General features: G+C 32.6%; 2 protein-coding genes across 5 annotated transcripts; both read right to left on the bottom strand.

Annotated features, from left to right (window-relative positions):
* Window positions 1-43,245: 43,245 nt before the first annotated feature.
* LOC132732412 (uncharacterized) lies at window positions 43,246-44,802 on the bottom strand. The gene has a single exon (XM_060718829.1). The coding sequence runs from the start codon at window positions 44,503-44,505 to the stop codon at window positions 43,828-43,830; it is 678 nt and encodes a 225-aa protein (XP_060574812.1). The 5' UTR covers window positions 44,506-44,802; the 3' UTR covers window positions 43,246-43,827.
* Window positions 44,803-61,287: 16,485 nt separating this feature from the next.
* Window positions 61,288-123,956, bottom strand: LOC132732407 (serine/threonine-protein kinase MRCK alpha-like). 4 transcript variants are annotated; one of them, XM_060718822.1, is made up of 39 exons: window positions 123,490-123,956; window positions 116,977-117,108; window positions 116,542-116,633; window positions 115,954-116,037; window positions 113,342-113,437; window positions 111,892-112,191; window positions 111,330-111,473; window positions 110,838-111,012; window positions 108,214-108,296; window positions 107,318-107,397; window positions 106,427-106,566; window positions 105,795-105,923; window positions 103,867-104,089; window positions 102,748-102,883; window positions 102,317-102,489; window positions 100,967-101,261; window positions 99,964-100,088; window positions 99,226-99,480; window positions 98,636-98,739; window positions 97,772-97,842; window positions 93,147-93,477; window positions 92,773-92,844; window positions 92,460-92,524; window positions 91,612-91,748; window positions 90,856-90,937; window positions 90,430-90,573; window positions 89,767-89,839; window positions 89,157-89,219; window positions 88,585-88,674; window positions 87,770-88,204; window positions 84,979-85,059; window positions 84,367-84,552; window positions 83,575-83,680; window positions 82,048-82,131; window positions 79,023-79,131; window positions 78,425-78,548; window positions 76,222-76,325; window positions 73,841-73,917; window positions 69,920-70,057 (listed from the first exon to the last, which is right to left on the bottom strand). In XM_060718822.1, the coding sequence occupies exons 1-38, from the start codon at window positions 123,542-123,544 to the stop codon at window positions 73,858-73,860; spliced, it is 5,238 nt and encodes a 1,745-aa protein (XP_060574805.1). In that variant the 5' UTR covers window positions 123,545-123,956; the 3' UTR covers window positions 69,920-70,057; window positions 73,841-73,857. The 4 variants fall into 4 exon arrangements, with proteins under 4 accessions (XP_060574803.1, XP_060574804.1, XP_060574805.1 ...); XM_060718820.1 differs by lacking the exon at window positions 73,841-73,917 and having other exon boundaries at window positions 61,288-70,057; XM_060718821.1 differs by lacking the exons at window positions 73,841-73,917; window positions 82,048-82,131 and having other exon boundaries at window positions 61,288-70,057.
* Window positions 123,957-144,179: the final 20,223 nt, after the last annotated feature.

Below are 144,179 nucleotides of genomic sequence, written 5' to 3'. Positions count from 1 at the left end.
TCAAAGAAAATTTAACTTAAGTATCATCTAGCTGTCTATATACCATTGTGACTTAAAGATCCTTTATGTTTTGTGATTGATAACACTTGCAAAAAAAATATATATGGATATAATTATGCAAATAAAACAACTTTCAAACATCAAAGAATATGTAAAATGTGTACTGAAAATATTTGTGCACATTATATTTAATCAATAAATTACATGCATTGATTACTTATTGGAAAATTTAACTTAGAATTTATAGAAAATAAAGTTCTAATTACCTCCCTTTAATGGCCTTTATTTATATTAAATGTTAAATTGGGTGATATCTTTATAAATAATGCTTATTTGAACTTACAATATTGACAAATCTTAACTTGAGCATCATATTTATGAAATAAAACCATGAAAAATTGTGTTACAGGATCTTTCAACATATCCATATCCAAAGCTTTTTCTGGTTTAGTATGAATTTTTTTTCCGTATTAATTATGCAGTCATAGAAAGGTAAATAAAAAAATATGCTGCCTAAAAAATCTTCCGTGGGCACTCTATAATTAAAAAAAAATATAACACAAGTCTTAACCAGTTTACTCAGGCCATAATGTACATTACACACACATCGATTGCGTCATGCTTCCCATAAACAGACGCTACGTCACTTGATACCTGCATTTATACATGTCAACTGTGTAATTGAGATAAAGGTGTGTAGACTTTGTTTGCTACTGGATTATAATTGGACTTAATTATTTTGGCCCTCTGGGTGTTATAATAGGTATTATTTATCTGATTTAACGGACAATTAAAAGGTGTGAAAGTCGTTTAAATCAGACCAAACATTGCATTGGGACCTGACAATTAGGGTCGCTTGTCACATATGACAGGGAGTCGTTTAATTCAGACCATTTATATAGAAAAATACGTTGGGAGTACTGAAACAAGGTCGGATAAGACAGGGAGTCGTTTAAATCAGGGGGTCACTAAGGCAGTCTCGACTGTATATGACGAAATCATGCTTGAGTATTAAATTCAAAGCGTATTTTTATCCTGTAAGTTAATGCTCTACATCAAGTACAGTCATTCAAATGAAATAAAAAAACACATACAAAAAGACCAAAACAAACACAAAAAACACAAGAAACGGAGGGAAGAAAATATCTCTTGAACCGAACAACACGATCAAAACCAACGTTATATAACCAAATTTTTGTGCAAATGATAAGCGTACTATGCTTCATAATGATTTACACATTTATTGACTAATAAAATACGCTCAAACGTGCCGTGATTAAGCACAAAAACACACTGGCAGTAACAAAAGTTATCATAAGAACTCCAGGACATATTTTGAGTTATCGCAAGAACTCCGTAATATTTGAAAAATCGGGTATAAATTTATTAGCCCGGGCTTTATGTTTGCAACTCTCCATAATAATTAGGTAATTAAGTATAGCAACGAAGAAGATCACAAATGAAAAGGTCAATATGTACGAATTAGCAAGTATTATGGTAATTTTTCTCAAAACTACCAGATTTATTTAAAAAAGGCGACAAAATATGGACTAAAAGATTTTTTCTGAAACAAAATACAATATGTAGGGCAAGCTTAATTATCAAAGTTAAATTTAGCACCTCAAACTCCCCATTTAAAGTTAAAAATAACCATTTTTTACGCGAGTTCTCTAAGTATATAGAAAAGTTTTCCACAGAAATCCGTAACGTTTTCCAGGAACTCCGTGACAGTTATCATAAGAACTCCAAACAAGTTATCATAAGAACTCCATCCTTCGTGTAACACTTCCTCCCCCGTGAATATGTTGTATGATAATAATAAAATTACCCGTTCATTTATTTTGCACAAATGGACATTGGAAATATAGTAGTTCTACAAAGATGCCCGCTCATACTTTATATAAGGTATTGACGGTTACCTAGGGTTTTATCCAACTTAAGCTGGAAAAAAATGTCATAAAAACCTTAAAGGCCCGTTGACCTAATTCAACAAACCACGGATATTGGCTAAATAAACGAATTTTTTGATGTGCTTCAACGTTGAATTATTGCTCCCCGAAGTTTTTTAACTGCAGTTACGTTTTTTTAAAAAATAAAAATGAAAATTTGGCAAATAAGAATATACTCTCTAAACTACTTTGAAGAAATTCAGCAAAATGCTCGACGAGTGCACGCGCCTCAATAATTGATCAATGGTTTTTTTAGATCGCGAATATTTTCAGAAACCTAAATTTTGTTGTTTTGTGTGACATTTGTACTTTTATGAGAGTTAACATTTCTTAAACAGAATTGTGAGGGTGTTAATAAATGATACGATATTTTTATCTTAAATTTATATGCAATATCAAGGTGATATAAATATAGTTCAATCAGACAGTACCTATTGCTCAGATTTGTTTTGGTTATTCTTGATAATACCAACCATATGACCTTATTTTTGTATGTTGTTGCATTTTGTTTAAATACTTGTATTGTTTTTTATACGAATAAACAATAAAAAGAAATAAGAGGAAGTTTGTTTTGTTAACTTATAAAAGCATTTAACTAGAATGTAAACGGAAAGAAATAAGACCAGTCAATAATCAATACAAAGTAGTAATTATATATAAAAGGATATACATATTTGTAACTAGTTTATCTTAGGAGTATAGACAATTTGTTTATAACGTAATTTATCATTCAAGCAAATGTCAAAAGATTCTTTTAAATAACTTTTATTGTTCTTGAAATCTAGTATTGTTCTGTTTCGACAGGGGTTAAAGAAAACTGAAATTTTTACAGCTATTTTTGCTTTTGCAAGGAAATAGAAAAACGATTGTTTCGTTGTTTGGAACCTTTTAGTAAGCACGGGGACTGATACCAACTAATGGATGGTATAGAAATAGCAAATGCCTTAATAAATGGTTTATGAGTGAAAGAAAGTTGACACTAATGATGATGCACAGAACTTTCATTCTATATTTACAATGTCCAAATTGAGTGAATTGTACAATTCTACTAAATTATTGTGAATACATTTTTCTTAATCCTTATCGAAGCATATTCAACTTTTAATATGGATCAATATGCATATCTGACATGGGTAATTCAAAAGACATTTTCCAACATAGTACTAATTCAAAGGTTATACAATCATTTGTATAAAATAAGTTGGTTCAAATAAGAATGAACAGCACATTTTTAAAAACAACATTTTTGTTACAATATATGTTTATTAAGTGCAGTCAAATATATATTTAACATAATAATCAGTTCTTAATGAATTTTGAAATATTGTAAGCTGCTTTTTTTTTCTTAATGTTCTCTGAATATTCTTATAATTTGATGAGTAAAATGCAACAGTTGACAATTACAGCATGCTGTAATGTTCCGATGACATATTTCCGTTGCACAGAAATCCATAACTGATTAGAAACATGCGTTCTATTGGCAACATCATCTTTTAACCATGCATCATAATAAGACGAATAGATCCTAAAACCTTGCGGCGACCCTTGTTAAAAGCAGCTAAAGCAGCTTATAAATCATTCAGTGAAAATGTTCAAATTGTCAAGTAAATAATTTAACAGTGCTACATTTGTGATAAGGTTAAAACGTTCATGTTCCCTTCAGCTAGTAATGATGATATTACCAGTCATCAAAACTAGAGGAAAAGGTTAACAAGGAAGAGAAACCCACAAAGTCAAAGAGTAAACAGCTTTACATTACCATGCATGAAGATCATGTAACAAGAATTCAAATCAAAAGATAGGTTTTGAAAATTTAAAGAAAGTTTCATGCTGAATTAATCTCGAGAAGATAAAACTGAAAACAACAAACTCATAGTTCTTTTTTTTGTTTTAATAATAAAAAACTATATAAGGTTTTACATAAATAAAGTTATTTTGTTTTCCCATTCCGCGACCTTTACCAAATTAGGTAGGGTTATTAAAAATATTTTTTAATGGAAATTGATGATGTACTGTATAACATGGATTTTAGAAAAAATAACACCTTCGCAACCGTTTTAAGTAGAAATCCAAAGTTCCAAAGTTTTATTCAAAATTTATCCCAGTTTGCATATTAGAAACGCCAAACAAAAACATGTGGCAGGTATAAAGTTGTGATTTCATATAGCAATTAAAGTTTCCATGTGAAGCAAAAGCAATGTTTAACCATATTTTTTGCGGGAAATTTTATGGATAGAATGCTTAAAGAGAATCAAACAAATTGTATGCCTTATTTTCTAGCTGATTTGATATGGTTTATCATTACAAAAGTTTTTTTCCAGTATATTACATAAACTTTAATGAGAAATGCTAGTGATCTGAATATGATATAAGTTTGTTACATCTTTGAACAAATATACTACTAACATTTTACAGCTATTTGGCATTAAAGTCGAGATCACAATATTTCTGATCATATCATAACATTCATCATTTTACATTAACTACTAGACAACTTATTGTTCCACTAGACGTTACACTTCTTCTTGTTGACATTTATTAGTTCATTAATACCGTATAAGTCTGGTGCAAATAGCGCCAATAACATATTAGGCACATCATGATGACCGTCATCACCATCATCATTAACGATATGTCGAATTTACATATAATTAATAAAATGGTCATTTTCTGCTTTTAATGAATCACTATGTGATGACATAACATGGTGAGTTCTATGAAAGAGCTAAAGTTCGTATTTATCTGAAATATAACAGTATTAAGTTTATCATTTATATACTAATGTTCTCTTGCTTTTTGACTGGATTGTACCATACAGTTGTTTCTATATACAGTCAGCTCAAAATCTACATATTAAGATCACTCCAACAGGACTCTATTTAACAAAATTTGTTATTATTCATGAATAGTGAATGAAGTAAAAGTAATCTGGCTAAAGAAGCAAGTGAAACTCTCGTATTTTCATAACCATAGTTATATTCACTTAGAAATGAGTGATGCTCAATTTATCTGGTACTTTTAATAAAATATTTAGAAATGAATACAAAAGAAATATTGTAATCTTTTATGTTAAAACTTTCGTGTGGAATGCTAAGAAAAATAGGAAAACTCTCAATAAAGCATTCTTTGTTATTGCTTATTCACAATTTACATTATCAGTAATGTGTTCCGCACTCAATTGCTAAAAATCGTACGACAAAGCCATAACTCTTTTAAAACATTTTTAAGCTTGACACATTTTGCATTTTTTCGACAATATACTTTCAAACGCTGGATTTTTAAGAAAATACGTCATTCTTCCATTTGAGGATTTGAGAGTGCCAGTTTTGGCTAAGGAAGTTTACGCTTTATCAACTGGGAGTCTTTTCTTTTTTCCATACATATCGAGCAAGTTTTCAAAAAATGTGATTTCTATACTTTCTATACTACATTTAACGATTTCACACTCGGTAGGTTATAAACATTTTGACGTGATGTATTTATTGTTTGAAGCATTAATAAGATGGCTTTTAACCACAATGAGTTGTTTCATAATAAACAATGTATCGTTTATCGTAAAAAAGCATTTTAATACAAAGATTTGTGTACGCTTATTCTTTATTCCCTATTGCCGTTCTTTTCTGTTTTGAGACAATTTATGGAATGATTTGTTACATGCCGAATGATCCAATTTTAACGCAGCAGTTCATTCATCGATCTTTATTATATCGCAACCATGCTGTTGTTTGAGTTTTTTTTTTACAAATTTTGTTACGAAAGAAAAATGATGACCAAATTGCTCGAATATCAAAATATTTTATTGAATTTAAATGTCCATGAGGTAAACAAATACCGGATGCATACAAGCGTACTGTTTTTGTTATCCCAATTATTATTTAATTACTCTATAAAATATGTTTATTTCCATTTCTTCAAAGTCGCTGAACCAAAGTTAATTTTTATATATATATTATATACATGAGTAGTAAAAACTTTCTCAATATATAAAAAGGTAATATTTAAACTATATGGTAGTAAATATAACAGTCATATATTTGGACATCACCATGATTCAAATCAAACTCGGACCTATTATTTTATGTTAACAATTAAGATTTACATTCACGCATAAGTACGTTCTTGTTCGTAAAAATCGTTTGGAAACACAGTTAAACTCCTGCAGAGCGGCTCTTTTAAGAGCAATTTCCTCTTTGCAACAACAGAGATATTTCTTCCTAAACTAAAATCACAATAGATATAATAACTATCTGTAGGGCAAGAAAAATCGTTATCTCTTATAGGATTTGTTGGCCTGTTGAGGTTATACTCTACTTTTTTCCGTAATGTAAGTATGTAATTTCTATTACATGTTAAACACATTTTTGAACTCATGCACTGTTTATAAGGTCAAAAACACTCAACACTGCACTGGAAAAAGATAAGACAATCTGTTTTATCTTTATAAATGCTTCTATTTAGCCCATTTGCAGAGATAAACAATGTTGTACATGACATGGTTCCATGTGATGAGTAGTAGTGTTTGCAACCAATTATACGTTACTGAATATTTTGCTATGATTCCGTATATAAGGTTCGCTGCTGTTTTTTAACATGCCACAAGGCGGACCACCTATAATATACACTAACGAAGGCTCTTGCGTTATACACGCACTAACAACTTGTTTATAATTAGATATTCTGTATATTATTGTTTATATTTCACAAATTATTTAAGATACAAAATTATAGTCACGTCTATTTAAAGTCATTTGTCAATTAATTTGAAACATATCATTACATATTACATTAACTTCTAATACAGCTTTTAAGTTTTCTGTGTCCATATTGAACTATATTCTATAATACTTTTAGCCAAAACAATTATATATTGTTGTATTTTGGCATTTGGTATAAAACTATTTAAAGAATTATGTGTTGAAATTAAGTTTTATGATCATCACAATAAATATTTCATAATCATGTCGTGTATGCGTCGTGATAGTGAGGTATTGGAGCCTCATATTTTAGTTTGAGGTTTAAACAGAACTTCTTTTTGTCTCATAAGGAATTGGTTACAGATAATGTTTGTCTCATAAGGAATTGGTTACAGATAATGTATGTTCCAGGTACTTACGAACGATTGTTATATAACTGAAATATTGTTAAACATTCCAAACAAAAAACAAACAAACAAATGAAAAATGACATTTCAAGCATCTTACAATGTTTTGCTCTCTTTTCGGAGATTTTAACATCAAGGTTACTCTTATAATTTGTAATGAATTAAAATTTTAGCCTGTTAAATGAATGTCTAATGCTACAAGGTCTTCTTGTATTTGAAAAGATCCGCTCAACTGCATTATAATTTTTGCTCATTTGCTGTATGATAAATGAATATTTCAAAAAGGATGTCAAGTTTGTTATCCTGTGTTGGATGATTAATTTAATAGTTATCTGTTTCCTTTCACTTCATTTCTTTTCCACAAATTGCTACACACGTCCTTGAATATTAAGGGCTTATTTTTCTATAAATTAATTCAAAGAAATTTGCATTACCACTTAGCTTTGTAACGTTTAGACCACATATGTAGGACTTTTTGAGTTAATTGCTAAAATATTTAGATTCTACGCACCTGCACATTATTATGTCAATATTGTTCAACATTCACCCCAGCCTTTTAACATGTTGCTTTTTTCTAATAGAACCTACCCTAGTAATAAATTTGTGGAATTGATAGAACAAACAGAAATGTTGATAGTGCATTTTGTAAAATTCTATGTACTCCGACACCAAATCTGGTATCAACATATGAAGAATCATATATAAAATGAAAAGTAACATTACAATATGTGTGTAAAAGCATAACATTCCTTATTACAAATTATAAGATCAAGCTAAGATGGCGAATTATGAAGACAAACTGTGGTTAACAAGTGCATTTCAATATATATTTAGAATATGATCATTTCCTAATGAACTATGGCATATTGGAAACATGCATTCTTTCTTGCCATTTCAATTATCTGATGACTTGTTGGCAATTACAGCACCGCAGGCATTTTTTATCAGCTATAATGTTCAATTGACAAATTCGAAAAATAGTTATCAAGAAATGATTAGAAACACATGCTTTATTGATTCGTACCCTTTTAGGATCGCACCATAACAAGACTTTTAGACGGCGACTATTGTATACTAAAGTAGAGTATAAATCATTCTGTAAGAATTTGTTTGACGAGTTAATGATTTAACAGTGCTATATTTGAGATAGGGTAAAAGCTTTCATGATCTTATCTGTTAGTAATTATGGTATATATAAATCATGAAATATAAAAGAATAAGTTAAGAAGTAAGAGCAACGTTCAAATTGTGTGTCAAGGCATAAAAGCTTGACACTGCCTGTATTGAACATCATTAATTTTGAGTGCAATGATATTCTTCTGAGGCTCGGTTGAAAAAAAAGTTAAATAAGAATGTATTAATTTATAAGATGATTTATAAAAGAACATTTGCTGATCGAATGTAACAATACCGTAAAAAGAGTTTTGTTTTTGTCCATCATTGTTTGTCTGACATAAAGCATAAGATCTGAAAAAATAATGAAAATACTTTGCTTATTTTGATCTAAAACGAAAGAAAGTCAAGTAGTAAACAATCACACTTAAAAAAAGAATGAAGCAAATTGCTTTCCAGCTAATACATTGTAGTAATATATATGTAATGTATAATCATAACTTCAAGCGGCGGCATGTAGGTGATCTGAATATGATATATAATTTTGTTCCATTGAACGAACGTAATTTAATATAATAACATATTAACATTTTCTACCTGTTATGTTTCTTCAAAGACACATATATCTGATTATATCATAAAATAGCAAACTTAATCATACTACATTACCTTACTTGGAAAATTTATTGTTTTACTAAATGTTTCACTTGATCCAGTCGGCATTTATTAGTTCATTAATACCGCTTAATTATCGTGCAAATAGCACAGATATTATTTTAGGTACACTTTCCTCGACATTTTCATGAGTTAGTATACTTTCCCTACAGTTATTAAAGTGGTACTTGTCTGATTTCCAGCCATAAATCAATCTCAATATGCGTTGACATATCGGTATGAGTGCTGGGATAGAACTTGATTGAAGCATCCAGACATGTAAAAGACAGAGTTAATAATTTATATACAATTGTTAATGTTACTTATTAGTCCGGATTACGTACGAAAGGGTGTAATATATCAAGGTCGAGGGTACCGCTGAATGTGCAAATTTATTGCAGCAAGATAATCTTTTGCATGCTAATATTTTATCAATCATAAATAACTAATGGGGAAACACATTGGGGCAAAGAAACAAGTTTTACTCTCAGGGTTTTATTGACATAGTAATAAGTGATGTTTAATTGACCTTGTACCAATTAACAAAAGCACAAACGAAATATTGTGATTTGTTTTTGGTGTTAAAACCTAATTATGGAATGCTAAGAGCATAGTGAAAAATCTCAGTGGGACAATACTTTTATCCTGATGAAGATATAGGAAAAAGAAGTTATGTAATTTAAAGCTGACCTAAATAGTTTCAATTTACTTTCAGATATGGAATCCATAACGGACACAAATTACGAATGCATATATTATGTTTGTTCTTGCTGTCAACTTGAGCTAAGACAAATGATCTTGAGTAAACCAGCAAAATACGAGGGACACTACAAAATATAAATCGGTGATACTCTAAGAGAGATTTCAGTGTAAATGGTAAGTACGATCCCCATTACCCGAATGCAATTCGCAAGAAGCTGTAACCACTCGGAAAATGCACTGTGGAAGGCGTTTTGGATATAGTGTTAAGGCACAAGAATAATCGGATATAAGAAGTTGAATAATTCTGCACAATTCTTCATTGACCTTCCAAATGAGTTCTCAGTCATCAGTTTCTTCAGATTATATAAATGCTGATTAAGAAATGAATCTTATTATAATTCAAATCCAAATTAGTAATGTAAAAATATCTCAGAACTACCATTATATAAAAATACATCTGAAGAGCACGGATATCGGTATGAGTGCTGGGATAGAACTTTCATTGAAGCATCCAGACATGTAAAAGACAGAGTTAATAATTTATATACAGTTGTAAATCTTACTTATTAGTCCTGATTATGTACGAAAGGGTGTAATATATCAAGGTCGAGGGTAACGCTGAATGTGCAAATTTATTGCAGCAAGATAATCTTTTGCAGGCTAATATTTTATCAATCATAAATAACTAATGGGGAAAACACATTGGGACAAAGAAACAAGTTTTACTCTCAGGGTTTTATTGACATAGTAATAAGTGATGTTTAATTGACCTTGTACCAATTAACAAAGCACAAACGAAATATTGTGATTTGTTTTTGGTGTTAAAACCTAATTATGGAATGCTAAGAGCATAGTGAAAAAACCTCAGTGGGACAATTCTTTTATCCTGATGAAGATATAAGAAAAATAAGTAATTTAAAGCTGACCCATTGTTTTGTATCTAAATTGATTTAATTCACTTTCACATATGGAATCCATTACGGACACAAATTTCGATGGCATATATTATGTTTGTTCTTGCTGTCAACTTGAGCTCAGACAAATTATCTTGGAGATGGAAATGAGTGTAAACCTGTGAAATACGAGGGACATTTGAAAAGTATACTACAAAATATAAATCGGTGATACCTAAGATATTTCAGTACGACCCCCATTACCCGAAAGCAATAATTTTCAAGAAGCTGCAATCACTCGGAAAATGCACTGTGGAAGACGTTTTGGATATAGTGTTCAGGCACAGGAATAATGGGATATAGGAAGTTGACTAATTTTAACTTTGAAATCTGATAATGTTGCATGCATGAAAAGGTAAAGCTAATAAAATTTGTATTCCTGTGACACATACTTGTATCGAGTTTTACTGATTATCATTTTCATAAAATGTCAAACACGATTTAAGAAATTGAAATCAAGTCTCTAAGTTTATACTGAAGTTCTTGATGGCGTATTATTAAAGATATTTCATACATTTCACGTTCTTTTTTCAAATACTGCAGTGATTCAGGTACAACATTGCTGAAAAGCGTCACATGTCATACATTTGGACGATTCCATAGAACAAAATAGTCTTGTAAAGAATACGTTATCATATTAACGACTTTACGAGTTTCCATAGAATTCAATAAAACATTGCTATCTACAATGGTTGACCAAACCGAATATACCTAAAACACAGGATTTAGTTTGCTGTGTTCATCTATAATTTAGTACGTCTTATTTTCAAACTTGGCTAATTAGGGAAAAATGTTCTTTTCGCTGATCAAATTAGATTTGTCACAAGACTTATTGCAAATGTTCCGTTTTTTATTCCGGTCTCTGTTCTTTAATCTAATAGAATATAATTGTGTATATAGAATAGATGTATCGTTGATTATTTGTTTTCACGTAGTTACATACAATATAGCAACATACAGAGTCATAACGTATAACTCACTATTTCAAAAACTCTACAACACCATGATGAAACTGCATTCGGTTACAGTTTGACAGTACATCTTGAAAAATGTGAAATAAGTTTTACGATTTCAACTTTTATCTAACTTGACATGAATGGGGGTATAACAGAAACATTGTCCACGCTGTTAAACGCTTTAAAATAAAATTTAATTACCGATTGATAAATTATGATGAGTTCGATGTCGCATAAATGTAGTCATAATAATGTTATTTTTTACACATAATTATACATTTTGCCTGCACTTAAATCGTCTTTTAACATATTTTCAGCAACGAATACATAATATAATTAGAGCACAATTTTCAATTTGTTAAGATGCCCCTCATTTAAATTAAATGTCATTCCATATGCATGCATTACTCGCGTGTACAAGTATTCTTAATTCTCAACACATTTTAAAACAAGCAGATTACAGAATATTTAAACACAGCTTACCCTATTACTTACACGTTTGAATAGTAGAATTTTAAGATTTAATACAAAATCTAAAATAAATTCATATTTAAATAATTGTAGCAAATTTGAGTTGTGTTTATTCATTCATTCATCCATTCATTCAAATAAATGAAGTCAATGCCCGTCAAAACACACTGATCATTTTGTCTAGTGTGAGGAAATGTAAAACCTTAATATTTTCCTCTTTACCAGCATAAATCGGACTTGCGTTTTACAGTTTTCCAATTATATATAACGTATAATTCACTATTTCACAGAAGCAATTAATAACTCTAAATACACTAGAGTTCATTGTATTGAACTGTAATTATTTTGAAAGGAAACAACACAACAAAAACCTTTAACAAGTCAGAAAAGGGCGTGTTCCCTCGGAAGAAGTTAAACAACAATATTATATGAAAACTGCGCACAAGGTTTGGTTGAGTCTGTTTGACAGGGATAAAGTAAAATTGAAACTTCTTTAACGCCCCTAACTTTCACTTAAGTGGAACTCAATCATTCACACTAACGTGCTTGAAAGTACTCAACTACAAATATCATTAGAAAATGATTTTATTCAGACAAATAAGAATCGACAAATCATTACTCGTTAAGCATTAAACGCAGTCAATTATACATCATAGGTTAATTTGATATCATCATCAATGCTACACTGTACATCATATTGCAGTTAATTTAATTGTACAAAATCAATTATTTTCAAAATGATCGTATTTGCCCACACTAAGGTTCGTATAAAAATACTGAAACACTATACACGGGTTTGATTTTCAGAAAAGACCCTCCGTTACTACCATTATTAATATATTAACGGTTTGAAAATGAATTTCTTGTAAACCCGATAAATTATATACAACTTTATTCACAGAAGAGTTCACGAATATAGGTTTTTGCTGCCGTGTGTGATATTGGTGACTTTAACATGCCACAAGACGGACAGCCCGCTAATGAAGCATCTCGCGTTATACACGCACAAACAAAGCGTTTGTCCTTTGACAAACTGTGATGGTATAAGATGTTTTTTTTGTATTAAATTGCGCTGTTGTCTGTACTTTGTAAAGATAAATAAGAATTATTAGAATTCTCATGATTCTTAATTAAGTAGGTATGTTATATTATTGAAAAAATATTCAACCTATAAAACAACGAGACAAACAAACAAACAAAAAGTTATTCTACTAATTTGTACAGGATTTAAATCTTAAGCCTCTTAAATGGATGCTTAGCGTAACAAATTCATCTTTTGTCATGTTTGTAATTGAAATGCTTCGCACAAAAGATTACATTGACATGAAATATATGAAGAAGTTTGTAGGGTTTCCGTAACAAAACAATTGTAGTTAGTTTGAACATATTTCTGTACAGTATGTTAAAAATATTCCCATTTTGAATTGATAAAGATGTTAGTTAAGTTTGTCTTTTCTCTATAAAGGAACTTTTATTCATCTCTGAGGTTTTATATATACCTTTAAATCTAAATGAAGTATGTGAAGTTGTCTTGTCTTGCGAAATTTTAACTATATCTGTCCAACTGGTAATTGTTAGTTTCAGATGTTTATTATTTTAAAGTGAAACAATGATATTTCATACAAAAGGCAACACCCTTTCCCGTCCCATTGAATAGTAACCTATTTAATAAATATGTACTATTTTAAATAATGTTATTCCAATAAACTCAATTTTATTTCTTTATTTTGATTAATCAAGTGGTAATTAGTGAAACGTACCAATAAGGCAAAATCTCTTTTGCAGCAGGATAAATTAGATTTGTCACTATACACTGCTAATTATTCGCCTTCTGTTAGCAAGCTACACTTCGTATAATCAAATCAGTCCAAATTACACACAAAACACACAGAAAACAGTACGGTACAACATTAGAGTGGCTTGCAGATATCTCTTTACTTATTTGACTATATGGGGAAGTGTCCCTAGGCAAAGCTAGCTTGTGTGATGTGCTCTATGAATTTTTATAACAAAGCTTACTTATTTTGGAAGTTGTATTTAAAAAGAAAAGAAAAAAAGAAATAAAACAGCAGTAGATCATCTTTTCTTGACTTGCTTATATGGAAATAGAGTGAAGACACATAAACAAGAGGACATAATTATTCCTGGCTATTTAAAACGTATGAAGCTCGTGTACAATTCTTCATTGACCTTCCAAAATGAGTTCTCAGTCATCAGTTTCTTCAGATAATATAAATGCTGATTAAGAAATGAATCTTATTACAATTCAAATCCAAATTAGTATTGTAAAAAAATATCTAAAAACTACCATTATATAAAAAATACATCTAAAGAACACATTTCACTTATGTTAACAAAGGCAAAGATTCCCACTTTCCATGACAGAAATGAAAATATTCAAGTGGCGGCATGGCCGATTCTGCCTTCTACTATTCCAAACATATGCTAACAAATGTTTACAAAATCACTATGCTTTCACTTAACAGACCGAACATATGTAAACAGTTCCGAACAAATGATTCCTTACACTGTCATAACAGACCAAACACTTCCGGACAAAATTCCTTACATTGTCCTAGGTAGCAGACCGAACAAGGACGAACAGTATTCCTAGCACGGTCCGTAAAATTCTAATGTGATCTGAACTAGCATTCTTCACATGAAAAACATGGAACATAAAATTCCTAACTGACAAATATTTAATATAATAAGACAGACCGCTAACTGAATCGTATCACAATAAGTACATTAACTATTGAATTAACAATTGGTTTCTCGGTGATATATATTTCAATCCATAAATGCTTGACCTTAAAATATATGTACGAAATGGTTAGTTAAGTTGTTATTTCATATGACGTTCATGAAATCATAAAAATCGAGTCGTCTTCAAATCTTTCTATCAATACACACCATTCGTTTGTCATCAGTTATCAATTACATGACAGAGATTAGATGATAAAATGTACAAAGAATTTGCCCACAGTCATGGTCATTTCCTGAACGCCTATTTGAAAGTAAAACACGCCTGTAAAACTCGAGAGGAGTTATTTGAAGGCGGCCCGTTTGTTTTCACTGTCTCATTTGGTACCATGCATTGTAAAATTCAGGAGAAGAAATTTATCTCCAAGCCTTTCATGTTACGTCATTTTATTTCACTCAGTTACTCAAATGAACGTAGGTACAATTAATTCTTAATTTCACAAAAATAACAAATGTACAACCGAAAAGCTATATTTGAAATGTCACTTCTGCAAAATTATCTTTTATAAAATTACAATTTATTATCAATGTACCATGCTCATCGGAATTTCATTTATTAAACTGGCTTGATAACTTTGTATTCATTTAAATGTTTAAGAAAAAGAAAGGTATTGTATTGTAACATCGATAAAGAGTGCTACAGACACATAAAAAAACTGTCTTCTTGCGTTTCGTCTTTATTTAACATGAGTTTATCATTGTAGTGACCAGTATGCTTAACTTTAAATGCTAATAGGACTAAGGTTTTTAAGTTCTTTTATATAGTGGATACGCACATATTTAAGCTATATTATAATGACAGACAGGTTTATTGCGTCATCTTCACGAATATTTGCATCAAAACCTTTGATTCTGTCCGACATTTGTAGACATTTGTTCGTTACACTAATAAAAGCCCATAACGAAATTGCAACCTGGAAAAATACCGGCTAACTCAGAATAACACGGATATTGTTTATTCTTTATTTTTTAAGCGAGATAAACACAATACCATGTAAGAATAAAACAGCATTTCATTTTGCGAAGAGATATGTTTTAACAATGTCCTTTTATATATACATGTATGCATTATTGGTGTTATTCAAAAACATGTATTCTTATCAGTGGCTCGCTTAAATTTAGAACGCTTTAATAGAAGATGTAAAAACAAATGTATTTTATTAAAAAAACGGGAATGAAGATCAACAAGGCAAATCATCGTTCACAGAACGCAGCCCCCGACAAATTCAGTCACACCAGTAGCGCATACAGAAGGCACCGAACTAAAAATTTGGAGAAGACACAATGGCGGTGAAAGGAGGGGGATATGTAATAACTAAAAAGGGGCCAATACGGGAATTATAGGAACAAGGGGTACAAGGGAAAAATGAGGGGTAGGGGAGGGTTGTAGAGGGCACAAAAAGGGATAAGAGGGACAATGGGAAGGATAATGAACACACATAATGAATTTACTGCGGCTTAACTGCAATTTAATTTTCATTGATATTAATACATCACACCTTTGATGCATCGTCGCATAATGTTACTTTTCAAAGGAGGCATATTGTAATATTGAGATAAAAAGTATTTAATTGGAGACGTTTAGTTATCGGTTTAATTAAATCAGCAATTGAGGGCATAAATAAAGCTGATTGTAGCTGTAGCAACAAGTTTGTCGAAGTTAGGATGTTATGGAGTACGATGTCTAACGATGATACCGGTAATGAAACTGACAGCAGTCATTATCCGTGCACTTTGTACAGCTAAACGAGGTAATGTACATATTTGTATATCGTAAATTGGCAAAATGTTGCTTCTATGAATTTATACATGGAAATTTCGAACGTAAGACTACTATTTGCTATTAATTCTTTTCCATTTGATTTAAATGATATTCCATGACATGCATTACTCCTAAAGATGTGAGTACAAATGTATATTATTCAATTCAATAACATAATGGCCTATACAATTGTCATTGATTTATTTTGACCATGCTGATGAATTATATTGGACGTAACCTATTATCGTTGTTATTCTTATCGTACGGGCTGATTTCTCGAAATGAAAAAAGTACTATTTGCTACTTTTCTTAATTCCGTGTGTCTTTTAAATCATTTTCGATGTAATAATGCAAAAATAAGACATCATTAGCTATTATGCACCCTTTTTATGCAAAAACACTTCATATAATCAAGGAATTCCTAATTATGCAAGAAACACATTTATTCTGTGTAGATGGAACCTATTTCTCACTCATAAACATGAAGAAATAATCAAGGCCAAACTGAAACTGTTTTATTTCCTCTATCTTTTTATATATATGATGAACCTATTCTCTTTAATGGAAGAAAATAAGAAACAAAACGAAGGAAAATAACAGTAGCGTACCGTTATTCAATCACCTTTAAGTGGGGGAAATGGCGTCGGGGATATGGATAAACTATTACACATTTGAAATAAGTGTATTGTTGTGCATGTATCTAGGTAACTTTTGCACAAGTAACTTTGAATTTCGAGAGAGAGCAAATGTTCAAGTAAATGAAGGAATTTTAAAAAAAAGAAAATAAACGTTTTAATTTAAAAACTATCGAGAATGTTTTCTCGAAAAAAAAACAAGTCACTTTTGGAGTTTGAGGGTTTGTCAAAAAAAATTCAACAAAAAATCAAATATCTGAAAGAGATGATGATCAATAAACATCAATAGATGATCAATTATCCATAGAAAACAGACGTCAGCAGGTCACTCAAAACAATGGCCGTAGAAAGAAACTTTGAGACAGAGCAAAGGCACATAGAAGGATTAAAGAACTTACTATGAAATTTAAAAAAAAGAAAGACAGAGGCAGTTGATTTCAACACTCGTATGCAGCCATACATTTTGCAGATATACAAGTAACATGCAGCAAAAGGCCCCTGTATGACCATGAGACGATTTAAAGGAGCACCAAAATAAAATCTGTTTTAAATTTGACTACATTAAACAGCTACATGATAAAATTCAAGTTGATGCAAATGATTTCTGAGACAAATATAACATACGGCACCAGTACAGAGCTAAAAAGCAATTAAAAGACAATAACATGCGGCATCATTACATAGCTAAACGTCAATTGGAAGGCAATTAAGACGATGATAAGAGTTCAGAGAAAACTAAGAATGTAAGTAAATGAGGAATTCCAGTCCATAGGCCTAGGAGCGTCACAGCACCAAAATCAGTTTACCTACTAGAGTTAAAGGTTAACAAAGAATTGGAAACAAACAAATTTTAAGTAAAGGTATTTAACAATTTTTTTGAATTATATTGGACGTAACCTATTAATCGTTGTTATTCTTATCGTACGGGCTGATTTCTCGAAATGAAAAAAAAGTACTATTTGCTACTTTTCTTAATTCCGTGTGTCTTTTAAAATCATTTTCCGATGTAATAATGCAAAAATAAGACATCATTAGCTATTATGCACCCTTTTTTTATGCAAAAAACACTTCATATAATCAAGGAATTCCTAATTATGCAAGAAACACATTTATTCTGTGTAGATGGGAACCTATTTCTCACTCATAAACATGAAGAAAATAATCAAGGCAAACTGAAACTGTTTTATTTCCTCTATCTTTTTATATATATGATGAACCGTATTCTCTTTAATGGAAGAAAATAAGAAACAAAACGAAGGAAAATAACAGTAGCGTACCGTTATTCAATCACCTTTAAGTGGGGGAAATGGCGTCGGGGATATGGATAAACTATTACACATTTGAAATAAGTGTATTGTTGTGCATGTATCTAGGTAACTTTTGCACAAGTAACTTTGAATTTCGAGAGAGAGCAAATGTTCTATAGATTAACATGAAGGATATTTTAAGAAGAAAATGAAAGCGATAAAGTTAAATCTATCGTAGATATGTCTTCTCGAAAACAAACAAGTCACGTTGAGTTTGAGGAGTTTGTCAGAGGAAAATATCAACAAAAAACTCAAATATCTGAAAGAGATGATGATCCAATAAACATCAATAGATGATCAATTATCCATAGAAAACAGACGTCAGCAGGTCACTCAAAACAATGGCCGTAGAAAGAGACTTTGAGACAGAGCAAAGGCACATAGATGGATTAAAGAACTTACTATGAAATTTAAAAAAAGAAAGACAGAGGCAGTTGATTTCAACACTCGTATGCAGCCATACATTTTTGCAGATATACAAGTAACCTGCAGCAAAAGGCCCCTGTATGATGACCATGAGACGATTTAAAGGAGCACCAAAATAAAATTTGTTTCAATTTGACTACATTAAACAACTACATGATAAAATTCAAGTTGATGCAAATGATTTCTGAGACAAATATAACATACGGCACCAGTACAGAGCTAAAAAGCAATGTAAAAGACAATAACATGCGGCATCATTACATAGCTAAACGTCCATTGGAAGGCAATTAAGACGATGATAAGAGTTCAGAGAAAATTAAGAATGTAAGTAAATGAGGAATTCCAGTCCATACGCCTAGGAGCATCACAGCAACAAAAATCAGTTTACCTACTGGAGTTAAAGGTTAACAAAGAATTGGAAACAAACAAATTTTAAGTAAAGGTATTTAACAATTTTTATTGGACTGTAGGTAAAATTGACTTATGTACGAATTTCGAGTGGTTTGGCAACAAACTATTTTACCAAATTATTCTTGACTGTTTTCGCATCGAACTTGTAATTAAAGCACTGTTGGCCATTTGAGTTTGAGCAAGCCGACTTGCCCATGAGCAGGAAACTTTACAATCATTACTAAGCACTGATTGGTTCAAGAAACGAATACGGGAATGTGTATTGAAATAAGTATACAATATATATACATTTTGATTATCAACAACAAAATTGTGTATTTTAGGGACTTGAGTTAATTAGTTTTGGTGTGAAAGTTTTCGGTGCTATGGGGCTATAGCGGTAATTTGCATTTTCCAATACCGTCCATGAACAGGCTCAAACAAACCGAGCCTGCCTCATTTTCAATTTTGTCGTTTTAGGTGTTCTTTAGGGATTGTGTTTTTCTCTATTTTTAACCCGAACAGGTCCGAAACACACAACTCCATGGTTGAATGACAACACTTTAAACGTTAAACCACCGCGACCATGTCATTTTCAAATAAATATACAATATTTAAGGGGGAAACACCAGTTACAAACAGGATTTTCTAAATTTGTTTGTTTAATGTTGAATTTTGCTCCAGTCGGTACTGGGGGGGGGTGTAAGTTTGCACTAATTTAACAACTGTTCATTAACAGATTCAATTAAATATTTCAGAAAGGCTTTTTGTCTCCATGATGTTGCATTCGAACTTTTCAAACGATTTTCGGTTATAGAGAAAAAACAAATCGCCTGTCCAAAATAGACCATTCCACGCGGAAATGTCCCGGACTTATTGTTTGTTTAAGGTCTTTGCTCCTTATATTTTGCAAAGAAGTTCAAACTAATACAAAAAAGAATCAGCATCAGAAATCAGATGTTTTAACGGTTAACTCGAGAAAATGATTTTACGATATTTTATATACACAAAGAACAAATGACCTGCCCTGTAAACGACAATGCCACGCGGAAATCGCACAGACATATTGATTGGGTTTGGGCTTTATAATGTGCAAGATAGACCAAACTTGTACAAAATCGAATTTGCAAAAGAATTAGACAAATGATGTTAAAACGATTGGCACGGGGAAATGACGCTTTTTACGATAATTTATACACAGAAAGACCAAATCGACGGTCCAGACAACGACCATGCCACGCGGAAACCTCACGGACATATTGATTGGGTTAGGGCTTTGGACTTTTTATTGGGCTTTTTATTGTGTAAGAAAGACCCCCCAAACTTTTACGAAATCGACTTTGCAAAAGAATCAGACAAATGGTGACAAAAGATTAGCTTGAGATATGGTGCTTTTTACGATAATTTATGTACAGAAAGAACAAATGGACAATCCCGAAAACGACCATGCCACGTGGAAATCTCACGGACATATTGATTGGGTTAGGACTTTGGGCTTCATAGTGTGTACGGAAGACCCTCCAAACTTGTACAAAATTGAATCTACAAAGCAATCATAAAAGTGGTATTTAAACGATTGACTCGAGAAAATGGTGCTTTTTCCGAAAATTTATACAGAAAGAACAAACTGTCGGCCCTGAAAATGACCATGCCACGCGGAAATCTCACGGACATATTGGTTTGGTTAGGACTTTGGAATTTTTGAAATATGTAAGGGAGGCCTTCCAAACTTGTACAAAAGAATCAGACAAATGGTGTTAAAACGGTTTGCTGGAGGATATGTTGCTTTTTACGATATTTTATTTACAGAAAGAACAAATCGATGGACCAGAAAACGACCATGCAAAGCACATTGCAGTCTGTCTGTAAAAATTCTTTTTTCTACTAAATCGAAGTCTTGTTCACATCGCAAATGAGAAAAAAAACACTGGTATGTCCTTAAAGAATTTCATACAATCTATCATGTTATCGCAATTTTTATGACACTTAATATGTAAATACATGTATACAAGGTGACAAGAAACTGTGTTTTTCATAAGAGAAAATAATAGGATATGTCACAGAATAATTATTATACGTTTGTTTGATTGATCAGATAGTAATTTAACATTCCGTTACTTGTCCATTGTATATAGTAAAGTTGAACTTTCATTCATGGGAATGGCACGGTATAATTCTGAAACGTGCTTATATACGGTATGACTTGATTAAACCGGAAGTTACATATATGACACTGAGACTTTCATAAGGAATGATATATTGTAAAGAAATCTGACCATAACAAAAAAGAAAACAACGAAATGTTATTCAACGTGATGCGTTATTAAAGGATACAATGCGATATTATGTGATACGATGCGATGCGGAACAATGAAAACGATTCGATACCGCAAATAAATTCTGATTTAGTTTAAACATATTAATTTTTGTCCGATGATTCATAATTTTTATTTCAGCAGGCATTTTACTAGAAATCAATTAAATTCAAAAAAAAGATCTTTATTTCGCTTTTAGAATGTTGAATCTAAAATCAGACCCAAACATTCAAATTTTACTGGTGATCATTTCGCAGCCCATGCCTAGGCTGTTAATTCAGATATCGAAAAACACTGGGTTCTTTATCCAAAAGATAAACATTCTTGGAATGTACGATTGTAATTATTGAATTGTACATAAAATATATAAACAGCAAAATTAGTTTTTATCAATTAAATAATTGGTAAAAATGATATTGTTGTTTATATATATATATAAGCAACAATATCATTTTTACCAATTAAATAATGAATGGCATACATTTACAAACAACAATATCATTATTTAACAATTCAATTAAATAATGATTGACTAAAAATCTATAAAAAAAATAAAAGCATTATTTACCAATTAGATAATGAATTACGAAATATATAAAAAAAATAATATCATTTTTTTCCCCAATTAAATGATGAATGACATGAAATATATAAACAACAATATCATTATTTAACAATTCAATTAAATAATGATTGACTAAAAATCTATAAAAAGAATAAAAGCATTATTTACCAATTAAATAATGAATTACGAAATATATAAAAAATAATATCATTTTTTTCCCCAATTAAATGATGAATGACATGAAATATATAAACAACAATATCATTTTTACCAATTAAATAATGAATTACGAAATATATAAACAATTATATCTTCTTTTTTTCCCCAATTAAATGATGAATGACATGAAATATATAAACAACAATATCTTTTTCACCAATTAAATAATGAATAGCATGAAATATATAAACAATACCATTTTTACCAATTAAATAATGAATGGCATAAAATATATAAACAACAATATCATTATCTACCAATTAAATAATGAATGGCATAAAATATATAAACAACAATATCATTATTTACCAATTAAATTATGAATGACATTCATCTACATCCTCTGTATTTAAAAGCATATGACGTAATTGAAAAGACAGCCATGCAGATAAGTTTAACGGCTCCATCAAAGGAATGTCATTTGATTAAACTTAACTCTTATCATTCCAAAGGGAAACTGTAAAGATGTTTAACCTGATGTCTGACATTTGATTTTCTCTAGTTGACTGACGTTTTATTTTACTCAAGACAATCAAATGTCAAATAAATGTAAACATTTTTACAGTTTTGAAAGAGCTTCAAATAACATTCTTTGACATTTTTCAATCTCTCTTATTCAATAAACTCCCTTTTCAGGTCTTTAACTGATATATAAATATACTCTTATCATATACATTGAAATTATAAATTATAATGACGCAATTCCAGGCCCGAAAAGAAATTTACTTAATTCATTTATTGTGACGTAAAGTGCATCGTGTTTGAAATTTGTTAATTAGAGTATGTGTAAACTAATATGATTTTTATTTAACATGTTTAAGAAATAAGCTAAACTGTTGATAGTTCTTCCAGTGTCTATGTATTAGGTAACAGTAATATATGCTATAATGTCATTTGATATATCAAGTCGAACAAAATATTAACATGGTTGGATTGATTACATCGCGAACAAAATTTCTACGACCACAAGTTACATCAACTCTTGATTCATTACACGACAAAAATGCAATATATCCAATCCTATTAGACAGACATCCAAATAAATCATACTTCATTAACACTACTGAACAGACAATTGTTTCCTTAGTGAAAAAAGGTTAGGTTTATCTTAGTACTTTATATATAGTTATAGGTCATAAGTTCGTATTATTCTTTTTAAAAGGGTCTTCGAAATTATTGTTATTACACAAACAATATATTTGCTGTGTAACTAGTAATCAATACGCTCGTAGAATGGTTGTGATATCATTGTAAAATGTAAAATGACTTTGCCAATTGCCATGTCCTTCAAGACATATTGTCTTAATACCACTGGGGCTCGAATCTCCCATCTGAAATTAAATTAAATGATAGATATCTTTACTACAAGCCAAAGGTGGTATAAAGATTGTATGACTTCAGGCAGAAATAACTAACAGTTTTATCATTATCACAATGTAAGACGATAAATGTTTTAAACCACACTTGATATCTTTGTTTAAGATATTTAGCAGCCAAAGAAATAAATAAATTATCAATTTTGAAACACCTGCTATTAGTGATGTACATATTTTGTCTATTATCAAACTTTTGAAATTAGGCACAGAACAAAAGTACAGAAACTCAAAACCATAAAAATCTAACAATTTATACAATATTGGAAATAATCAATCATTGGGGTTATTTTAATTTTAAAATATCGGTTCCAAGAAATGAAAATACAAGAAATGAAAATACAAAGCTTCATTTTAAACATTCATACATTGTCTTCAAAATTGTTGTAGATGTAACGGTAGCAAGAATGTTCGTCGTACCAAGTTTGATGATGGTAGCAATCTAGACAAACATCGTGGTTAACGCGCCTGAATAGTAATAATATAGGAATGCTGGACGCATGGGTCCAAATTCCGTCAGGCTCAAGTCGTTGTGCCATTGTTTTCTTGAGCAAGACACAATACACTCATAGCTGTACTGTATGCGTCCAGGAAGGTATTCGATAGTGTCTAGTACACAATTGAACTTAAAATAATTCTGTATAACCAAACTAAATATTAAAGTTATATAGATTGCTTACCAAGTATTATCAATCATCCATGTTGTGAGTGCACTAAACATTTCATATGAAAATTTTATTAAAACACGAAACAGGAAAATGAAGACGGATAGATCGGGATGACAAAACATTAGGTCAATTTGGCTTGAGAACATACAAACAAACAAACATTTCTTCGGTATTACCAGACTGTAATCCTTTAGCCACTTATGAAGTGGTTGAGGTCTTTTTTAAAGTAGGAGCCCTAGCATCCGAATTTAAAAAAAAAGTGTCCGGCATGCTATACAATTTTGGCTTATACCTTATTGTAGCAAAATACATATACAGACTTTTAAATCTTTTCGCTATCTCATAGAATGTTATCGTAGGTTTCCACAATTTAAAAAAGAATGTGTTGGTTGCCAAGAAAATAAAACTATACTTGTAGGATTATTTTTTTTAATTTTCCTTTAAAAGAAAAAGAATATATATATGTATGTATATATATATGTTCATTCAAAATTATTCCTAAAACAATTTTCTTCAATCAAAGTATGTAGGGAAGTAACATTATATATGTAAAACCTGTCTGAGAGCATACTGTATTGCATTGAATTAACTGATATAAACAAGATAGATATATTTTGATTAACAACAACAACATTGTGTATTCTAGCGTCTTGAGTTAATTAGTTTTGGTGTGAAAGCTAATTGAAATTAATCGAATCCGAATGAATAAATGAAGAGTTTCTCATTTTGATCATTCCAATGGCAAGACTTGGTATTCTGAATAAAAACAAAAATCTGATATAACCAAGGGCTGGAAGAAAATTATTTCTCGATTGCTATTGTGCTGCTTGATAAAAATATATGTCATTTTCATTAATGACTATCTTTGAAAGAATTATTCCAAACAGGATGGGTGAAAGAGCTTAAAATTTAAAAAATTTAATGATATAACTTAATGTATTCGAGTAGGCTTATGTCATCTCTTAGCAGTTTCAAGAAAAAACAGTCTGCAGATTTTAGAAGTCAAATCAATTGAAATTGTCTTTTTTGTTTCAAAATGTACATTATACAGTAATCATATTACGTAATATTTTTCAATTAAAGATTTCAAGTGTTACGTCCGACATATTCAATAAGTAAGAAAAGTAAATGTATTCTTGGAATGGTATTTTATTCTGAGTATTTCTCGTGTTGAAACGTTTATGGCACCTTTCGAATTAAAACCAACTTTGTTCAAAACATAGCAGAACTTAATTCATCAAAATTGATGTTGACTGGCGTCTTTGTGACAATAAACAAACTGAATCTAAAGGCAGCTGTTACTTACAGGCACATGTAATAAACGTCACTTCCAGTTTCAATAAGTAAAAAAAAATCTTCGTTACTTAGAGTGATAAAGATACTATTTTAGTACGGAGTTGAAACAAGAAGCTCAATAACTTCGCTAAAACGTATAACAAAAAAATTTGTTAAACAAGATAACTCTGTGTTTTCTTGTTCACAACCATCGCAAGTTTAAAATAAACCTAAAGATATGTATTTGCATCTTTCACAATCTATCGCATCTTTTCGCTTCTTATGATAATAAATTTGTGTAAACATGTATAGTAAGGGGGTAGGAAGCTGTTCATTATAGAGATAATAAGATCTGTCACAGAGTTATCGCTATATTTGTCTTTTGATACAATCGTAATTAAACGTTTCAATTCTTATCTATTGTGTTTATTTTATCTTTTTTTGTATTCATGGTAACGACAAAATTTTTGTTTCCTTTTCCTATAAATAAATCTTATCACGTTATTATATGACGAGTTGACCATAGAGTGGACATCGGGTTTACATCGACTAGCATTTAAGATTATCGAAAATAAAAGATGCTGCTCTAGAGGCGAGTGATAAACTAGTATGATATCCTTGAATGACAAAATACGACGCAGTACAATTGAATGAATAAAATTGAACATTAGACAGTCATTTCAATACAATAAGATGCAAAACATACGATATGAAATACAATACAAATTATAAAATACAATGCTAGCAATTACAATGCAAAAACGATAATAAAAAGTTAAATATAATAAAATTTTAATACAATACGAATACTATATGATACAACTCAATAATATAAAACAATAAATGTCCTTACAACACTAAAGTACACAAAATGATGTGAAGATATATGTAATACAATAATAAGGACAGAAAGATATCATAAATAATAAAAACATAATAAAAAATGGGGGGGGGGAACTTTAGTGTCTAGTTAAAAGGTGTGAAATCTCACGGAAATAACACTTATTTAACAACTTTTACTTGAATAATTTCACCATCTTAAAACTTTTCAATGTATTTTGTACAGTAATTACTAGTAATGCATTATATAATTTGTATTTAATCTACTATACGAGTATTTATCTTTTCTTATCTTTTTGTATCTGATTGTATGGTATCATATCGTATCATTCAGAAAGACACTCGCCTCTACAATATCAGCTTTATTTTCGATCTATTTCATATAATCTTGAATAATGAATAATATTCAATATGTATATACGATGTCACCTCTATAACTCCCGGTTGATTTTCCCGCTAGACTGTCATATAATCACGTGGTCAAATTAACCTTGATTGAAAGAATTGTGCCGTTTTCCTTGAATAAAAGATCAGTATAAACCAACGCAAAGAGATAGGAATTGGAACGTTAAATTACTATTGTATCAATCAAACAGACAAATGCGACATATCCCATTATCTTTATAATGAATAACCCAATTTCCTGTCCCCTTTAATACATGTACTTACATATTTAGTGTAAAAAAGATAAAGTGATAGATTGTGATAAAGCATATTATGCAGCCTTTGTACTTTTTATTAGGAAACATTGCTTAAAATTAATCATAATTAGTATCATATGTTCCAAAATTTGTTTGAAGCATATTTTGTTGTGTCCGTAAATGTTGAAAAATGACATGAGAGTTGTGGTTGAATGCTTACGTTTTCTGCCTCTGAACCAACAGACTGTTAGTACAAGTTTGGTCGCGTTACAAGTATATTTTGTCATATGGCATTGATAAGTTCCACAAAAGGGATCGATACAAAAAGTTTCAAAAAAAACGTTTCACAACCAAGCGTAAATATTTTGAAACTTGTTATAAGCATTAATTTTTTAGGCTGTCGAAATTCTGCAAAGGGTCTGTTTGGTGGGAAATGGTTTTGAGGGAAATATGATGATTCATATAATATAGAATTACGTTCTCAATGCAAATGTTGTTTTACTTCGTAAATTGTACATCTTATCTTAAATTAATGTTGTACAACCTACCGTCTGTTGAGACCTTTGTCTCTGCTCTTTAAATGATAAAACTCTTTAAGTTTACATGTTTTACGTACCTCTTCCATTTAAAATACCTACATCAGTTTCTTTTTGCATGTTATGTTTAATACTATCAATGTGGGACAAAATGTTCACACTCATCTTCCTTGAATCGAACCAACCAAGTAAATTCTCTATCAACTATATTGTATTCAAAACATTTCAATAAATGGTGCATTTCAAAGTTCATACCAGGAAAATTTCTGCAAACGTGCCTGTCTGTAAAAGTCGCTCAAATACGTAGATTTAATCACCATCAATCTTTATCATCACATTCAAAACGAATAGATGCATTGTAACTTATGGGAGATCATTAATTAGTATATGTTATAAACTTTCAGCCTGGTAACAATCAAATAATTTAATGCCAGACAGAAGCAAAAGTTTTGACGACAAAAATCAAGAAAATGACGTAATAAATTTGTTCTTAGTTTAAGTGCAAGTGCAAGTTGATAAGAACATTCTTCATAATTTGTCTAGATAAAGAAAGGAGACAGCACCATGGGGCCTAGTAAACCATTAGGTGGATAATTAGCCGTATGATGTACGTTCTCTGTAGTAAGAAATTACTGTTCTTATGACAGCTGAGTCATTGTTTATTTTGAAGCCATAGTACATGTTATGTAATCAGTTCGACAGACATATCTTATAAACAATGATACTTACATATCAAGTTTACTTTTAAAATAGTTTTATCTGGTGACGAGGACAGCTTTGTTTCAATACTCATTGCCTTATAGTTAAGATATCTGGAATTAATTTAATTTTAAATTGTGAATTCGGGTCCTACTGGTACCATGATAATATATCTTGCAAAGCTACATACATGTTAGTGTGGCCTTAAAGATGACTTAATTTTTTTTAAATCTCCTATCAAAGTTGGGGGAAATATATAAGCGTACGTTTAACCATTTCAAATTTTATAGAAACAAAAAAGCTTTATTTTCATCGCCTTTTTAAAAACAATAAGTAAAGATAAAATCTTCAAGAAACTGAAAGAAGATGTAAATGCAATAAAGCAGTGCTAACCATAAGATAAGTGTTTGCTTCCATTCAAGACCTGAAGGAGTATATCAAAATGGCAAAGGAGATAATATAGAAGAAAACATTAGATAGACTGACACAAAACGAGAAAACGCTTTTATCTACAAGACAAAAAGCAATATCAATAAATTTTGCTGCGTTATATGACATAAATAATGCCTGTTAATTACAATCAATGATTCAAACATCTTCTGTCAGACACGGTCAGATCGTTATAGATAGCATCAATCATTCTTTAACCATTTTCTCACTAGGTTTATAAAATAGGCTTTATCCAATTATAATTTTCAAATTCGCTTGTTAGATCAAAGTATTTCAATATAAAAATATTTAAATAAAATACGATAGAGATAAACAGTAAGTATTTTGCAGAATTGCACCCAGGAAATGGTATGTACGTTTTAAATTTAACGTTACAACAAAGCTGTAAAGTATTGTAGAAAATGGTGCATGTAATTTTTATAACCGTTATATCATTTAGTTGTTTACAGAACAGCAAGAAAGCAGACAAATTCAGGCACTGAATAATAATAATAATAATAATAATATCTTTATTTAAAGAAGGAAACACATTAAGAAAATACAACAGCAATCATATATATCTTATTTCCAATATGGCCTTCTGAAATAGAAAACAACAACAGAACATGCATGAAGGTAGAAAAATGAATGTATAATATGTGTAATTTTTATCGTCTATAAGTATCGAAATATTAATTATGAAAAAACAGTTTATCAGAAATTGGTTTGTATTACATATTAAATTTACCTTTTGACATTATTAGCTCGTATAACTATTATCATTATGTTTGACACATTTTTTATTCATTTTGTCAAATTACAAAAATTACTTTTACCGAAATTAGCATGCAGTTTTTATAAAGTGATATGAATCAGAGTTGATTTTTCTTTGTTTGTTTTCCGAATATCCAGGGTATTTTTTCTGTTGCTCATTACATCAACCTGTTTGACTAATCAGTCATGTTTTCATGGCAGTCCATCTGCCGTTATCATAAAATGGATTACTAGTAATTCCTATCAAAGTTGGGGAAAATATATAAGCGTACGTTTAACCATTTCAAATTTTATAGAAACAAAAAAGCTTTATTTTCATCGCCTTTTTAAAAACAATAAGTAAAGATAAAATCTTCAAGAAACTGAAAGAAGATGTAAATGCAATAAAGCAGTGCTAACCATAAGATAAGTGTTTGCTTCCATTCAAGACCTGAAGGAGTATATCAAAATGGCAAAGGAGATAATATAGAAGAAAACATTAGATAGACTGACACAAAACGAGAAAACGCTTTTATCTACAAGACAAAAAGCAATATCAATAAATTTTGCTGTGTTATATGACATAAATAATGCCTGTTAATTACAATCAATGATTCAAACATCTTCTGCCAGACACGGTCAGATCGTTAAAGATAGCATCAAATATTTTCTTTGACCATTTTCTCACTAGGTTTATAAAATAGGCTTTATCCAATTACAATTTTCAAATCGCTTGTTAGATCAAAGTATTTCAATATCAAAATATTTAAATAAAGTACGATACAGATAAACAGTATAGTATTTTGTAGAATTGCACTCAGGAAATGGTATGTACGTTTTAAATTTAACGTTACAACAAAGCCGTAAAGTATGGCAAAAATGGTGCATGTAATTTTTATCACCGTTATATCATTTGGTTGTTTACAATACAGCAAGAAAGCAGACAAATTCACGCACTGAATAATAATAATAATAATAATATCTTTATTTAAAGAAGGAAACACATTAAGAAAATACAACAGCAATCATATATATCTTATTTCCAATATGGCCTTCTGAAATAGAAAACAACAACAGAACATGCATGAAGGTAGAAAAATGAATGTATAATATGTGTAATTTTTATCGTCTATAAGTATCGAAATATTAATTATGAAAAAACAGTTTATCAGAAATTGGTTTGTATTACATATTAAATTTACCTTTTGACATTATTAGCTCGTATAACTATTATCATTATGTTTGACACATTTTTTATCCATTTTGTCAAATAACAAAAATTACTTTTACCGAAATTAGCATGCAGTTTTTATAAAGTGATATGAATCAGAGTTGATTTTTCTTTGTTTGTTTTCCGAATATCCAGGGTATTTTTTCTGTTGCTCATTACATCAACCTGTTTGACTAATCAGTCATGTTTTCATGGCAGTTCATCTGCCGTTATCATAAAATGGATTACTAGTAAACATAATGTTAAAGGGATACTCAGGCAAATTAATGACAAAAATATTTATAAAAAAAGATCTTATGTACTCAAATCACTCTAAAATGACATTATTTTAAGTCCCAGCATGAATTTCTTTATAGATTCTATATATTTTGTGTTTGAAGCGTAAATATATCTATATATGTGGAACGAAATTAAGACGCCAACCGAGTCACTAAGAGGTCTTAAAACAAGTAATATGACTGGAACCAACCCTGAAAGTAACAATAACAGATATTGCGGATATTGTATGATTGAAACAAGTCTAAGTCATTCATTTTACATGTTCTTAAATGTTTCCAGAGTTCACTGTAACAACTTTTGTGAAACCTTAATGCTCTAACCTGACCCACTTGGGTCAACTTGGGTCAAGTAGGGAACCACCATTTTATTCTTTGTAATGAGAAGTAAGGAATGTAAGTTTTATTCCTGTGACTGCCTAGTGTATTTATTTTGAGGACATTTGCAAAATAGTGAACGAAAGAATCAAAACGAAGAAATGGAAATTTTGCCTGTGTTTCCCTTTTAAAATAACAAAACAACAAAATGCAACTACCAATAGCCTGTTTCTAGGAAATGACCTACTATCGTAGTTCTGCTGCTATCTCATTGAATAAAAGAAATTGAAATATCTCATGAAAATACAATCGAATGTCTTCAACTCTATTTAATTGTATTTAATGTAAATTGACAAATGATTCGAAAATGGTCTGATATCATCTTGATGTTCGCTCGAAACTATTAAATGTAAGTCATAATGTAAACATCGTTTATTGTTTCCATTTTGAAATGAAGTTGAAGAATCAAATTATTTTCCTTTAACGGACTTTGTCGGTATCAAAGCATCGATCATCACAACCAATCTAAATGAGAAAACAAAACATTACATTGATCAAAGTGGTTTTGTAAAATTACGTCGGTTGTTTAACAGCAATGAATTTGATAGGGTAATTTTATCACAGTATGATTATAATCAACAAATTATTGATCATATAACTGAAGAAGGTAGATTTGTAGAAATACTGTGTAGGACTTATCTTGATGGCTTTCCTTGAAGATGGTCTGGTGCCTGAAATAAGTCTTTTGTATTTTTTTTCAGTAGAAGTCACTCCAATTGATAGGTAAATAATTATGTTAATGTTAATATGTTTCCTATCATTTTATAAACGTCAATTTTTTCTGAAGAAGACAAAATGTCGAAAGCTAAGAGAAAGTGTTTGTTTTTATTGCACTGATTATATGTACACCTGGAAATAAGTTAAGCACGACTGGCAATTTGCCTCAATTTTGACATGAGCAAAATGAATGTTTGAAATTTATTTAGGCAATGGTACGAACCACATGTAGTCAACCTGCAGCAAGCTTTGCACCAAGAATAGCAAAATGTACCTCAAAATCGCATTACTGGTAGTATGAGGACAAGGATTGAGGCTTTCATCCAGGCACTTGGCGGCTACACACGTTAAATTTGGCTACATAATATCATTTTAGGTTACGTAATCGTCAACATTTACCAAAAATATCCACCGTTGACTAGTAATATCCGTAAATACGGACATTTCCGTTTAGTTTGCTGTACCTCTTCAGATTGAAGTTACGTAAACGCTCCAACACCATACTTTTAAACACCCACTTACTTTTTGCAGGTCGTGTATGTCCAAATTCCGTCAGGCACAATCCTTTCTTGAGCAAGACATTATACACTCATAGCTGTACTGGATCTGTCCGGGAGTTCGATAGTGTCCAGAACAAACACACAAAACTTTCCTAACCAGACTGTAATCCTTTAACCACTTATGATAAGTGGTTGAACTCTTTTCTATAGTAGGAGCGCCAGCATCCGAAATTTCAAAAAAGTGTCCGGCATGCCATACAATTTTGACTTATACCATATTGTAGCAAAATACATATACTTACTTTTGAAGCTTTTCGCTATCTCATATAATGTTATTGTAGGTTTCTACATTTAAAAGAAGAATGTGTTTTTTACCAAGAACTAAAATATCTTTTTAAATTTTACATTAAAAGAAAATATTATATATATTATTCATTCAAAATATTCCTAAAACGATTTTCTTCAACCAAAATATGTAGGGAAGTTACATTATATATGCAAAACCTTTCTGAGAGCAAACTGTATTGCATTAAATTAACTGTTATAAACAAGATAGATATATTTTGATTAACAACAACAACATTGTGTATTCTAGCGTCTTGAGTTAATTAGTTTTGGTGTGAAAGCTAAATGAAATTAATCAAATCCGAATGAATAAATGAGGAGTTTCTCATTTTGATAATTCCGATGGCAAGACTTTGGTATTCGTAATAAAAACAATAATCTGATATAACCAAGGGCTGGAAGAAAATTATTTCTCGATTGCTATTGTGCTGCTTGATCAAATATATGTCATTTTCATTAATGACTTTCTTTGAAAGAAGTATTCCAAACGGGATGGGTGTAAGAGCTTTAAATTTAAAACATTTTATGATATAATTTAATGTATTTGAGTAGGCTTATGTCACTTGTCAGCAGTTTCAAGAAAAAACAGTCTGAAAATCTTAGAAGTTAGATCAGATGTAAATGTCTTTTTTTCAAAATGCACTTTACTGAGTAATTATATTGCGTGATATTTTTTCAATTGAATGTTTTAAGTGTTACGTCCAATATATTCAACAAGTAGGAAAAGTAAACGTACTCTTGGAATATTTTTTTTATTCTGAGTAATGCTCGTGTTAAAACGTTCATGCCACCTTTCGAATTAAAGCCAACTTTGTTCAAAACGTAGCAGAACTTAATTGATCAAAATTGATGTTGACTGGCTTCTTTGTGACAATAAAACAAACTGAATCTAAAGGCAGCTGTTACTTACAGGTACATGCAATAAATGTCACTTCCAGTTTCAATTAGGCAAAAAACTTCGGTACTAAGACTGATAAAGGATAATACGGAGTTAGTACAACAAGCCCAATAACTTCGATAAAACGTATAACGACCTTTTTTCTTTAAACAAGATAACTCTGTTTTCTTGTTCACAACCATCGCAAGTTAACAAAACCTAAAGAAATACATTTGCATCTTTCAAAATCTATCGCATCTTTTCGCTTCTTATGATAATGAATATGTATAAACATGTATATTAAGGGGATAGGAAGCTGTTTATTATAAAAATAAGAAAACTTACTTCTATTTATTCAAATTACCAATCACCAAATATCGTCTCTAATTTTTTTGTTTCATTTTTACAGTCTGAAAAATATATTCCTTCCACATGCAAAACTGCTCTTGGTGACATTTGGGCATATTTAAGTATCCTACGAGCAATAACTGCTGTATGCTTTATGAAAACTTCAAAAGCAATGACAGCCATCAGCCCGAAGAATAAGTAAACAACACAGCGTTCGTAAGAATTCCATGTTTTCCAATTTTCTAGCAGATTTTTTAATGTTTCGTTTTAACTTGTTTTTAAGCATAAAATAAAAAAAAATGTGTTTGTTTGTTTTGTAAGATGTAATTTTGTTTCATATCGTGAACTTTAAAAACAGTATTCTCACACGTTGCTACGCCACTCGTGAGAATACTGTTTTTAAAGCCCCTCGATGAAATAAAATTTCATCTTTCATACAAACAAACAAATATCCTCTATGTATTCATGGTAACGACACATTTTTTGTTTCCTTTTCTTATAAATAAATCTAATCACGTTATGATATGACGAGTTGACCATAGAGAGGTCATCGGGTTTACATCGACTAGCATTTAAGATTATCGACAATAAAAGATGCTGCTGAAGAGGCGAGTGATAACCTGATATTATATAGTACAATGTAATACAATATGACACAATACGATGCCATTTAATTCAGTAAATACAAATAAATATTAGACAGTCATTTCAATACAATAAGATAGGAAACATACGATATAATAAATACAATACAAATTATAAAATACAATGTGAGCAATTCAAAATACAATAAAATGCAAAACGATAACATATAGTGAGATACTATAAATGCAAGACGAATACCATATGATACAATACACACGGTTCAATTCAATTTTAAACAATAAAGGTCATTTCAACTCTAAAGTACACAAAATGATGTGAAGATATAATACAATAAGGAGAACAGAAAGATAATCTTTTGGAAAAAATGGAAGAAAATTGTTCCACTTTAATCATTTTAGTGTTAAAACGTATGAAATTTCAGGAAATTAACAACATTCAGACAGACAATTTCCCCATCTTGAAACATTGCATTGTATTTAAACAGTACATGTAATTACTTGTATTGCATTGTGTATATTGTATTTTATCTACTATATTGTATGTTTTCTTATCTATTCGTATTGAATTGATTGTATGACATCATATTGTATTATTTTTAAATGTGAAAACGTATTTAGTCTATCGTATTGAACCGGATCGCATCGTGATATATTGTACTGCATTGTAGGTAGACGCCTCTACAATAACAGCTTTATTTTCAATTTATTCTATAAAATCCTGAATAATGAATGATATTCGATATGTGTGTATACAATGTCACCTTTATAATTTCCGGTTGATTTTCACGCAAGACTGTCATATAATCACGTGGTCAAATTAACCTTGATTGAAAGAATTGTGCCGTTTACTTTGAATAAACCAACAGAAAGAGATAGGAATTGGAACGTTAAATTACTATTGTATCAATCAAACAGACAAATGCGACAGATCCCATTATCTTTATAATGAATAACCCAATTCCCTGTCCCCTTTAATACACGTCCTTACATATTAAGTGTGAAAAAGATAAAGTGATAGATTGTGATAAAGCATATTATGCAGCCTTTGTGTTTTTTTATTAGTTAACATTGCTTAAGATTAATCATAATTATTATCATATGTTCCAAAATTTGTTTGAAGCATAAGTTTGGTCGCGTTATAAGTTTATTTTGTCATATGGCATTGATAAGTTCCACAAAACGGATCGATACAAAAAGTTTCAAGAAAATGTTTCACAACCAAGCGTAAATATTTTGAAACTTAGTATAAGCATTAATTTTTTTAGTCTGTCGAAATTCTGCAAAGGGTCTGTTTGGTGGGAAATGATAATGAGGGAAATATGATGATCGATATAATATAGAATTACGTTCTAAATGCAAGTGTTGTATTACTTCGTAAATTGTACATCTTATCTTTAATTAATGTTGTACAACCTACCGTTTGTTGAGACCTTTGTCTTTGCTCTTTAAATGATAAAACTAGAGGAAACTCTTCAAGTTTACATGTTTTACGTACCTGTTCCATTTAAAATATCTACATCATTTTCTTCTCTTTTTTGCATGTTATGTTTTGCAAAATATTTAATACTATCAATGTTGAACAAAATATTCACACTCATCTTCCTTGAATCGAACCAGCCAAGTAAATTCTCTATCAACCATATTGTTTTCAAAACATTTCAATAAATGGTGCATTTAAAAGTTCATACCAGGAAAATTTCTGCAAACGTGCCTGTCTGTAAAAGTCGCTCAAATGCGTAGATTTAATCACCATCAATCTTTATCATCAAATTAAAAACGAATAGATGCATTGTAACTTATGGAAGATCCTTAATTAGTATATGTTATAAACTTTCAGCCTGGTAACAATCAAATAATGTAATGCCAGACAGAAGCAAAAGTTTTGACGACAAAAATCAAGAAAATGACGTAATAAATTTGTTCTTAGTTATAGTGCAAGTGCAAGTTGATAAGAACATTCTTCATAATTTGTCTAGGTAAAGAAAGGAGACAGCACTATGGGGTCTAGTAAACCATTAGGTGGATAATTAGCCGTATGATGTACGTTCTCTGTAGTAAGAAATTACTGTTCTTATGACAGCCGAGTCATTGTTTATTTTGAAGCCAATCATCATAGTACAAGTTGTGTTATCAGTTCGACAGACATAATTATATTATAAACAATGATAGTTGCATATCAAGTATACTTTTAAAATAGTCTTATCTGGTGACGAGGAGAGCTTTGCTTCATTACCCATTGCATTGTAGTTAAGATTATTTGGAATTTAAATTTATTTAATTTTACATTGTGAATTCGGGTCCTACTGGTACCACGATAATATATCTTACAAAGCTATATGCAGGTTAGTGTGGCCTTAAAAATGACTGAAATTTTACAAAAATATTCTATCAAAGTTGGGGGAAATATATAAGAGTACATTTAACCATTTCAAATTTTATAGATACAAAAATGTTTTTCATCGCTTTTTTTTATCTTGAAACAGTAATTTTCAAGAAACCGAAAGAAGATTTAAATATAGTAAAGCAGTGTTTACCATAAGATAAATGTCTCTTTCCAGTCAAGACCTGACAGGAGTATATCAAAATGGCAAAGGAGATAATATAGAAGAAAACATTAGATAGACTGACACAAAACGAGAAAACGCTTTTATCTACAAGACAAAAGGCAATATCAATAAATTTTGCTGCGTTATATGGCATAAATAATGCCTGTTAATTACAATCAATAATTCTAACATCTTCTGCCAGACACGGTCAGATCGTTATAGATACCATCAATCATTTCTTTAACCATTTTCTCACTAGGTTTATAAAATAGACATTTTCCGATTTTATTTTTCAATTTCCCTTGTTAGATTAAAGTATTTCAATATCAAATTATTTAAATTAAGTACGATACAGATAAACAGTATAGTATTTTGTAGAACTGCACCCAGGAAATGGTATGTACGTTTTAAATTTAAAGTATTGTAAAACTGATGCATATAATTTTTATCACCGTTATATCATTTGGTTGTTTATAGTACAGCAAGATAGCAGACAAATTCACGCACTGAATAATAATAATAATAAAAATAATAATGATGATGATGATGATGATGATGATGATAATAATAATAATAATAATAATAATAATAATAACATCTTTATTTAAAGAAGGTAACACATTAAGAAAATATAACAGCAATTATATATATCTTATTACCAATATGGCCTTCTGAAATAGAAAACAACAACAGAACATGCATATAGGTAGAAAAATGAATGTATTATATGTGTAATTTTTATCGTCTATAAGTATCGAAATATTAATTATGAAGAAAAAAAAACAGTTTATCAGAAATTTGTTTGTATAACATATTTAATTTACCTTTTGACATTATTAGCTCGTATAACTATTATCATTATGTTTAACACATTTTTTTATTCATTTTGTCAAATTACAAAAATAACTTTTACCGAAATTAGCATGCAGTGTTAATAAAGTGATATGAATCAGAGTTGATTTTTCTTTGTTTTCCGAATATCCAGGGAGTTTTTTTCTGTGCATTACCTCCGCATATATTTTTTTCTTTAGTTATCGCCGTATACTTTTCGGTATGATTACCTCTATATATATTTCTGTTGCTCATTAAATCAACCTGTTTGACTAATCAGTCATGTTTTCATGGCAGCCCATCTGCCTTTATCATAGAATGAATTACTAGTAAACATAATAAAGGGATACTCAGGCAAATTAATGATAAAAATATTTTTAAAAAAGATCTTATGTACTCAAATCACTCTAAAATGACATTATTTTAAGTCCCAGCATGAATTTCTTTATAGATTCTATATATTTTGGGTTTGAAGCTTAAATATATCTATATATGTGTAACGAAATTAACACGCCAACCGAGTCACCAAGTGGTTTTAAAACAAGCAATATGACTGAAACCAACCCTGGAAGTAACAATAACAGATAATGTGGATATTGTATGATTGAAGCAAGTCTCAGTCATTCATTTGACATGTTCTTAAATGTTTCACTGTGACAACTTTTGTGAAACTTTAATGCTCTAACCTGACCCACTTAGGTCAAGTTAGGAGACCTACATTTTATTCTTTGTAAAGAGAAAAGTTTTATTCCTGTGGCTGCCTAGTGTATTTATTTTGAGGACATATGAAAAAAAAATCGAAACGAAGAAATGGAAATTTTGCCTGTGTTTCCCTTTTAAAATAACAAAACAGCAAAATGTAACTACAATGGCCTATTTCTAGGAAATGACCTACTATCGTAGTTCTGCTGATTTTTCATTGAATAAAACAAATTGAAATATCTCATAAAAATACAATCGAATGTCTTCAACTCTATTTAATTTAATTTAATGTGCATTGACAAATGATTCGTAAAATGGTCTGATATCATCTAGATGTTCGCTCGAAACTATTAAATGTAAGTCAGAATGTAAACATGTTTTATTGTTTCCTTTTGGAAATGAAGTCAAAGAAACAAATTATTTTCCTTTTAAGGACTTTGTCGGTATCAAAGCATCGATCATCACAACCAATCTAAATGAGAAAACAAAACATTACATTTATCAAAGTGATTTTGTTAAATTACGTCGGTTGTTTAACAGCAATGAATTTGATAGGGTATTTTTATCACAGTATGATTATTATCAACAAATTATTGATCATATAACTGAAGAAGGTTTTGTTTGTTTGTTTGTTTCATTTTACGCCTTTTCCCAACAGTATTTCAGTCATATAGGCGGGTAGTTTCCTTACCATCGTTCCTGGAGAGTTACACCAGTACTAGACTACCTTCCTCCGCGCTAAACTACCAAAGCATCTCCCGGGGATCGAACCCACGCCAGAGAGGTAACTGGATTAAAAGTCATCGACTCTAACCCCTCGACCACGGAGGGTAATTTGTAGAAATACTTTGTAGGACTTATCTAGATGGCTTTCCTTGAAGATGGTCTGGTGCCTGAAATAAGTCATTTGTATTTTTTTTCAGGTAGAAGTCATTCAAGTTGATAGGTAAATAATGATATTAATGTTAATATGTTTCCTATCATTTTTTTATAAACGTCATTTTTTTCTGGAGAAGACAAAATGTCGAAAGCTAAGAAAACGTGTTTGTTTTTATTGAACTGATTATTATACTCCTGGAAATAAGTTAAGCACGACTGGCATTTCGCCTCAATTTTGACATGAACACAACTGAAACTTTAAAATTTATTTGGGCAATGGTACGAACCACCTGTAGTCAACCTGCAGCAAGCTCTGCATCAAGAATGGCAAAATGTACCTCAAAATCGCATTACTGGTAGAATGAGGAGAAGGGTTGAGGCTGTCACCCAGGCACGTGGCGGTTACACACCTTATTAAAGATTTGGCTACATAATGTCATTTTAGGTTACGTAATCGTCAACATTTACCAAAAATATCTACCGTTGACTAGTAATATCCGTAAATACGGACATTTTCGTTTAGTTTGCTGTACCTCTTCAGATTGAAGTTACGTAAACACTATACTTATAACCACCCACTTACATTTTTGGGGGAAAAAACACATTTGCTTATGCTTCAATAAGTTGGTTTAGAATAAACTAAACTCATAAATATACTGGTTTATGATTACGAATTGCTATCGCTACTTATCAAATTACTATTTCTTAGCTCAATTAAGTCGTCATCTCATGACAGTGCTTTATATAACAATTAATTTTAAATTTCCGGGGTGGGCTTAACTTATTTCCAGGTGTTTATATTTATTTGTTTCCTATAAAACTCTAGCCGGTCCTAGGTGGCGTGGACGGTAACTTGCACTTTTCAGTACTGTCAGTAAAACCGAGCCCGCGAACATTTCAATTTTGTCGTTTTGGACGTTCTTTTCTCTATTTTAATACATACATTCTTGTGACGTTGGGTTGATAAACTTATGATAAACTTTTCTGTATTTGAAATATCATTTACTGCGAATTTATGCTTTAGATTTAATTATATTTTCTAATGGATAAACAGGTGTCAGTATGGTATTTACCCAGGAGAAAGAGGATGTCAGAGTTTGGCTGTCTTCCCGTTTCTTTTGCAGCTATTCTTATTATGCATTAATCTTAATCCGCTTTATATATTCTTCGGTATAATGCGGTCAAACTCTGATGTCCTACCGTATATGTCCTACTAAACATTATACTGTTTGTATTGAACTTGATTTGATAATTTTATGTTTAAATATTTTAAACTCAGAAAAAAATAAAATTTAAAATAAGAGAATTTCCTTTATATAAAGCGAATGAGGATTTGGTTAAAGAAATGATAAACGGCGACATGGCCGAGTGGTTAACGCGTCGGACTAGTAATCTAATGATCGCTAGACGCATGGGTTCAAACCCCGTCAGGGGTAAGTCGTTGTTTCCTTGAGCAAGAAACTTTACACTCATTGCTCAGTACTGATTGGTTGCAGGAACGGATTCGAGAGTGTGTCTATAAGCTTATAGCTTCCTACACAATCGAACTAAAATAAATTCTGTATAAACCAAATGATAAATGCTATTTATTACGATCAGAACCTGTCTGGTAGGAGAAGTTCGAATCACTCAAAGTTTGTCATTAATGGAAAATATTTATGTCATAAAGCGCAAGAAAATTTATTGATATTGCCTTTTGTCTTGTAGATAAAAGCGTTTTCTCGTTTTGTGTCAGTCTATCTAATGTTTTCTTCTGTGTTATCTTCGATGTTATTTTAAATGGAAAGAAACATTTATCTTACGGTTAACACTGCTTTAACGCATTTACAACTCTTTTCTATGTTTCTCCTGTTCAAACCTTTTTTACATATGCATTTATACATTTGCAGAAATACTTTTTATGATGACTTGTTTTTCGGTGTCGCGAAATGTCAATTTTCACAAGCTGCTCATAGCAAAATACATTTTCTCTAAAAGCTACTACAACATAATGTTGCTCTAAATGCACACCTACAATGTCTTTATTTATTTCACAAATATTGCTGCTGCTATCCGGAGGTGCGTCAACCTTTTTTTCTTCTTTTTTTGCTGGAAATATTACTGGTATCAAAGCAACATCCGTTGACTAGAAATATCCGTAAATAAGGACATTTTCGTTTAGTTTGCTGTACTTCTTCAGATTGATGTTACGTTTTTTCTTAATTTTGTGATCTAAGAAAATGCCTAACTACCTTTTTTCAAACAAAAGAACACATTTTTCCATAATTTTCACCTTTAAATACGAGAATGGAATCTTAGTTTTTAAGAGAAAAGAGTGTATTTATGCGACTTTTTGATGACTTACTTTTATTCAATGATTCATTTTGCATTCATGGAGGCATATATTGTGAATTTTTCCAAACTTTAAAATAGCCGAGTTATTCTCATTTCTTTAGTGATCAAATGGACTATTGCTATTTCATTATAGCCCAACATATTTTTAATTTTTTGTTCCTGTGGGAATAAAGAGACTAAATTTTAGAATATACTGCATCAAACAAACCCAATTCTAGACTTAAATGACAAGATAAAGTCGTTACGTTACTGGGAAAACGACCAACTGATATCAATTTCAACACAATGTCTAAATGATTTTTTATTTTTTTTTTATTTTTATCAAGAATTCACCCATATTTTTCATATAGATTGTAAAACAATAAATGAAAGAAAAAAATCACTAAAATCGTATGTATAAAAGTTATATATTTTTCAATAAATAAACCCATAAAATACGGAAAAATAACAAATGGCAATCCGTTTGACAAACACATTTGAAACATTGATTGAGGCAGGTTTAATTAGGTAATACATATATAAACATCTGCCCATAACTTTATTCAGTTTTTGTATAGCTGTATATAACATCATGAAAATATCGGTTTTATCTATATAATATTGATGAAACACAAGGTTACCGTACACCGTGTCTTAAAAGTAAAACGAAAAACAAAACAAAATAATTTCATGGATTGCGTATAATGAGGATTTATATTTTTATATCTTTATTGCAAGTTGGATGAAAATGATGTGTAGTTGTGAATAATTGTTGACTTTGCAACTGACAGTACATCCCTAATCATCAAAACAGTAAAATTATTGTATAAATAGTAAACATATGTATTTAAATATATTTTGTTTTAAGGATGTTGTTACATGTAGTCTTGACACTGAGCTTGCCAAATCAACCCTGTACAAGTTAATGTAATAAAGCAGATCAAGATATTCCATTCAGAAACTGCAAAACCAAACTAGCAAAAAAAAGCATCAGTCGTTGATCATTATTGTATGCACTTAAAACATGGAAGTTTCATATTTGAGCGTAAATTCCGCCCCAAAATATAAAGAATACCGTTACTTTTTCCATATGTGCAAAGCTGTTCCCTCCTACCTATAGAGTAACCCTCATATTATCAGCGACACGTTTTTGAAATGTAGTTGTTCTGAATAAAATATAACCTTAACTCATTTATGTGCATTCCTGTTCCTCTTCCGCACTATGCACAGTGGTTTGTTATAAATTTTAATCCCTTATTTACAATGACTGTATTACCAGAAAATTTAAATAAAGTTCAGAGTTATGCATAAAATGTTTGTTACTGCTGATGTGTTTTCACTTTAATAAATTCTTATTGTCAGTTACTAAAAAGAGCAACATCCTCCTTAGCTATTTATTACTCCAAACATTTTGGCTGTAGTTACTTTAGCAGATTTGTTTTCCACGAATAGATCAAAGTTAGTGGCAATCATTATGTTATATCTTTGTTATTGTACTTCGATGTTCATTTATATCAAAGACAGATTATTGCCATTTTGTCAACTATTTATTTCTTCATGTTTTTACTAGCCAGACGACAAAGTCCATGACGTTTCCAGCTGTAACCGTCGTCACAAGAATACATGACATGTCAGAATAACTCTGTTTTTTAAAATACATTGTCATGAGTGGAACACTTATAACCCCGTGAATATACCTATTATTTGATAATATAAAAGTCCTTGATGTGTTTAATTAAATTCTTAGTCTGATTTAATCCGATTGATATCATTATCGATTTGAAATTATAACAATCCCAAGAGTTCTTGCAAAATAACGATCTTTTTTTGAATGATAAATTCTAGTTTTGGTAGACAAAAATAAGAAGCCTCTTGTTTCAATTCATTCATAACCTGTAGATCATTCGGAAGACAACCTATCGGCATTGTGCAATCATACCTTAAATAATTCAGAATAAATTTGAAGTGGGACGGGTCTCTGTCTATCGTTATCACTGAATCAGCGGTTACATTCAGTTTGTAAAGAAAACTTGGTTCTTTCATCAATGTTGATTTCGTTGTGACAAAGCTCTTTCCTCCTACCCATAGAGTAATTTCATCGCCCCGCCAATGCTGGATTTGTAACATCTTATGGTGAATAATTTCTCTTGCCTCTTTGACCACTTTCTCAAAAACATCTTTTCGTTTTGAACCGGAATCAGTATCTGCTAATTGCTCTTCATTTTGTCGAGAAGAAATTTCAGTTATAGCATTGTGGGTCGGCTCGGATGACGAGGTGAGAAAGTCGCTAAACGACCCGGGTTCAACTACATTCTTGTCTAATGCAAGTGGCCGGCCTCTAATTATTTCTGGTGAACGAGGAACAGAGTATGAGTCAGAATCATGAGCTGATTCCATATGATTTTGGTTTTCTTTTGGATTGATTCTTTTCTTCAATTTATAAGGATGATAAGTTCTTTTCATGATTACTTGTAGGGAATTTCAACTCTTCTTTAATATTATGTATAATTTCAATATCCAGTAGTTTTCTTTTCTGAACGGCTGTGGTGTCAATTAGACTAGTCTCTTTGTGAACAAGGACAAATTTACTTGTACTTGCAAAGTTGTGTTTTGCTTTTGGTTTTCTGGTATATTCCTTCCCGCATCCAATACACTAATAAAAGAACCCTGAGTGAAATGTCTGCACGTGTCTCTTGCAATTATTTAGACTGTTGTATGAACGTGGCTTACTGACACAAATCTTGCAGACATATATCTGGTCTTCTTCTACAATATATAATCAATAAAACAAATTTCGAAAGTCTCGAAGGAAGAATGAATCTATCATAAATCTGTTTTAAAAGAATCATTCTTTGTAGATTAATTGTTTTAGCAACTTTTACAGTATATAAGACTGGTAAAGGTTAATAAAAATATCATTTTTCAGAAACAATATCAATTTAGGATTGTTTGGAGATGGTCAATTCATTGGTGTACATAGAATGAACAAAAAGATTCAACAAAGTATTCAGAACATATGTTAATAACAGAATAAATGTTCACATTTTATTATATTGGTTAAAATCACCAAAACAAATGTGACAAAAGAACGATAAAGCATTGACAAGTGCATAGCACGTAGCCCTCGACAAAACCAATCACACAGGGACATGGTAGTCTAATGACAAAAGGGAAGGAAGAGGCACAGAAGAAATGTACCAATCAATAATATTAATAGCAATCAATGAAATCAAGGAAACCCCTAGAGTAAATAAAATAAATAAATAAATCCTAATTAGTTTAATTAAAATCGAAGGAGAAAGTTTGAGGAATTCAATAATATATTGATGGGCACGGAGTTGAGAAAATTTGAAGAACAAAATGCCGATCCATGTAAATCTTCGATACACTTAGAAACCACAGAATCTAAAGCTCTATTTGATTTGTGAACAGTCATATAATAGTCTGTATTTTTGTTGTTTGTGGCCCATACATTGGGTAATTATTCATATTAAACATCTCGGTTACCTAATGATAGTAAAAAAGAGTAAAAACGTAGGAAATAAAAGCTGATTACTATTTTACGACAGTGCTGCAAACAAGATGAAAATACATTTAATTAGAACTTGTATGTGTATATTAGTGGTCTCACCGTTTGCAGATATGTACTTTAACGTAATGAGCTTTTGCTTATGGCTTCTTTGTTGACTTTTTGTAAACACGTTGTCTGAAGTGAACGAAATTTCTTTTTTAAAGTGGATTGGTCTATAATGCGCACATTATCTATAAGAATTTCAAATATTGGTTGAAAAAAAAATGTATCAGTTGGATATGCTTATAATTTTTAATAACATAATTATTTTATCAAAAGTGATTTATGGGTGATTTAGTAAACATTTATATAAATATGATGAATAAAAATGTGTTGTTCTTGAACACTTTATGTGCTTTATAAATAGATGAAATATCGGAGCTTGTGTATCACAATTCCGAACAATATCCATATATAAATTGTTCGTGTTTTTTGCTGTTATGTCTGATAATAAATATAATCAATGTAATTATCTATTGATAACAGACCTTCCATTATAGACCAAATCACTTTAAACAACAAATAAAACTGATTTCCTTTTCGGATCACAAAAACTGCACTTAGTATATCTAGTTCCTGAAGAAGTTTTAAGGGCAAGCATCTTACACAATTCAATAACAAAAGCTATGCAACATTTCAAGAGAACAGAATATGTTGCTGCTTAATTCATACCAATAAAGTAATGTTTGTGCTCTAAATTTTCATAAAATAACTAAACTGTGTTTTCTGTACAACTTATTTTGTTAAAAACAGTACTTACTGCGTGAAATAAAAACACCTTTCAAAATCTACAATCCAAATGCAAATGATAAAATAATAAACTGTAAATAATTTAAAACAGATGTTTTGTAACAGGTGTTGCTTTCCACGTCAATTATTGGATAAATGTATAACGAATGTCGCACAAATTATATTATTCCCTTAGCAAGTAAATGTTAATATGTTACATTTCATGGCTATTTTAGATAATGAGTTTGAGCGGAAAAATCTCAGGAAAATGCAATCTAAAGGTATTTCAAATTTGTTTAATTTAATTTAATATCTATAGACAACTGATTCATATAATGGTTTGATATCATCTTTAGGTTCTATAAAGACGACCATTTAATGTATGACAGAATGTAAATGTCTTTTTGAAATGCTATACTTATTAAATTAAATTATTATCTACAGTATCATCGGAAACAATCTAAATATGATTTTTTGTTTTGTTGTTGTTTTTTTTGTTGTTCTGTTTTTGTTATGCATTTTGGGAGTGGGATTTTATGGTTTCTATTGTTGCTGTTATTTTGTTGTTGTTATTGGTGTTGAATTTTTGTTTAAAAAATAGAAACTCCATTATAAGGCCTCAACAGACGGTAGGATTTAGTTGTACAATACTAATTAGAGATAAGATGTACAATGTTCAAAGCAATACAACACTTGCATTCAGACCGTAATTCTGCATTGTAGGAATCATCTGAGGTTTCCCTAAAAACAGTTCCCTCCCAATTGATCCATTACATACATTACTCACTAAATAATTTTTTTCTCTACGAGTAATGATTAAAACACCTCCATTAAAAAAAATATTTTTTTAATGTGCAGCATAACCGAGACTCAAACCTGGGACCCTCGGAATACCGTACTGCGGCTCTACTGACTGAGCAATCCGGCCGCCTACAAACTGTCTCCCTTGATTAGAGAAGAGCTAAATATGTGACATAATCATATTCGGAATGATTTGGGATTCAAACATACCACAATTTTGGGTCTCTTCAAGAGTTTTTCAACATCATTTTACCCCATCTTACTATGTTTACCTTTTAGCCCTAATTGTTCTTGAATTTTATTTCATCACACCCATTATTAGGAGATAATTTGGCAATCTATTACTTGCCATTGTGGGAGGTCTGTACGACAAGATTTTCAAAACAGAACATGTCCTATCCCTTACATCTAGTATTAAGGTTTACGAAATCAAGAAATAGTAGCCTTCACACATTAAAATTTGCTTGTACATCTTAGTTTTATTCAAAATCCTACCGTCTGTTGAGGACTATTCTTATCAACCTGTTTTTTCTTTGGACAGTCTTGTGCTTAAATTATATCATTAGTCTTTAATAATGCAATGAATTCGAACAAAAGTTGTTCGTCGTCAAATAGTGTAATTTTAAATTCTGTATAGTATGTAAAGATGTATAGATCATTAAAAGGAACGTGATTTTATATTTAATTTATATACATGAAAGAACATCAGAAGGGTGTTCAAATAAAAATCTGAAGCATCATATTGTAATAATGGTTCAATTAAATGTATTTAAAATATTGCCTCTTATATTAAACAAAATGATAAAGACATTTCAAGTCAGATATAGGCAATATATGGGTATCAAATTTGACATAGTAGCGTTCAATCACAGTGAACTAAAGTTCACAGTAACTCTATACCAGTGATAAGAATAAGATCGTTGAATTGCGATTGTATCAATCAAACTGACATACAGCAATCATACTTCGCCGGATCCTATTATTTGTTATAATGAATAACTCAATTTCCAGTGCTCGTATATACATGTATTTACATATTTAGTATCATAAAGATGCGATAAGATGATAGATTGTAAAAATTGACATTTTTTGCAGTCACGATTTTCTTGTTTGCGACGGTTGTAAAGAAGATTGATGATATTTATACAACTCTTAAAGATTGATATTGAACTCTTCTGAAAGTGATCCGAATTACTACAACCATTATGTTTCTTTTTGTTGTATTTTTCGTTTCATTTTTAAATCCTGTTAAATTTATGCTGAATATATCAGTACTATGATACTTTTTGTCAAGTCCGTATCACTGTAGGTCTTTGTCGTTTGAATAAAGATGATTATTGTCTAGTATTTTACGTTCGAGCGCTAGCTATTGTCAGACGTTGCCTTGGACTTTTAAATTAACTTTTTACACAAGCTTAATTTTGAAACATGCATTTGTTGTGTACAGAACGTAACAATAAACCGTGATACTCCGTGAATTTTGTACAAATAATTACGATGATAGACGTCATATGAAATGAATGCTTTGTGTTAAACGTATTCAAATTTAACAGATTTCCATGGATCAAAGGTGTGAAATTTAGTATCAAGACACACAGGAACAATATGATGATCTGACCGGACAATCTTGCAAGTTTTTATCTGACATCACACTTTGTAAGGTCTTGTCTGACAGTACATTCGCTGTACTTTATACAAATGAGCATTGAGTGCTAACTATTTAATAACTCCAATCTTTTTTCGAGGCATTTATGAATCATGCGCTTCCAATGAAAATGACAGAAAATCTAATCAATCAGTATAACTGTAGTCGAATCAAAATTTACTTCCACTCCTTGGTTATTCTGTGTTCGTTTTTTGTTGTAAGTTTGTTTCACTAAGAATACCAAAGTCTTGCCATTGGAATGATCAAAATGAGAATCTTCTCATTTATTCATTCGGATTCGATTAATTTCAATTAGCTTTCACACCAAAACTAATTAACTCAAGACGCTAGAATACACAATGTTGATGTTGTTAATCAAAATGTATCTATCTTGTTTATACTAGTTAATTCAATGCAATAAAGATAGTGTGTTAGCAGTGAAGAATAACTTTTAGAATGAAACTTCTATCGTATATGATGCAGTTTACGTTTCAGTATTAATCAATTCCGGTATTACAACTTTCAAACGAATGACCTGCATGTTATGAAAACTATGTTAAATATGCAATGTTTAAGTACTAACTCGGTCATGTTCTTTCGTTCTCGTACATTTGCAATTATTTAAATTTAAATATTATAAATGATACAAATATGGGTATTAAACGTATGTTTAGTGCATAGAAATAAAGAATGCACTTAGTTTAAAATGTTACTTTATATCATACATTTTTCTGACTTGTTTAGACATATTGCATATTGCATATTTTATATATCTTATTTTCCTTATTTTGTTTTTGTTGTTTTTGATTCTGTTGTTATTTTATTGTTATTGTTTTTAGCGATTTTTCATATCAAAAATTAGTAATCGATAAACTGTTGCGTCACATTTCAGTATATAAACACCTGTAGATTATATAGTAATTTGTAATGCATTTTATTATATTAAAACCGTATATATTTTAGCAGAACATAACAGAACAGAACAACACTTTATTAACTCTAGTTACATATAGCAACACAAGAGTGTACAATGCATGGTATATCAATATATGATATAATAAGTGACAGTTATAAAGTCAGACTGTGTGCTTAATAGAGCATTTCACTATAACGAACAAAAAGTAAATATGGTCTTTTTGCATAATGTATCTGTAACTATTCCTTTCATATAAGATGTATTGTTATAGTTCTATCATCAAGTCTACAACTTTTACAAAGCAATTCCTCCTTCACGGGATCCCTCTCAGACAAACAAATCATTATATTTCGTGAGCACGTTGACTTTATGGAATCTTTATATCATATAATTAAACATTTTAGCCATAACAAATACATCATCTGTACATTATGATTCACATGTAATCATCGTCAATCATGATTAGGACAACATAAAGAAAAATCTGTCTTTTACATAGAAAATAAAACATCCTGTAGTTTTCAATGATATAATCAAAAGATTGATTTGCTTTTTTTTACGATCTGGTTGAAGAACGTCAACGTCCTTTTTGTGACCGTGACATAACGGTTTTATGTCGCGACGCTAAACGGTTGCTTGTCTTAACCAGTCATTGCATCAATGTGGCTTGTTAAAAACGATTCTCACATGTTGTTCGACTCGACCCGACCAACGACTAACTCATAAACATTCCAATATTCTGACACGACGACTGATAGAGAATATATTCCAATTGTAATATAGCAGAACGTATTTCGTCAACACAAAAAAACGGAAGTGCAAAGGGAATTACTTTTCTAAAAAAAAAACATGTCAGGATTGTTTTATTTGTATGTATTACAAAATGAAAATAACATTTAACATTGTGTTTGTTGTTGTTGTTGTGCATTTTTGTTGTTGTTTTTTCATTTATTTATTATTATTTTGTTGTTGTTGTTGATTTTGTTTGGTTTTGGATAGTTTTTTATGTTTTTTGTTCGTTGTTTTGTTATGTTGTTGTCGTCGTTTTTCATTAGTACAATTCTATGTAGATATTCAGACTTTTATTGGACGTCAGTAGGAATCTAATTTTCCACTGTAGACCATACATCATTATGACTGGACATTTCTTGTCCTGTCAAAACAATACATATGTGGAAAGTGGACAACAAATATGCATAAGACAATTTAATCTCGTCAAGATAACCTGAATGCCCTGTCATAGATAAACATGTGACATTGATTAAACACGTAATGTCACGTACGATATGCACTTATAGTAAACAAAATCAGAAAACAGTAGTGGATGCTATTAAATGGAGGAAAATCTTATTTGTTTTTGTTTGGTTTTACGGCGCACGGACACAATTTAGGTCATATGGTGCTGAAATAGGAAAGATGAGTTTGGCTAACCTCAGGTGTTACAAATTTAAAGCAACACCATGGGTCTAAACCATAAAAATGACATAATATGTTTCATATCTGTTATCAGCCTTAGATCATCTGTAACAAAAGTTCTTCTCTTGTTTTGTAAATGAATGAACGTGTACTTGAAATTTATTGTTAATTATGCATTATTTTTCAAGACCTGTACACTCGCTACAGACTCTCACACGGAATTTATTAAGTAATCTAGCAATAAGTACCTACTTTGAATCACTTTACTTTTTGTTCGTCTGCTTCATACATGTGACTTTCTCAATAAAGTACAAATATTATATGATAATTTATAGATCCAATCTTTTCAAGCTTTGCCTTTTGGACTTCTTAATATTCATGAGTACATAATAATTATACTTACTCTTGGTATCTTCAAATTGTATAAATGTGTTTAAGTGCTTAATAATGTAATACTTAATCAGTGTTTCTCGCTATAAAAATGTTACTAATTTGAAATGTTAGGTGACAAATCTAATTTAATGTACTTTAGTCAAATTAGGTAAGAGTTAGCCTAATTTAAATTTTACTTGTACTTACTACGAGTATCTAATGAATAAAAAAGAACACAAGATCAGTATATTAACCTCCTGAAATACAATTACTTGAAACACAACGAATAAAAATTTGAAGATGTAGTCGAAATGGCATTTTATTCCAAAGAGTTTAGTGCTCAGCAGAAATTATTGGTCAAGAACTACATCTAATTAATGTAACAAAAAAAAAAATTTCAAGTCCCTTCATATCAACAATCCGCAGTGGATCATCGAATGCCCTGTCCTATTTGGGGTCCTGCTGGGCTCCTTGCTGGTGGTACAGTGTAGGTGGATGCGTTCGTTGAATGCAACCGTTCCTTGTTGATCTTGTTTTTCATGTTTTTTACTTTTAGACTGGGACATAAGATAACATCTTATGTCCCAGTTTTAGAGTTTCATGAGTTTCAAATTCAAGACTGCCTAACCCGATACTGGAAGCTTGAAGGCGTTGCTCTGACCTCACTTACGATCACCTATCCATCTCTCAATGAAACCAATTCTATCATCTCTCAATGAAACCAATTCTATCATCTCTCAATGAAACCAATTCTACGATTTTCAAGTATTTGCTCATGTTTTCTAAAGATCTTCTATTTTATGGTCATATTGGGCCAAAGCAAATTTTGACAGCATCAGTGTTCAGATTTTCATATAAAGTAAGATATGAAACGTCAATATAAATTAATAACGTAGCTTGACAGATTCGTAAAAGGTACCTTGAATCTAAATGTTTTAAAGTAAATATCTTTATAATAACTTTACAAAGATAGTCATTAGTAATTCCAGAGTAACAACATTTCAAAAACGCAATTACATTTGGTGTAATTAAGTTACTGTACAGTACTGTAGATTTTATTAGCCGTAACCTTTGTAATTTCTGCCGACAAAGTCATTAAAGAGTGCGGACCTTTACAGTTAAAATTCCATGGGCTCAATCCAGGGATTCGGGCCTTATAAACTCACAATTATTATAATAATCCCTTATAAAATTGGTAAATAGTATTTGTGATTAACTTTAAAACATTTAAAGTCAATTGGTCTATAATGGAATGCATGTAAAACCATAACTAATAACGTTGATGGTACTTAATTAGTATCATAAAAAATTATAAAAGTCATAAAAACGTAATATATCGTAAATGTTCATACTTAGTCACTTACAACTTGATTAACATTTTTTTCAAGTAATATTACATTAAGAATATTCAAATGTAACTTTTCTATTGTATCTATCAAGATCTGAAATACTTAATGGAAAATGTGCCCATCGTAGACCAATTCACTTTAAAAAAACAACATTTTTTTATAAGAAAATGTGTGAAATATTATCAATAATTTAAAGCCTATTAATTAAATGTTGCCTATGTAACGGATAGATATTTTTGCTCATTTCTTTCATTTTTTTTCATTTCTTACTATTGTTCCATTGTAAATCAAAATGATAATTATATTATTGGTGTTTTATTTCTTCTGCTGTCGGTGTGTACTTGTGTTCCTTCAACAGTTTATGGTATTATGGTAAAAAAATACAAAATTTGTTATCATCGATGAAAATCAAACCTTGATACCATATCTTTGTGAATAATTTCTTTCAGAAAAGGATCAAAACAAATTTTATACAATCGGAATAGAGTACGAATAAAGTCAAATTGTCAAACAAAACGAAATATAAACCATTAAAAATGTCTTAGATGTGTTTCTTCAAATCTTTCAAATTACCACTTTGCTACAACTATAGGATTTTGTTGTAATTTCAAAGCTTAAAAAACTGTCCGTTTTAATTCTCCTAATATATTAAAGGAGTTTCAGTGAGGATCATGTGCATCACTTAAAATGGCAAAATCTGCAATGGATAATAAAAAATATAGTCAGATTTAAACTGAAAATATATTTTTTTGTGTTATTCTTAGTCTGTTTGGATGCAACGTTTTTCATTTTTGGCCATTTGGCACAATAAAAAAAATTATTCTAGAAGAACAGGGCGTTATGGTCAGACCTTTATCAAATGGTACACAAATCTCGGGAAATTATTTCAAGTTCAGTCATGTCAAAAAAAACCTCAGTGAAGTTCCTTAAAATCAAAATAATTTGTCCAAATTCAACATAAATGTATTTTGATTTATTTTTTTGTAATGATATAATCAAGTACATGGGGGTCGTGGAAAATAAGGAAAAAGCGATATGTTCTGGAAGAGGATAGGTCTTGATTTGGTCTTAATTATGATTGAGGAGTACATACTGCCATTCATAATGTACAAATGATGTATATGCTTTGCCTACAAATTTAATTACATGACATAACTATTCAATAAAAATAATGTGTGCACAGAATATCATGATTTATTTGTCTCAGAGAAATCCGGATAAGAAAATAACTTAAGAAAAATTTATAGACTTGATGATTAAATTAAAAGAAATTTCAGTTTTTTTATGATTCGCAAAAAGCTGTGCTAAAATAAAAGACCATAATAATAATAATAATAATAATAATAGTAATAACAAGAAGGCAATGATGGCCCTGAGTCGCTCACCAGAAACAACTGCTTTTCAGTGTTGTCAATATTTTCTAATATTAAATTAGAGTTAAACAATAATTTGAAGAAATACCATGACCTGAGACATTTAAGCTTTAGCTTAAACGGGGCCAATCTAATTAATATGAGCAAACTTGATAAAAGACTACCTAAGAATGCTACAAAGTTTGGTGATCATCTATCAATTATTTCAGTAGGAAATGATGTTCAAAGTTTTTTTTTTCTATTTTTACCTTTAGTGGCCCCTAAAAGGGGCTTATCAAATTAATATGAGCAAACTTGATGAAAGAGTACCTAAGAATGCTACAGACAAAGTTTGGTGATCATCCATCAAATAGTTGTATAGAAATAGACGTTTAAAAGTACTTCTATTTTTAGCTTTAGCGGCCCCTAAAAGGGGCCAATCAAATTCATATGAGCAAACTTGATAAAAGACTACCAAGAATGCTACAGGCAAAGTTTGGTGGTCATCCATCAATCAGTTCTGTAGAAATGGACGTTTAAAGGTATTTCTATTTTTAGCTTAGCGGCCCCTAAAAGGGGCCAATCAAATTAATATGAGCAATCTTAATAAAAGACTACCAAAGAATGCTACAGACAAAGTTTGGTGATCATCCATCAATTAGTTTTGTAGAAGAAGATGTTTAAAGGTTTTTCTATTTTTAGCCCTAGAGACCCATAAAAGAGGTCAATCAAATTAATATGAGCAAACCTGATTAAAGACTTCCCAAGAATGCTACAAACAAAGTTTGGTGATCATCCATCTATAGGTTCTGTAGTAGAAGATGTTTAAAGGTTTTTTATTTTTAGCTCTGTTGGCCCCTAAAAGGGGCCAATTGAAATGGCATGAGCAAATTCAAGTGTGACTGTCACAAGGATGCTACAGACCAAATTTGAAGTAAATCTGCCCAGCAGTTTCAGAGAAGAAGACGATTGTTGACGCATGACGACGGACGACGGAGCATCCCCCTTTGATACTTATAGCTCACCCTGAACCTTCGGTTCTGGTGAGCTAATAATTATAATAATACTTTAATTTAGAGAAGGTAACACATTAAGAAAAAACAAGTACAAGACAAACTTAACATCACAGTGTTTCGTTAATTTAAAAAAAAAACAAACACATACACACTCTTGATTATTCATATTCAGAAGCTTGTGAACAGGGCATCCCACTATCACAAAAATGTTCATCAACTTGATTAATAAAATTGCGCTTTCTCTCAAATCAACCAATCCAATTAAGGAAATCACTTTTGAATTTTTACATCGAAAATCATTCAATTGCCTTAAGCGGCAATATTATTTAATAAAGCAAATCAACTTCAAGGAACTTGATAAAGGGTATCATCAAGAGGAATTACTTTGAAATCTAATCAACCGTACTTAAAAATTGTTTTTCATCTTTGTTATCATAGAAACCACAACTATAAAGTAACGATTCTTATTTCAACGGAGAAGACCTATTTTTATTGTTATGGGTTAGAATTGGTCAAGTAGGTTTATTATGTTTTTTAAAGAAATTACTCTAAAACAACAGACTAAAGTCGGACAATATGAAAACCAAGACGGTGAGCACGCGCTCCTCGTACTCAAAAATGATACAAGATAAACGCGATGCGTTAAAAACTGCGCTAACAATGACGATTTACTATAAGTCATATGTATTATCATTGCCTCTCTATGCCATTGCCATACCACCAACATTATGGGACCACAATGGAAGTATTTTCCTATACATGATTATATAAACTAAGTGACACCCGGGGAGGGCCAATTTTGACCCCAGGGACATGATTTATTTTACCTTGTTTAAGACCACAAGGTTATGCCAAATAGCTAAGCTCTATGTATTGTAGTTTTAAGAAGTTCAAGTATTTTCTACTTAAAAAAAGGCCCTTATTATTTAGTGTAGTTCCATGTAGGAATGTTTCAGACTTCCAATGACCTTAGCTGTTGCGAAAAGAAAATGAAAAATAAACCCGGGAGAACTTTATCCCCTGACGAAGTAAACGGAAGCACGAACTGTAATGAAAGTCTGTGAATGAAGATGGGGTCCTTAAATTTGTAAATAACTATTTTACAAAGGTGGAGTAGGAGGGCAAGAGGGGGGGGCGAAAAGTTCTACGTTGAACGTAAGGTGATTTAGTTGGCGTATTTAAAGAATGTAGTCAACGATAGTCTATAAATAAAAGCTCAAAAGTATATATACAAAATGTCGTTCGCTCTTTTTTCAATACACTACAATTTTTAAAGTGGAGCGCAAGTTTGCCGGGCGTGTTTAGATGTTGTGTAAATAAAATGCGGACAACGACGGACACTGCCACCACAAAAGTTCAGCTGTTAGCACTTTAAAGCGCTCGTTCTGAGAAGCTCTGTGATGACCTTAAAGAACCCTATGATGCCTCTGATGACAGATGGCCAAACGTAACAAGTTTTCATTGCCACCCACTTACATGTACCATATTTATTGCCAGGAATGTCGGAGCGGAAAAACTTGTCAATATAGGGGATAGGAAATGAACAATGATGACTCATAAAAAATGTTTATAATTTTATTATTAAATCTTGTATCGTTAGATACCCACTGCAATACTTGGCTTTTATATTTATAACAATATACAGGTCTGCAGTAAGCAACATACATGTACAAGAACGTTTGGTTTAAATTGTTTATCTATCTAGCAAAAAAAATGTTTAATACATTATTTCATAATAATAAAGTTATTTATTGAAACATATAATACAAGAATGAAAGATTTGTAATAAGATTTTAATGTACAAACAACATTAGATGGCTATATATTACTATGTACAGATTTTCATTGTAAAATAATTCAACTACGCAAATATCAACCACTGAGCCAAGATATGACAAAGTTGATAATATTATTAAGGCTTATTTATAATTTGAAAAGAAAATCCCAGTCAAAATTATTTTGTAATTGAGATATTTAAAAAATGTTAAAGGAACTCCACTGAGGTGCCTAAAATAATAGGACACTTAAAAAGATATTCAAAAGAGAATTATGTAATATAATCGGAAAGAAATTAAAAATCATATCATCACATCATATTTTTATCCTATTCTTAGCCAGGTTTGAGTGGGTCATTTCTTTCACAATTAGAATAATTATTCTTGAAAAACATCTGGAAAAACAGAATGAGTGAATAAGTTTGATTTTACATCATGGCCGGTGTACATTTATTTACTTACTTACATAATTATAACATTTTTGTACATTATAATATTTTAGTTAAAAATGTGACTTTACAATATGTGCATTCAATAACTATTTGTATTTAAAATTTCATAAAATATTACGGAACGTCGTTGGTTCTACTCAGGTGCCCGTTCGTGCCTGAAATAATGCATGGAAGGGCATCTGAGGTCTTCCTCCACCAGTAAAGCTGGAACGTCGCAATATGACCTAAAACCCAAAACAAACAAACAAACAACCATAAAATATTATATTGCACCAATGTTTCAATGTGATCACATTTATAAGTCAGCTGTGCTCGTGAATACGTGAATAACATTGCTGTACAGTGCAAGAAGGAAGAACAGTGTCTTAGTAAATCAGTGCAATAACAAAGGGATTTGTGCAATTAAGTTTTCAAAATGTAACTTTTGATGTCATTGGACAATTTTAAATTTTCAATAATTTGAATTGACCAATCAGGTGTTAAGTTATTAATTAAAAATCTATGTACAAAATTCTTGTTTTCATATAAATAGATGCATTCATAAGGAAAACTAATTTTGTCCTAAGGGTAGTGTGTTAAAAAGTATCATGCAAATCAGGAATTTGTTCTGACACAAACAGAATAATAAAAATTTCCAAAATACATGATCTGGAAATTTATTTTAGAGTACCATTTATGAGGCATAGATTCTATAAACATTTTACTAACACATCAATACTGTTATTCTATAAAGTCAGGCATTTAAGTCAGTTTGCTTTGACCCGGACTTTAGCAGCGCTGACCATCTCAAATCACTCATCAAATCTTTCTGTACTAAAAGATATTGTATTTTATTGAGCACACAAATCAACCTACGAACATAAATGAGAAATAAAAAACTCCTTTAAATCCTTTTTAAATTTTTTGCAAATCAAATCTTTATTTTAATTAATATCAATAACATAGCAAATTCTCGAAACAGAGAAATTCATTTAAATTGCTTTTTCCAGCTAAACGAGTTAAAGGAGAGGTGACAAAATTAATTAGCTATCTGACAAAACACAAATTAGACTTGTGTGACAACTTATAGGTCTAATAAAGTCCTCGAACAAAATTTGAGGATGATTCCAGTAATTTTAAAAGCATTCTCATTTCCTTTTTAGAATGATTTATCTCAAATATTAAATTGAATTAGTCTTGGAGGTGCACATTACAAAACAAAAACAAGTTCTTTACATTAAAGGGTGTAAGTCATAAACTATTGTTTTTAATCTCACATTTCCACTGAAATTTGCTAATCAATATTGCATAATATTGACAATTGAATGAGGGCATCATCCAAAATGGCCATAAGAATTTCAAAGAAATGACATAATTGCATAGGAAGCCAATGTAATGACTCCAACACAGAAAGCCAATTATCATTTAATACTAGGTTTTTTAAGAAAAGGAGCAAACAGGTAGACGGAATGGCATGTTATTTGTCAGACCTTTATTAACTGGTGAAGTTTCTTTAAATCAAAATAATTTGTCCATATTCAACATACATGTATTTTTCTTTATTTTGATGTTGTGTCTTTTAAAGATTTAATTAAGAAATAGTATCAAGTAAATGGGGGTCGTCGAAAAATAAGGAAAAAAAGCGATATGTTCTGAAAGAGGATAAGTCTTGATTTGGTCTTAATTATGATTGAGGAGCACATACTGTCATTCATAATATACAGATGATGTATATGCTTTGCCTACAAATTCAATTACATGACATAACTATTCAATAAAAATAATGTGTGCACAGAATATCATGATTTATTTGTCTCAGAGAAATCCGGATAAGAAAATAATTTGTAGACTTGATGATTAAATTAAAAAACTGTAAGTTTTTTATGATTCGCAAAAAGGTGCGCTAATTTACAGACCTATTTGTCAAGAACACAATGAAAATTTGAATTTATCAGATTAAAAGAAATCTCGTTGAGCATATTCTAATTATCAAACTGCGATACTTGTGTACGAGGTCCTGGTTAAACAATCAGTTTAATATGAATTCCGATTGAAAGTTATTTGTTGCAATGTAAATATTTTACTGGATCCTCACATGAACCGTTCTCTTTCTTATTCCCATACATTCTCAGATATAATAAAGAATTGATAGTTTGTGGCAATTGAAAAAGGCTTTAGCAGTTAAAAAGAAATATAATTTAGTGTGTTAGGTTCCAATAAGTTAAGTACATTCAAGCAAAACTAAACAAGTAAAATCCAAGAATTATAGACATATATAATTTCGATTAAAACTAGAGATACTAGAGGTTGTAGCAATCAAAAAGAAATATAATTTACAAAGGATCCTTCGAGTGGCCCGGAAACAACTTAAATACTGAAATATGAAACAAGTATTCAAGTGCATGACCAACTAAACATCACAGTGTTTCGTATTTAAAAAAAAACACACTTTTGGGTATTCATATCTGGATCCAGTAGCTTGCGAACAGGGCATCCCATGTTCATCAAGTTGATTAATAAAATTGCGCTTTTCTCTCAAATAAGCCAATCCAATTTAGGAAATCACTTTTGAATTTTTACATTGAAAATCATTCAATTGCCTTAAGCGGCAATATTATTCAATAAAGCAAATCAACTTCAAGGAACTTGATAAAAGGTTATCATCAAGAGGAATTTCTTTGAAATCTAATCAACTGTACTTAAAAATAGTTTTTCGTCTTCGTTTCCATAGAAACCATTACTATAAAGTAATGATCCTTATTAAAGTAACGATCCTTATTTCAACGGAGAAGACCTATTTTATTGACTTGGGTTAGAATTGGTCAAGTAGGTATATAATGTTCTTAAAAGAAATTACGCTTTTAAAGTCCGGAAATACGAACTCCTAGACGGCGAATAATTGAATAGTTATGTCATTGTACACAAAAAATAAAACAAGATAAATTAAACGAGATGGGTTACAAACCGGTTAGTAAATGAAAACGCTGACGCTGAGGAATTACTAGTAAGTCGTAATAGGTATCTATGCCATAACACCAACACTAAAGGACCACAATGGAAGTGTCTTCCTATACATGACTATGTAAAGTAAGGGACCCCCGGGGATGGCCAATTTTGACCAAGGGGACATGATAAATTTCACTTTTTTAAAAATCCACAAGGTAATGTCAAATACCTCAGCTTTATGTATTGTAGATTCTGAGAAGTTTTAAGTACTTTTTTACTATGAAAGTCTATATAAATTAAGTGTAGGAATGTTGCAAGCTTCCAATGATCTTAGCTGTTGCGAAAAGAAAAATAAATTAAACTCGGGAGAACTTTATCCCCTGACGAACTAAACGGAAGCACGGACTGTAATTAAAGTCCGTGAATCCTTAAATTTGTAAATAGCTATTTTTCAAAAGTGGAGCGAAAGGGCAAGTGGGGGAGGGGCGAAAAGTTCGATGTTGAGCGTAAGGTGATTTAGTTGGCGTTTTCAGAGAATGTAGTCAACGATATTCTATAAATAAAAGCTTCCGAAGTAAAACCGAGAATATATACTGCAATGCCGTTCCCTATTTTTCAATACACCACAATTTTGAAGTGGAGCGTTAGTTTGCAGGGCGTGTTTAGGAGATGTTGTGTAAATAAATGCGGACAACAACGGACACTGCCACCACAAAAGCTCACCTCTTAGCACTTTAAAGCTCGAGTTCTAAGGAGCGTTGTGATGACCTTAAAGTACCCTATGGTGACTCTGATGACAGACGGCAAAACGTAACAAGTTTTCATTGCCACCCACTTACATGTACCACATTAATTGCCAACAATGTTGGAGCAGGAAAAACTTGTCAATATAGGGGATAGGAAATGAACAATGATGACTCATAAAAAATGTTTATAATTTTATTATTAAATCTTGTATCGTTAGATACCCACTGCAATACTTGGCTTTATAACAATATACAGGTCTGCAGTAAGCAACATACATGTACAAGAACGTTTGGTTTAAATTGTTTATCTATCTAGCAAAAAAAATGTTTAATACATTATTTCATAATAATAAAGTTATTTATTGAAACATATAATACAAGAATGAAAGATTTGTAATAAGATTTTAATGTACAAACAACATTAGATGGCTATATACTACTATGTACAGATTTTTATTGTAAAATAATTCAACTACACAAATATCCAACACTGGGCCCAGATATGACAAAGTTGCTATCAAAAATTATTAAGGCTTATTTATAACCCCAATCTACATTATTTAGTTACCGATTTTGATGTCCAGGGATGTTTTAAAAAAATGTTAAAGGAACTCCACTGTAGTCCAAAAGCCTAAAAAAATTATTTGTTTCTTACATAGATCAGCTAAGACACTTAAAACAGAAAGAATACAAAAGATAATCATATAGTGTAATCAGAAATAAATTGAAAATCATATCATCACATCATATTTTCTAAGCCAGGTTTGAGTGGGTCATTTTTTCACAATTAGGATAATTATTCTGGAAAAACAAAATGAGCAAATAATCTGAAATTTTGCATACAAGTTCTTGGTCTAGTTTTACATCAAATGAAACATTTATCTCTGAAAATTATTTTTGTCCCATCATGTCAAAAAACCTCAGTGGGGTCCCTTTAAGCATTCAAATTAATTGCGAAAAATTATTTTTAGTCCCATCATGTCAAAAATTCTCAGTTAAGTCCCTTTAAATTTACTGTGTTTACAACATGGCCGGTGTACATTTATTTACTTACTTACATATAACCTTTTTGTACATTATAATCTTTTAGTTAAAAATGTGACATTACAATATGTGCATTCAATAACTATTTGTATTTAAAATTCATAAAATATTATATTGCACCACTGTTTCAATGTGATCACATTTATAAGTCAGCTGTGCTCGTGAATAATATTGCAGAACTATGCAAGTGGGAAGAACAGTGTCTTTGTAAATCAGTGCAATAACAAAGGATTGGTGCATTCAAAATGTAACATTTAATGTCATTGGTCAATTTCAAATTTTCAATAATTTGAATCGACCAATCAGGTGTTAAGTTTTAATAATTTAAAATCTATGTACAGAATTCTTGTTTTCATATAAATAGATGCATTCATAAGGAAAACAATTTTCTCCTAAGGGTAGTGTTAAAAAGTATCATGCAAATCAGAATTTGTTCTGACACAAACAGAATAATAAAAATTCCCAAAATACATGATTTGGAAATTTATTTTGGAGCACCATTTAAGATGCAAAATTTCTATAAACATTTTACTAACTCATCAATACTATTATTCTATAAAGTCAGGCATTTTAAGGCAGTTTGCTTTGACCAATCTTGAGTCACTCATCCCAGAATGTTTTCAACATCATTCTGTATTAAAATTATTGAGCATACAAACCAACCCAAGAACCAAAATGAGAATTAAAAACTCTTAAAATCTTTCTTTTAACTTTGGCAAAATTAAATCTTTATTTTAATTAATATCAGTAAGATAGCAATTCATTTGAATTGCTTTTCCCAGCTAAACCAGTTAAAGGAGAGGTGACAAAATTAATTAACAAATCAGAATTGTGTGACAACTTACAGGTCTAATGAAGTCATCAAGCAAAATTTGAGGATGATTCCAATAATTTTAAAAGCATTCTTATTTTCCTTTTAAGAATGATTTGGCTCTATATTTTCTTAAATATTAAATTGAACTAGTTTGGGGCATAGAAAACAAAACAAGTTCATTACATTGAAAGGACAGGTCATAACTATACACGTAGTTTTTAATCTGGCTTTTCCATTGAAATTTGCTAATCCATATTGCATAATATTGACAATAATTATTGAATGAAGGCATCATCCAAAATGGCCATTAGAATTACAAAGAAATGACTAAATTATAGTGTTATTTGCATATGAAGCCTTCAGCCTTCATATGAATGACTTCAACATCGAAAACCAATGCCTCAAGCATGGGTAAAAATTGGAAATTCAATCAATCGTGAGAATCAAAAATTTAACATTTATTACTGGGTTTTTAAAGAAAAAAAAGTCTCGAAATCCAGAAATTCAGGAATAATCCTGTAAACTTTTATCTATACAAAAGGTAGTTCCTTGACTTTCCAAAGGTCTTTCAGCAGGTGACAACAGAACATTAGCATCAATTAATTTATCATTGTGTGTACATCACATATTTTTTTAAGTATTTAAGTATTTTTTTAACGATTGCAGAAATTAGTTGTAAAATCCATAACATGGGACTGAAAAGTTTCATATCTTTCTATGTCGTAAAACTGCTGAAGATACTATAAAAGTTTACAGGTTGTAGCAAATGTAGTAAAATTCAGTAATTCAGTCCTTAATAGATGCCAAGAAAGAACCCTTCATAATCGACAAGCCCTGGTTAAAGAATAACAATATCCCCCACTCATAACTAAAGTCAAAAACTTGTACAGTATGAAACATATACGGCAGTTCTTAACTAATATTATACAGTATTGTATTTCTATTATAATAAATGTTTTCAACATTATAATTGTCAGGTATTGAAAGCAGAGTCTATATAGTTCACAAAGAAGCACATATTTGCAGCAAGTATATTTGTACATGTGATTATTCAACAAGCTTTTGAATACATTAAAGAATTGTATATGTCATGTATAACGCATCTATAACTACCTAGTCAACAAAAATTCCTCAACCGTTAATACACTAATTAATGATTCAACATAAAACAATAAACAATCCATGCAAATATCTGTCTACAAAACTGAGGAGGAAAATTAAAAAATATATATATACTGGCACTTGAAATTGAAAATATAGCAAATCATGGAAACAAAAATATGAAAATAAAGAGGCCCAGGATGGTCCCTAGTCGCTTAAAAATAAGATATCGTATATAATAATCCTTTTTCTCTGCTGAAACTGAAATATATTTGCCTTTGCCACTAGTATAGAACCCCAGCCAACTTGCTTACTAATTTTATCCACGCAGTTTGACCAGGTTCCTTTTTTCTGGCTGACCATCTTGATATCCCAAGAATTGATAATGGGAGTGGAAACTAGACAAAACCATTTCAGAAATTCAGCAGGTCATGGGTTAAAGGTAGAGTGTAAGCAAAATGCAATCCAGCAAATTTGAAAGCTGACCTATAACAAGCTGACCTATAACAGACATCATAATGTTTAACATAGAAAACATTAAAAAATGTAATTCAAACATTGAATAATTTATTGTGAGCTCATAGGGAATTTAAATTATTGTAAAATTAACATCTTGTCAGGCTTTATAGTTTAAGTGGAAAACCAACATGCTTGACAATTAACCTGGAAGTATGTTCAATGGTCTTTAAAGCTGCATGCCTCCAGATGAGTCAAAATACTTCAAGGAAATAAAACTTATGAAAAGATGTACTTTTTCGTAGATTTTTAGAAAAGTAGAAAAATCAAGATTCAAGTATAATTTAACATGTTATGTGTGATTAATGACTGATTTTGCAGTACATGAATTTATCACCATATTTCTACAGTGTTACTCAGCAGTAAGGGCTATTTTTGCATATTTTGACCTATTTTGGGCCATTTATGTGGATTGTAAGTGCTGTTTGCAATCTGTAAATAACGTCCTTTGTTCACTTCACAATATTTTAAATACATTTTCAAAATTTTCATTAAAATTTGCATGAATCTGGAGGCATGCTGCTTTACCGCTGAATCTGATGAATATGTTGTAATTAATAAGTATATACTATCCCTGGTTATCATTAATGATTCCATCTTTATTTTCTGTATCTATAGATTTTAATATATCTATCAGAATCAAAATTTTGCAAGTTTGATGCATAATCAAACTACTTTATCATTTCATATTTCATTTTGTCACATTTTCATTGGAAAAAAGTTTTACAAAATTTCATTTTCTGAACTTTTTATAATACAAAATCTATTGATTTAAAAAAAAGGATAAAAACTTTATGGCTTATGTGTGTAAAACTAGTAATGAAGTTACAAATGTACAAGTATGAAACTTTTAAAATGATATGTTTCCCTGTGGAAAGAGAAGTGTACAAAAAAAAAATTCATAGAGGAAATGATGGTATATACATGTATGATGAAAATATATCTGGTGGGTTAAAACTTGTTATTACCTACTGTCTAAATACTTAGAAAAAAACCAGACAAAATATGATACAATTATGAATAACTTTATAAGACATCATAGAACTGTTTAAGTAAAAATTAGACAATATAAATGTGACAGGATTGCTTACATAGTACAAGATGAGAACAACTATCATTCACTATCACAAAAGATACTAGAGGTATGAAAAACAATAAGAAAGAGCATATAGTGTGATATTTTCAAAACTTTTCTTGAGGTTTAAAGGTATAATGACTTATTCCATTGAATATTCGGATACATTGGCGGAAAAACAAAGCACCCAAAATATTAGGTCACAAAAAATTTGACTATGAGCATTCTTTTACATGTATCACTTAAGTGTCTCTGATTTAGCAAACTCTGTGAATTGCATTCTTATTTCTTTCTTTACACTCAAAAACAAGAACCGGTTGAACCGGGTGATGCTCCCCGAGAAGGTTCTGGACACAGGAAAGTATAAAAAAAATGAACAAAGGGCAAAAACTCAAAATTTAGGCAAAGCGGAGTTATGTTTTTTTGCACTGCACTTCAATTCAATGAGATCTATCTATCTATAAAGTTACCTGATGATATCAGAGTTATGTCCCGGGTAAAAGTCAAAGTGTAAAAATGAAAAAAGGGCAATAACTCCAAAATAAGACCAGGCTTTGTTTAGGCTCTTTAAGCATTGCAGTTCTATCAAATTATATCTAGCTACCTACAAAGTTTCATGTTGATATCTCTAATAGTTTTAAAGTAATGTCCAGGTCAAAAGTCAAAAAGTAAAAATAAACAAAGGGCAATTACTTCAAAATAAGGCAAGGCAGAGTAATGATTCTTAAGCACTGCACTTCCACCCAATGAGACCTATCTATCTACAAAGATTCATGTTGAGATCTCTTATAATTTTAGAGTAATGTCCCAGACAAAGTTCAAAGTTTCAAAATGAACAAAGGGCAATAACTCCAAAAGTAGGCAAGACTGTTACAGTTCTTGTGCACTGCAAACTTACTCAATGAGATATATCTACCTACAAAGTTTCATGTTGATATCTCTTATACATTAAAATTATGTCCTGGACAAAGTGCTAAAAATAAACAAAGGGGGATAATTCAAAAATTAGGCAAGGCAGAGTTAAGGTTCTTGTTCACTGCACACCTACTCAATGAGATCTATCTACCTACAAAGTTTCATGTTGATACCTCTTATACTTTTAGAGTTATGTCCCGGACAAAGTTCAAAGTGTAAAATAAACAAAGGGGGATAATTCAAAAATTAGACAAGGCAGAGTTACGGTTCTTGTGCACTGCACACCGACTCAATGAGATCTATCTACCTACAAAGTTTCATGTTGATACCTCTTATACTTTTAAAGTTATGTCCCGGACAAAGCTCAAAGTGTAAAATAAACAAAGGGAGATAATTCAAAAATTAGGCAAGGCAGAGTTCAAGTTCTTGTGCACTGCACACCTACTCAATGAGATTTATCTACCTACAAAGTTTCATGTTGATACCTCTTATACTTTTAGAGTAATGCCCCGGACAAAGTTCAAAGTGTAAAATAAACAAAGGGGAATAATTCACAAATTAGGCAAGGCAGAGTTACGGTTCTTGTGCACTGCACACCTACTCAATGAGATCTATCTACCTACAAAGTTTCATGTTGATACCTCTTATACTTTTAGAGTTATGTCCCGGACAAATTTCAAAGTGTAAAAAAAACAAAGGGGGGTAATTCAAAAATTAGGCAAGGCAGAGTTACGGTTCTTGTGCACTGCACACCTACTCAATGAGATCTATCTACCTACAAAGTTTCATGTTGATACCTCTTGTTGTTTCAAAGTTATGTCCCGGACAAGAAAAGGGGACGGACGGATGGACGGACGGACAAGGCGGCGACTATATGCTCCCCCGAAATTTTTTCGGGGAGCATAAAAACCTTAAATTTCTTTATTTATTCCTTTCTGAGCCTTTCCAAACGTGGTAGATAAAATACCATCACTTTATTTATACATTTAATTTTGCACTTGTTACTAATATACAAGTCCAATACATGTATTAAGAAACTACTTTTGAGCCTACTTACGAAACACCTTCTTTATTCAACAACACTTATGTTTATATCAATATGGCTTATTGCTTTAATTTCATGCATACAAAAGACAGGGTTACGGATTTGCCACTCTACATCTAACTGCGGACAACCCTCATTAACAGTCCCCAAACACATTTCGGCCTTTAAACTGCATCAGTCCCCAAACAAATTTTCTCCTACACAAATCAACCACCCCTTTTCCCAATAAGGCTCATAAATTATTTATACATATGTGCCTCTCCAGTCATAATGAATTTGGTAAAGCGAAATTTTTTTTTAGCAAAGAGTGGAAACACCTGAAGGTGAAATGTCTTCAGGACATTCAGGCCGAAATGTCTTTGAGCCAAACTGATCATAAATTCCTCATATCATAAAGAGGTGAACTACCACCAAATTAATTGACACATAATATACTAAATGAAGGCAAGTATTGAGGATATGATAATATACTGACTAAATATCACCTGTTTGTATCAGTGCATATATATTTGTAACAACATCGAAGGCATTTTACTAATATACATAACAAAGTCACTAACAACTGTGATAGGCGTTGCCTAAATTAATGTACTCATTAAAACCTATTAATTATCTTTACCAAGTTATCGTGCACATACATGTAGCACGGGAAAGTTCTGAATAGACGTTATCCAGAACTCGGCAATTGTGGGTTTTTCCCAGCTAATCTGTAGGTACAAACTTAACTTTTACCATTATAGATTCACGTTGCATTACCCATCACAATAGGTAAGTCAACCTGTTTCGCTTATTTTCGAAGCTTAACTGTAACCAGATTTGCCAGGAAAAACCCAAATATTCTTAATTCCGGAGTAAGTCAATTCAGACATCTAACAATACTGAAACCTTAATTTTTCTATATGACAATAAAAGAAATATGTACCATTTTATAGAAATAGTAACATATTGATATAATTGCCATTTTATACAATGGTGACTAACAGCTTTCACGTATAAAGAATTTTTTTTTAAGTACAAAATATAACTTATACATCATTATTCTGTTAAAAAAAAAACCAACTCAACATTATAAAACACTTTGTCAATCAACACCAGTTATTATTCCTTCCAATAAAACATCACTTAAATCTGTACAAATAAATATCGTATTTATCAGATTAGGGAGCCAAGCACAGTATCAATATCACATTATAAGCTTTTAACAGTTAGTGGCAATATACAGACTTGGCCAATGCCAGAAATAAAAGTCTGTTATATACATACAGACTAGGATATATACTTGCAGCTGTTTAATTTCAACATTTAACTGTTGACCAGCCTTTACCTTGTTACGGAACTTTTCTCAACTCGTTCATGGAAGGCAAGGAAATAATTCACAACTATGACATGAAAATCTTGGAAGAATATTACTCTGGACATAAAATAATTATATCTTTTACAATAACACTTCAAGATCTATTCCATAAATAATAAAGTATGAATGGTAAGTTTCAAATAAATATACCATAAAGAAATTGATATCAATAATATCCTTTACATGTAAACCAGGAAGAAATTGGAATTGACATTGGGCTTTTAGATATGACTAAAATCTGTACCATAAGTAAACTGGTATTAACAATCTACACCATTAGGTAATTGGTAATAACAATCTAAATCATGAAGAAATTGGTATTAACAATCAGTTTCAAGATAAAGACTCATAATATGCTTCAAAGAAATTGGTATCAACATTTTGTAGTTTATCTAAAAAAATTCGTAAAAGTATTACTAAAACTGGTTGTACCATATTTCCAGCTAGTAGTTTATGACATGGGTATACACTCTTGTTATCTTATAATAGACAGCTAATGTACAGTAACAATATAACATAATAACTCTTAAAACAGGGAAGGGGTATATATATATATGTACATGTATATACATGTATAATATAACAGTGAATACATTATAGTAGTAGGGATTAAGAGAAAGAAACAGACAGAAATAAAGCAAGAAAGAGCAAAAAAGGATAAACTGGTCAAGATAGTTAGAATTGAAGATTTACTACCCTAAAAATGGATTAATTTTTGTTCACAATCATGCATGATTTGTATATATACGGTAAATCAAATATAAACTTACACATATAGATGGGTGAGGGATGCAAATTTGATTTTACAATAATTCAGTTTGGTATACAGCTATCTGAAGTGGGGGCAAGGGGAGAAACATGAATTAAAATGGAAGCAATTTTGATCACAGTCGGCAAAACAAACAGGGTCCATTATAAGTGAGACCACTCCTCGATGGCGGATGTGGAAGAGTTGTCTACGGTATCTTCAGAGAGACTCCACTTGGCAGGAGTTGAGCTGAGGGAACTTGTACGACTGCTGGTTCCGTCGCTGCTGGTAGACTCTACTGATAACCGCATTCCTTTACCTTGTTGCTCATAGCAATCCTGCAAAAGTAAAAGAAAATATATACAATAATTATAATGCTCAAAATCTAGAAAATCCCTTTAACAGTTGACAACTAAAAACTTTTTTGCAGGTAACATGATTTTACAAGACTGTTGAAACAATATAACCATGACAACCATAACAAAATATTGCAAAATAATTTTTAATATTTTAATGAAATGTAAGTTTACCTCAATAAAATTTGCAATTAAGCTTATGCATATTATAATAAATCCTTTACTTGGCAAACAATTTCTAATAATGAATGATAATTAAAGAGCAAGAAAATCATTATTTTTTCATATTATTTTGAAGAAAACACAGTATCAAGTTTAAAGACTCATTTTGCTTTATTCATGTTTATTTTTGCAGGAACGAAATTTGTACAAGTGTTCTATATTTCTTCATGGTCAAAGTGAAAGTGAATGCAAAATGCTGTCTCAAAATATGAACATCAGGTAGGGGATAAATTATTTAGGTAAAAGTACAACATGCAATAAATAGATTCAAACTAAACTGTGTACAGACTGCTTTTAAAGAAAATGTAATAAATTTTAAAATTTAAATTCTTGCATGCCATTATATAAACAGAAGAAGCTTAACAAAGTCAGCGATTTTTTCCTTGTATAAGTGGTAATGATTAAACAAACAATTTGGATATTTGTTTTCTTCACAATTTTCTCTGTACTGGACAAACATACACAATTTAGAGGGTGGAGGGTGGGGTGGAGGAATCACTGAGAATTGAGGGTAGGCATAAATTCATTGAATGGGTGGTGGGCAGAGGCATTCAAAAAGCTGTTCAAATGATATCAAAGGTAAATAGTGAAGTTAGTTTATGTCAGGCTTAAATGCACTGGTTTGGAACCAGGTCTTTTTAGGTCCATCATAAATTGCACCAGTTTTCATAGACTGGCTTTATCACCAAGATCAAAAGCCAATAACAAAAGTTAATATAACACAGTAAATGACAGCAAGCAGTCTATACATCTGTAACAACAGCATGAACAATTAACAGGTGACATAGTCTGAAGATATCTGCCAATGACTTATGTTATTAGTCAATTAGAACATAATAGAAAACCATGTGGAAGAACAAGAATATTGGTTGACACCAATCAATGTATCCCCCCTCCCCCAACCCTTCTTTGACTCAGCTGAAGATGTAAAACCTTAGGAGCCTGCTGGGAACACTTCATTAAGACAGAAAAGACAGTAGAAAATACACAGTAGAACATATACATTTAGACAATGCTGAAGGATTGAGGAAAAAATATGTCAAATACAAATATTTTTTACAGATGAATATAATATTATATATTATGGCATGCTATTCAAGCTATTGATAGCTAGCATGCTTCCTTAATCTATCATATTATTAGAAAATTCATCCCCTATAGTTTACTATATAAACTGTTATTGCTTCAAACATTTTATTAACAATTTGAACAAATTACAAACTAAATAACAGATTTGTTAGTGCATTGTTACACTAATAAACTATCAAAAACAGTTCCAGTGCTTATAAAATTAACAAATTAACTCAAAACAACCACCCAAAGTACCTATTCATTTCAGTAAAACAGAAAGATTAAGAACTTTGGCCTGGAAAATAACACAACTTACACCAATTTTCTAGCTGTTACAACAACAAAAAGACAGGAATCATAGGAGACAGAAATCTCAGGAAAAGATGACCATAATGGTCAGTTATTTGCTCATTTATAAACATTTCCTATCACATATAAGCCAATATAAACTGCTCAATTGGCATATTGGACTTGTCCTAATTAGACTTTGGAACTGTCCAAGGGTTTTTATATATACAAGAGCTGTCAGAAGGACAGCTTGCTCAACTTTTCTCAGAGACTGATTGTAAAAAATGTACATTTTTTAAAGTTCAAATAGAGCAATAATTTTATCAAAATCCATGTTAAGAGTTTTGGGCCTTGGATAAAGACCTCATATTATGCTCTCAAATAAATTTGTGAAGTTTCAACCCATCCTTTCAGTAGTTTTGGAGATAAAAATGTGCGTGCAAAAACTAAACCAAAGTGTGACACTGCTGCCAACACGTGGGGGAGGTTCCTGTTCTTTGAACAGTTAAGCTAAAAATTAGTTTTTGAGCTTAAAAAACAATAAATGAAGCAATCATTATTACTATATAGTCTGACCAGATTGCTGGTCTGACTTTATACTTGTAATACAGGTTAGTTTGTATTTATAATGGCATTTATAGAAAAATGTCAGAAAAAAGACTTTTATATAGCTTCCAAAGTTATGTTAATTTTCATGAAAAGGTCTAATAACAAGTATACAAAGTCATTTAATCTAACCTAAGCCACACATTATCCACAGAAATTACTATTAACTTGTCAATACAGGTAGAATTTCATCAAGCTGGCTTTGAATTGAATCTTATAATAATATCTTCAATTTTCATACTTTTCATTATTATTGTATTGTTAGCAACTTTAAACTATTTTTTAGCAACATTAAAACTATATTTAACCAGATTTTTGTACTAACAATTAATAACTTAACCATGTACATCAAACAATCACAAAATTCATTATGAACACTCTGTGCTCACAGGAGTTAAAAAAACTAAGCAGTGAATGCATGGCACATGCATACAAAAAAGCTTGCAAAACACAACACTTTGTTAAACTGAGTAAACTGGCTCTGTCAGAATGAAAACTATACATGTACATTAATTCTTTTTCTTATTATATGCCAATTTTAACATATTTTTAGCCTTTTTTTGGTGGTCAATCTACCAAACATTTCTCAAAAGAGCGACTACATATGATAAATTTTCATGCTGATAAAATGTTTACTCAGTTTTTTTCAGTGTAGGACTGAAATGGTGAAATAAAGAACCACCTGTGCCTTGGAAAGTATGTCCGTTAAGTTTCAACCCATCCTTTCAGTAGTTTTGGAGATAAAAATGTGCGTACAGACCCAACACGTGGGGGAGGTTCCTGTTCTTTGAAACAGTTAAGCTAAAAATCAATTTTTGAGCAAGAAAAACAATAAATGAAGCAATCATGATTACTATAAAGTCTGACCAGATTGCTGGCCTGACTTTATACTTGTAATAAAGATTAGTTTGTATTTATAATGGCATTTATAGAAAAATGTCAGAAAAAATACTTTTATATAGCTTCCAAAGTTATGTTAATTTTCATGAAAAGGTCTAATAACAAGTATACAAAGTCATTTAACCTAACCTAAGCCACACATTATCCACAGAAATTACTATTAACTTGTCAATACAGGTAGAATTTCATCAAGCTGGCTTTGAAATGAATCTTATAATAATATCTTCAATTCTCATACTTTTCATTATTATTGTATTGTTAGCAACTTTAAAACTACTTTTTAGCAACATTAAAACTATATTTAACCAGATTTTTGTACTAACAATTATTAACTTAACCATGTACATCAAACAATCACAAAATTCATTATGAACACTCTGTGCTCACAGGAGTTAAAAAACTAAGCAGTGAATGCATGGCACGTGCATACAAAAAAGCTTGCAAAACACAACACTTTGTTAAACTGAGTAAACTGGCTCTGTCAGAATGAAAACTATACATGTACATTAATTCTTTTTCTTATTATATGCCAATTTTAACACATTTTTAGCCATTTTTTGGTGGTCAATCTACAAAACATTTCTCAAAAGAGCGACTAAATATGATAAATTTTCATGCAGATAAAATGTTTACTCAGTTTTTTCAGTGTAGGACTGAAATGGTGAAATAAAGAACCACCTGTCTAAGTATGTCCGTTAAGGTGGTACAGACCCAATACTTGAGTTACTCCCTGAATCTTCTAGTCGAGGTGACCCCTACAGCATAGTTTATATGTATAAATATATATATTCATATACCCTTACAACATACAATGAATTTTGAAAATAAATGTCAACAAGAGCGCCACATAGACAGGGCAATATACGTCTGAATGCAAATTTGTTAAAAGTAATCAAAATTTTAAAGTAACAAAAATTAATCTTAAAATTAGAGAAGATACCCATTCATTACACTTGTCTGGAACATTTTATATTTCAATTATCTATATCATACTAACTGACTCCCAGAGATTTATAACCACCAGTGCATTGTTTTTCCATTGAACTTTTGTTGAGATCTATACTGATATATACCAAATAACTTTGCTTTAGTCACAATAAAACTAAGCGATACTTTCTTTTTTGGTTGGGTTTTACCAACACAGTATAAGTCATATGGCAACTTTCCAGCTGCACTTGTGGAGGAATGCCTCATGTGCCTTTTTGTGGATTCTTTTACATTTCTTTTGTTCATTTCTTTCGTTTAACAGATGGTCATTGGCACTTGATTGTAAGGTTACAGAATGGACACTATTGTTCCCTTTTGTCCTTTTACAGTTAGATGCCCCCCATCCTTATCAAAAGGGCAGCCAGAAGGACTGCCAGGTGCATAACAATATATGCCAACATTTTGTTTTTTGGCACATCAAAACATTTCTGCCCTTACCACATACATATAATTAGCATATCATTTAAATAAGCATATAATATATTTATATGAAACCAGGAAGTATTTAATTCCAATCCAAAACAACACAAAACAAAAAGCTATGTATGTTGGTCATTTAAAACGCCCTTACAAATGATCACTTTTAACCAAATACAACCTTTTTCGAATATCCCTGTAAACAAGTAAGATTAAGTAAAATAAGTATCTAGGTATTTTCTAATGACCACATACAGGCATAGTTGTGTACATATTTGGTACAAAAAATCTTCTACATGGCACATATCGCATAAAGATTATATACAAGTATGCTATGCTTCTGGCAATGCAAATGAATATGTGCATGAACAAACGTTCCAAAACATGTATATCATCTGCATATTATATGACTATGGATCAAGAGATATGAGCTGCGTCACGACAAAACCAACATTGTGCGTTTGCGACAAGCATGGATCCAGACCAGCCTGAGCATCTGCGCAGTCTGATCAGGATCCATGCTGTTCGCTATCAGTTTCTCCAAGTGTAATAGAGATAAGCAAACAGCATGGATCCTGATCAGACTGCGCAGATGCGCAGGCTGGTCTTGATCCATGCAGTTGCAAACCCACTATGTTGGTTTTGTCGTGATGCGGCTCAATTATAATAAATGCTTATTCCTCTTCTATTTCCTACAAAGACAATGAAAGTTACTTCTAATAGCTTATTTTAGGGCTGCTATTTACAAATGTAATTAGCCTATATACATTTGTATTTAAGCTTCATGCATGTCATTATCAATCAAATTTATCTTTTGCAAAGCAAAAAATACTGGTTTCTGAACTTGCCAAAATAGAGAAAACACAAAGAATGTAATGATAAAGTTTAGTACAATACAATTAAAATTGAAGTACATGTATGTAGGAAGAATGGTCCTATTTTTTCCTTAATTCAAAGGCAAAATATTTATCCTTTAAGGTAGCATAATATAATTTAATTTCATAACTATTCATTTAAATGGACAAACTGATATTACAAGGGAACTTTCATTATGTTAATCTGTTAACTAATCAGAGACTTACTGTGCTACTTTGAAGCACAAAATGCCATTATTATCTAATTTTATTCAAGTAAATGCACAACAATAATTGGACAAAAATTTTGCTATATTTAGAACGATTTGCCTGCATTGGCCAACTTTGAATTCGTGTAAATGGTCTAAACCTGTCTAAAAGTAGCACAATATGATTTGAGCCGCGTCACAACAAAACCAACATAGTGCATTTGCGACCAGCATGGATCCAGACCAGCCTGCGCATCATCGCAGTCTGATCAGGATCCATGCTGTTCGCTATCAGTTTCTCTACTTGTAATAGGGTTGGTAAGCGAACAGCATGGATCCTGATCAGACTGTTGGTTTTGTCGTGACGCGGCTCATTTTACAGATGTATCTTATTCATGTGAATGAAAAATTAATACAACTCTTGATGACAATGTAAAAGCATGACTGCTGTGCAGTAACTTCTATTATCACATCTAGCATTAAAGTCTAACCCTAAATGGTATGTTAGAAACCTCTAGATGGTGTTATAGGTATAGTGTGTGTATATATATATATAATATATGATAGTTTAAAGTCAATTCCAAGGACTCACCTCGAACATGGTGGGTGACGGTTCTCCTACTAAATTTTGATCAGGACTCTCTGATGGGTCCAATCGTAAAGATCCACCTACTTGCCTGTCTCGTGGGGCATTACCTACAATGAAGAACAAATTCAAATCAAACAACCGAGTCTAATATATTACATATTCACCTGCTGCAATATGACCTTGAAAAAGGGTTTCAGAAATGATTGTAAAACTCAATATTACATTATTATACATTTTATAGAGATTCATTTTTTTATTGGTGATTTACAGTAAAACAAGAAACATGGCAATGCCATGAAACCAGGTTTTCAATTATCACCATTGTAGATAAATATGTTGTATTTGAAATACAAATACAAGCAACAAACAATGTAACTATGTGCAATGTAAAACATGAATAATGTAGGAGGAATTGCCACAGAGGAAGTGTTCACTATAATTATATTCTGTATAAGGAAAAAAAAATAAAGGGCCATAATTAAATAAAAAATTATTCAATCACAAAACCCCGACAATATGCTCCAGGGCACTGGATGACAAAGCTACTGTGAAAGTTTGAACAAAATCCATTGAGAAATGTAGGCGTTCAGCACAGAAATTTTTTTTCACTATATATTCTGTATAAGGAAAAATAACAAAGGGCCATAATTAGGTCAAATATTATCCAATCACAAAACCCCGATAATGTGCGCCAGGGCACTTGATGACAAAGCCTCTGTGAAAGATTGGTCAATTTAATCTGTTGAGAAATGTAGGAGAAGTTGCGCATGGTAAAAATTGTTCACTATATAAATGTATAAGGAAAAAAAACAAAGGGCCATAATTAGGTCAAATATTATCCAATCACAAAACCCCGATGATGTGGGCCAGGGCATTTCATAACAAAGCCTCTGTGAAAGTTTGGTCAAAATCTGTTGAGAAATGTAGGAGAAGTTGCGCATGGTAAAAATTGTTCACTATATAATCTGTATAAGGAAAAAAAACAAAGGGCCATAATTAGGTCAAATATTATACAATCACAAAACCCTGACAATATGCCCTAAGGCACTTAATGACAAAGCCTCTGTGAAAGTTTGGTCAAATTCCGTTGAGAAATGTAGGAGGAGTTGCGCACAGAAGAAATTGTTTACGCCCGCCCGCCCGTCAGCCCGCCCGCCGACATACCTCAATCTAATAACCAGTTTTTTCCTTCGGAAAACCTGGTTAAAAAACGACCCATTTTACAAATGCGATTAAATGTTAAGTTGAATTTACTTTTTAACAATTATTTATGTATTTCATGTGACCTTTCTACATACAAAACATATCAAAGGGGAGTAAATAGTTTTTAAGTTAAAATAGCATAGCTTCTATTACTCCCCTTTGATTCATGTAAGTTTCACATATAGTTTCATATTAACCCATTACTTCATATACACGCCTTTTAACGCCTTTTTCACCCCCCCCCCCCCTTTTTTGTTGTCTCAAATGATGAAAAAATGCCTTATTTAGGCCCCAAACACTTGATTTTGTTTGAGAAATGTTGTTAAAAAAAGTGACCTCTTTTTCGGCGCGGACCCCCAACCTAAAGATACACCAGGGGGTTTGAAGGGGGGCGGAGTCCCCCTCATCGCCAACAAAATTTTGGACTTGTGAGAGGCTGTAAATGACCCCAGATTGATCATAAGGTAACGTGTAACCAACGCTGAAAAGCATTTGACTCTATCTCAATCCATTGAGAAGTTGCAGCACTTTGAAATCAATTTTGATGGAAAAAATCAACGCAAAATAGTGATTTTTGGCAATTTTGAGATGTCCCCTCGTTGCCATGGTAACAGAAAATTTAAGCCTGAGCAACAAGTTGCAAGGGCAATGGTCCAGTCAACATTTGTGCCAAGTTTGATTAGTGTTGAAGCAGTTTTTATAGTATTATAGCAATTTGAACTTGTAACGGGAGACTTTTCAATGAAAACAGCCATTTTTCACAAAATGCTCATGAAGTAATGGGTTAACCTACTGGGACCAAAATTGATCAGCCTTTGCCACCAGTATAGAGCCAGGCCAGCCTGCACATCTGTGCAGTCAGACCAGGCTCTATACTGTTGGCAGCTCAATTTTTGTATTTTGATATTGAAATCCCCTGTACTTTGAATGGACTGTTTTAAATTCAAAGCTGGACAGATCCATTATAGAAATAAAGCAGGCAACGTATTAATACTCCACCTACCATTCTGCGACCTTATTCCTCTAGCTGGTTGTTTCTCTGACATAGATTTGCTGTTAAATAAGTTTCTTCCACTTTTCTTTGGTGGTCCACCACTGGGTAAACTGTTGGATCCTGCCATGCTCATCTAAAATTAAAACACAACCATGTATTATATAATATTGTTTTATTCAACAAGTTCAATAAACTTACTACTGAATCTACATGAATGTAATATTCTATTTATCACATTTCAAAAATAAGAACAGTTTACACTAGTATTAAAAATAGTTGTTTTTCGTTGACGAGCTTATAGCGTTATGCTAACATACTACGTATAGTGTGCTTTTGACGTTATTTCTGTATATAACGTAAAAGACATAACATCAAAGAGTTCCTTCACTGATGTAAAAATGTTTTCATTTAATGGATTTACAACACTCCTGTGCTGTGTTTTTCATATGATAAACCTTTATAATGGTAAACACACACTCTCAGTTAGCAAAACTTCACTATACAGATCATTGCCAGCTGGGGCTAGTCCATTACACCAATGCAGAGTAGTATGAAAGGTCACTTTATGGTTTGTTCACGGGTGGTTCAACAGAAAAAAAAATCCTACCCTTGCAGTATTCAGATCCATCAGTTCAGGCATCCCCTGATTCGGCCCAACATGTGCAATATGACTAAAGTTGATTGGGGCTGAGATTGCACGTGATTTTCTATCAGACCTGCAAACATATAATGCAATGTCAATAACTCAAAATATACATGGAAATATAAACTGCATGCAAAAATAGAAAGATATATATCTAGAACTGGGAATGCACAGTCCTTACAAGCAATATACTAATTAAATAAAATAAGTAACATATCCATATCATATTAAGAAACATTTCTATACATCTGAATATTCCTATTATGGAATCATCTATCAAAAGCTAAAAGAAAATCATATTGTTGTACCTTTGTTAAAAACAAAATATTTAAAGTTCACTGTCAAATAAGAAAACTTATTCATCTGGAATAATACCCTAGTATTGAATGGTTTAATGGAATGAATGGCAAAACAAATTTTCTCTAGGATATAAATATGTTCAGTGAACATTACAGTCATATGTAATTTAGATATGAAGGGCAATGTTATAAATATGCCACCTCTGCTTGAAGGGATATTTTCATAAACAGTATTTGCAACAAATAAAACTGAATACTACCCCAGGTAAAAACTTATTCAAGGAATTATTGTGTCTATATGGGAATGGCAAAGATATCAAAATGGCCAGGTTATATAGTTTTGGCTAACCCACTTCCAATTTTTATCTTGAAATTCCCAAAAGATAAACTATGCACAGGTTCATTTAAGGAATCTGGCCTGATCAAAGATATTTAGCTTTGCCTGGATTAAAATAAGATGTTTTTTTCCTTCTTTTCTTTCTATTTTGTTAAGTAGATGGTGTAGAGATATATATAGCAAAAGCAGGTACTTGGTGATGAACAAAGTAAAATTTAAGAATTCATAAAAAAATGATCTGTCAGAATATAAGCATGATATGACTTTAACACATTTTTGGTTATATCTTAACGGTCTGTCCTCCACCGAACCAGCTTTTCTGGATAACCAACCAGTTCTTCGTAAGTAACCAACTATCAATCTTACATCATTTCTGAATCAGCTGTGACAGACAAATGACCATTAGATTTATTCAAAGTCCTTGCCAAAGGATCAAACTACCGACTCCTGGATCACAAATTTGATGATTCTATCTATAAAGCTTAGCAAGCACTCATGCATCATACCCAATTTCATAACTTTCAATACTTAAGTTGTAGAAAAAAATATAAGAAAAATAACATATTTTCACATTACCATCATCTACTATAAGTTAACTAGCTGTCATAACCTATTAGTAAACAACAAATATGCAATTTACAAATCATATCAAACAGCAAACTGTTCCCCTTCACCTCTAACAACTTATCTACAAGCAGGCCATCATGTCAAACTGACCACACATCAACATATACATAATATTGGTTTATAATGTTTTTTTTTTTACTAGCTTTTGTGAAAATCTTCTAATTTTTTTGCTGTCAGGCTAATTATTTCAACCACTTATATGTTTTTTATAAGCAGGGGACAGAAGCCCTTTAAGTATCAAATTACTGAACATCAGTGATTATGAAACTCATTTTTTAATATGTAGACTACTTTTTGAAATAAAACTGAAAAGTGATTAGCCTTTGCCACTGGTATAATGTTAGGCCAGTTTGATACCGATGCAGTCTGACCTGGCTACTGTTGGTAGATAAATTTTTGTATTTCAATATTGCAATCCTGTATATTTTGAATGGACTGTTCTAAATCTAAAGCAAGACAAATCCATTCAGCAGTTGAAGGGTTAACTATCTAAAACACAGACAGTGAAAATGATTTGCCCTATGCTACTAGAATAGAGCAAAGCTAGCCCACATTTTACAGTCAGAGCAATGCAAAAATTATATGTTTAAATCTTAAAAACATCAGTTCAATTTCTTTACAACTGTCCCATATAACATTTTAAGTATTTGACCAGCCCCTCTTTTACAACATCACTTAAAATGAAATACGCATTCAGACTTAAGCTCGTCCTTTTACTAAATTTACTAGCTAGCCTAAATATTTACTAATTATAGGTCTCGCAGCCTAAGCTACAACTTATAAGACTGCAATCTAAAATGTTTCAACTGAAAATAGAATCATGCCATGGGCTACAAAGCAACTGCTGAAAATAATGAAGAAATTCTACAAAATGTGTTCCTTTTATGCTTTATATAACAAGCATGCTTCAAAGCTGAAATTAGTACCTCTGTACACATAGAACTGGTATATCTGAATAAACTTATATATATATATATATATGTATATAAATGAACACTTCTCACAACACATTCATCCTCATGCAAACAAAGCAAGCAAAAAAGCAAAATAGTGACCCCCGTGCATCTCTCAGCTCTATCTATAGCAGCAAATCTATCTGTCTATTATTAGCTCTGATTATTTCTAATCCATAACTTTGGCAAAATCTATATCAATTTATTTCTGATACATTCAGTTTTGTATTTAGATGGTTTTTTATTGTGATAGTTATCATAAACTTTGCGAGCGCATAATAATAATAATAATATAGGTACTCCAATCTTATTAACAATGAATTTTTCAAACAATTTTAGCTTCAAGAATCATCAAAATGAAATACAAGCTTTGAGAGCTACTGAAAGTAATCTCATTGCGTGCAAAGCTTGGATCAAATCTGTTTTCCAGCTGGATTTAGAATTACATCTGAAACATAGTTTAATAATGTCTCATTACAACTTCGCAATTTTAGTGCTTGAGGTAGACGTCAGGTGCCCCTCCATGCATCATTTCGAGCACAAGTGGGCACCTGAGTAGAAACCTTAGAATTTACATACACTTCATGGATATGCTTTTAACTGATATTGCTAATATTGGTACATAAGTTATTTTATATTATATTTAGTGATATATATATTTCTGTTGCTACACATATATAGATGAGCTGTGAGAGGAGAGAATGAAGCGAGGCAGATATTATACTGTTGCATGCAAAGTACACAGAGAATGAGTGACAATAGAGTATCCTTACGCTGAGGCAACTGGTAGTTTTTGGTCCGGACCCATGTGAGCTATATGACTGAATGACATGGGGGCTGAGATCTCCCGTGATCGACTAGCAATGAAATACAATATACATAGTCAGAATTTTAGATTCACCACTTGTTATTTAAGCACGATTGTGAATAAACTTGTAGCTTAATTTAAACCACTCTAGAGTCTGCTTCCTGGAACTGACCAGTACTGGCCTCGAGGTTATAAAACTTTTATCCAAGTTGTGTCTTGAATCTCAGGATTTTCATTGGTCAACATATGTTGTGTGCTGGTTTCTGACCAATCAAAAACCTGAGATCTGAGTTTGTGCTCATTAAATTTTATCATAACCTCGGACCCTAGTATCATGAGGAAACATGGTGGAGACCATAGTAGTTCTCAAACCCATGACCCCTGGGTCGAGACCATTTTTAGCTGTTTTTCAATTTTTTGAGCTTTTACATACATTTCAGAAATCAAGAGTTATAAAATATTCAAAGAACTAGTATAACATGATATATTTTAGCATTCCAAAGTCTGTTAAGTCTGTTAACAAAACTACAGGCCGTTGTCTCCGCTATAATATGAATCAGACAGAATCTCACATCTCTTGCTGTTAAATATTCGATTATACGTTATAAAACAGTACACTAAGGAAACAATAATATATGCTATAGAAAAATAATGAAAGAAAAACGCTACCCGAGATTATAGGAGGCAACATGAATGAAAAATGATTGTATAACAGCATTTATACATAAACCATGCCTTAGTATTAACAAAGTCTATTAATATGTTATTATAGTAGAACTGTAACTGATACAAAACACATGACACTATCTGAAGTTAACAAACCTGGAGGAAATATAAGTACTTGTAATAGACACATCTGTTATCACATTCAAACCTTTTTCTGCCTATATACAATATTTAGAATACATAATTTTGGGATAAATAAGGTGAAAAACTAACCAAACTGAAAATTTACAAGTATTTTAAATTTCTTACCACCATACATTTGACCGGCTTTAATAAAAAAGCAATAAACATGTTAAATTAATAATACAAGTCTATACAAAGAACACAGTATACTCATAGGTACAAATTGTTTTGTTATTTTTGTTACTAATTTGAGAATTTCCAGTTACAAAATGGGACAAAATCGGCACGAGGTAAGTTTCCAACACTGTAACCCCCGAGTTATAGGCAGAAAAAGGTCTTCTTATGTAAACATTTGTATCTTAGCTAAAATGTTCAAATTCATATTATGAAGCCCCATAAATTTGTCCCATTTCAATTAAAACGTATATATATTAAAGACATTGATTAATCATCACACGACTATGTTAAAAAGCACCCAAATTACTCTCTTCTTTGCTTCCTTGTTAATAAACTGTGGAAAATCCATACAATATGTATCTTTAACACTCCCTGAACCATAAAAGCTGACTTTTCTCTTTGTCTTTTATCATATAGGATTATGATTGAGTTTACAGGTATCAGGACATAACATTAGCTTTCTTACCCTTTTCCACTTCTATCATCTTCTCGCGTTTTAAACGAGAATCGTCTTTTATTCCTGTTAACACTTCTTCCTTTAAACAATTCTGCAATCTGCAGTTTGTCTTCATCTAAAATCAACAAAACACAAAATGATTCAAAAACATTAAATCATAGTTCTTCTTTTAAACTGGCCTGACTTGCATACATATATTAATTATTTCATGAGGCAATTCAATGAATTATATTCTAAATTTTTTTTTCTAGAAAGATTCTACCAATAAAATAGGATAATTCAGTTCATTGCGTTGGAAGAAATATATTGGCGCAAATGCCACCTGCTTTTTATGAGTTTACATAATCATTCCCTACAGATTAAAGGCAAATTTCGCCTCTCAAATTGAATAAATTTTTCATTCTGTTGAAAATGGAAAAAAATAGTGTTTTTTAATATTGTAATACCGTACAAAGAACATGTAAGATGCTTATCACCTGAAGAAAATAGCACTGGATACGAATTAAACTTTGAGAAAGGTAACAAAATATAAACTAACAAGACGGAAATAAGGCCTTTCATACAAGATTTACAATATAACAATTAGCCAAAATGCAAAAAGAAGCAATAGATGACCTATAAGTAAATATTTTATCACTAAATGGACTAAGTGCTATGAAATTTTTTTGAAAAATAAAAATATTACCATTTCTGAGGCTAATGGACTCTTAAGTACTTTGGTATGATATTTATTAACCTACAAACTAATATACTATTCAATCACAGACATATTGCAATACCTACTAGAGACAGAGTACGTACCATTTTGGATATTCTTGAAGTAAATCAAATGAAGAGCGTCGAAATTGTTGATTAAATTGAGGGTACCATCCCTGTTGATTGGTTTCGTCTTTTTTAGACAGAGAGTCTGTACCCACTCTGATGTCTGTACGTCATAGACAAACACAGAGTTCTCTGTATAACAGATGAGGTAGGGAGCACTGTAACCTATAAGAACAAGATTATCACATGACATTCATACTTATTATACAGTACACTTCCCATGCAACATGAATTTTATTCCCCTTGATTGTGTTTTAAGTGATATTGCTAAATCAAGGTCATGACTATTCTTATACAGCCACTTTACTTATCAAATTCTCTCCCTATTCAGTTAAGCAAGCAAATACTTGGAATAGAGCAGGGAGATTTTCTGGTTTACTCTTAAGATAAATACCTGGTTAAACCTGTACTGATGTAGAATGAGAAAAGAAAGATATTGTTATCTTAAATGAATATAGTAACTAAACTATTTCAGTTGCTTAAGTTGATAAGAACCATGTTTCGAATATGTAACCTTAAAACTTTGACCATGCCTCTATGAATTAAGTTTTTCTTACAAGAAATATTACATTTAGATAACAAGTAACTTACTGATTGACGTAGGAGCTGCTGGCCACATTATTTCTGACTGTCTACTCTTCCTACCATGACTATCTACATATATACCACACACTGAAATATATCATACAACAGCAATCAGAATAGTGTACAAATATATCATAACACACTGAAATATATCATACAACAGCAATCAGAATAGTGTACTAATACATCATAGCACACTGAAATATATCATACAGCTGCAATCAGATCAGTGTACTAATACATCATAGCACACTGAAATATATCATACAACAGCAATCAGAACAGTGTACTAATACATCATAACACACTGAAATATATCATACAGCTGCAATCAGAATAGTGTACTAATATATCATAACACACTGAAATATATCATACAGCTGCAATCAGAATAGTGTACTAATATATCATAACACACTGAAATATATCATACAGCTGCAATCAGAATAGTGTACTACTATATCATAACACACTGAAATATATCATACAGCTGCAATCAGATCAGTGTACTAATATATCATAACACACTGAAATATATCATACAGCTGCAATCAGAATAGTGTACTAATATATCATAACACACTGAAATATATCATACAGCTCATAACACACTGAAATATATCATACAGCTGCAATCAGAATAGTGTACTAATATATCATAACACACTGAAATATATCATACAGCTGCAATCAGAATAGTGTACTAATATATCATAACACACTGAAATATATCATACAGCTGCAATCAGAATAGTGTACTACTATGTCATAACACACTGAAATATATCATACAGCAACAATCAGAATAGTGTACAAATATATCATAACACACTGAAATATATCATACAGGGCCCTTATAAGAAACACTGAAATATATCATAACACACTGAAATATATCATCTAGTGTCCTCATAATACACAATATATCACCCTGTATCATTATAGTACACACTGAAATATATCATCTAGTGTCCTCATAATACACAATATATCACTCTACACACTGAAATATATCATCCAGGGTCCTTATAATAATCATGCAGGGCCCTTATAATACACACATTGAAATATAGCATCCAGTGTCCTCATAATACACAATATATCACCCTGTATCATTATAGTACACACTGAAATATATCATCCAGTGTCCTTGTTATAGACACTGAAATATATCTTACAGCAACCATCAGAACAGTGTATTAATACATTGAACACACTGAAAATATATCATCTAGTGTCCTCATAATACATACTGAAATACATTATAAAGCAGACATCACAGCAATGTACCAACACATCATAAAACACACTGAAATACATGTATATCATTCACTGTATTCAAATGTTCAGTCAATTATACCAGGTAGCTTACTCCAGTGTACAATGAATAATTTTGAAATGTCATACCTGAAATAAGTTACACAGCAAAGATAACTCTAGCTAATAACACATAACTGCAAAAAGTTACCAAAGCATTCAAAAGGGTATCAAGGAAACCCCAGTATGAAAGTGAACAAAAGACAGTTACTACCTAAAAAATTAGTTTCTATCACATAATAATTAGCAAAGAAGAAATGACTGTTTAATTTCTTTGTCTATAAATTTACTTCATTTAAGTCAAAGTTACATGATATTCATAAAAAAGATCTTACTCAACTAATCCCAACATATACTTTCTAATTATTTACATGTTTCAATTATATAGATAAAGTTAGACCAAAATACATTATCTATTCTGTGCATTCATGCTATTGTGCTCAAAGTTTTTATCCGAAGATGCAAAAAGTTACTAATAAATGAATATTCAATTCAAAATTGAAATGAATATTCAACATGGTTAAAATTTACTTATAAATATTATACAGTACATACAGTCGACTCTCGTTATCTCGAAGTCATCGGGACCGTCCAAAAAATATCGAGATAACGAAATGTCGAGATAAACATACTAGGGTTTGAGTAAGGCAGAAACTGATTTTTACAAAGGACATATGCATACCTTTGTCAAATAAACTATAGTATCCCCATTTCTTGTTTTCATAGGCCTAGTCAATATTAAACAAAGTAACATAATTGGATGTTTACCAGCGGTATACGGGTGTCTGTGATAAAAACACATAGTGAGGTTTACTCAGTAATACACCACTATAGTGAAAACATTGTTTTCAGGGTGGTTGATCCGGATATCCTCCCCGTATTCATCGGGTCTTTCTCGAGATTGTTCAACCGCTGATTGATTTGGTAGTGATGTTGTATAATTATATTGCAACGATAGAGTTTCTATACTTTCACTTTTTCACTTACATTTTAAGTCATAATGAATTGATACAATGTTTGAATATTTATAAAGAACGTAAAATTCACTCTTTTTGGACAAAAGTCAATCAACACGTTAAATAGATTAACTTTTATAAAAACAGCTCGACTTGTTACAAACATAATCATCATTATGACACGCGCTATTGAGCAATTATCGTCTAGTTTGTGTTTTTCACAAGTCTGAAGGGAACAGACGAAAGAAAACTATTAGTCGAGATAAACAAAAAGGATAATAGTGTGAAAATAACTGTTGGGGCTGAAATTTTACATCGAGATACTGAAAATATCGAAATAAAAATATCGAGATAAATAAATATTTCCAATATAGATAAAGAAGGAAGAAAATCGGGACTTTCAAAATTTCATCGAGATAACGAAATATCGAGAAAAGCCATGTCGAGATAACGATAGTTGACTGTAATTTGAGTTACATATGTAAATATCTTAAAATTTATCAATAAAAAATAATTCAACTTACCACTAAATGCAAGAAGGTACTCTTTTTCTGAGACTTCCACGGCCAGCATGGAATCTACAGAACTATGCACCAGAAACTGTAGTTGACTATCTTCCGTATTCACAAGACTAATTGGGGCTTCCTCCTTCAATAAATTGTATATCACAAAACTCGACTGGTAGCCTACACACAGTTTGTCCCCCCATAAATCTAAAAACTGCACTTGACCCGTCACCGGAATGTCGCGAATTTTCCGGTGTTTTTGTCGTGTTTTAGTCAATTCAAATGCCATTATTGTGCGTTTCATGGCCACACAAAGATAAGTGTTCATGTCAGCACGATGGCCGGTATTCGTACAAAACATTTGACATGCTTTGGTTTCTTGGATTTTGAGCGGATCGACTTCATATCCTTCCAAAGCAGATGAGTGGAGCAATTTTATATGCCGTTGCCGACCTACAAACAGTTAATATAACATCAAAGTCTTGAAACATGACAACTGTTTTATTTTTCATTATCGTTGAAGAAGACAGATTTATTCAATATAAGTTGTTAAAATCAGACAGAGAAGTGCATGGGGACCAGACAATTACAGTCACTTGTTACATATGACAGGGAGTCATATAACTCAGACCATTTATATAGGGAAATAAGTTGGGAGAACTGAAACAAGGTCGGATAAGACAGAGAGTCGATGCAATCAGGAGCTTGCTCAGGCATTCACAAATGTAGTTCATATATTCAATTTAATAAAGTATAAAATGTAGTTGACACATATGAATAAAGTGAAAAATTTAGACCGGATATTTGAATAACGCATAAAATAAAGAATTTACCACTAATAAGAACGATTAGCTGCTCCTCTGGTACCAGCTCTACCTGGAACACCGGCTTCTTTTCACTTTTATCACCAATGCGTATCAAAACTGAAAAATCAATTTATATCTCGAGGTTAAATCTCTCTTCCAAATATAATTATCTTATGTAAATGCAGTTATATTTGTCCATACTTTCATACCATATTGTTCTTATCGCTCAAAACATATAAATTCTGAAGTAAGAAGTAATATATTTCATCTATAGAAGGCATTCTACAAAAACAAAACAAATGGCAGGAATCTGTCACAAAACCAGATTTTCCACCAATATTATATATCATATAAATGTTTATATAATATGTTAAAACAACAACAGGGCACAATTCTGCCAAAAAATTAACAAATCACAAAATCCTGCTAATATACACCAGGGCACTCTAGGGCAAACATTCTGCAAATGGTTTCTTCGAAATCTTTTGAGAAAATGCACACAGAGGCATACAGCAATCTAATAACTATAGTTTTAATTAAAATAAATTGGCATGGTTAAAGATATGGTTTAAACAGATATTATTGAACACTATACCCACCATCTTTTGCTAATTCTGCTATATATACACCCTCTTCAGTACCTAGCAACAGTCTACCAGACTCTGAAAGTAAAACACAAACATTTATATATTAGTTACTGTTAAGCTATAACAAGAGCTGTTGGTAGGACAGAGTGCTTGACTATTCTCCGTGCTTGATAGTTAAACAAGAGCCTGGACAACAGAATTTTCAAAATGGCCACAATTCTGTCAAAATCCATGTTAGAGTTATGGGCCTTAGATAGTGATCTTCTATTATGCTCTCAAATAATTGTGAAGTTTCAACCCATTCCCTTCAGTAGTTTTGGAGATACCAACTTGCAGGCAGAAACTTAACCAAAGTGTGATGCCAACACCGACATCTGGGTGTTACAACAGCATTCCCTATGCTTCGAATAGTTACACTAAAACATATTGAGAAGATGACGATGGACAGATTGAAAAAAAAAAAAATGAAAAATTTGCTAAAAGAATGATATTTCTTGATCTAAATAGCTGCACTTGGCATGTGAGCTGCTGTAGGGAATAGTGAACATATGCTAATATTTCAAGTTTCAAACACCAAGTACAATTCATACAATTTTCATATACAAGCTATTCTAAAACTTACCTAAAGTTGCAGCCGAAAATGTTCCTTTTACAAGAGATAGAGAGTTGTCATATACCTCTTGAGGTTGAAATATCTGCAAAATAAAGTTCAAGTTTGTATTGTGTGAAATTGAAGAAATCATCTCTACAATTTTTTTTTTTTTTTTTTTAGTCATTTTGCTCAAATGTCAAATATTAACTTTCCAGCTTGTAAATAAAAGCACTTAATATTATAACACATTTTTCTGCACTGCTTATATCTGCATCTAAGTAGACCCATTAACCCTCAACAAACTAGCTGGATTTCATCTGCAAATGAAAGAACCAATAATCTCTAGCACTATTATTATCCACATTTATCAGCAAGTGAATAAGAGTTATTTTGGTATTGGTTAGGATTTAGGTCACACTGACATAGCGATGGTCACATGTCATCTTTTCAGCTTTTCTGCTGGAGGAAGAAGACCTCAGGTACCCCACTGATGACAACCTGTCACATGAGCAGAATCATTGATCTTCTCTAAACTAATGGGATATCTTCCTTAGACCAAGGAATCCACAGTCCCCAACAGGATTTAAACACAGAGCAGTGGGAGAGGCAAGAGATTACAGCCACCTTAACGATTGTACCATGAAGTCATTTCACGAGCAGAAAGGAGAATATAACAAATCGGCACAAACTTACAACAGTCTTAGGCAGCTTATTTCTACGTAGAAGTTTTTGCAGTTCATTAAGAGCACCGACCCATCGTTGACGTTCTGTCTCATTTTCTGCCAACATTAACACAGAATGCTTGGTACCAGGGGGATTTAATTCTGACGTAGTCACCTGTCAAAATAACAGCAGTTTTTATATAAAACACAAATTTATGAGTAACTGAAAAAAGATAAAGATAAAAGTGCAGATTTTGCAACTGTTAACAATCAAATTTTTCTATGTTTAAGAAAATGATTGAGTAAAACAACTGAAAATTTATTTGACTTTCTATGTTTTGATCAGTTAAGGTTATTGAAGGGTTCAAATTCAAAACTGGGAAAGTCCTTTACAAAAAGAGTCATGAAAAGGTAAATAAACATTGTTAATCTTCTAAAGATAAATAAAACAACGTACCCTAAATATACATGGAATATCTTTTTTGTTTGCATGTATGACATCATTTTGCAATACTGAGTTTACACAAAACTCATCATCTCTGAAAACAAAACAACAAATTACAGTTAGTGTTTCTTTCTTTGTTTTTCTGTTTGACCTCAGGAGATGGACAAAATCATTATTGATATTGCAAGCCACATTAAAAACAATTGTATTTTTTTCTCACAAAAAATTCCTTGATATTTGTAATGAATATGTTTACAAGTCTGTCATATATTGAACACAAAAAGACTTTGACAAGTATAATATATTATTATCTTCAACAATATAATTGCCCGACTAAATGCATTTCAATGAAACAGAACATGATCTTTTTTCTGCTTTATATAAAGGTTTATATCAACTGCCTACCTTTATAACTATTACAAATTTAAATAATATATACAAATTGCCATACTATGTGAAATTAATCAGCTATGGACAGGTACCTAAGTAGAAACCACAAGTCTCCTGCAATCTAGCTAGATATCCTCCTCACTTAGCAGAAGTGAAGATTACTTGCAGGGGTCAAACCCTCAGTATAGTCTGGTTCCCTGCCTACTGTTCTGCCATAACATAGTAACAAGGGCAGGTAATCCAGACTGCCTGTCAGTAGTGAGGGATAACTGACGAGTCAATGAACATAGCCATGAAACCACATAGATATCTTATTTAAGATATTCTCTTTTTGTGATACAAAATACCTAAAACCGAACTTTTTTTAAACATACATACCTCATATCTAGAACTTGCTGAACTACAGGACTAGGTGTACCCTTTTCAGGGGGTATATCAAATAAAAACAATTTGAAATCACAGACAACAACAAACAGTCTTGCCCAGCCTTTCTTTATACCGCCAAGACGTGGTACCTAAAAATAGGCAGAAAACAAGAATGTCATTACTACTACAGTGGAAAGTTTTTTTACTTTATAAAGAGCTTTGAATTTTCCATTAAAGGAGCTCCATTGAGGTAGATTTTTTTGGGAATATTAGCCCAATTTGAGTGAAAATTATTGCAACGCTTTTCATTTTGGGTCATTTTGCACAATAAAAATGTTCATTCTGGAGAAACGGATAGGGAATGATCTGATAAGTTGCATACTTGTTATTGGTCCAGACATACATCAAATGGCTTACAAATTTCAGAAAAAATATTTTCTAGTCATGGCATGCCAAAAACCTCAGTGGAGTCCAATTAATTCTATCTATGCTTAGATTGTAGTCAATCTTTACAATAGTGTATATTATTATGGAGCTACATATTTTTTTTTTAAGATCAATCACCAATGAAACATAAAATATCTAAATGAATATAGATTTAAGATGACTGTTGTTGACAGAATGGCTGCTACTCATGTGTGACCAGTCATACAGATTCGAGTCTTTATCTAAAATTTTGGTGTCTAATTTTAGATTTTGATTACTTTGACTACATTCTGAGTCACTAATTCAAAGTGTTTTCTAATTTATAAATTTTTTTTTTCGGAGGGGGGTGGGTTGGCAAAGTTATATCTTTATAATCTTTTAACCCTAGAAAATAATGTATCTAATGATATTGTTTAACATTTTATAATACTCACTCTAACATAGCCTTCATACGCTGTTCCAATACCTTTGTTAACGTCTATACCCATGGGGCGCTTTGCTAAAAAATTGCAAAAAATTTGTACTTTTAACTACAATAACATTTATGCAATATTCATAATGGACAAGCAATTCAAATCAATAAATTCTTATTAACGGTATGGTAAACCAACAATAAATGCATTTTGTTTGTTTTCTTTAATTCTTTTACATTAGGTTTCGGGGGAAAACCCTTTAAAAACCTAATAATCTGAATTAGGATTGTAAGTTTCTACAATGGTAAAGACAGAAACAAAAAGATTGACATACTTTGATCAGCAGGAACTGGGCACACAGCTGGAGCTTTATCACTACAGTGTACATGACATGTATATGCACAATCTGAAAAGAGGGAGGAAACATATCTTCTTGAAAAGTTTTCTAAAAATGACCATATTTAGAAAGAAACTGTTTTTCCTGTAGTACTATATTACTTCATACAACCTGAACATGTATTCAGCGGCAACCATTGCGATATATTAACAAAATGAAATATGCATATTATCATAAAAATTACACATTTAGCAAAAGAGAAAGAAATCAATTCATCTAATTTATGGGGTAACACAATTCTCTAAATGTATACCCTTATAAATTCTATTATGCAATATAAAAATAAAACATTGTTAGAAATAGGATTTTACCTGCACATGTTATACCCTGTCTATGTACACCAATCAACAATGACGTGCAATAGTTACACTTGTAAGGTACATTAAAACTTTTATACAAGAACTTGTGGATTTTCTGTGACTGTGATTTCGGAGTTGTTGGCGGTGTTCCAGTAAAAGGTGACCGCCATGGCTCCAACTCGGTTTCTGATGAAACACTTTGTTTGGAAGAGTTTAACGAGCCTGCTAGCACCATAGTTTCTTGCATTTCTTGTACACGTAGATCTGTACGGGAATCCGTATGTGAATCTGTCCGAGACAATGCGTCTTCACTGTCATCATCCGCAACGCTCTCATTGGACGACTATAATTGATTAACAAATAAATTACAAAATCAGTAATTTATCAACAGCAAGAATTTTTAGACTAGCTTATTGTTAGGAGATATCATACTTCAGAGTTAGATGCTTAACATAAAGGTGATAACACAAGTGATGAAAATTGAACAACAAAAAATTTAAATATATACATAACTAAACAACAAAGAAGGCTTTCTAATTTGAATTGTAACAGGTAGTAAAAAAGATGCTATCCGGAACTTGACATATGTGTTTTTTTTCTAAGCTAATAGACCAGTACAAACAAACACCACAACAGATTAGTCAACCTGTTGCGCTTTTTTTCTATGCTGTAACTGGAAAAGTTGTTCTGTACCTGCAGATTACCTGGGAAAACCCAAAATATTCTTAATTTCGGAGAAATTCTATTGATACAAACTTTGAGTAGAAATTATATTCACAGACAGCGTGTCCATGCTGATGTCAACATTGTGTTTTTTTTTGTTGTAATACATTGTGCTACATATATATATAAATATATCTATCCAAGTTTGAAAAGTCTGTATTTCCATTCTTATAAAATTAAAATGTAAATAAGAAGTAACATCATTTATGCTAACACAGCCTCCTTGATAATTCAAATACAAAAAACACAGTTTAGTTTATACATTTTTTCTTTAGTTTGTTTTGGAAGCTATAAGGTTATTAAAACATTCTCAAATCCGTTCCTAGAACCAACCAGTACTTAGCAAGGAGTGTAAAGTTTATTGCTATTGAAAATAATAGCTTGCCCCAGATAGGTTTGAAGCCATGTGCCCGTCAATCCTTAGATTACTAGTTGGATGTTATAACCACTTGGCCACGCCAAAACTTTTACCTTGAAAAACATACTTAATTAGAGGATTTTCATTAATGCTACCAATTAAATGCATTTCAAATATATCTACCATATCATCTTATATAACAAAAGGACACTCTCCCTTTCCCTAACCTCAGAGCCTAATTAGGGTTGTGGGAGATATAAATCAAGTTGCTAATGGATGGATAATTATTATTTAAAAGGAATTATTTGCTACGATAACTTTTACTTTAAAACATAAAACTTACAGGACACAATTAACAATACTGTTTATATGTGTAATTAAAATTACTCTGTTACTGTAAATCAATTGTATATGAGATTTCCTATATACTCAACAATGAGCTAAAACCATGCCAAATGCAAGTTAAAACATACATATACATGTACTTTGACAAATTACTTATCATTCTCTTTACCTCATTACAAAAGCTTAAATCTTAAAGAATACAATCAACAAGAGCTGTCAGAAGGACAGCGCGCTCGACTTTTTTAGTGCTTGCCTATAAAACAAAACTTTGACAGTTAAGGGCACACAAGACTTTAACTAGGAATTTCTAAGTACAAATCAAGAAACATTTTCACAGAGTTATCTTCTCTTGCTTACAGATAGGTCTCATGATGGCACATAAGAACTCCAACTTCCAAAGTAATATCTCAAATGGTTAAGTCAACAAGTGGACAAGAATGAAAATCTTAACTGAGTTTCTAAGTCAAAAAGGGCCATAATTCAAATAAAATCCTTAACAGAATTACCTTCTCCTGCCCATGTTTTGGGACCATGATGGTAAACAAGTATTCCAACTTTCAAATTAATATCTCAAACAGTTCAGTCAAAAAGTGGACTGGTACTAAAAACTTAACCAAGATTCTAAGTCGATAAAAGGCCTTAATTTTTAAAACAAATCCTTGACAGAGTTACCTTCTCTTGCGTACAGATGGGGGTAATGATGTGAAATAGCATTAAAAGTTTCAAAGCAATATCTCAAAGGGTTAAGGCAATAAGTGGATTTTACCCATATTCAATGTATTTTCTAAGTCAAAAAGGGGCATAATTCTGTCAAAAACCTTGACAGAGTTATGTCCTCTTGTCTGTTGATGAAGGTCGTGATGGTAAACAAGTATGGTCAGTTTCAAAGCAATACCTCCAATGGTTTTGAAATAAAGTGAGGTGGTACAAAAAACTTAACCAAGCTCAATACACTTTCTAAGTCAAAAAAGGGCCATAATTCTGTCAAAAACCTTGACAGAGTTATGTACTCTTGTCTGTAGATGGAGGTTATGATGGTGAACAAGTATGGTAAGTTTCAAAGCCATACTTGTAATACTTCTGAAATAAAGTGGGGTGGTACGAAAAACTTAACCAAGGTGTGACGCCAACGCCGACGCTAACGCTAACGCCGACGCCGACGCCGGGGCGAGTAGGATAGCTCCCCTTTTCATAGAAAAGTCGAGCTAAAAACTGGCAAAACGTGTTCTACATGAAAGTCAAGAAAAATTTCAAACTGCTATTATCTTCTATAGCTTGCCTGAGAAAACAAAACACTCCATAAATAAATGACTAGCACAAGAAGCTTTAACATTTTATACATCATTATCAAAAGAAGGACCAGTCCTAATCATTCATTTAAATTCCTGCATTTGTATTGTAATATTTAGGGTATTTTGATATCAAAATATGAAAAATTTGAATGACAGGTAATATACACTGTAGTAAAACTGCACTGAAATGGTTCCATACCATGATAGCTAGCAAGTTGATCTTGAACTTCATTAAATTTAAATTATTTAAATGTAGACCCGGCAATCAGAATTGTTCAACACTGGCCAATATTTTAATACACCTGACAGACCTCATTAAATATTTTTTAATTATTTATATAACGGTCCTGGAGAAGACATCTAATGGCAGTGGTTGTCTCTCAGCTCAAACGCAAACTATTTACCAAGGAAGCATAACTGTTACTATCCCATTCAGGGGAAAAATCTCTTAAAACCCCTAATAAGTATGTTACATGGGAAATTCAAACCAAAAAACATCAGTTTGGTCTACATATTCTACAAGGGATTAATCCACTCACAAATCAGAATTGTTAATTTTTAACATATAAAAGGTCTAACAAAAATACCCAATTGCCAATATATTCATATCGGAACACGAATTGTACATGATGCTGAACTGTAACAGTTTCTGGACAGTAACAATTTCTGGACACATACATATTTAAACAAACCAGTCAACACTATATTATTTTTCTACAAGTATTAAAAAAGTTATCTTGCAACTTTTCTATGAAAAAGGAAAAAACTGACACAAGGCTATCTACTAATTTGAGTTGAGGGATCAGGTTTTCTGAGTATGAGCATTTTCCAAATACCTCTGCTTCTTCTAAACCCTATATCCTGCTAAATTTGTATATTGAACTTGCCCTGCTTGGAATTTGGAACAGTCCATTTTATAGATTAATGGATTTCAAAACAGGAATAGTTTAATAGAAGGAGAAATATAAAAATTGAGCTACCAACAGTATAGAGCCTGGTCAGGCTTCACAGACATGAAAACTGGCCAAGCCCTATACTGGTAGCAAAAACAGTTTTTCCGTTCGAGCAGGTTAAAGATTAATGAACTATTCAAACACAGATTTTTTTCTTCTACGTTTTTGATGATAATCATGCTGTCTGAAACTCCCATTTTAATTGGTTTGCATGGTATCTTTTGTGTGTTATAATAAAGTAAACATAACGAGGTATTTGAAGAATACAGGCTCTGATTTCACTCAAGATTTCCTTCAACCAAATAAAACACAAATTAAACAGATTATTACCGAATATATAAGCTGAAAAGAAAACTTTAAATATCAGGTAACACGCTTAACAAAATACACATAGATTTACCATTTCAGTATCAACACATACCATAACACCAAGCTTAACCTACATCCATGATGATTAATCTTTTATCATTTAAAAGCAGTAAATTTTACAACAGCAAGGTTAAATCATTTTTTTTTTTTTTTTACAAAATTTCCAATCAAAACAAAAGACGGATATGCACCCCCACCTCACTGACCCAAACCATATGTTTATCTTGTAAAACATAAATTAGATTTTACTTTTTTCCAAAATTTCCTGGTAAAGTATCTTTTAGTCATTCTATGTTCTTTATATGGCATTATGGTGCATATATATTGTACATGCTTTTCTTTCCCTACTTCTTGTTCAAAGTGTAAATCTATTTTGCCCAATCACCTGGTAATATAAACATTTAACCACCTCCATCATTTTCCAGCAACAATTAACATTGATAAATTTTGTATACTATTACACCCATAAATGCATGAATCAGACACATTGTTTAAGTTTTTTCTCCATAATTATCCCTTGAAATCATGTTAATTTCATTTATTGGTACTTGGTGCAGCAACCACATATTTTTATCAGGAAAAATAAAATAAACTTACATCATTAAGAATTGAAAACTGGCCTTTGAAATAATCTATTAATGAATTAGAGTCTTGTTGTTCTTTCTCCCCTGAAACAAGAAAATAAAACAACAGTGATAACAACCTTTCATATATTACAGTTATGTGTTCATATTCTGATTTGATTCATATTGTTATAAATAAAGGTTTATTTAATACTCTACTCTTAGCTCCAGCGGCTATTGAATGAAATTATAAGAATGTGAAAGGGTGATTTAAGTTTGTCTCCGATTGAGTAACTTTAATAAAGGCTTGAGAAAGTTGGATTTTACTTTGACCAACACAGTATAGGTCATATTGCGACTTTCCAGCTTTACTTGTTGACCAAGACCTCAGATGCCCTTCTGTGCATTATTTCAGGTGCAAGCAGGCACCTGAGTAGAACCACCGACGTTCCTTAAGCTAGATGGATAGCTTCTTCACATGAATATCACATAATTTGACAATAAAATGCTGCATGACAAAAAAAATGTCAAAAAGTTTTGTAGTATCTACTTCATGTCACACAAGTAAGGATGAATAAACTTAAAGGCCACTATGCAAGAAACGACACAATATGGCAGGTTCGAAAAAAGCAGATTAGAAACTGTTAAGTTACTAGCTAACCCTGAACTTTCTTTTAAGATTGTATGGACAGCCACATCTAAATTAAAGTAACAACCAGTTATTTCTGTCAGTTGCCCAATAAATCCCACCAATCACAGTTCAGCTAAAGCACAAATTTGGGTAGATCCTTACAGCAAATTATTACTACAAATGTAAGTTGAAATGTTATTAAGTTTCCAAAACTGATTCATTTAAAGTTTCTGGCTTTAACATTCTGATATTACAACTGTTACTTACAACTTAATGTTTTATGCGAGTCCTCCATTTTCTTGTTTCTCTTGCGAAGATCTTCAACTTCTCGTGCCATCTCTTTGTTCTCTTCTGAAGCTTCGATAAGTTTGCTATAAATCAGACAAGTTGGTGGAATTATTATACGACTGAAGGCAATGTAAAAATACATTAAGTCTTGAAATGAAAACAAAAAATATCTGGTTGTGCAAACATTTGCTACTTTAAGGCCTTTCCAGTTTCTGAATTTCAAGAATATACCATTTATTTAAAATATCACAGAACAAGTCTTGAATTGGAAGAAAATGTATGCATAAATGACACTTCATATACAGTTATCTAGTAACCTGACATGCTGAACCTTTTGAGGTCATTACTTTCAAAGTGTCCTTAAATTAATATAGGGAATTGTATTGATGTAAATCTTCATGGCTGAACTAATCACTTGTAAGCTGTTCTTTATTAATTCAAGATAAATGTATTTCTATCTTAAAATACAAAATGCTAAAAAAAAGAATTTGGGTCAATATTATCCTCTTTTTTTTTCTTGTGCTCGGAATAAAAAAACATTTTTTTTACTTTAAACACAGAGACAGTACCTTTCTGCTCCTGCCAATTGTTCTTTGACTTTGTTCAGTTCCTCGGTGATTTTCGCCTTGGCTTGAATCTCACTATTCAGACTGGACTGTAGATTAAGAAGCTCCATCTTGTCCAGTCTCTGTGAGCGGCGATTTCTCCAGCGTTGTCGACCAGAGTCCTCCGATACTCCCATTACCTTCAGGTTCTCCAGTTCCTCAGTCATCTTTCCAGCGAGGGCCTGTAAGTAACCTCTTGCATCCTTTTCGTCACTCACCCTGTAAAAAACAATCTCTATAGTTCATTTATCTCATTCCAAACTTTCTAAAAACTACAGCTAAGGTAAATTTAGATTGTAAGATATCAAGAAACTGTGTTGAGTGTCTGTTAAAAGTATATGAATGAGTATTTAGATAATCAGTAATTACATAATTCAGTTAATAAACAAATTATCTTATTCTAGAAATTACATATATTATACATCTTAAGGTCATTTATATTTTGTCCCTATATGCATGTTCTGTTGTTGTTCATGTTATAGTTTTACTACTTCAGAAGCCCACATTGGAAATAAGATATATATGGTTGTTTTTGTATATTCTTAATGTGTTACCTTCCCTAAATAAAGATTATTATTATTGTTATATCATTATTAGCATATGAGATTTTAAGTCCAATAGACTAGACAAACAGTTCATTTCTTTATTTGGTTTTCAAATCAATGACACATCAACACTATGATTTAACATCAAGTTACTGACCATTTAATGATCTCTGAGATCTGAGCCTCCCATTGAGCTACAGATTCTCGTTTATCATAAATCTCTCTCATCTCCATCTCTAGTTGGTTCTTCTCCTTCTTTATCACCTCCAGTGTTGCCCGATCCTAAAATAACATGTAACGTAACAAATCAGTAATCAAACAAGAACTGTGTCTTTCAGCATCAATCTAAGCATCTGCAGGGTATCAAGATATTCAAAGTGCTTCCCTACATCAAAAAATAATATGAAATTAATATTTAATCAAATATTGAAATGGCAATCTCATGACATTCATCACTATTTTGTTTGAGCCGGTCAAAAATACCAAGACTGCCTACAATTTTTTAGGTTCACTGTTTATAGAAGACCCTATAATGGTTACCCTCAGTGGATTAAATTATGTGCTTGAAGACATTCAAGTGGAGCACACATGAGTAGAGTCATTGACACCATTAGTATGCTAGCAGGATTTAGTCTATTTTAACAGTGACTTGTTAGTTATATCTCAGTTCAATGAATACAAACAGTGATTTCTTCTATAGATACTTACATGGCACTCTCTTGCATATAGAAAATATATAAGTAACAAATAAACATAGTCATTTTGGTTTTACGGCGAACAAACACAGTTTAGGTCATATGGCAGATGATTTGGGGCTAACCTCGGGTGTTACAAACTTAAGCAACGCCAGAGATCAAAACCACCTCAACTGCTAGAGCTAGGAGATGTACAGGCTCTAGTAATTTGAACCCATTTGAAACACAAACTACTTCTTTATCAATATCACAGTATATAAACAAAATCACTATACCCCGTCTTGTGAGCCTATATAATTTGATGTCTACCCTGACTTACGAGTAAAAGCACATGTTACTTCCAATCTTTGTACATTACTTGAGAGCCTATATATTTTAACTTGTACCTTACTTGCCATAACAGGAAGTAGACTTGTTTATATACTGTGAATATAATGGTGCAAAAAGGCCAATCAAAAGACTCACCAAAAGTAAATCATCTTTAAGTCTGTCATTTTCTTCTAGCACAACTTCACACCGTCTCTCCTCTTGTTCTAACTTTATGCGTAACTGAGAAATATTAGTCCGTAATTCCTCTATAGAATCTTCCTCACTCTGTCGTGCTTTTAACAAGTTTATTTCATTTTGTAAATCTTTTTTACTCATTTCTAGCTCTTGTAATTGATATTTCAAGTCACTGATTTCAGTCTGGTGTTTAGAAGTCATTCTTAACATACTATCCTCCCTCTCCAAGTCTTTTCTGTCTATTTCCGATTTTAACCTGAAGATAGTATACAAAATTAATAAAATTTCAAAATCTGATCTTATCCTTATCACACAAATCTTTACATTTATTCTAACACACTTCATACTATTCCCCTATCAAAGAGATAAAGGTAATCAAGAGTATTATTACATGATATATGCACAGCATGAAAATCCAATGCTGACACATTGCATTATAGTATGCACAGTTTATCTTCAAACCTAATGACATCAGGAAAATAACTTCCACGCTCAATGTAATTCAACATATTTTTATCAATTTATCAATTCTCTTTTTTATTAGCATGTTAGAATGGAAATAGATATTATTTTTTTTTTGCATTATAGTATGATAATGCATGATTTAGCGTTCAAATCCTTTATAAAAAATCACAAGGCTGATAATGCACTCAAAATTGATTACTATTTCCTAAACATTGCACAACCCTTCAAGCATTCTTAACTGCTATTAATATTGCGATCAAATCATATTCAGATGTTTCAAGAACAAAATCTAACTTTGCTTTATATTCAATGTTCTCAAATTGTCTATTACATATAGAGCTGTCATCGATATAAACAATATCAATGTATCGTCAATACATTTCTGTTGATCAATAGTCAATATACATGTTGAAAAATTTGATTATTTTGACTACATAAATTAACATCTAGAAATTATGAAAATTCACTCGAACATATACAGAAGCAGGTGTCCATGTCTAAAACAACCCTAATATTACATAATAAACATATTTCATTCATAGCAGTGAGGACAAAAATTCACATCATAATTGTATGATCAGACCATAAAAATCAGAACTGAAATCATTTAAAAAGCTATGGAAAAAAAATCACAGATCAGTAATTATCAATCAATCAGTGTACCATCAATATTTTTCATCCAATATCCATATACTATCAATATGCTTTACACAGAATCATTGAAGCTCAAAGCTCTGATTTCATATTATCACCTAATGCAATAAATGATAAACTCCTGTTAAATTTATAGCTTACCCCATTACTGCACTAAGGTGACAATATAACATGTTTTGTTTAATAAATTACCTTGATATTTCTTGGGACAATTCTAGACTTGCAGTGTTTGTATCTCTGCCTGCGTGTTTTTTCTTTAATGTTTCTATTTCTTGTTCTATTTCCTGGCTATACTCCTCAGCTCTCTCTCGTAATTTTTTCTCTCTATTGCAATCAGTTCTATATTCCTCTACTTGTGACTGTAGCTGTATAATAAACAATATACTTATTTACATTTGAGAGTTACAAAGTAATTTCATGGATGTCTGTATTGTACCATTCTTTCATGATCCTTAAGAGAATTTGACCCTTCCCAGCTTCATAATATTATGTTAGCTAAACAAATTCAACCCATTAAAACTGTTTCATCATTTGTAAAAACAACCTCTATTATTAAGCACGACATGTAATAAACAGACTTTAAAGAGAAGTGATTAAATTTAGATCATTATTTGTGGGCATACCTCAGTAATAGTTTTCTCTGTTCTTCTACGTTCATTCTTCAGACTGTCAGCCTTTCTCTTGTATTCCTCTGTTTCTTCTGACTTATTTCGCAGATCTCTTGTTAATTCTTTCACTTTCGATTGTGACTTCAATAATCTGTATATGACATAGATAAGTATTAAATAATAGATGTTTGTTAGCAATATGGCCAAATTTGATATTGCGAAAGACAGATTTGCACAACAATTTGGCTAAGTTGGACATTGTATAAGACCGATTTGCACAACAATTTGGCTAAGTTGGACATTGTATAAGACCGATTTGCACAACAATTTGGCTAAGTTGGACATTGTATAAGACCGATTTGCACAACAATTTGGCTAAGTTGGACATTGTAATAAGACTGATTTGCACAACAATTTGGCTAAGTTGGACATTGTATAAGACTGATTTGCACAACAATTTGGCTAAGTTGGACATTGTATAAGACCGATTTGCACAACAATTTGGCTAAGTTGGACATTGTATAAGACCGATTTGCACAACAATTTGGCTAAGTTGGACATTGTATAAGACCGATTTGCACAACAATTTGGCTAAGTTGGACATTGTATAAGACCGATTTGCACAACAATTTGGCTAAGTTGGACATTGTAATAAGACAGATTTGCACAACAATTTGGCTAAGTTGGACATTGTATAAGACCGATTTGCACAACAATTTGGCTAAGTTGGACATTGTATAAGACAGATTTGCACAACAATTTGGCTAAGTTTGATACTGTAACAGACAAATTTGCACAGTAATTTGGCATAGTTTGATATTGTGTTTTTTGTTTTTTTGTTTGTTTTTTTTTGCGGGGGAGGGGGGGGGGCAATTTTTTTATTTAATAATGGCACATGGTTAATAGATAACAAACAAAAAAAAACACTTAGCAAAAGCCAAATATTCAAACCATGAGAAAATATGAATTTCCTATAACTGGGATTTGACCCATCTACTCTTGATTTGTTTGTCACACTTTTTGAAAAACAAAAACATGTCTTGCACTTTAGTTTTAACAGTAAAAATATTTACCTGACTAGTCTACAAAAAAATTTTAATCAAATTTTAGAAGGAAATTAAGATAAATAATTACAAGTCATTGGAGTCGGTGTATTGTTCTATGGCTATTTTCTGTTTGGCTACAGCATCTTTCAGTTCCCTAGCTTGCAGTTTATATTTATCTCTCAGATCTTGAATTTCCCTCTCCAGTCCAGTCTTCTCTTCTTCAACAATCTTCATCTTCCGTTCAATATCTTGTTTTGTCTCCCTAGCCTTTCTAAGATCTTGCTCTGCTATACTGATCTCGGATTGTGAATCTAAAATATATAAAGCCCTTTTTTAAAAACATTGAATTAAAGACAGTTTGAAATGAACATTTCTTATGTAAATCTGATACATGCAAAGGTATTTTATTAATTTAATTATAAAGGCATTTTATTAATTTGATTAAAAAGGCATTTTATTGATTTGAATTCAAGACAATCTGCATTTTAGAATATACATACATTTTATAATTACTAGCATTTATTTTTCACAATTTTTATTGGTGACTAAACTTTACAAATCTTACTTAAATGGTAATGTAATAATAATCAAATAATTTAAAATTTATGTTGGCAACATAATGTTGCTTTCATGTGAAAACTTTGCTTTTACAAATCACAAACATGACATTTTAACTAGAATTATTCATTTCCATCATATAGCTGATAATGGCTCAGATAATCAAATCAGGGTCAAAATGAATAAAAAATGTTCTATTTCACATTATTTGATTTTTCTACAAATTTCACACAAAAAAACGGAAACTATTTAAAAAACTAGAAATGTGTCCATAGGACACGGATGCCCCCACACGCCATTGTTCTGTCAATCTTATGACTCTAGGTCAAATATTTTTTGGACTACATGTGCCACAAGTTGAAAACTTAAAATCAACAAAGGGCCATAATTCTGTTAAATTTGGTCCCAGCAAAAATTCCTTCCTTTACTACCATCTACACATTAAGGTTGTTAATCCCTGGAAGTTTAAGCAAAATCTGCCATCCGGTTTAAGAGGAGTTGCGTTCACAAAATTTCTACATAGTATATAATGAAAAAATAAAAAAAGGGCCATAATTCTGTTGAATTTGGTTGCAGCAAAAATTCCTATCTTAACTACCATCTACACATTAAGGTTGTTCATCCCTGTGAGTTTAAGCAAAACCTGCTATCCGGTTTAAGAGGAGTTGCATTCACAAAATTTCTACATAGTATATAGTGAAAAAATCAACAAAGGGCCATAATTCTGTAAAATTTGGTCACAGCGAAAATTCCTTCCTTTACTACCATCTACACCTGAAGGTTGTTCATCCCTGTAAGTTTAAGCAAAATCTGCCATCCGGTTTAAGAGGAGTTGTGTTCACAAAATTTCTACATAGTATATAGTGAAAAAATCAACAAAGGGCCATAATTCTGTTAAATTTGGTCGCAGCAAAAATTCCTTCCTTTACTACCATCTACACATTAAGGTTGTTCATCCCTGTAAGTTTAAGCAAAATCTGCCATCCAGTTTAAGAGGAGTTGCGTTCACAAAATTTCTACATAGTATCTAGTGAAAAAATCAACAAAGGGCCATAATTCTGTTAAATTTGGTTGCAGCAAAAATTCCTTCCTTTACTACCATCTACACATTAAGGTTGTTCATCCCTGTAAGTTTAAGCAAAATCTGCCAACCGGTTTAAGAGGAGTTGCGTTCACAAGATTTCGGGACGTACGGACGGACTGACTGACGGACGGACTGACGGACGGACGGACGGACAAGTGCAACGCTATATGCTCCCACATTGTGGGGGCATAAAAAAAAACAACTTATGTAATGCGTAAGTCATAAATGCCCTTTGGAGCAGTTATAAGTTTACAAGCTCAACTGCCCGTTGAAACATTCAGAGTTAAAGGCCAGCTCGAGTGTATGATAACAATACACAAAACCATACCTTTTTTACTAACAAGAGCTTTAACAAGAGTTTAACTAAAGGTTACCTGCAACAACTTTATGGAGAATAGCTACTTCCTCCTTCAGTTGCCTGGACTCGGCCTCCGCCGCCCCAACAGCAGCCGAAGCCCCTGATGCATTATCACTGTTCAGCTTCTGTATTGTAGCTGTTGCCTCTAAAATTACAAAAAAATTGTTTAAGGTAAATTGTAACATAACTATTGTCAAAAGAGTGTATTTCATTTATGCAATAGAAACATTGCCATTACAAGGGGACCATGAAAATGTAATGTGCAATGCTGGGCAATATCTTAAAATAAACAATGACTGACTAGTAATAGATAAATACAAAAGCAACCTTATACTTTGGCTAACCTTTTCATTTTAGTTAAAGAAAAATGTTATTAAAACACAAGACATTTAACCAAATAATCTGTTCATACAATGTAGCTTCATCACTATCATACTGACAAGATTTTGGAGACAAATAGGACTTTCCCAAACACATATACAAGAAAAGACCTTTAACCTTCTTTCAGTGAACTGAAATTATATGAGAAATGTATTTGAAGCATGATATCAAAATATTATTTCCTCAAGATAAATTTACTATCATTGAAATTAAAATTCTTAAGAAAAGATTTTGATATTTTCCGGTTAAAAAAAGATTCATATTTACCTTGGTGTTTTCTTTGCAGCTCTTTGTTTTCCTTTTCAAGATTTGAAATTCTTCTTTCAAATGCTTCCGCCACAAGAGACTCTAGATGACTTGGGTCCACACTAACACTGTCTCTTAAACTAGCTGTGTCCGATAATTGACTGGAAACAATAAAAAAATCACATCAATGTACTTACTTTCTAAATACAATTTACTTACTTTCTCATCCAAATAAACTACAAATAAACTAAATTTCTAATACCGTTTAACTAAATTTCTCATATCAATTTACTAACTTTCTAATATCACTTTATTAAAGGAACTCCACTGGGGTCAAAAGGTCTAAAAACATAAAATTTGAAAATCTTAAAAATATCAAGTGGAACACTTAAAATGGTAAACTCTGCAAAGGATAACAAAGAGATACACTAAGAATTGAATTGAAAACCTATTTGCTGTGCTATTCTAAGCTGGATTTGAATGAAAAGCATTGCAACACTTTTCATTTTCTAGTCATTTTGCGCAAGTTATACTAACTTTTTCATAATAACAATAAACTAAACTGCCCATATCAATTTATTAACTTTCTCATATCAATAAACTAAATTTCTAATAACAATTTACTAACTTTCTCATACCAATAAACAAAATTTCTCATACCATTAAACTAAATTTCTCATACCAATTTATTAACTTTCTCATATCAATGAAGTTTGAATGAACTAACTTTCTCATACCATTAAACTTAATTTCTCATATCTATTTATTAACTTCCACATATCAATTTACTAAGTTTCTATACATTTCTTGTAACCAGTGACAACAAAAGTCACCAGAATAGTGCTAGACAGGTCTGCACATTCATGCAATATTTCATATGTGAAAAAAAGTCTTAGCAGTAGGTTATCTTACCAGTTCTTCGTGAATGTAAACCCTACAAAAGGTAAATGATGCCCTTTAAATGTTCCATGAGAAGAAGGCGGAACTGTGTCCTGTAAAATGGAAAAGGAGAAATTCAAAATTATCAGAATGTATCTTTCTTTTGTTCAATAAAAAAACATGGATTATTTATTGTGTTGTTTTTTTTTTTACAAATTATACTATTGCATTATACTGTTTGTATAACTCAATTTCTTAATACTGTCAATTTATACTTCCTGTTTGTCATGGTACACAACTTAATAATGATTGCATACAGTATCATGTTTATGACGAATTATGCATAAAGAAAACTGAATAAACGAAAGGAAGTATTTTGAAACAAAAAACTTTCCCTATTACAAGTGAATTTAAACAAATTTTTAACAGCAGCGAGAGTCTCTTTATTGATAAAATCTGCCATTTAAAATTTCTGACAGATATGATACCCATCCAAATTCTGTGTACTGTAAAATCATTATTATTCGTGGGGCACAAATTTTCGTGGGTAGGTCAATCCACGAATTTAAAATCAGACGAAATTTTATCCCAACAAATACTTCTTGCCATTTCTATTCTATATATTACAAACATGCATCAGCACTTTTTCCGCTGATTTTTGTGTAATGAATTTATTGACAAACTCTGTGTGATACTTAAAGATATGTACATGCTGTAAGTAAATGCATGGCGATTAAGTGTAAGCTTACTTTGCATTAGGTTATTTTATTTTTTTACAAAAAATTGAAAATCCATGAATTTAAGAACCCATGAAAATGCCCATTTTGATAAAACCACGAAATTTTATGCCCACGAATATAAGTAAATTCGCAGTATTTATAGTGGTCAAACAAAATGTCAAGATGAATGTGAAATGCAGTGTTACTCACCGTATGTTTAAAATCTGAATCATCAACATCAAAGTTTGAGGTGTCTGTTGGACTACTGACCTCTGGTATAAATGGGGCAGTCACTGAAATAATGATGAAACAAACATGATGTCACTTTACAATAGAATCTTTTTAATAAGATGAATTAAGTTTGTCATATACAGTTTATCTTTTCTTTTCTTGTTGTTGGGTTTTATGCCACACCAACTCAGTATAGGTCATACGGGAACTTTACAGCTTTACCTCAGGTGTCTTCTGTATATAATTTCGGCACAAATGGGCAACATGCCACTTGTGTGGCTCTAATCTACAGTGATCATATGCAAGTGGCAACGACATTAACATATTGGCCACAGATGCCCCATTACAGTATATCACATCTAAAACGTAATATATAAAGTATAATCATGACCATGTCCATTTCCTATACACAATAATAAGCCTTAAATATGTCAACATATTAAGTTACAACAACAAAACAAGAGGGCCATGATGGCCCTGAGGTCGCTCACCTGTATAGAGGCCCCCGGAGCGGGGCCAGTTTAAACCCCAGGGCTTTTATTTGAACAAACTTGGAAGACACCCATTAGAAGATGTTTCATGATGTTTAGTTTTTACTACACACATATAATGAAAAACAATGACCTGCCCTCCCCCCCCCCCCTCCGGCAGGGCCAATTTTAACCCAAGGGCTTTTATTTGAACAAACTTGGTAGACACTCATTAGAAGATGTTTCATGCGAAATATCTTAGCTCTAGCTCTTTGGGTTCTTTAAAAGAAGATTTTTTAAGTTTTTACTATATGCATATAGGGAAAATCAATGACCCCCTGGGGCGGGGCCAATTTTGACCCCAGGGCTTTTATTTGAACAAACTTGGTAGACACTCACTAGAAGATGCTTCATGCCAAATATCTAAGCTCTACCTCTTTGGGTTTTTTAAAAGAAGATATTTAAAGTTTTTTCTTTCGGTTGCCATGGCAACAAGAGTTCTGCATGGAATTAAATTCTTTGAACAATTTTTAAAGGTGACCACCAAAGGAACATTCCTGTGAACTTTGGATGAAATTGGCTTAGTGGTTTATGAGGAGATGTCATTTAAAGTAAAAGTTTACGGACGGACGCCGGACGAAAAGCGATCACAAAAGCTCACCCTGTCACTTTGTGACAGGTGAGCTAAAAATCAACAATTCAAATTAATCAACAATTCAAATTTGTATCACTAAGAGTGAGTTGTGATGTAATGTGCCATGGTATGGCGTTCAAATGTACATACAGTAATATAAACATGAAAACCATACACTTATTAGTTATACTAATGAATGACAGAAATATTACCCAAGGCACTGGCCTTTATTTCTATAGACAACAAGAGCCATGTCAACATGGCCATCCCCCGCCGAATGTGTTTGCTCATTGGAAGAATGTATATGTAGTAGAGCAGAATAATTCCATTTTAAGAGGTCTTTTGGTAATGAAAACTGATGGCTATAGTGATTACAGATTTGAAACCTATGTGAATACTGATGGCTGAAAATAACAAAGGGCAATAACTGAAAAATAATGCAGGGTAGGTTATCATCCTTGTGTGCTGCATCCCTCCTCAGTAAAATCTATCCACCTATGAAGTTTCAAGTTGATACTTCAAATACTTTTTGAGAAAAAAATTGAATTGAAAAATTAAGTATGAAAAATAACAAAGGGCAATAACTCAAAAATTATTAAAGGTACAGTTATCATTCTTGTGCAGTGCACACCTCCTGAGTGACATCTATGCACCTGTGAAGTTTCATTTTGATATCTCAAAGGCTTTTTGAGTTATGCTCTGGACAAAAATTAATTTTGAAAAATAACAAAGGGCAATAACTCAAAAATAATGCAGGGCAGAGTTATCATTCTTTAGCACTGCATTCCTCCTCAATGAGATCCATCCACCTATGAAGTTTCAAGATGATACCTCAAATACTTTTTCAGATAAGCTTTGGACAAAATTGCATGAAAAAAACAACAAAGGGCAATAACTCAAAAATTGTATAGGGAAGAGTTATCATTCTTGCGCACAACATTTCTCCTCAATAAGATCTATCCTTCTATGACATTTCATGTTGATATCTCAAACACTTTTTGAGTTATGCTCCACTCAGGTGAAAAATTAGGTATGAAAAATAACAAAGGGCAATAACTCAAAAATTATGAAAGGAAGAGTTATCATTCTTGTGCACTGCACACCTCCTGAGTGAGATCTATGCACCTATGAAGTTTCATGTTAATATCTCATAGGCTTTTGGAGTTATGCTCTGGACAAAAATCAATTTTGAAAAATAACAAAGGGCAATAACTCAAAAATCATGCAAGGTAGAGTTATCATTCTTGTGCACTGCACTCCTCCTCAATGAGGTCTATCCACCTATGAAGTTTCAAGTTGATAACTCAAATACTTTTAGAGATATGCTCCGGACAAAAATTTCGGACGGAAGGACGGACGGACAGAAGGTCGGACGGACGGACGGACGGAGACTATTACTATATCCTCCGCCGAAAATTTTCGGCGGGGGATAACAAGTTCATATGAAAGTCGTTTGTGCATGCTTATATATAAAATCAGTATCAGATTGCACAACTTACTTTCTCGAATATTTTGCCAATCAATTCCTTTAAACCAGGCGTGTTCCTTGAAGTCCCTAACTCCGCCCCTTCCAAATCGCGCATCAGGAGAGCATATCAGGCGTTTCATCAGATCTTTGGCAAGATTGGAACAGTCTTCTGACTCGTCTATATCTGTTGGAAACTCAAACCTTGTCTGAAGAAAGATAGACTATCGTGATACACTTCTGATTAAATTAATGTGACTTGACCCAAACTGATCATAAATTATCTACATAAGTATTTGTTAACATCCATAAACTAACATTATAACCTAGATGAAAATATTTTTTTTTAATTTTCAGTCTCTCGCTGAAAACAGCTTGTAATTTCTGTCAATGAAAAAGTCTTAATAAGTAATTGTTTAAATATAAATGTGACCTCATCAACAGACTAACCCTAGCACCCTAGTGGGATAATTCATTAAGATTTTGATAATTCAACAGCAATTTTCTCATCGAGTAGAAAGCTTACTTGATGGTTCATGATCTTTCCGTATGTTTCCACGAGAGATTCTGCATAGAAAGGTGTACATCCGTACAACATCTCGTACATGCATACACCTAGAGACCACCAATCACATTCTGGGCCGTATCTTCCATGACCATCCTCCATTGCCTGTTACAGAATATAATAGATCAGTAAAGTAAATTATATATTCATGGGCCCAAACTTATAATTTCAATATAGAATTAGGAGAAGAATATACTCTATCTTACATCCTAATCCTGTTTTTTTTAAAGAATATTTGAAATAACCTGTGTATATTGTAAATTGTATGTTTAAACTAATATAGAATTATGTTGATGAATAATTTACTTTGACAGTTCAAAACATTTCCCTTGTAATAAATCCAATTTTGAACTAAACATCTCAATCAAGTCAGTTAACTTTTTAACTGGCATGGAACTGGATTGCAATAAGTTTAAGAAACCAGAGTGTTAACTGTCACAACTGGTAATGAATTAAAACAGAAGCCAGATATCTAACTTGTAAATCTTAATAGATTACATTCAAGCAGAAAATTCGAACTTACCCTTAGAATTTCCGGTGAAATATAATCAGGTGTCCCTACAGCGACTGAAGACTGTACAGTTCCATCATTTAACAATTTCAAACATGAACCGAAGTCGGCTAGCACAATATGACCACTTAAGTCTAATAGCACATTATCTGGTTTAATATCTCTATGTACATATTGCAGTTCATGTAAAGAATTTATAGCTAAAACCATTTCGGCTATGTAAAATTTACACATTTCTTCTGGTATGCGATCTTCAAATTTGCTCAATAAAGTCAAAAGGTCGCCACCAACATAATAGTCCATGACCAGAAACTGAAAATATGGAAATATTGAAAGAATTAGCATGCAGTGAATTTACAAATAAAGCAATTTTAATCTGCAATCTTGAAAGATATCGTCCTCTGTAAAACATAACTGTCACATTAAACAGTGCTTAGAGAATGGTGGTAGATTCCTTTGGTGACAAATGCTTATAACTTAATAAATTATAATGACAAATAATAATATTTTCCTTGAAAAATACAATCCATTCTGATGAAAATAAGTAAAAAGAACATAACTTGTTCGTTTAAAAAATAACTGTCTTCCAAGAAGGGATTGAAACTGAGGTAAGTGAAGATTTCAGATTAGCCAGCAAGCAGAAGGAAACACTTATAACAGAATTTAAATCAATATTAATCAAGGTTTGGCAAAAGTTGTCAGCTGTAAATTCTGCAGTATACAACAATTTAACTGGCCATTGACCCTGGAACACTGTATTGTTTGGCCCGGGACAGCATTTTGCTAACAATGTATTGTTTAGAAGTGTAACAATTTTTTTTTATTCAAACACTTCCCAGTCATCATTTCATGGATAAACACATTTCAATGACCTGACATTCTTTGTTTATCATAGTCTCAACTATAAAGATATTTGACCTATTAATCATATTAAAACCACTTAACATCATTGACATCTGCAAACAGCTTTTTTAATCATCAGTGACACAATCTTACATCATAGCTTTACTATATTCTTAGGTCAAGAGCTTTTCAATTGCATTTGACTTGCACTCTTTTCTTATGTAACTTAAAGGGACTCCACTGAAGTTTTTTTGACATGACGGAACTGGGAAAATTTTTCTGATATTCGTATACCATTTTATGACGGTCTAGAAGAATGACTTGTGTGCAATTTTTCAGATCATTCTGTCGCCCCGTTATTACAGAATGTTTGTTTTTATTGTGCAAAATGACCAAAAATGAAAAGCTTTTCACTAAAATCTGTCTAAAAATTGCACAAACGATTCAATATTTAATTCTGAGCATACTTTTTATTATTCTTTGCAGAATTTTCCATTTTAGATACTTCACATATGCAATGTAAAATTTCAAATTTTATGTTTTAAGGCTTCTTGACCACAGTGGAGTTCCTTTAAGAATTAAGGGTCAGCATATGATCTATATGAATGAAATGTTTTACCAGGAAGTTGTCATCTTGAAATGCAAAGTGAAGGTTTGTAATCCACCTTCTATCCCCATATACTAGCACATCTCTTTCTTCCTTAAAGCAAGCAGTCTGAAATACACAACAAATACGAATTAGTATCATATAAAACAAAAAACTCATTGGATAACACATACACTTCTCAAAATTCTAGAAAAAATAAAAGGAAGTAAATACTGATAAAGCAAAACCCTTTAAATCTGAAGAGTGGGGTACTTCTGCCCATAAGCAGGATATTTTCACCAAAAATATAGTTATCACTATAACAAAGTGGAGGAATAGGAAAATTCAACATTTTTAATGCATTATCTCTTTACTAAACAAGATATGTTTGTAAAACATGTATGCCCCCTATCAGCAGCCAATTAGTCATGTGATAAGGTTATTATGCATGACTTCTGACCCAGTAATCAAACAATTAATAAGGGTTATCAAGTATCTACTGGTCATGACCTTAACCTTTGACCCCTTGACCCAAAACTCAATAGGGGTCATCTGCTGGTCACGACCAATCATCATACAAAGTTTGATGTTCTTAGGCCTAAGCGTTTTTAGTTAATTGATCGGAAACCGTTTTTACCTTCAAGTTCAATGTGACCTTGACCTTTGACCCCTTGACCCCAAAATCAATAGGTCATCTGCTGGTCATGACCAATCACCATACCAAGTTTGAAGTTCCTAGGCCTAAGGGTTCTTTAGTTATTGATCAGAAACTGTTTTAACATACAAGGTCAATGTGAACTTGACCTTTGACCCCAAAATCAATAGGGGTCATCTGCTGGTCATGACCAATCACCATGCCAAGTTTGAAGTTCCTAGGCCGAAGCGTTCTTAAGTTATTGATTTGAAAGCATTTTTACCTACAAGGTCAATGTGACCTTGCCCTTTGACCCCTTAACCCCAATATCAATAGGGGTCATCTGCTGGTCATGACCAATCACCATACCAAGTTTGAAGTTCCTAGGCCTAAGGGTTCTTTAGTTATTGATCGGAAACCGTTTTTACCTAAGAGGTCAATGTGACCTTGACCTTTGACCCCTTGACCCCAAAATCAATAGGGGTCATCTACTGATCATGACCAATCACCATATCAAGTTTGAAGTCCCTAGGCCTAAGGGTTCTTTCATTATTGATCGGAAACCGTTTTTACCTACAAGGTCAATGTGACCTTGACCTTTGACCCCTTAACCCCAAAATCAATAGGGGTCATCTGCTGGTCATGACCAATCATCATACCAAGTTTGAAGTTCCTAGGCCTAAGGGTTCTTTCGTTATTGATCGGAAATCGTTTTTACCTACAAGGTCAATGTGACCTTGACCTTTGACCCCTTAACCCCAAAATCAATAGGGGTCATCTGCTGGTCATGACCAATCACCATACCAAGTTTGAAGTTCCTAGGCCTAAGGGTTCTTTTGTTATTGATCAGAAACCGTTTTTACACAAGAGGGCAATGTGACCTTGACCTTTGACCCCTTGACCCCAAAATCAATAGGGGTCATTTACTGATCATGACCAATCACCATACCAAGTTTGAAGCTCCTAGGCCTTAAAGTTCTTTAGTTATTGATCGGAAACCGTTATTGCTTACAAGGTCAATGTGACCTTGACCTTTGACCCCTTGACCCCAAAATCAAAAGGGGTCATTTACTGATCATGACCAATCACCATACCAAGTTTGAAGTTCCTAGGCCTTAAGGTTCTTTAGTTATTGATCGGAAACCGTTTTTGCTTACAAGGTCAATGTGACCTTGACCTTTGACCCCTTGACCCCAAAATCAATAGGGGTCATCTACTGGTCATGACCAATCACCATACCAAGTTTGAAGTTCCTAGGCCTTAAGATTCTTTAGTTATTGATCGGAAACCGTTTTTGCTTACAAGGTCAATGTGACCTTGACCTTTGACCCCTTGACCCCAAAATCAATAGGGGTCATCTACTGGTCATGACCAATCACCATACCAAGTTTGAAGTTCCTAGGCCAAAGGGTTCTTTAGTTATCACTCGGAAACCATTTGGTCTACGGACCGACGGACCGACAAGTGCAAAGCAATATACCCCCTTTTCTTCGAAATGGGGGCATAATTATTTAATTTTGCTGCAAATTAAAAGAAAAAAGATACCTGAAATATAAATTTATGGCAGATTATAGGCAAACAGACCTTAAAACAATTTCCTTTTTTGAACCATCTTACTTTAGGTAAAATAAAATTTTACCAGCCTTTAAAGGTAACCCCATCAAAATTAGTAAAACTATTATAAACAGTTGATCTTACATAAATCTGCACAAGCAAATATCTGAAAAACTGAATTAACCCTTAAACTGCTGATTTTGTGAAAGTCGTACTTTGAATCCCAGTCATTAAAAAAATCTTTTTATCACCTTTTGAAGGTGATGCGAAACAATAGAGCACTTGCAAAAGCACTACTATTCAACAGTGTTGATCTAGACTATAAAAAGACATTGCACATTATCACACGTTTGTCTGACTATCTGCATTACATAAATGTGTGTGCAGTTTTAAACATGATCATTTTCATAGGTTATGGCACTGTAAAGAAGTTGACACAGTTTGTGCTGTGTATTACCTCTGCTCGTTTTAACATTTCCCATTTGTTCAATATCTTCATGGCATATACCTTCTCCGTGGATTTCATCTTAACAACAGCCACCTGCAATTCAAGTCAGTGTTCAAGTTAAATACTATATATCCTGTTTCATTCTCCCTCAAACAACAACGCAAGTTATACGAAAATGTGTTTATTGTTATAATCAGTACTCTTATGGATCTGAATTCATTAAAGTGTAAACTTTTACAGTATATTGTCAATAACAATGCATAAGGTGAGTGGTGGCCTAGTGGTTAAGGTGTCTGCCTCTCAACCCAGGGATTATGGGTTCAAGCCCTAACCGGGTCATGACCATGTTTCTCCATACAACACCAGAACTGGTTAGTTCCAGGAAGCGGACTCAAAAGTGATTAATATAAGTTGCAAGAACTTGTTTTGCAATCAAGCTTAAATAAGTATGTTTAAACCAACAATGCATTTAAACTTTCTGTTTTCTTTTAATAAAGAGCATAAATCCAGCATTTTCGACTGGAAATAAAACAACTGCTTGTCAAATATTATATAAAGCCTAACTGTCCTAACATATCTGATTGTGAAGAAAGTTACCTCGCCAAATGCCCCTCTTCCAATGATTCTGACTGTCTCAAAATCATCTCTTGTCAGTCGATAGTTACGTACTTTATTTACAACTGGCTTTACTGCAAAAGAAAACAGAATTTATTTTTCTAAATTGTCAAAAACAACAACTTTAATTTCTGAAAATAAAATTTTATACATTTATTATTCAATTGTAGTTTGTATAAGGACTGGTGTATAGGTATTTATTAGTATTCCATTACAGAATAAGAAATATTCCTTATTACCCTTTTGATATCAGATATGAGGTTCCGTCGATATGTATTATAGATCAAACTAAAGCACTGCATGCCTGTCAACTTACAGCCCTATTGTTAAATACAAACAAGCACTTAATAAATGATGTCCCTTAACAGTGACTAATAGCACTTCATGCAAACTGTAATTCATAACAAAAGATTTTACCAAAGTCGATAAACTCGGAAATGCGCTTTTCTCTACGTAATGCTGGTGTTTGACACTCATCGTACAGCACCAGCAGGATGTCCAGTAATGTTTCTAAACTCAATGCAGTCCCTGATGAACTAACAACTCCACCTAGAATATCATACAAAATTAAACATTTAGCATATTTGGTTGTAGACACTGAAAAAAAATTATATATAAAACAGCTATGATGAATTTGGTTTCCTTTTTTTTTTAATACAATACAGTCTTCTGTCACATACTTGTATAGTGTTGCATCTACAATTTCAAACTTATGGGGTATTGTCACCCAATCAACTGAAAATTGTAGGGGATTTGAAAGCAATGTGGGGGAAATACATTTACCTTGTAATATGACGTACAAACAGTACCGAAGAGAATTCATTTATTTAACATTTAGGCATTTTTAACAGCTATAGTCCACTCAACAACGGAAATAGAAAAAATAAAATATTGATGAATACTACAATACACACGCAAGATGACCCAGTCGGCTGCTACAGACAATTTAGTACGTATTTTAGTCATTACCATGAGTGAAAACAAACATGGCTGAAGAGTTCAAGATACGATGAAGATAAACTGAATTAAGTTGAAAAGATCATCAAATGTGCAACTTGGCGCGCATTGACTTCATAAAAATGCGCAAATCGGGCGGCCTAGACGCAACACTGCTTGTATGGATCATATTTATGACATATTTTGAAGGAAACAACTACATATAATTGTCTTTTCACTCCTTTCTTTCTTGTTCCTAAAGAAATTAGCTCGTACATAATGTAATTTTTTCTAATTTCACCATCACTATTCCTAGTCTAAGAATTTAAAGAACTACTTCCAGAGCTACAAGCTAGTCTTAAAACTACTCTGAGAACTACAATAAACATACATCTCATTTTTATTTTTTAAAGTAAAATTTAGGCAATTTCATATTTTATCCTAAATATTTTCATTATGATTGATGTCTTTAAAACTGTGATGCCTTTTCATTCACAGATTTTGTTTACACTTGGCGGATAATCTTGTTGCACATGCCCAACAGTGACATAATAAATTTTTGCAAAGTGTGTCTACTTAGTACTATGTATCATGCATGAAACAGCCACAACTCATAGACAGTTTATTGGATTTTTTCCAATATGTATGCAAAAACATGATTTTACTTACGTCCAAAAATTTACCTTATATATTATCCATTTTTATTTACTTAGAAATTAGAAAATTATTTGTCAAACAATTCCCACTTAAGGGGATATCACCAAGATGTGAAGGCATGGATGCGGTCTTATTTTCATAAAAAGACTATGAATATTTATCAATTGACTTTCCACATACCCAGCTCATGCAATAGAAGCCATTTCCTTTGTTTATAAATAATTAGGATTAAATATCAGCCTCTTAGAACAAAATATAAGCACCATAATAACTTTGAACTTAACATCATACTTAATGCTGTTATCACATGTTTAAATCAAAATAAGCAGGCACTTGACTCTGCGGGATAATTTTCTTAGATCATAGGCCATTTGGACCTTCAACCTAGGCAAAGTTATAGGCCCAGACAAATTACCACAGGCCCAAATCATTAATTGTGCCAAATATATAAACATTTTATTTTATGTGATAATGTTATTAACAAGTTAAATATAATAATATTATATATAGCTATAGTACAGCTCAAGAATTTTTTGCACATCCTGCTTTGTCACTGCGGACTATTTTAACAGCGAGTGGAAAATCGCTGGGGACATACTCAAGTCAGTCACTGGAAAACACCAAAGACTTGTTAAAAAAATCCCTGCAATCACCGGTGGACAATCACAAAGATTTGCTGTGATAAATATCGCATATAAATGTTCACGTACATGTACAATGTAGTCTTGTTAGAAAAACATAACACTAATCTATTGCTTTAATAACAGACGTAACATCATCTGTATATGTATAAAATTGGTAGTTTTGAAGTTCCATTTGCGTAAAAAATGTAAAATGTAATCAAAATGCACTTACGATTAATAATATGTCAATAATTGACACGATAATTATCCAACATTTTTTTTTTACTTTTATGCAATAATTTAAAATGTGTAATTGTTCTTGACAAAAAAGATGACATTTTTTTCTGATATATAACTAGAAATGTGTCCATAGGACACGGATGCCCCCACACGCCACTGTTCTGTCAATCTTATGAGTCTAGGTCAAATATTTTTTGGACTACATGTGCCACAAGTTGAAAACTAAAAATCAACAAAGGGCCATAATTCTGTTTGGTCGCAGCAAAAATTCCTTCCTTTACTACTATCTACACATTAAGGTTGTTAATCCCTGGAAGTTTAAGCAAAATCTGCCGTCCGGTTTAAGAGGAGTTGCGTTCACAAAATTTCTACATAGTATATAATGAAACTAGAAATGTGTCCATAGGACACGGATGCCCCCACACGCCACTGTTCTGTCAATCTTATGACTCTAGGTCAAATATTTTTTGAAGTACATGTGCCACAAGTTGAAAACTAAAAATCAACAAAGGGCCATAATTCTGTTAAATTTGGTTGCAGCAAAAATTCCTTCCTTTACTACCATCTACACATTAAGGTTGTTCATCCCAGGAAGTTTAAGCAAACTCTGCCATCCGGTTTAAGAGGAGTTGCGTTCACAAAATTTCTACATAGTATATAGTGAAAAAATCAACAAAGGGCCATAATTCTGTTAAATTTGGTCGCAGCAAAATTCCTTCCTTTACTACCATCTACACATTAAGTTTTAGTCACCAATTCAGACGTTTATTTTCGTTTCCCCTCGTTGGATGTCTGTTGTTTTTTCCAACCATTCAAATTTCCATTGGTTCTTCACCCCTGCGTCAACTTCTTTGACGAGCTGGGTGTCCCGATCGGCAATTGTCGTCATTTTTTCAATTGTTCATTCTTGATTTTCATTTATATCCGACATTTTGACGCATTTTGACAACAGACAAGAGCGACAATGTAAACTGTAATTTGATTGGTTATTCTAAAATAGAATGCCGGAAAATGCTCGATTTGACCAATGAGAAAAGCGCTTACAGACGTACCATAGGCGGCTAGCATAACTATAAAAGCCGAAGCGTGCCGGTTTTTGGGTACTGTATAAAATATGACGAATGAATTTATTGTCTTGGTTCGAATCGTCACCATCAGAAATTCGGTCCATACCCCCTGGAAAATTTTCTCCTCGAATTTACATCGATCTCAAAAATGACCCAGGAGCTCACAAAATCCACGGATTTAGGTTCAGGTTGTTCATCCCTGTAAGTTTAAGCAAAATCTGCCATCCGATTTAAGAGGAGTTGCGTTCACAAAATTTCTACATAGTATCTAGTGAAAAAATCAACAAAGGGCCATAATTCTTATTCTGTTAAATTTGGTCGCAGCGAAAATTCCTTCCTTTACTACCATCTACACATTAAGGTTGTTCATCCCTGTAAGTTTAAGCAAAATCTGCCATCCGGTTTAAGAGGAGTTGCGTTCACAAGATTTCGGGACGTACGGACGGACGGAGTGACGGACAAGTGCAACGCTATATGCTCCCACATTGTGGGGGCATAAAAAAGGGTAGTCAATTGTAAATAGAGTGTCTGCACTTCTTTGATGATTCGGCAGGTGTGTAACATCAAAGACTGACAGATTTTTTGAAGAACAGACTAGTCATTTGTCAGGGGTCATCTTGTGTATAAATTTTGTGTATATTATTAAATTTCATTTATTTATGGATGCTTCTTAGTACTATCTAATTCAACAAACGGTGATCAATTTCTTTAACTTACCATCTAATATTCTAACATTTTTAAAACAGGTGTGCAAATATCCGCCATTCAGAAATTATTTGAGACAAATGTAGCATGTGTTATTTTTTACAGACGCAAGTAAATAAGTGTAATAAATTGATAATGGTCACCCAAGAGAGCAAAATGTCCCTTCAATATTTCACAGTGATCCACTGTGATGATAACCCTCAGCGTGAATTTCACCCAGGGTATGAGTCGAAAGTCACAACTATCACAGAGACTCGCAAACTATATATATATTGTTCTACCTCAGATTGCTCGAACACTGACCCTTCAAACTCTGAGTCTCGAACCAGATCTCTGGTCCCTTCAGCAGAAATATACTAGAGAAAATCACACCTTTTAGGTTGAACACAAAAAGACACCAAAAGTTGCGGTTCATCATGTTCTGAATTAGTGACAGTCTATGTCACATGTTTTATCACCTTGTGATCGTGATAAAGGCAATTAAGGTTAATTGATACAAAATAAGAGATGTTGTAACTAATTTGATTGGTATGATCATTTTGTTTATTTGCCGTCTTTAGACTTTAGTATCAATAGAAAGAAAATATCTTAAAATATAAAAGTGAAATGCACAAAAAGTCAATAAGTGACATTTACTTGGTAAATGTTCATGTACAGCTTTACTTATAGCCGTGGTCATGATGTATTTTGAACATTGTTCATCAAGTTTGGAAAATTATTGCCCAATCAAACACAGGTTGCATGAATATAGATTTACAAAGTGTACTGTTAATACTCATTTGAAAAGACTAACCAGTATGTGTTTTTTCGACAGTTAATCCTAATATTTAGCAGACTTCCTGAAAACCGTTGGAACGGAGGAAATGACTGACACATTTTCACACGATCTGACAATTTTTAAGCTTACAGCATGCCCACTCAATTTCAAATGTAGGAGTACATGTACCCCCTGTCATTGAAAATTGGGGGTACATTTCAAAATCTGGGGGTACACATAAGTTTAAACATGTTTTTGTTTGTAAGAACATTTTAGTCAACATGATATTAATGAACAGCTGCTGTTTCACTAAGTATTAAGCTTTACTACCCAATAACACAGACACAATCTCATCACTTAAGGTAGCAATATAACAGCCATTACAATCACTGGTATTTTGTTTAGTCCATACGATTATTACCAATAACCAAAATTTTGTAACTCCGAAATTATGTACATTTATTTCAAAATCTCAATTGTTTAAATTTTCATTTCATATGACATACCTAAAGCTCACAATTGAAGGTAGTTGTTAAAAAATCAAGTGACTAACTTTTTGCTGATCATTGGTAAACTCAAAATACTTTTTGGCAGTTGTAAATAGCCAAAACTTTTTTTCTTAAGACAGTACATGTCACGTCAAGACATGACTAAAATATTTACGAATCAGACTGAGATGACTTTGAAAGTAGACATGCAATTGTGACCGGTTTAGACTGTTCCTAACCATTAATAGATGGCAATGACATTTAGTTGATATGCATATTAGGCTATCCCAAACATTCATTCTGACGATTTTACTTTGCGTGCATGTACCCCCTGCTTACAATTTTTAAGCGTGCATCTAGATTCTAGAATTGTGTGCATGAATAAGGCACTGTAGTGTGTGAATGGGCATGCTGGCTTAACAGATCCTCACCTCGAGACCTGTTTTATAAGGAAAAGAGTCAACTCGGCCCTATACCAACTCGGCACGGGTCAACTCGACCCACTTTACAAAAATATATATAACGTATTAACTTTGCTTTGCATGTTGTTAAGGTAAATGAATAATAAGAAATATCTTATTATTATATATTTATACATTGTACTTCTGCCGAAATAAAGTATATTTAGAAAAAAATTGTTATTTATTTGTCTTATATTTATAAACTCTCTCTGTCGAACTACGTAAATAACAGAGGTATATCGAGTGAAAAAGGAAGAGTTGTTTCCCTTAGTTTCCCTTCGCTTGCAAAAGAATGCAAATTTAGCCGTGTTTAAATCGCTAGTTTGGGGCGATTAAATGTCCGATTTTAAAATTTGTTACACCAATTAAAAGCTGGTGATCTTAGCTTCCTCTCAGTATATATTTCAACACATTGTTTGACACTGAAGGTCTTTAAATTTTCGGTTAAACCTACGAGTCAGAAATACAGTGAGATACACGATCAGTTATCTTTACTCGCAAAAAGCCTGTCTGCTGCTAGTTCTGAAACTGTCAATCCGTGTATTATAAATAATCACAATAATAAAAATAAATAGTGTTAACACAAACCTAAATATTAATAATTAAAAAGTGGGCCGAGTTGACCCGTGCCTAGATGGAATAGGGTCGAGCTGACTCAGGGGCCGAGTACGTTTTAGGGCCGAGCTGACCAGGATTCGTTTTATAACTGTGCTTTTATAAAGAACATGAGCCATATTATTTAAACCATAAACTGTTTTTGTAACAAACTTTTCCTACTAACATCATAGCAGTTTTTATCATGTCTATAACTTATCACAACCTTTGAGCATGATACATGTACAGGTCAGTCCTGAGTCTTTGCTGATTGTTGGGTAAAGACCAAAGTCAAATATTGAAAGCTTTCCAAAACAGAATACCATAAATTTACTTAAACAATGGCATCATTACTTTAATTATAACATTGAGAAGCATAGATTTGACTTTAAAAGATCATACCTAGATACAGTTCCTCCAACTTCTTCAACCTTTCTTCAGCAGGTGCTTCAGACATCTCTGGATTTTTTTTCTCCCTGCCACCCAGGAATTCCTCAAATTTCTAACAGATACATATTATATTTAGGCTCACTGACCGTCTCGTCATAAGCTTAATAGACAGACGAGCACACGTTGCCCTTCACATTATCGGAAATATTTAATTGTATGCAGTTCTGGAAGAAAATTATGTTGATTTGTTGTTGTTGTCGTTGCCCTTCTCTGGTTTGCTGCGATTTATGTCTGCAATAGGGTACTTCACTTATTCCGATTTGAGCATATGAGTAAAATTAAACGTGGTTGCTTAAAAGTGTATTGCACATTGGTTATTTGATGATAGGTTTACAAGTCCAAATAAATTTACAGGGTCATTTCCGACATTTCCTCCATTGTCAAAATTCCTCCGACAAATACCGCAATGCATTATGGGAAATTCATCATACTGTACCAATCGGAAGACCTCGGCTATTATCGTAAAACGAAGTTTGACGTATAGAGCCAAAAAGTTGCGATTGTTTACGTCATTTTTTTCAGTTTTGCACAAAAATGTCCGTGGTTTGACACATCACTAAATTTATACATACGTTAACATTTTTTACAACACAAACTGAAAATATCAGCAAACGTTGACAATATTTATTCAGTGAAATTTTGAAACAGGACGGACCATAGGCACTTGGTTTCGGGATGAAAAGCCTTTTAGAGGTTTGTAGAACTCAAATTTGATTGAATGTAATGATTTTTTTAACGTAGATGTCTCTTTCCTAAAACCGTCATTTTTCCGATATTACTAAAAACACTTTTAGTAATATCGGAAAAATGACGGTTTTAGAAAAGAGACATCTACGTTAAAAAAATTGTAGCATTCAATTATATTTGAGTTCTACAAACCTCTCAAAGGGTTATTTTATCCCGAAACCAAGTGCCTATGGCAGTGATCACAATTAACGTCCCAGTTATTTACCCAGGATCATTTAGGATTCAAATAAGGAAAAAGGCATTTCAGAGTTCAGTAGTTTTACTGTAAAATATTCTAAAATTCTGCATTACAAATTTATCAGCCAAAATATCAAATTGATTTCTTAAAGTAATTAAGAGTTATAAAAAAAACATGGAAAATAGATAGAAAATGACCAAGTTGGGCGATAATACGGTACCTTTGGTATCTGTAGACAAAGCAATAAAGTCACCGAAAATGTCGACTGGCTTGTTTATAGCCACTTTTCTCTGTAATCACACATTGCATGAAAAAGACATGACTTGAAAATTAATAACAAAAAGACAAAAGCCGTCAAGAACCGACAAGAAGTAAAAATATGAATTAATTTCACTTATTTTTCATTTTAGAACCATTATTCCTAATATCATGCACATGTAAAACATTATGAATTTGTTTAAACCATGTCCATTGGCAAATATCTACCGTCAAGAACTCTGCCATCTTCGTATCATTATAGTAAGAATTTGTATATTTTAAGCGTTCAATCATAATTTTGTTTTGAAATATGATCAATATTGTCAGTCTATATTCAATCGATCATTTTAAATATCCTGCATTTAATTAAATGTATCCATGCCTGCCGACAAGAAATGTCTTCATGTCTACCGACAAGAAATATCTATCATCATACCTATCGACGAGAAATTTCTTCATGTTTTCTACAAAAGGCATTATATAGGCAAGTTTCATTATAATATTATATAACGCATTTATTGAAATTCTTGTTCTGTTAAAGTTGTTTAAAATAAAGATTAAAATAATTTGCTAATTGTTAGGCCTATTATATTTGTCATTTATAAAGGGGACATAAAAAAGCTTTTGTTTTCTACATGCGCACGCGACAGCTAGTTTGTGTGCACGCGATAGTATATTGGGCTACGCGAAAGCTGTAACGTGCACACGAGATATCTGTTACGTGGTAATGCATAGGCATTATGTGACTACGCGACATGTATTTATACGAACTCGATAGTATTTCGTGGCCACGCGATAGGTTTGACGTACGCATGAGCACGATAATCACGTTGTGGATTTTACGTGGGAACGTAACAGCTTTCCCGTGCCGTGGTCACGTTATCATTGATTAATACCTATGTGACTATATACACGTAGTAACAACATTTTGGGTATTTCAATGCAATTTATGACAAGATCTAGATCATTATGCAATTTCGGCCGTCTTGCTTTTCGACATTACTTTTCCTTAATAGACGCATAATTGGGCGCACGTGCAACATGACGCAAAACGTTACTTTCAAAATGGCTGCTATGAATGAACTGTACATACACTTAACAAATCTTATAAGTGTGCATGTATAAATGGTTTCATTGGTGTATCAATATTTGCCCGATCATGCTGAAATTTTCAGTAAATACAGAAAAGAGACATGTTATCATTGTTATTAAGTATTTTTCATTCAAGATACAAATTTAAGATTTAATTTCGAAAAAATGTCAATGCGTGTCGAACGTCGATGTTGCAAAATTATGTCCTTATACTGTGTGTGCCCAACCTGACTGTGTATTACAGCCCGGCAGCGTCGTCACAGATAATTTTGGGGTTGGTGAGGAAGGTTACCAAAGAAGTTGCTCTGTACTTAATGATAAGCCTTCTTAGGTAGTTTGGTGTACACCCATGCCAGGCGCAACCTACAAATGATACAGACAAGAAATTACTAAATAAAAATATGCATTTTATGTTCCTCTTTGATAGAAACTGAATTTAAATGATTTTCGGCTTTTGCAATGCAAAGGAATTAAAATAATTATTTAAACAAATAAATTTTGTTACCAACCTCTGTTTGGTGTACACCACCGTTGACCAATCTTAGGGCTATGCCACGCTGTTGTATAGATAATCTACCAATGTATGAAATTATTCTCGTATCGGATATAGCTTGAATGAGTGCTTATGTATGGTTTCTGTACCTTAAGTTAAATATGGAGTGATACCTTAAGTATTTTCTTTTAACGGTGCACGTGTATTTCGTGGGTTAGTGGGGTATATATATAGTGTTTTCGCGGTTTTTCTTCACTCGACGCTTGCATTTGGTGGTACTTAAATAACATGTTTAAATACGCCCCACCCGACCCCATCCCTTCTTACAACAAACGTTTTTGTAATGAAGTATTTAAATACACATTCTTGCTGAATATTTAGGCTTTTTTCATTATTCTTCACATGACACACAAAAAATCTTTTCTTGAAATATAACTTATTAAAGTTGCATAATTTAATGATTTTTCTTTGTTTTAATGAACATAACTTGTTATTTAATATTTTACAGATTACACAATATTACGGTGTTCCGTTTGCAATATTATTCTGTTTGTTATATTTTGTAACCACATGTTTAGATCTGTTTTAGTTTCGTTTCAGAGTTTCGAATACAGCAACAATGCTATACATCTGATGAATCCCAAATACAAGAACATAACAGATACAGATAAATACCGATTGATTCTATTGATTTGTAATATGTACTACCAAATATTAAGCGTTATTCCTATGTATTTGTTGTTGTTTCTTGCTATAGTAGATTAGAGAATAATTGATTTACTCTCGACATAAGAGAGAGTAAGGTGATTTTCTGATATGTCGATCTCTATCGTATCCGAGAATATCATGTGCAATCTTATTTCACCCATTCCCACAATTTTTTCGTGCATTGTGTGAATTACGTTTTTTCATGGTTGAACGCACTTCATAATTAAAATTGACATGCTTGAGCACATGAAATGTGTGGAAATGCAGCCAATAGTCAGAACACAAAAATTCCTAAAATGACCCCGGAATGACAAAAAATTTACTGTATAGACATAAAAATAGCAGATAATTTAAAAAAACAATATAAGCCAAAGAGTCATGTATAAATCTAGATATAGGGCTACATCTCCGGATATAATTATATTAAGAAACTATTAGACAATATGCATCAAATGAAGAAATTGAATCATCAACAAGACAGGGAAAAGGTATTACAATTGTATTTCAGTACAATGTATTATAAGTAGAATGAAACTAAGAGTGGGGCGAGATGGGCGGATATATTGCTAAGGTTAGGGCTTTGGGCCTTATATTGTGCAAAGAAGACCCGCCAAATTGATAGAAAAACGAATCTGCAAAGGAATCAGACAAATGATGTTTTCATGGTTGGCTCGAGAAAATTGACACACTTTATATTAAGAAAGAACAAATTGCCAGTAAAAAAAAAATCGACAATGACACGCGGAAAACTCGCGGACAAATTGCTTGCGCTATGGCTTTGGCAAAGAAGACCCGCCAAATTGATTGAAAAACGAATATGCAAAGGAATCAGACAAATGATGTTTGCATGGCTGGTTAGAGAAAATGGTGTGTTTTACGAAAATTGAGTCAATTTATATACAGAAAGAACAAATGGCAAGTACAAATAAACGACCATGAAACGCAGAAATCTCGCGGACATATTAATGGGTTAGACCTTTTGGCCTTGTATTTTGCAAAGAAGATCTTCCAAACCGATACAAAAACGAATCTGCAAGGGAATCAGAGAAATGGTGTTTTCACGGTTGGGTCGAGAAAATGGTGTCTTTTACAAAATACCCTAATTAATTCACTTTATATACAGAAGAAGAAAAATTGTTGGTTCAAAGAACGACCATGTCACGCGGAAATTTCGCGGACATATGGCTTGTGTTAGGGCATTGGGTCTTATATTTCTGTCAAGAAGACTTCAAATTTATATAAAAACGAATCCGCAACGGATTTAGACAAATGGTGTTTCACGTTTGGCTCGAAAAAATGGGGGTCTTTTTACAAAATTTTAAACAAGCAAAACAGTGAAGCCAAAACAATCCCTCAGCTTCACTCTGTGCGGGCTTTAAGTTCCGCTCAGACCTACAAGAAAGGCCTTAAACTGTGCGTTGTGTCAGCTTCCCTGTATTGCGTGAGGCTATTGACGGCTTTTAGTCGCGCTATGAATTACCGAGAAAGGCCTATGAGAATGGGTTGTGTCAGGTTCACTGTATTGCCAGAGACTATTGCCTGGCTTTTAGTTGCGATAAGACCATCCCCAACTTTACTGTATTGCCTGAGGCAATTGGTGGGATTTTAGTTGCTACAGACCTACTAAAAAGACCTATCATGTTAGTTAGGTCATCTTCACTGTACTGCCTGAGACTATGGCCGTCATATTACTTGCGATCTATTGGCAATGCCTATCCCCGTGAATTGTGTCACTGTATCGCATGAGGTTATGGGCGGGCTTTTAGTACCAGAATGACCTTTCATTGTGGGTTGTGTCAGTTTCACTGTATTGTATTGCCTAAGGCTATGGATTATTTTTTGGATTTTTACGGCACGTCCACACATAACAGGCCATATGGACAGGCTTTTAGTGGCGCTCGAACCTTCTAGAAAGTCCTATCATCGTGGGCTCTGTCAGCTTCATTGTATTGTCGTCTGCGGCTATGGGCAGGCTTTTAGTTGCGATCAGACCTGCTAGAAAGGTCTATCACCATGGGTTGTGTCAGCTTCACTGTATAGGTATAGCTTGAAGCTATGGACGGGCGTTTTGTTTGAGATCAGACCTACTCGCACGGCCTATAACCGAGTATTCTATCAGATTCACTGTATTGCCTGAGGCTTTGGGCGGGTTTTTAGTTGTCATCAAACCTTTCATCGAGAGTTGTGTCAGATTCACATTATAGCCTGAGGCTATGGGCGGGGTTTTAGTTGCGAATAGACCTACATGGAAGACGTATCACAGTGGGTTGTGTCAGCCTCACTTTATTGCCTAAGGCTATAGCGCGGGCTGTTAGTTCCGAACAGAACTACTGGAAAGGGCTATCACCGTTGGTTGTGCCATCTTCACTATATTGCCTCAGACCATTTACGGGCTTTTAATTGCGATCAGACCTACTGGAAAGCCGTATCACGTGGGTTATGTCAGCTTCATTTTAGTGCCTGAGGCAATCAGCTGGCTTTTATTTCCGATCAGACCTACTGGAATAGCCTATCACTGTGGGTTGTGTCAGGGGATTTAAGTTGCCATCAGACCTACTGGAATAGCCTATCACAGTGGGATGCGTGAGCATCACTGTATTGCCTCAGGCTTTGAGCGGGATTTAAGTTTCGATCACACCTTCTGAAAATGCCTAGCACGTGGGTAAGGTCAGCTTCATTGTACTGCCTGAGGCTATGGTCGTGATTTTAGTTTCGATCAGACCTACTGGCAAAGCTTGTCATCGTGGGTTTGTGTCAGCTTTACTGTACCTGAGCTTATGGGCTGGCTTTTATTTCCGATCAAACCTACCAGAAAGTCCTATCACCCTGGGTTGTGTCAGCTTCATTGTATTGCTAAAGGCTATGGGCGGGCTTTTAGATCCGATCAGACCTACTAGAAGGCCTATCAACATGGGTTGTGTCACCTTCACTGTATTGTCTCAGGCTATAGGCGGACTATTAGTTGCAATCAGACCTACTGGAAAGACCTATTACCGTAGGTTATGTCAGCTTCACTGTATTGTCTGAGGCAATTGGGGGCTATAAGTTGCGATCAGACCAACTGGAAAGGTTTATCATCATGGGTTGTATCAGGGTCACTGTATTGGCTGAGACTATGGGCTGGCTTTTAGTAGATATCAGAACTACTAGGAAAGCCTATCACCGTTGGTTGTGTCACCTTTTTCAGTGGATTGTGCTAGTTTCTCTGTAATGCCTGATGCTATGAGCATGCTTGAAGTTGCTCTTCGATCTACTACAAACGCCTATCACCCTGGGTTGTGTCAGCTTCACCGTATTGTTTGAGGGTATGGGCGGGCTTTAAGTTGCAATCAGACCTATTGAAAAGGTATCGCCGTGGGTTGTGTCATCTTCACTGTATTGCATGAATTTATTGCAGGTTTTAAGTTGCGATCAGACCTACTTAAAAGGCCTATCACCGTGGTTTTTGTCAGCTTCAATGTATTTCCTGAGGATTTCCTGAGGCTATGGGCGGGCTTTAAGTTGCGATCAGACCTACTAGAAAGGTCTATCCCCGTGGGTTGGGTCAGCCTCATTGCCTTGCCTTAGGTTATAGACGGGTTTTTAGTTGCCATCAGACCTACTAGAAAGGTCTTTTACCTAGGGTTGAGTCAGATTCATTTTATTGCCTAAGGCTATGTTCGGGTATTAAGTTGAGATCAGACTTACTGGAAAGGTCTATCACAGAGGGTAGTGTCAGATTCACTGTATTGTCTGAGGCTATGGGCGAAGTTGAAGTTGCCATCAGACCTACTGGAAAGGACTATTGCTATGGGTCAGGTCCATCTTATTACCTAAGGCAATGGGCGGGCATTTAGTAATACAAGAAAGGCCTATCACCAAGATTTGTTTCTGCTTCAAAGTATTGCTCTAGGCTATGGTCGGGCTAATAGTTTCGATCAGACCTACTGGAAAGGCCTATCACCGTTGGTTGTGTCAACTTCACTGTATTGCCTAAGGCGATGGATTGGCTATCAGTTGCAATCAGGCCTTCTAGAAAGACCTTTCACCGTGGGTTATGTCAGCTTCACTGTACTGCATGAGGCAATGGGCGGGCTTTTAGTTGCCATCAAACCTACTCGGAAGACTTATCACCGTGGGTTGCGTCAGCCTCACTGTATTGCTTGAGGCAATGGGTTGACTTTTAGTTGAGATCAGACCTTCCAGAAATGCCTATCATCGTTGGTAAATGGTAATGCTGGCTTCACTGTATTGCCTGAGGTTATGGGCGTTTTTGTGTCGCCTCTACGGTTCAATGATTTTTGTCAGAGTTATGGCCCTTTAATAATTTTTAATTTTGTCCGGACTACTTCTCTTATACCACTAATGCAATTTCAATGAAACTTTACAGGATTGATCTGTAGCTCAAGTCCTTGCGCATATTGCACGGGTTTTCCGGTTGAATGATTTTTGGCCAAGTTATGGCCCTTTGATAAAAAGGTGCTTTTTTCTGTGTGTTGCCAGATACACAAAAGCTTGTCCGGACTACTCCTCATAAACTACTGGTGCAATTTCATCCAAACTTTACAGGAATGATCAGTACCAAGTCTAGTTGTGCATATTGTCAGCATTTTCCGGTTCAATGATTTTTGTCAAGTTATGGCCCTTTAATAATTTTTATTTTTAAAGTTTGTCCGGACTACTTCTCTTATATCACTAATGCAATTTCAATGAAACTTTACAGGATTGATCTGTAGCTCAAGTCCTTGTGCATATTGCACGGGTTTTCCGGTTGAATGATTTTTGGCCAAGTTATGGCCCTTTGATAAAAAGGTGTTTTTTTCTGTGTGTTGCCAGATACACAAAAGCTTGTCCGGACTACTCCTCATAAACTACTGGTGCAATTTCATCCAAACTTTACAGGAATGATCAGTACCAATTCTAGTTGTGCATATTGTCAGCATTTTCCGGTTCAATGATTTTTGTCAGAGTTATGGCCCTTTAATAATTTTTATTTTTAAAGTTTGTCCGGACTACTTCTCTTATACCACTAACGCAATTTCAATGAAACTTTATAGGATTGATCTGTAGCTCAAGTCCTTGCGCATATTGCACGTTTTTTTCCGGTTGAATGATTTTTGGCCGAGTTATGGCCCTTTGATAAAAAGGTGTTTTTTTCTGTGTGTTGCCAGATACACAAAAGCTTGTCCGGACTACTCCTCATAAACTACTGGTGCAATTTTATCCAAACTTTACAGGAATGATCAGTACCAAGTCTAGTTGTGCACTGTCCGTCTGTCTGTCCGTCTGTCACAAAATTTGTCCCAACATGAAATTGGCCATCATGAGGCGACACATGTGATTACTGATCGCTCTTGTTTTAAACTGCGATCAGACCTACTAATAAGGTCTATGACCGTGGGTTTGGTCAGCCTCATTGTATTGACTAAGGTGATTGGCAGGCTTTTAGTTGCCATCTGACCTACTGGAAGGGCCTATTTTGCGTCAGCTTCACTTTATTGTCTAAGCGTGTGGACGGTCCTTTAGTTGTGATCAGACTTACAAAAAATGCCTTTCACCGTGGATTGTGTCAGATTCACAGTATTGCCTAAAGCTATGGGCGGGTTCTTAATTGCATTTTGACCTACTGGACAGGTATATCACAGTCGGTTGTGGTTGTGTCAGCGTCACTTCATCGCTTAAGGCTATGGGCGATCAGACCAACTTGAAAGGCCTATCACTGCGGGTTATGCCAGCTTCACTGTATTGCCTGAGGTTATGGGCAAGCTTTGAGTTGGGATCAGACCTACTGGAAAGGCCAATCACCGTAGGTTGTGTTAGATTAACTGTATTGCCTGAGGCTTTGGGCTGGTTTTTAGTTGCAATCAGACATACTGGATAAGCCTATCACAGTGGGTTGTGTCAACTTCACTTCATTGCCTTAGGCTTTGGGCGGGCTTTTTGTTGCGTTCACACATACTTGAAAGGTCTATCCCCGTGAGTTGTCTAAGCTTCAATGTATTGCCTGAGGCTATGGGAGGGCTTTTAGTTACCATTAGACCTTATTGGAAGGCCTGTCACCGTGGATTGTATCAGCTTCAATGTATTTCCTGAGGCTATCGGCGGGCTTTTAGATGCGATCAGACCTACTAGAAGGGCCTATCACCGTGGGTTGAGACATCTTCACATTATTGCCTAAGGCAATGGATGTGCTTTTAGTTGCGATCAGTATTACAAGAAAGGCATATCACCGTATTTTGTGTTTGCTTCACTGTATTGCTCCAGGCTTTGGTAGAGCTTTTTGTTTCGATCAGGCCAACTGGAAAGTTCTATCACCGAGGGTTGAGTCATCGTGACTTTTAGTTGCGATCAGTATTATTAGAAAGACCTTTCACCATGTTTTTTGTCAGCTTCAATGTAATCACAGATCGGGCTTATAGATTCGATCAGTCATACTGGAAACACTCATAGTGAGTTGTGTCGGCTTCAATGTATTGCCTTAGTCTATGTGCAACCTTTAAGTTGCGATCAGACGCACTGGAAAGGCATATCACCGTTGGTTGTGTCAGCTTCACTCAATGTATTGGCTACGGCTATGGCGGGCTTTCAGTTGCGATCAAACCTACTGGGAAGGCCTATAACCGTGGGTTGTGTCATCTTCACTGTCGCTATATTCGGACCTGCGATTTGTTCTTTATTTATATAAAGTTTTAAGAAATTTCGTAAAAAAGCATCATTTTCTCGTGTCAACTGTTGAAAAACCATTCGACCAATATCGTTGCAAATTCGATTTACAACTTTGGAGGGTCTTCTTTGAACATTATAAGATATAAAGACCTAACCCAAGTAAAATGTCCAGGATATTTCCGCGTGGCTTGGTCATTTTTTTGCACCGCGATTTGTTCTTTCTCTATATAAATTCCGGAAAAATCATCATTTTCACGAGCCTACCGTTCAAAAACCCATTTAATCAATTACGTTGCAAATATGATTTTGTACAACTATGGAGGGTCTACTTTACATGTCTAAAGTTTTAAAGCCCTAACCCAAGGAACATGTCCAGGAGATTTCCACATGGCTTGGTCATTTTTTGCACCGGGGATGTTTTTTTTATGTAAATTTCGGAAAAAAAATCATTTTCAAGAGTCTACCGTTCAAAAAACATTTGAACAATTCCAATGCAAATTCAATTTTTTACAACTTTAGAGGGTCTCTTTTGTACATGTTTTAAGTTTTAAAGCCCTTACCCAAAGAACATGTCCAGGAAATTTCCGCGTGGTTTGGTCATTTTTTTACACTGCGCTTTATTTTTTCTCTATATAAATTTCGAAAAAATCATCATTTTCACGAGCCTACCGTTCAAAATCCATTTGAGTAATCATGTTGCAAATTTAATTTTGTACAACTGTGGAGGGTCTTCTTTACATGTCTTAAGTTTTAAAGCCCTAACCCAATGAACATGTCCAGGAGATTTCCGCATGGCTTCGTCATTTTTTGCACCGGGGATGTTTTTTTATGTTAATTTCGGAAAAAGAAACATCATTTTCACGAGTCTACCGTTCAAAAGCCATTTGATCAATTCCAATGCAAATTCGATTTTGTACAACTTTAGAGAGTCTTCTGTACATGTTTTAAGTTTTAAATCCCTAACCCAAAGAACATGTCCAGGAAATTTCCGCGTGGCTTGGTCATTTATTTGCACCGCGCTTTATTCTTTCTCTATATAAATTTCGGAAGTATAATCATTTTCACGAGCCTACCGTTCAAAAACCATTTAATCAATTACGTTGCAAATATAATTTTGTACAACTATGGAGGGTCTCTTTTACATGTCTTAAATTTCCTGGACATGTCCTTTGGGTTAGGGCTGTAAAACTCAAAACATGTACAGAAGACTCTCTAAAGTCGTACAAAATCGAATTTGCATTGGAAATGATTAAATGGTTTTTGAATGGTAGGCTCGTAAAAATGATGCTTTTTTTCCGAAATTTACATAAACATCCCCGGTGCAAAAAATGACCAAGCCATGCGGAAATCTCCTGGACATGTTCCTTGGGTTAGGGCGTTTAAACTTAAGACATGTAAAAGAGACCCTCCGTAGTTGCAACGTAATTGATTAAATGGTTATAGAACGGTAGGCTCGTGAAAATGATTATATTTCCGAAATTTATAAAGAAAAAGAATAAAGCGCGGTGCAAAAAAATGACCAAGCCACGCGGAAATTTCCTGGACATGTTCTTTGGGTTAGGGCTTTAAAACTTAAAACATGTACAGAAGACTCTCTAAAGTTGTACAAAATCGAATTTGCATTGGAATTGATCAAATGGTTTTTCAACGGTAGGCTCGTGAAAATGATGCTTTTTTTCCGAAATTTACATAAAAAATAAAAAAATATCCCCGGTGCAAAAAATGACCAAGCCATGCGGAAATCTCCTGGACATGTTCTTTGGGTTAGGGCTTTAAAACTTAAAACATGTACAGAAGACCCTCTAAAGTTGTACAAAATCATATTTGCAATGTAATTGATCAAATGGTTTTTGTACGGCAGGCTCGTGAAAATGATGATTTTTCCGAAATTTATATTGAGAAAGAATAAAGCGCGGTGCAAAAAAATGACCAAGACACGCGGAAATTTCCTGGACATGTTCTTTGGGTAAGGGCTTTAAAACTTAAAACATGTTCAGAAAACCCTCTCAAGTTGTAAAAAATCGAATTTGCATTGGAATTGATCAAATGGTTTTTGAACGGTAAACTCGTGAAAATGATGATTTTTTATCCGAAATTTACATAAAAAAAACATCCCCGGTGCAAAACATGACCAAGCCATGCGGAAATCTCCTGGACATGTTCATTGGGTTAGGGCTTTAAAACTTAAGACATGTAAAGTAAACCCTCCATAGTTGTACAAAATCATATTTGCAACGAAATTGATGAAATGGTTTTTGTACGGTAGGCTCGTGAAAATGATGATTTTTTTCGAAATTTATATAGAAAAAGAATAAAGCGCGGTGCAAAAAAATGACCAAACCACGCGGAAATTTCCTTGACATGTTCTTTGGGTTACGGCTTTAAAACTTAAAACATGTGCAGAAGACTCTCTAAAGTGCTACAAAATCGAATTTGCATTGGAATTGATCAAATCATTTTTGAACGGTAGACTCGTGAATATGAAGTTTTTTTCCGAAATTTACATAAAGAAATAAAAAACATCCCCGGTGCAAAAAATGAAAAAGCCATGCGGAAATCTCCTGGACATGTTCCTTGGGTTAGGGCAATAAAACTTAAAACATGTAAAGTAGACCATCCATAGTTGTACAAAATCATATTTGCAATGTAATTGATCAAATGGTTTTTGTAGGTAGGCTCGTGAAATTGATGATTTTTCCGAAATTTATATTGATAAGAATAAAGCGCGGTGCAAAAAAATGACCAAGCCACGCGTAAATTTCCTGGACATGTTCCTTGGGTAAGGGCTTTAAAACTTAAGACATGTAAAGTAGACCCTCTATAGTTGTACAAAATCATATTTGCAACGTTATTGATTAAATGGGTTTTTGAACGGTAGGCTCGTTAAAATGATGATTTTTCCGGAATTTAAATAGAGAAAGAATAAAGCGCGGTGCAAAAAAATGACCAAGCCACGCGGAAAGCCTTAACCCAAGGAACATGTCCAGGAAATTTCCGCATGGCTTGGTCATTTTTTGCAGCGGGGACATATTTTTTTATGTTAATTTCGGAAAAAAAGCATCATTTTGGTTTAAACATATTGATTGCATATATTTTAATCATACATTATACAAACATTCAGTTTCATAACCATACTAACATTATACACGCAAAGGATTTTGACGGAAGCACTAGGTGCTTATTGAAGTCAATCTCCATTATTGATAAATTACAATAAAACTAATACATGGCTGGTAGATCTATGAGCAAGTAAAGAGCATATAAAAAATGTGTACCACAACCTCTTCTATTGATTTTATACAAAATATTTTTGTAAAAAAATACACAAAACTAGGTTATGTGGTAAGGCTCTTGCATTATTTGTAATTGATAGATATTTTAATATAATATATTAATAGAAAAAAAATAAAGAAAGAGAAAAAGAAGAAGGAATATTAAGATGAAAACCAACGTTTAGAGATGAAGAGACAAATGATTTTTTAGCACACAGACAGTATAAAGACTATGATTATTTTTTTAAGTGTTTACCAGTGTAATTGTTAAGTCGTAGACAGTACTTTGCAACATTTACTCGTCATGCAAACCTCCCACTATCCATTATGTATTTTTGGACGGCCAGAAATAACTCCGTATTGTCAGATTGAGAAAGAGAAACATCCCCAAACAGAAGAGTATGAAGAGAGACATTTTGAGTGATTTGACGCACTTTTGTAAGAAGGCATGTACGGTGGCAACTATAAAAGTGACATTCGAGAAGATAGTGATAGTTGTTTTCAGGTTGTCCACAATGGCAAAGGGGAGATTGGACTATATTACGAGTGAAAAGGTGATGATTTAGTTTGCTACAATTCATGCGAAGCCTAGCATGTAAGACCTGTGCCATTCGTGATCCGCTGTAAAAATAAGCGGGCGTACTATCACGGACTGGCATAACTTTACTTTTAAAAACTTTTAAAGTGGGTGAATTTCTTACATCTGTTGATAGGTTATTCCAATCGCGAACTGTCACGGGTAAGAAAGAATTGTAATATTGGTTAGTTCGGGAATGTACAGGTCTCAACTGATCTGGGTTTCGAAGGTTGTACGAAGACGTTGATCCAATATTTGGGGGAACGAGATTTGTTAGATATTCTGGTGCAAGACCATTTATCATCTTATAGAACATTATAAGCCTGTGAACGCGTCGTCTCTCTTCTAGGGATGACCAATTCACTTCCTGTTGAAGTTTATCGAGAGAGACCAGTTTGGTTGCTCCCGATACAATACGAGCACATTCGTTTTGGATCTTGTCAAGCATATCCTTTTCAGCCATAGAGCAATTATTCCATAAAACATCAGCATATTCTAGAATTGGTCGGATGAAAGAGGTGTATATTACTTCAAGGGATTTCCTATCAAGAGTAAATTTCAGTCTACTCATAATGTGAACCCGTTTCCATGCTTTATTTACTATATAGTTTTCATGCCAAGGGCAGTCATTTGAAAGAATGATACCCAGATGTTTGTGGTGTTCTACTTCTGGTATAATTTGGCCATGCATGTTTAGAGATGGGTGGTTTTGCTGATGCATTTTTCTACTTAGCAATAGGCATTCGGACTTTGCAGGATTAAAGTTAACTAACCACGTATCGGCCCATTCTGTTATTTTTAGGATATCAGATTGGAGGAGTTCTGCAGCAGCATTTGGGTTTTCAACAACAATATATAAACTGGTATCGTCAGCAAAAAGACGGATATGACTTCCAATGTCAACGACAATATCATTTATAAAAATAAGAAACAATAGGGGTCCTAAAATTGAGCCCTGGGGAACTCCAGCATTTACTGCATCCCATGTAGATTGAGTACCAGGTAGCACAACGCGTTGTCGTCTTCCGGAGAGATAATTAGAAAACCAGTCTAATAATTTACCCGAAATACCAGCATTTTCTAGTTTGACCAACAGGCCTTTGTGCCACACCTTATCGAATGCCTTACTTATGTCAAAGAAAACCGTTCTTACTTCTAAACCATTATCGAGCGCTTTACAAAATGTATCATATAAAAGTGTTAACTGATTAACTGTGGAGTCACCTGGTCTAAATCCAGACTGAAAAGGGGACAAAAAGCGGATAGCGTTTAAATGATTATAGATGTGTTTGAAGATAACTCTTTCGAAAACCTTTTCAATGCAACTGAGTAATGAAATAGGTCTATAGTTGACAGGGAGACAAGTGTCACCCTTTTTGTAAATAGCACAGACATTTGCGTCTTTCCAAGTTTCAGGGACTATACATGAACGAAGAGAGTGATTAAAGAGAGAACATAGAGGGATTGATAATTCAGCTGATGATTCTTTGAGAATACGGTTGTTTATTCCATCTGGGCCCGATGCTTTTCCTGTAGAGAGATTATTTAATGCGTCTTCTATTTCTTGTGGACTAAGAACCAGAGATGTTAGGAGATTAGTGTCAGTTGGAGGAGTTGCTTGCGGGACTTGCTTACCACTATCATTCAGTAAAGTTTGGCTACAAAAATAGTTATTCAGCAGTTCAGCTTTTTCGAAGGAATCGTGTATAAGATTGTCAGTATATGGGCTTTTTAAAGGAGGTATAGTTTTGTCTGTATTTGGTGAAATAAAATACTTAAGAGTAGACCACCAAGACTTAGGTGAGAGAGGTTCGGATTTAAGTTTGTTTGCCATTTGTTCATAATAATCAAGTTTAGAGCGTCGTATTAATGTGACGGTGTCATTACGAAGTCTCCTAAATTTTGCCCAAGAGGATTCGCTGTTAGTTCGTTTGGCCTTCCTGTATGCACATTTACGTTTTCTAATAGCTTTACGGACTGATGTATTCATCCATGGTACATCGTTAGGGCGTATTCTGACAATTTTATTAGGGATACATTTGCTGCTGATTTCTAAAATATTTTCTGTTACATTGGTTGTATGAATATTGATGTTCTCATGGTAACAAGAGTGCCAGTCGAACTCACCTAGTGCTTGTTTCAGAGTGTTAAAGTCACAACGGTCATACATCCATATATGTCTTGAATAGGAAAGCAATTTTGGCTTGTGAAATTTCAACAGAGCAAAGACTGGACAGTGAAACCGAACATTTTGGTCAAGAAAATGGTCACCGACACCAGAAAATAAAACATTTTCAGCTTTAGATACAAATATAAGATCTAGAGTTGAGTTTGAGTTTTCGGTAAAATGTGTCGGTTCATTAATAAGTTGCACAAGATCGTTCTCTCGACAGAGTGAAGCTATATTTAAAGATGCATTACGATTTTGAGTATTGAAATTAAAATCTCCCGTGATGAATATATCGGAAAACCCAGTATCGACAGCCAGTGAAAAAGAGTCTTCTATTAAGCTATTATAAATTGAATCAGCGTTAGGTGGCCTGTAAAAGTTGCCAAAAAGTATCTTTTTGTTGTTATGCAATGTAACCTCGACCCATAAGCATTCTAGGTTATTTGGTTCAAGATCAGCTCTATGCTTGAAGTGAAGATTGTTTTTAACATATATAATAACACCTCCATGACTGTCTCCGTGTCTGTCTTTGCGGAGAGGCAAATGAAATGAAGGAATTTTCAGATTTTCATCGGAGACAGAATCGCTTAACCAAGTTTCTGTGAAAGCTAGAATATCGAAGTCCAACAACTCAACAGACAATAAATCTATCTTGTTTTGAATACTTTGAACATTATAATGTACAAAAGATAGGTGGTTGTGAAAAATAGAAGGATCGTTAAGAGAAGACGATACTGAGGACAAAGACGATCTAGCTGTACTGGGTCCAGGGTTCTTATGTACATCGTAAATATTGTGCCGTTGGTTTGAAAAGAAAATAGAGAGGAAAGCAAAAGAAAGAAAATGAAAATGATAGATAAAACGTGACTTAAACAACATGGATTCATTCTTGTGATGCAGTAGGACTATTCTAGAATACAAAAAAGTAGTAAAACAAACTTTCAATTTGGTGAAATATATCACAAGTTGTGGTATACAAATATTATCAATATGCATATAACGTACTATTGTACTAGATCGCATTGACAAACCCCTATACACGTACATGCGTACAGCGCACACACACACACTCACGCAAACGTATACACATACCAACACACACACACATATAACGCGCACGCACACACAAACATATTACTTAAGTTAAAATATTGAAACAGTAAATATACATTGAAAATAAGCTACACTAAGCATCATTTTAACGAGCCTTCCGTTCAAAAACCATTTGATCAATTCCAATGCAAATTCAATTTTGTACAACTATACAGGGTCTTTTGTACATGTTTTAAGTTTTAAAGCCCTAACCCAAGGAACATGTCCAGGAAATTTCCGCGTGGCTTGGTCATTTTTTTGCACCGCGCCTTTTTCTTTCTCTATATAAATTTCGGGAAAATCATCATTTTTCACGAGCCAACCGTACAAAAACTATTTAATCAATTACGTTGCAAATATGATTTTGTACAACTACGGAGGGTCTTCTTTACATGTCTTAAGTTATAAAGCCCTTACCCAAGGAATATGTCCAGGAGATTTCCGCATGGATGTTCATTTTTTGGACCGGGGTTGTTTTTTTCTTGTTTTTTTTAAATGAAAATTTCGGGAAAAATCATCATAATCACGAGCGTACCGTTCAAAAACCATTTGATCAATTCCAATGCAAATTCGATTTTGTACAACTTTAGAGGGTCTTCTGTACATGTTTTAAGTTTTAAAGCCCTAACCCAAAGAACATGTCCAGGAAATTTCCGCGTGGCTTGGTCATTTTTTTTGCACCGCGCTTTATTCTTTCTCAATATAAGTTTCGGAAAAATCATCATTTTCACGAGCCTATCGTACAAAAGCCATTTAATCAATTACGTTGCAAATTTGATTTTGTACAACTACGGAGGGTTTCTTTACATGTCTTAAGTTTTAAAGCCCTAACCCAAGGTAGAAGTCCAGGAGATTTCCGCATGGCTTGGTCATTTTTTTGCACCGCGCTTTATTCTTTCTCTATATAAATTTCGGAAAAATAATCATTTTCACGAGCCTACTGTTCAAAAACCATTTAATCAATTACGTTGCAAATATGATTTTGTACAACTATGGAGGGTCTACTTTACATGTCTTAAGTTTTAAAGCCCTTACCCAAGGAACATGTCCAGGAGATTTCCGCATGGCTTGGTCATTTTTTGCACCGGGGATGTTTTTTTTATGTAAATTTCGGAAAAAAGCATCATTTTCACGAGCCTACCGTTCAAAAACCATTTGATCAATTCCAATGCAAATTCGATTTTGTACAACTTTAGAGGGTCTTCTGTACATGTTTTAAGTTTTAAAGCCCTAACCCAAAGAACATGTCCAGGAAATTTCCGCGTGGCTTGGTCATTTTTTTGCACCGCGCTTTATTCTTTCTCTATATAAATTTCGGAAAAATCATCATTTTCACGAGCCTACCGTTCAAAAACCATTTAATCAATTACGTTGCAAATATGATTTTGTACAACTATGGAGGGTCTCCTTTACATGTCTTAAGTTTCAAAGCCCTAACCCAAGGAACATGTCCAGGAGATTTCCGCATGGATGGTCATTTTTTGGACCGGGGATGTTTTTTTCTTGTTTTTTTTTATGTAAATTTCGGGAAAAATCATCATATTCACGAGCGTACCGTTCAAAAACCATTTGATCAATTCCAATGCAAATTCGATTTTGTACAACTTTAGAGGGTCTTCTGTACATGTTTTAAGTTTTAAAGCCCTAACCCAAAGAACATGTCCAGGAAATTTCCGCGTGGCTTGGTCATTTTTTCGCACCGCGCTTTATACTTTCTCAATATAAGTTTCGGAAAAAACATCATTTTCACGAGCCTATCGTACAAAAGCCATCTAACCAATTACGTTGAAAATTTGATTTTGTACAACTACGGAGGGTTTACTTTACATGTCTTAAGTTTTAAAGCCCTAACACAAGGAACAAGTCCAGAAGATTTCCGCTTGGCTTGGTCATTTTTTGCACCGCGCTTTATTCTTTCTCTATTATAAATTTCGGAAAAATCATCATTTTTACGAGCCTATCGTACAAAAACCATCTTATCAATTACGTTGCAAATTTGATTTTGTACAACTATGGAGGGTCTACTTTACATGTCGTAAGTTAAAAAGGCCTAACACAAGGAACATGTCCAGAAGATTTCCGCAGGGCTTGGTCATTTTTTGCACCGGGGATGTTTTTTGCTTGTTTTTTCTATGTAACTTTCGGGAAAAAGCATCATATTCACGAGCGTACCGTTCAAAACCATTCGATCAATTCCAATGCAAATTCGATTTTATACAACTTTAGAGGGTCTTCTGTACATGTTTTAAGTTTTTAAAGCCTTAACCCAATGAACATGTCCAGGAAATTTCCGCGTGGCTTGGTCATTTTTTTGCAACGCGCTTTATTCTTTCTCTATATAAATTTCGGAAAAATCATCATTTTCACAAGCCTAAAGTTCAAAAACCATTTTATCAATTACGCTGCAAACATGATTTTGTACAACTATGGAGGGTCTACTTTACATGTCTTAAGTTTTAAAGCCTTTACCCAATGAACATGTCCAGGAGATTTCCGCATGGCTTGGTCATTTTTGGCACCGGTAATGGCTTTTTATATGTAAATTTCGGAAAAAAAGCATCATTTTCACGAGCCTAACGTTCAAAATCTATTTTATCAATTCCAATGGAAATTCGATTTTGTACAACTTTAGAAGGTCGTCTGTACATGTTTTAAGTTATTAAGCCTTTACCTAAAGAACATGTCCAGGAAATTTCCGCGTGGCTTGGTCATTTTTTTCCACCCGCACTTTATTCTTTCTCTAGATAAATTTCAGAAAAATCATCATTTTCACGAGCATATCGTACAAAAACCATCTAATCAATTACGTTGCAAATATGATTTTGTTCAACTATGGTGGGATTACTTTACATGTCTTTAGTTTTGAAGCCCTAACCCAAAAGACATGTCCAGGAGATTTCGGCATCGCTTGGTCATTTTTTGCACCGGGGATGTTTTTTTTGTTGTTTTTTTATGTAAATTTCAGGAAAAAGCATCATATTCACGAGCGAACCGTTCAAAAACCATTTGATCAATTCCAATGCAAATTCGATTTTGTACAACTTTAGAGGGTCTTCTGTACATGTTTTAAGTTTTAAAGCCCTTACCCAAAGAACATGTCCAGGAAATTTCCGCGTGGCTTGGTCATTTTTTTTGCACCGCGCTTTATTCTTTCTCTATATAAATTTCGAAAAAATCATCATTTTCACGATCCTACCGATCAAAAACCATTTATCAATTACGTTGCAAATATGATTTTGTACAACACTGGAGGGTCTACTTTACATGTCTTAAGTTTTAAAGCCCTAACCCAATGAACATGTCCATGAGATTTCCGCATGGCTTGGTCATTTTTTGCACAGAGGATGTTTTTATGTAAATTTCGGAAAAAAAGAAGCATCATTTTCACGAGCGTACCGTTCAAAAACCAT

The sequence above is a fragment of the Ruditapes philippinarum genome, unplaced genomic scaffold, assembly GCF_026571515.1.
Source record: "Ruditapes philippinarum isolate M1 unplaced genomic scaffold, ASM2657151v2 ctg1544_1_1_1_1, whole genome shotgun sequence".
NCBI lineage: Eukaryota > Metazoa > Mollusca > Bivalvia > Venerida > Veneridae > Ruditapes > Ruditapes philippinarum.
Note: the sequence above shows the minus strand (reverse complement) of the source record. Positions and strands in the feature narration are given on the sequence as shown.

Excerpts from the sequence above, each read along its gene's own strand:
- LOC132732412 (XM_060718829.1), bottom strand. The coding sequence starts at position 44,505 with ATGAAAAGAACTTATCATCCTTATAAATTGAAGAAAAGAATCAATCCA.
- LOC132732407 (XM_060718820.1), bottom strand. The coding sequence starts at position 123,544 with ATGTCTGAAGCACCTGCTGAAGAAAGGTTGAAGAAGTTGGAGGAACTG. Across the intron at positions 102,884-103,866 it reads TACACCGACTCCAATGACTT|ATTATTGAAGTCACAATCGA; the intron begins GTAATTATTTAT and ends TGTCATATACAG. Across the intron at positions 83,681-84,366 it reads CTTCAAGAATATCCAAAATG|ATGAAGACAAACTGCAGATT; the intron begins GTACGTACTCTG and ends TGTTGATTTTAG.